We start from the raw sequence: 144179 nt of genomic DNA on the forward strand, positions 1-144179 counted from the left end.
AGAGAGAGAGAGAGAGAGAGAGAGAGGGAGAGGGAGAGGGAGAGAGAGAGAGAGAGAGAGAGAGAGAGAGAGAGAGAGAGAGAGAGAGAGAGAGAAAGATTCCTTCTCTTGAGGTCTTTTTACCCTAAACTACCCAGACAAGTTTTAACTCTTATCTTATTTAGGGTTTCTATCACTGTGACAAAACATGATGACCAACAGCAAGTCCAAGTCTACACTTTCAGGAAATCAGGGCAGTAACTCAAACAAGGCAGGAACCCGGAGGCAGGAACCAAAGCATGAAGGAACACTGCTCACTGGCTTGTTCCTCATGACTGTTCAGATTGCTTTCTTATAGACCCCAGGACTCAGGCATGACACTGCCCCAGTGAGTTGGGCCCTCCCACATCACCACATCAATCACTAATCAATGCACTGCAGACTTGCCTACAGGCCAATTTTACAGAAGGATTTTCCCAATTGATTCTAGATTGTGTCAAGTTGACATAAAACTAGCCAACACATCTCCGATTTTCATTGCCATCTAAGAATCCAGGATTTCACCATAATTAACAGTATTCAGTTATGAGTTCTATAACAAAGCAGCCTGAACAAGCCATGTGAAGTACACCAGTAAGCAGTTTCCCGCCATGGCCTCTGCACCAGCTCCTACCTCCAGGATTCGATTCAGAGTTCTTGTTTTTGAGAAAAAAAAAAAAAGAAAGGGATGGGGAGTGCTGTGGGACAACAGCCTTGTACCCTGTCACTTGTATTGTTTTAATAAAATGCTGATTGGCCAGTGGCCGGGCAGGAAGTATAGGTGGGGCAAGGAGAACAGGAGAATTCTGGGAAGAGAAAAGATGCAGTCTGCAGTCATAACCCAAACACAGAAGTAAGATGAGAATGTCTCACTGATAAAAGGTACCAAGCTACATGACTAACACAAACAAGAATTATGGGCTAAGATGTAAGATGTAAGAGTTAATAAGAAGCCTGAGCTAATAGGCCAACCAGTTTATAATTAATGTAGATCTCTGTGTGTTTCTTTGGGACTGAAATGCTGCAGGACAGAAACCTCTGTCAACAGCCCTGTTTGAGTTCCTGTCCTAATTTCGTCCAGTGATGAGCAGCAATGATGAAGTGGAAACCTAATAAATCCTTTCCTCCCAAACTTGCTCTTGGTCATAGTTTCATCATAGCAATAGAAACCCTAACTAAAGCACTGCTATACAACAGGATAGCCGTAAAATGGTACACATAGCTAAAGTGAAGCCATTACTGTGTCTTTCCCTGGAGAAGCCCATATCTACACTTAAGTGTGTCCTATTCCTTCCCCAAATATCTCTCTCTTAGCCTTCATGGTTAAAACATATTAAAAATACCACAGAATAAACTCTAACTCCCCCTTGGCTTGTGCACACGCATGCTCTCTGGTGTGTTTTGTTCTTTCCATGAGTACATTTCTATTTTTAGTGAACACCAACCCTGCTTCCCACTTGTTCATCTTGAAATCAAAGTCAGGAAACCTGGGTTTACCCGAGTTGAGGTCCCTGAAGACTACAGGAAATCCTCGGGCTGCTGAGGGTGGCCATGTAGTGCACACAAAGGCAGCAGCTACCTTAGCTACACACAGTTCCAGTTTCTACGGAGAGGCTGATTGCCCATCTTGGGAGGGAAAGTTCACTCCAGACTTAGTGAGCTGCAGCTGACAGAGGAGTATGGGCAAAGGCCATGACTGCTCCTGGCAAACAGTCTCTAGAACATGAAGGTAGGGTGGGGAAGTGCTATGAAGATGATAGGCGAATACCTGAAATATTTTGACCTTGAGAGAGCCTCATCATGTGATTCAAGTTGGTCTTGAACTCTTCATATTCCTGACTGAGTTTCATGACTTCTGGGATTCCAGGTCTGTCCTCCTCCACCCAGCTAGCTCCGTGGGCTATTTCTTGCATGTGCATGTGTGCATGGACATGCATGTACATATATGCACATGCGTGGCTTCTGTTGTAGCACACAGCATTTTCTAAATTATTTTTCAGGCAACAAATCTAGAGCACAGTCAGTATTTTCTGCATCACCATTTTATTAGCTTTTTATCCTTTCCATATACACCTTAGATGAATTTTATCTCCGCTGTATTGTTTTTGTCAACACTGTAGGCTATTTTTTCATGGGTGTGGCGGGGAAGGGTGACAATTTTTAACTTGATGACATCTGGAACCAGCTGGGAGATGGCCTCTGTGCAGTCTGTGGAGGATTGTCTTTCCTGCATCAGTTGAAGTGGTGGAGACTCCCCCACAGTGAGGGGCACCATTCCCTGGACTAGGCTCCTGGACTGTGTAAGAAGGAAGCAGAGAGCTCATGCGACTAGCTACCTGGAGCTCCCACTGCCCTTGCTTGCCTGCTGTCATGGGCTGTACCCTTGAACTGTGAACCAGGGTAGCCTTTTCCTTAAGCTTTAAATGGGGTACTTTATGAGAGCAACAGGGAAAGAAGCAAATGCGGGGGCTCACCATGTGCTCCAGGCTGGCCTGGAACTCACCACTGTACTGGGGTTATAGGCGTGCACCACCATAAATCCTCAACTAGTATAGGATATTTTTTGGACTAGATGGTTACAAATTTTCGCATTGACTCATAAGGATAGTAAGTTGTGACTGGTAAGTGAAGGGTGTGCCCTTGCTGTAAAGGGTTCGGATACACATTATTGAATGCCCCAGGCAACCTGAGCTATTCTCACAACACGCAAAATGTCATTTTCATCAGCACCGTCTTTGCCATTCAGAAATTGTTTGACACTTTGATGAACCAAAATTTCTTTGGCTGCTAGTAAAGCCAAATGTGATTTTTATATTAATTATTTATATCTTTTAAAGAAAATATTCTTTTTTAAAGATTTATTTATGTATATGAGTTCTCTATCTGCTTGTGCACTTTGCACGCCAAAACTGGGCATTAGATCCCATTATAGATGGTTGGGACCCACCATGTGGTTGTTGGGAATTGAACTCAGGACCTCTGGAAGAGCAGCCAGTGCTTTTAACAGATGAACCATCTCTCCAGTCCTAAAATTTATTTATTGTGTTTTTCACATAAAGCATCTTGATCCCCCTCATCTCCCCATCCCTTCGTATCCACCCTCTGCCCTTGTATCCTCCCCCAAAAATAAAATTTAAGAGAGAAGAAAAAAAAAGAGAGGGGAAAAAAGAAAGAAAAAAACCACAGTATACATTTTAGTCCATATATCTTTATTAGCAAGTGTTCATTGCAAAGAGTCGTTAGTCTGGTTCGAGCCTGTAGTTTCTGCTAAAAGATGAGACTAGGCACTTACTGGGACTCATCTTGGATATCCCGTTCTTGCCCTGTGTCATGGAGATCCTGCAGCTTTGGATAGGCAGAACCTGCCCCTTCACAAGCTCCAGCATCATAGATGTGGTGGATGCTGGGGTGGGCCAACTCAGCCTTGATTCTGGGCCTGGGTAGTTGGTGGATCGGTCAGCCCACCAGCTCTCCCCCATCCTCATCACCAGGGTGAGCTCTGCAGCTGCGGCCTTGCCCCTGCTACTTCACCCTGCGCAACAAGGAGCAAGGGGTAGGACTGGTGGTTCGCCTGCTTTTATGCCCCCAGGGCAGGCTGGCCCACACCTATATCATCAGAGACAGCCAGCTCTACTGTGTTGCCCAGGCAAGGTGCAGGGGCCACTCTCCTGGGTGCTGCACTGGTGAGGGGCAGGACCAGTTCTTCCCAGGGTTACAGCCAGTGAAGGGTGGGGCCAATTCTGTGTGGGCAGCGGCTGGGGTGGGGGGGCATCCTCTAAGCCTTCAGCGATAACAGTAGCCGTCAGGACATCAACCCAGACCAACCCGAAGACATTGGTCTTCGCAGCAGCCCAGGCCCAGACATTACCATGGCCTCCGAGTGCCACATCAGATATGCCTCTCTCTACGGGACACGGACCAGTCTGTCTCTCTCGCTCTCTTTCCCATACCACAACGTACATTTACCCACCATAATAGTGCCTGACTATCCTGTACCACAAATGCGCTGAGTGGGCCCATGTTTTCTCCTCGGTGCCTGGGGCAAACCGCTGGTTTTTATATTTATTATGACTCTCTATTGTACTTTTTTCTTTTGGTTTTGTTTATTGAGACAAGGTCTCGCTATGTAGCCTGGAATTCACTATGTAGACCAGGCTGGTCTCAAACTCATGAATCTACTTGTCTTGCCTGCCAGGTGCTGAGATTAAAAGTAGATTCTACCACATCTGGCTTTTGGAAATTTAGATGTTTATTTTGTGTGTGTTTTACAAGATGATCTTGCTACTCTCCTTTGCTGACAAAATACACAGAGTATGAGGCATACATGCAGCAGAATGCTATCCAGCCTTTAACATAAAGGGACTCCTGCAATATACACTACCTGAAAGAACTTGCAGAACCTTGGTACATAAAATAGTGGCGGTGGAGGCATACAAATCAGGCCCAGCCCAAACAACCACCATCTTGGGCAGTTCAGTGGCACCCCTTGCAAAAAGATCATTTGAGCAGGGCTTGTTGACTGTCTACTCCTTGTCACAGAGGAATGGAGAGGGTCACAGGACCCTTATCTGACTATCCAGACACTCCACCTTAATTTCATGTGGCCCTGGCGTGGGGAGTAGGCTCTGCAGGTAGACGACTGGAGGAAGAGGGCCCCATCTTTGTTGGAGGAAGCACCTATACCCCTCCCTCCCTCCCTCCCTCCCTCCCTCCCTCCCTCCCTCCCTCCCTCCCTCCCTCTCTCTCATATATATATATATATATATATATATATATATATATATATATATATATATCACCACTCCCAATGCTCTCTGAAGCCTAATAAATAGTTTACCTAGAGTGAACTTTGACAGGATCATGCCTGTTTGTGGCTGGGACCTTAGGAGAAGGGAAAGGTGTTTATGATCTTCAAAGAAGGAATTTTAATAATAGCAGGCTAGAGTGAGACAGGGTGGCTGGAGCTGGAATTCAGTTCTACGGTACCTGCCTACCCTGCATGAGACCCTGTGTTCAATCTCTAGCACCTGAAACACAAGCAACAAGCAAGGTAAACTCAGACACAGACCATAAAGCTGTGGTTACCAAGGACTTTGGGATCATGTTAGAGAACTCAGAATTTCACCTAAGAATAAGAAGTCCAAGAGAAATGTTGTAAAACATGGTGACTGCACTTAACAGTGTATTTAAAATTGCTACAAGGGGGGAATATATGTGTCCTTACCATAAGAAATAAGTAATACATGTTAATTAGCTTCCTTTAGCAGGTCTATGCTGTGCAACAGTCTTGGCATACTGTAAATATGCATTACTCACACTGGTTAGTAAAGAACTGACTGGTCTATATCTGGACAGGAAGAGACTGGGTGGGAGAGCCAGACTAGGAGGATGCTGGGAAGAAAGGTGGAGTCTGAGGAGTCCTGAGCAAGATGAAGAGGAAGCAGATGTACATGCTATACTGAGAAAAGGTACTGCCATGTGGTAGAACACAGATAAAATGTGGGTTAATTTAAGTTTTAAGAGCTAGTTAGTAATAAGTCTAAGCTATCGACTGAACATTTATAATTAATATTAAGTCTCTGTGTGGTTATTTGGGAGATGCTGGTGGGACAGAGAAACTCCATCTACAATTCTATTTATAGTTCAAGGCCTTATATTGGATACCATAAATAATCCATTTCATTTGTTAAGTATAAACTATCAGCATAGTTGTCAAGATGTTTGATCCTTGATTGACATGTAAAGGCACAAACTCTGCCACAGGCTAACTGGAGGCTTTAGTCATGTGTCTAGTAGAAAGAAAACAAACAACATGGTTTTCAGGTTTAAATTTTATTAAAGTACAGAGTTAACAAGTTTGAGTTTTTTTTTTACATAGGAAAAGGCCAGTCAATTTCAGGTAGTTCATAGAAAAAATAGCATTAAAAAAAAAAAAAAAACAGGTACAAATCCATAATTGGCGTTGTGGCGGAAAACAGCAATTTTAAAAGGTAGCAAAATCTAACCATGTCACAAACTTTATAAACCAACAGTAGACTTACCATACAAATCGCATTCAAACTCCAATATAGAAAAAAAGTAACCACAAAATTTGGCTACAGCTAATTGTTTCCAAAAAATCTTTTTAAAAAATTAACAGATATGACTATAAAAGTTTTTGTATTTTTTCTTTGCAAAGTAAAAAAATGTTTAAATCTTTAATAAATGAAGACAAAATGATCCTCTTAAAATTTTTATAAATAGCTCTCAAGACATATATTACTCATCTGCTGTAATCTTTCTTTACCTGAGAGAGTTTCCCAGGAGCCTTTCTCCCAAAGGATTACCTTAAAGAGTTCTTCCATCATTTTGCTAACGAGAATGTGGTTACACTTATGCCAAAGTCTTTTTGGGCAAATGCATTCCTGATTTACCTGCCCTTCCCCAACTAAAACAAAATCAAATACACCTCTTTGGTAAAAGTCAAGTATCTTGGCCTTTCAAAATAACTGTCTCTGAATGATTCACTGATGGACAACATAAGAAGAGCGAGCTAAAGACCTTATGATCAGCTCTCTTGTCTGCTGATGTTACCACGACACTAGATAGCCCATCTCTGTAAGAAATGAAAATGTTTACTAGTTAAGTTACAAAAAAAACCCCTTCAGATTCTAGGCCCAGGTGCCAACCTCATCTCTGATGAAGGAGGAGGGCCCAGCATCCTTTCTGGGCATTCAGTCTCATCTCTGAGTATAAATGGTAGGCATTGGTATTCACGCCGGTACACCAAAACAAGATCCTGCTCAGAAAGACAAGAGAAGAAGAAAAGCCCAGTAAATTTAAATATAGGCTCTGGAGCTCCCTTCCAGAAAAACGTGAAGCACCAATGATGGGCCATCTGGCAAAACTTAAATAAGTACATCACCTGAAAAAGGCAGAGGGTGACAGTTTGGGAAGGGGCAATTAAGACTACAGTGACGTCATCCGTGAAACTGGAAACATTGCCGTCATGTGGAAACTCCTGCTGGCCATTCCTTACGGGAATCAGAACCCCAAAGTCTCAATACCCCACACTCCCTCCAACTCCTTCCCCACCACAGTTACCCAGATATAAAACTTCCCCAAACCTCTGGAAAACAACTCATCTGCTGACTTCCCAAGAAGCCTGGAGCAGCTACCCTGCAGTACAAAAGCTTGACTCGGCAATGATTGGCAGGCTTTCTAAGGGTGAACATGGGACAGTCTCTAGTCTCCAACCAGGCGTCGTGTCTAAGCAAGACTGCCCTCCTGGCTCAAGTGTTTTACTCATAAGAACAAGAGGGAGGGAAACACATACAGGTTCTAGCGCTCTGCTGCCAGGTCTGCCACACTAGAGGGTCAGATCCGCAGCTTCCAGGCATGGAGTTTTATGGTCCTGTGAGCATGGCAAGAAGCAAAACTCTTAAACTACCTTTAAAAGTTACTGATGGATAAGGCAAGGTAACACTGCCATTGTTAATTCGAAGCAATTGGCACACTTTCCAGTTTCTCAAGTGTAAAAAGCTTTAACAGGGGCCTTAAACCCACACATGGACTACCACCTGAGTAGTTTCTGATCACGAGTGTCGACTTGCCATTTTGAGACAGGGTCTAGCTGGCCTAGGAACTCACTGCTGAGATTAAAGGTTTAATTCTTAATGTCTATCTTACTAGGAAGCCCACAAAACTCAAATGTAGCCATCTCACTTCTGACCATCAGCCGAACCCTAGCAGCTGAGAGTAAAGATGGGCGTGACCAACCCTTCTCGTGGGAGACCTAGCTTCTGAAGGGGAAGGCACGCACCCCACCACCACTTGGGCAGCTGGAAAATAAGTGGGTCCTGGTCAGTTGACGGAGAAGCCACAGGGAGCTGCCGCTGGCACTGTCCTGTGTCTCCCCGAGCTGTTCTCTGCAGAAGAAAGGAGCCTGACAAAGACCAGCCTAGGAGTGTGTGGCTTTGTCAGCTTGACCTTGATCCGCTATGAGGGCCAGTTCAAAACTCAGACCCAGTCGTCAGACTCAACAGAGAAGACAGACCTTAGCAGGAGGAAAACATCACTGCTCCATCCCTACCTCAGTTCCCCTCTGCTTCTTCTCACAGGATGGGTCCTTCAGGCTGCTGCCATGGAGCTGGCTCACACTGTCCACTTTCTGAACTGGTCCCCGATGATGGGGCTCCCATTCCCATGGGATTCACTAGACTTGTTTAGAGTTAGTGTGTAGCTATATCGTTTGTGATTTTCAAGTGTATTTTAACTGCTGAGCTTAAAGAGTCCTTGACGTATACAAGGAATTAGGATGACGTTTACAAACAAGGAAGGCATCCTTATTTGTGTGCCCTTTAAGACTAGATCTCAAACACTGTCAACCAGGCAAGTTCTTCAGCGAACCCTCCCCTATTATTTTCCCATGGCACTTTAGTAGGTGGACACAGGAGTGAGGAGAAACAAGAATCCACGTCTTGGCACATGGGAACCAGGCTTAGGTGGGTACCAATTTTGCCTGACTTGTTCAGATAGGCACAGAAAAGAACAGCTAGACTGAGCCCTTCTGAGAGGTCTAGAGAGTATCTCTACTCCACACGAAAGCAGAATATGCCTCCACCAGCGTCTTCGGCAGACTTGGCACTGGGGAATCTCCTAGACTACGAACATCCACACTGAAAACGCATACCTGTGAGCACTACTTTCCAAGAGTGTATCTGGGAAGTGTCTGTGGATGGAATCCTCGGACATGCCCTCAGCCACCTACCTCTGCATCTCAGTCCAGTTCCTCACTTCCACAGCCTGTCTAGCTCTGCCTGTTCAGCTCTGCTGAAGCTCCTCACCCCAGCCCTTCTACTTCAAGGAAGCCACGATGCTAACACTGGGGCATACTGCAAGTGAGGAAGGCCTGGTGGTAGAGGAGGATGGGTGGGGGTTGCCCATAACACTCTGAGAAGGGTGTGACGAGCTGCAGCCAAGAAGCAGTGTTTCTGTTAAGATCCTTAAAGCATTTCTGTTAATAACAAGTAAGAGCTGAAACCCTCTGCTGCTCAGACAAAGAAAATAACATTGACTACAATCACATGAACACCACCATAAATAAGAGCCACAGTTATTGCAGACTCAGACCGGGTAGGCATAAAATGGTGGACAATTCAGTGGAGGTGAGATCAACTTGTGCTTTTCACATTATTACAAAGATTACCCCAAAAAGAATGAAGAACCTCTGCCAAGGGCAGAGGGGAAAGGCCCTAACTCCCAGCATCAGGACCTCACAGGAAAATGCTGCGGCAGGGACACAGGGCCATAGTCTGAGGGTGGAGGACCTTCCTCTTGTCCTCTACAAACAGGGAGCCATGAGGGCTTCAGGAGGCAAACGTGAGTGACAGAGGTCAAGACCCACCTGAGGGCTAGGGCCTCAGGGGTTTTGTTTTTGCTTCTTTATACCAAGTATGAGAATGACAGGCTATACAAGGCCATTTTCATCCCTGTGATGGATGCTGTGTCCCGAGTTCTATTCTGGTTAAAACACAAGAAAAAACAGCAACAGAACTTTAGCTACCATGTAGGGGACAGCGTAAAAAACTAACTGCACCTATCGGCTTGGCTGAAGATTTCAATTCCGGCAGGTCAGACTGAGGAGCTGACTGGGAGACTTTGCTTGTTTTTGAGAGTATTGTCAGACCCGGGGAAGATAGCCAGAGAGCATCAGCTTTTCACAGGGCATCAGCTGCTGCTCACATCCCTGATGCACATGCTCAAAGGGCAGCCCTCCAGAGTGGGGCGCACGCCTGCTGAGCCAAGGGGCACTCGGGCATCCTCACACCGAGAACTGCCTGGAGGGACAGCAAAGAGGGGCCACCAGGGTCCACAGGTACAGTATCACACACATCCAGCAGGAGGCCATCTTGACCCAGAAGGTGGACCAGCTCCCAGTGAAGAAGGTCTCAATGGTGGCATTTTCATAACTGTTGAGGAAGGGACACAGGTGTGGTGAGAGCGGAAGAGAGCTCCTCTGCTAGGCACTTCCTGCCTTAAGCAGCCGCCAACTTTCTTAGCAATTAATGAGGTTGTAACTCATATACATTTTAAATGTATCATTTGATGACTTTTCAAAGACTCACAGGCTTGTAGAGTCATTGCTACAATCAGTTTGAGAACATCGCCATCTCCCCAGACATCCTGTATCCCTTAGCTGGCCCCCATTCCCACTGTCCCCCATTACCTGCGTTCGTTAACTATTTCCTGTCAGTAGGATTTGCCCTTTCTAAGCCAATTCATGTAAATGCAGTCATGTGGTCTCTTATAATTGGCTTTTTAAATGTAGCAGAATTGTTTCCAAAGTTCTTGGTGTTATACCATGTATCAGCACTGACTGAGTCTTTATCTGAGATGCCTAGGACCAGATTTTAGAGTTTTTCACCCTGGGATATTTACATGAATGTAAATCATGTTGAGCAAGTGCAAAATTGGAAATGGGACCCCTCCCATGTCATGTTAGATTTGAGAAGATACTGGATTTCTGGGTTGGGGATACTCAACTGTATGTCACTCTTTTTATTGATACACAGTATCACATTGTTTGAGAACAGCACACTGTTATCTCATCAGGTATAGACATTTGAGCTATCCCAGACCTCTGTGTTGTTATGAATTACTATGACACGAGCATTTGCCTATAATTTTTTGGTGTTTTTTCCTTTTTGTCTTAGATCTTAGGAGGGAAATTGCTGGATTATACTATGATCTTTGTTGAACCATGCAAAGAACCGCCAAACTATTTTTCAAACTATTGCCAAACTGTATTTTCAAATGTGGCTTCTGTTGTGGGATATTTGTACACTGTGTGAAGACATATTGCTGTGGTTGGCTTAGTGAAGAGTTGAATGGAAAACAGCTAGGCAGGAAGAGGGTACTCAGGACTTCTAGGGACAGAGAGGACTCTGGAAAGGAGAGAGGCGGGGACAAGCCAGTGAAACTCTGAAGAAGTCAGACATATGGTACTGAGCAGAGGTAACAAAGATGAATAAAAACAGATTAATCTGAGTTATAAAAACTAATTAGCGAGAAGACTAAGCTACAGGGCAAACTTTCATAATTAATAGTAAGTCTCTATGTCTTTATTTGGGGGCAGGCAATCTAAAGATAGCCCAACAAGAAAGCTTGCTACAGGCTTCATTTTACATTCCGAGCAAGATGGAAGGAGAGCTCTGGTTTCTCACTAGCTTCTCCTTTCTCAGATGTTCCAAGTCAAAAATTCCTCCAGGAGTTTTCAAATGATCACTCAGAAATATCAAAGTCCACCCCGCCCTCAGGAAGAATGTCCTCCAGGAAGTGTTTTCTTACCCTAGGTTCTAGACTGTGACTCCTGGTCCACGGAATCCCACTCCCCAGTCCCCACCACTATCTGACACACTGCATGAGTTTGGGTCACGGTCTGTCTCCTACTAGACTATAATCTCTGGTGCTCACATCAGTACGGCACATCAGAGCCACACAACACCTATTAACAAACACACGGATGCAAGCAGAAGCCTGGGTCTGTACAAAAAGTATAAATCTCCATGTAGGAATCAGATCCATTAGGCATGGGCAAATTACAAACTGGAAATAATAAAACATACGTATTTTGAAGTAGGGAAAACCCCACTATATTAATCTTTCTTAAGACAACCTTTCATCTGTTCACTACGGTTCTCCAGACTTGCCAAGTGGAATTAGCCCTTCCCATCTTGTGTGCTTTCTTTCCCGGTACAGAGATGGGACGCAAGGCCTCTCACACGGAGGTCATGCTCTGCCTCTGAGCACTCCCAGCACCTGCTACTTCCTAACTGCAGTGAGCAGTGGGTGCAGGAAAGATACTGTCCCACCAGGAAGAGTGGTTACAAAGGCTGTGAGCGCAGTGAGAGCTGGACAAGAGCTGGACTCCACACTTTGAGAACCACACTGAACTTGGGGTTCGTTTGTTTGGTTTGGTTTGGTTGCTTCTCAGACAACTATTTAACTCGACAGATATATTTACTCTGAGCTTGGCTTTAAGGCATTCAAATGGGACACTCACTGGAACCAGCTGGTCAAGGTCATCATCACGTAGAGGGAAGCCAGCAAGAAGACAAAGTGGAAATAGGAGTAGCTGTAGACTGTGCCTTTCTTCTCGTCATAGATGACCCGGGGGCCCTCCTTGACATTCTGCTGCTCTCCAGTGTCTGCAGATGACAAAGGGTGCCAAGGGCAACGGTGAGCCCTAGGGGGAGCGCTATAGCAGCTCCTGCTTGTACCTTTCCGTCCTAGGTGCTGCTAAGTGGAAACAGTACAAACTCCACCTGTACCTCCGTCACCCTAGGAAATCCCTTCACTAGACAAGTCAGCAAATACGTTAATTTAGTAAGGCAGAAGAAAGAGCTCTTAAAGACAGAGAGACTATTAGGAGTTTAGCACGAGGGTAACCCATGAGCTTTCAAGCCCCCAGGACTTTCCCTTCTATGAAGAAAAGCAAGTAGATGAAAAGAAATGGGACCCAAAGGAAGTGTAGGGACCTCTTGATATTTTCTTATCATTCCTTTAAAAGAAAAGTACACATATTGTACTTTTTTCTAACTCTTACTTAAATTAGACATGAACAACAATCCACAGCAATTTCCCTGCCAGCTGCCAACAAAACAAAGTGCAGCAGCCCTTGAGGAAGACGTAAGAAGTATATAAACAGTGAACCAGCTTTGGATGAAGTGTGGTTTAGGTACCAACATAGTGCCCGAATTGCAGATGCTTACAGAGAGAAATCCTGGTCTGCAATGCCACGGTCAGGCATAGATGAGAAATGCCGCACTTACCCTCTCCATCTGGGCCAAAGCAAAAACAGCACCGGGCTACCTGTGAGAACAAAGGCAATGGAGTCAGACGCCTGTATTCGTGTCCACTAGCACCGAAGGCTGCTCACATGACAAAGCTGCTATCAGAAACACATGCTGGCATCTCAAAAGGTTTGGCTAAGCATCTGTCTCATGATATACTGGGTACAGTAAGAGGGAATACCTTCCTGGGCATGGGGATGTCCTAGCTAGGTACCCCGGGAGCAAAGCCTGTGTACCAGCTCCTTTAGGCATAGCTTCTGCTGCAGAACTGCTTTGTCCTGTAGCAGCCCTTTCTGGGCATCCTCCATGGAAGAACTGATCATGGAAGGCATATAAAGGCCCAGCTAACAGGCCAGCTAGGACACTCTGAGGCACCACATGTTTGGGAACATGCCCTGGGGCTAATCCAGCTTATACTGTCCTTTAACTTAATTTATACTCTGTCTAATTCTGTCACCTTCCTCTCCCTTCCTCTCTTGTACATGTGCTGACCCCTAATAAATTACCCACTTGAGCCACTCTGCCTCAGTTTCTCCTTCTGGATGGCTGAAATATACAACAAACAAGCCGAGGACCTTACTTGTCTCATACTTCCTAGTGGCTCATTCTGCTGCTACCCATCAATTCCGCTCCTGCCTTGGGGCTGGGACTGGGATCCCAGCTGAAGATGCTGAAATGGGGCAGGTGAAACAGGAAGCCAGCAATCTAGTTTCATGACAGAGCTGGGATACATGCAGAATGGAGACCTTGGGATCTGTGATTCACAATAACAGCCGGCATGTGGTATTCAGGGGGCCGAAGCTAAAGAGTGTGGCATGGGAATGGGAGAAAGCTGAAGAGCAGGGCTGCTGCTCCTGACCCAGCACTGAGGAGGCAGAAGAATCCCAAGTTCAAGGCTGGATTGAGCAACGTAGTGAACTCTAGGCTAGTCTGGGTGGCACAGCAGATTCAAACCAGCTTGGGCTACACAGCAAGGTCCAGGCCAGCCTGTGTTATGTAGTGAGATCATTTTTTTTTTATAAAAATAGAAACAAAACAATAAAAATAAACAAATCAGACTGCTGAGCGGACTGCAGATACAAATAGCCGGGACACTAGCTTTTTCAGAACAATTTGAATTTTATATCCTTTTTCTTACTTGTTCAGAACAAGAAGCTCAAAGAAAAAGAAATGAAATTATCTAAGCTTTATTACATAATCACAGAAAGACTGATAAACAGAGTAAGAAGCACAGAGAACATGCCAAGACTGCCTGGGAAGCCAGGGCCCTTGCTGTCTCTAGTGGAAGACAGCTGAACTACAGAAACCAGAGCGTCAGCCTTTCATCCCCCTTGTTCCCACTCAAGGTCAAGCCTTGCCCTTGCTCCCTCTCAACTCCTCAAGACTTGGGCGTGTGAGGCGGTCTACAATTCTCCAGCAGCAGTGGCTCACTTTAGTCATGCTGAGGTCCTGTTTCTCTTGAAGCTTAAGTTACCACAGAAAATACCAGCTTGTTTTTTCGAAGGTATATTCCAGGCAACTCTTTGTGGGAGCATGAGCCCACCTGCTCAGAGAAAAATGGTGGGCAGCTTCCCTCCCAAAGGAAAAGAACAACATTCTCTCTTAAATCTAACCTGGGACTTGCTGCTGTTTGAGCTTGAACGGCACACAATGGGGACATTGACACCACGACACCCAGCCCTCAGCAGGTGGCCACCCAGTCAGTGTGAGAACAAAGGAGCAAAGGCTTCTGAAGGACGTTCTGCTCTGTAAGGGACAGCAGCGACCTATTCAACCCAGCACAGTGACAGAAGCTGGTGAAAGACACTGGCGGAGTAACAGGTCCTCATTATGGCTCCCTATCTCCAGGTCAGGCACTGGAAGGGGCATCATCCCAGACAGCCAGCTGCAGAGCAAAGTGCCCAGTAAGCGCTATTCAAATGGAGCCAGTGGCCAGATGCCAGGCAAGGCCAGCAGCAGAGACCAGGGACAGCAGCTGTGCTCCTATGCAATGTGCTGTCAAGAACATTTACCCTGGGCCACATCCTGGAAAATGGAAATCTCTTTTCTGTAAAATGCGAAGAACAGCCCCTCACTGGGCTTTTGTGAGGACTTAAATGACACACGGAAAGCTCAGAACAGCACCTGGCCAGTGCTAAACAGCTTAGCCAATCACTGGACTGCCAGGTCCTTACCAATCCTGGGGTCAAGGCTGTCTTGTCTTAACTACCCTGCAAGTTTGAGTCTTCTGACTATGGTTTATGGTTCAAGAGCTCCAGATAAAAACTTTCTGCACAGAAAAGAAAATAACAGGGCTTTGTTGACTGATGGTTGGCTGCTGGCTCCGTCCTCCCATCGACATGCTGTGAATGGCCTCATTGGTGTGTTTACAGTTCTGAGGTCTTTGCTGATGGACACACATGTGAAGGCACTGGTGCACAACTGAGTTGTCAGTGTTTGCAGGGCACGTGTAGTTCCCTCCCTGCCTCCTCTGTCTTCATACAGAACTGCACGGCTATGCTCTCCATGGAGAATACCGATGGGTGTCAGACAGGTAAGTGGTTTAAAACAAAAAGAACATCTGTATCCTGTTACAACCAAAGAGAGTAAACAAGGAGGAGCTGAACAAGCTTCTGCTCAGACCGGGGGTGGGTGCCAGGGTAACGGGCAAGAGGCCAACACTGGTAATGGAAAATTTAAGAATTCTTTCATTTTGATACACAGGACAATAGTGCTTTTTCTATACAAAAATCTTATTCTTTTTCAGACCGAAAATAGAACCATGAATGCAAAAAAAAAAAAAAAAAAAACCCAGCACAATGCAAAGTAAAACTGAGTTTTCTTACTGGCTCTAGAAAGTATATCAAGGGCAGGTCCCATGCCCTGCAGTAGATGGTCAACACGAAACAAACTCAGTCATATCTTTGGAGATGTGCTGGCTCATAATGCTTTGCTTGGGCATTTTCTACCTTGCTTGTCTTTTGCTTAACTGTTATGGTTTTTGATTTTATGTTTGTATGGGCTTTATGTGTATGTGTCTGTTTGAGCACACGTGTGTGTGCATGTGTGTCTCTGAGTATGTGTATATGTACATGTACGTGAGCCTGTGTGTGTGTCTCTCTCTTTGAGTATGTGTTTAAGTGTTTCTTGTGCTTTTTGTATTTCCCCTGTTTGCTTTGTTTTGTTTTGCTTTGCTTTTCAATTGGCCTGTTGTTTTCTAAGGAGGGAGAAAGAAGAACGGAGTTGGATGGATGGGGGTGGGCTCTGGGAAGAGACAGGGAGGAGAAACCATGGACAGAATATACTGTACAAAAATTTTGCTCTTTAGTTTGGTTGGTTTTTGTTTGTTTGTTTGTTTTGGTTTTTCGAGACAGGGTTTCTCTGTGTATCCATGGCTGTCCTGGACCTTGATCTGTAGACCAGCCTGGACTAAAACTCAAGAGTCCTCTGCCTCCTGGGTGCTAGTATTAAAGGTAAACACCACCACTGCCTGACAAAATTGATTAAAAAAAAAAAGACACTAGCGCACAAAGGTTGTCCTGCGAAGGGGACCTGAGCAGGAGCAGGGGAAGGGAGGGAGGAACTTACTTCCAGTTCAGGAGCTCCATATCGCCTCTGCAGAGCGTCCGAGCTCGACCTCGTGGTTGATGTCAAACTAGGAAGAAAAGTCAGAGAGCACAGTGAGAAGCTGTCATGTGGAATGGAGGGGGCGCTGCCTGGCTGAGGCTCACTGTGCCCACAGCTCTGGTGCCTTCGTGCAAGCACATCTACCTCCCTTGTCTCCATCTGGGGGTTTAACTTTCCATAAAGCTATCTGGGGGGCAAGGGCATGTCTGAAAAGGATGTGCTGAACATGAGTGCATCTTCCTCCCCCGCTCTTACTTCCTCAGTAATGATATCTTACATAATTTACACTGTACCAGACATGCCATCTAGAGACAACCTAATATATGAAGGATGTATGCAGATCTTTCGTAAAAATAATACTTACACCATTTTATATGCAAGCAACTTGATTTGGTATCTGGGGGAAGAGGGCACTCCTGGAACCAACCCCGCACCAGACACGGAGGGAGGAACACAAGCTACTGTGATATTCCATTTGTTATCCAAGCTTGTTGGCTTATTCTACAATGATCTTTTTATGTCCACAGTATTAGATCATTTCACCAGACACAAGTTTGCTGATATCTCTGGCCTTCTATCTTGGTATTCAGCGTGGGTCCTGCTGCTCCTTGCTCAAATGCTAGAATCACTTTGTAATTTCACCTCTCTCTCTCTCTGGTGAGTGTGAGTCTCACTTAGAGATCACAGTCTCGGGAGGACCCAGGGGAGGCGAGAGAAGAGCGAAGGGCAGCAGGGCGACACTTGCCCTCCGAAGTTTGTTAGAGGAATTACTGGCCTGTATTTTTATTTTTGCTTTTTTCCCCCTTTAAATCCAGGCGATGCAGCTCAGTTAGCAGAGTGCTTGCATAGCATGCTCGAATTTGTGGGTTCAGTTCCCAGCACCACATAAACTGGGTGAGATCATACAGACCTGTAACCCCAGACTTGAGGGAGTGGCTTGAAGATCTGGCCTTCAATTCAAGGTCCTCCTTGACCACACAGTGAATCTGAGACCAGACAGTAGACCCTGCCGCCAAACGTTCCCGGCCTTCCCTCCACATGAAGAGGTAAAATGATATGTAGAACTGCCTTCAAAGGTAAAACTGTCCACTTGTCCTCACATAAGAGCATGGAAGCACTTTATGCAAACTGAGACGCTCAGCATCTAGCCTGACTTTATGAACTTATTTTGATAATTCCTGAAGGCCCTGAGTGCTGTATGCGGCAAACCCTGTTCTGAGTGCTAGGGGCTCCTCCATGAGAATGGAGCTACCCTTTCTCACACAGAACCAAGCTTACAAGGACAGAGGGTGACTGCCACTGCTCAGGAAGCTAGGCGGCTCCTAGGAGACAGGCAGCAATCAAGATTCGTGTCACCAAACCAACCCCAGGAGGCGGCAGGGGCTTGTGTGTTTGCTCTCAGTCTCTTGCCCGAGGAGAACAGAGATCAATGAACTGCAGAGAAGCGATAGACCCCTAGCAAAGAGGTCCTCTGGGAGCCAGTCCCTCCATGCCTCCACTCTACTTCCTGACTCAAGACAAACCTTCCCAGTGCACTTCCGACTGCTGCATGCCAAGTATGCTTTAGTACAGCAGGACGTTTCGGCAGGGAAACCCAAATTTTAATTTTAGTGTGACATCAGTGTCTCACGTTGTCAACTGAAAACCAAAGAAGAGTCTTTGGAATATTGTAATAAACACTTCATTTTATAAATTCTTTGGAATAAAAGTTTCAGAAAGACAAAACTTTTGATTCAAGGACCTTTGCCACCTCATTCACAGCACTAAACCAGGAAAGGCTTGGCTTCTCTGTCTAAAACTCCTTACACCCAGATCAGCCCTAGGGACGGTGTCTTCCTATATGCAGAGAAGATACAGCTGCAGTATGAGCCTTTTCCATAAAACTCTTGAAAATTGCTAGGCCGTGGTGGCGCACGCCTTTAATGCTGGTTCTTGGGAGACAGAGGCAGGTAGATCTCTATGAGTTTGAGGTCAGCCTGATCTACAGAGTTCCAGCACAGCCAGGGTTGTTACACAGAGAAATCCTGACTCAACAAACAACAAAACCAAAACAAAACTTCTTGAAAATTAATGAAAACAATGGTTATGCAAGCTCTTAAAGCCTAGAATATTCTCTCTCCCTCCCCTTCCCATCTGTGTCTGTGTGTGATGTGTGTGTCGCTGTGTGCATGTCAAGGTCACAGGACATCTTGGGTGTAAGTCCTTACCCGTCACACTTTGAGACAAGGTCTCATGTTGTTCCAGGTCTCTTGTTGAGCTTCTCGAAATTCTCCCATCTTCCCCCACTCCCCATCTCATTGGAGAAGCACTAGGTTTACAGACACATGCTGCGTCTGGCTTTAGGAATTTGAACTCAGGTAGCTATTTCCCCAGCCAATTAATTTTATTTCTGTATTTTGAGGCACAGTCTTACTATGCAGTCCTTGCTGGTTTGAAACTCACTATGCAGTCCATACTACCCTGGGGCTTATAGAAATCCTCCTGCTGCAACCTCTTGAGTGATGGGACCACAGATGCCAACCACTCTACCCTGGAGTGGAACAAGGGTGGAAAGATGGACAGCAGTACCGAGTGATGTGATTTTTCACTATTGAGAAAATAGTTAACGCAGCATAGCTTGCTTAGGGTCTCTGGATCCCATCCACAAAAACCCAAGTTCCTTATAATCATTGACACATTCACCAAAATATTGCCTTCCTTCCCTCCTCACGAGAAGCCATCGCAATACTCCAAACTCTGCCATATTGTCAGAACAGCTCACAGTGCGCATGCCTCCTGAGTATCTGCTGCAGTTCATGCCGGAGAGTGCCGAGGTCCCGTGGGTCCCAGAAAATCCCAGGAAAATTCCAGACTTTATTATTAGAGACCCCAGAGCTCTACTCACTCTAGGAAACTGACAGACCGGCCGAGGACATGCCCAGGCCTCTGCCCAGACTCTAGCTGACAAGCCTATGACGTTTGCATGGTGCTGCAATCACTGATTCGTGGCTACCAAAGACCAGCATTCCATGGGAGCCTGGGAAGGCTACCCCGTGCTCCTGGTGCACAGCCATGAAGAGTTCTGGCTAGCTGCTGAGGCAGTGGCAAGATTTTGGAAATTAAAAAACAAACCACAACCATTCCTTCCTTCTTAAATCAGAGTGGTGGGCCCAGAACAAACAGAAATAACACTCCTCTGCAATTTGCCATTTTTCTCAGCTGAAGTCAGCCTTCTTTACCAGAACATCAATACCAACCTTCTTCCACATGGCGTGCTAGGCTGCTGTGAACAACCAGGAAGTTGCTTAGCTCTTAATATAGAGTCTTAGCTTCCCTACTTTTATATTTAGTGGGCATTTTCCTAGATGGCTTAAATACTAACGGGTTATTTTTTTTTCTCTTAAGCACAACTAACATGAGAATAACTAAGGACCACTTTACAACACTAATGCTTCCTAATAGTCTAACTGTGCAGGTCACCCAGCTCAGGACCCACCTTAGCAATACCATCCCAGGCCATCGCTGGGGTGGTTTCTGTCACATCCATAGAAAGCAACTATAACAGAAAGTATACCAAAAGAGTGGGCTATTGCTGTGACAGACCTGACCATGTTTTTCCTAGGGATAGGGGTGAAGCATTTGGAACTTTGGGCTGGAAAGGCCATTAGTTCTCAAAGCTTAGCTGATTAATATAAGAGGGCCCAGCCCATTGTGGGTGGTGCCATCCTGGGCAACTGGGTCTGGGTGGTACAAGAAAGTAGGCTGAAGATCAAGTCCGTAAGCAGCGTTAGTCCACGGCCTCTGTTTCGGTTTCTGCCCCCAGGATCCTTCCTTGAGATCCTGCCATTTACGGTGGATTATAAGGTGTAGGTAAAATAAACCCCTTTCTCCATGCATTTGGTCACTGTCTTATGTTTCCATTGCTGTGATAAAACACGAAACCAAAAGCAACTTCAGCAGGAAAGGGTTTACTTCGGCTTACAGTTCCTCATCACAGTACACTCAGACAGGGCAGGAGCCTGCAGGCAACAGCACATGCAGAGGCCATGGAGGGCGGCTGCTTGCCGCCTCTTTCTTGGCTTTCTCATTTGCCTGCGCAGGGGTGGTTCTGCCCACAGTAAGCTGGGCCCTCCCATATCATTACCAATCAAGAAAATGCACGACAGGCTCGCCCCAGACCAGTCTGGTGGGGACATTTTTTCAGTTGAGGTTCCCTCTCCCCAGATGACTCTCCATCTAGGCAGCACGGCCATATTATCTATTAACAGTAATAGAAAGCAAGCCAGAACATTCGGAAATCAGGAGCCAAACTAGATCTTTCCTCCCTCACGATTTTTTTGGTCAGGTGTTTTGTAGTGGTGATAAAAAAGTAGTAATACTATCTGTCTGTCTGTCTGTCTGTCTGTCTGTCTATCTATCTATCTATCTATCTATCTATCTATCTATCTATTATATAACTACCAATCTCTTCACATAATCTAGCAAAGGAGGCTCAAGCCAATGGCTCATAAAGCTGAGGCAGAGTTACAGATGATACTCCATTCTTTACACATACAAAGGACTCCAGGATCCTCCCCAGGCTGAGAACTTTAGCTGAACATAACAAAACAGCATTCTGAATCTGAAGACCAAGGACAACATTAAGGACTTTCCAGTTGTGTCCAGTGGAAGCTGGACTTCAGGAAGTGGGGACTAACCGAGTAAACTGAGGGAACCCTGGCAAAAGGGCCATGGTGACAGTCATCCTGGAGCCCTGGCTGGGGTGATTCTCCACACAGGTAACTCCTTGGCACCAGGCAGAGACTCTAGAGAGAACATGGCCCAGGAAGCAAGGTTTGGACAAGATAACATAGAGCAAATTCTTAGGAAGAGCCTGGCAATAGGACCTGGGCAGACACAGTACCTAAGGAAGTATTTGGCAGTGAAACAAGGATCCCCCAGAGACCACAGACGAGGTAAGCAGGCCATAATTTCTAAGACCAAAATGTAACCCCAGACAATCCTGGGTCTTACACTGAACACTTCTTTAATTTCTTCTTTCTTTTCTTTTAATCTGCACACTACCTAGTGTTCTAGCCTATATAATTTCCACCAAGAATTTAACTTTCCCTATAATCATGTTCAAATAACAGCTTCTATCCAGACAGTGTGGCCTCAATGAGAGCATCCTCCAAACCCCCATTCTTCATCAGTGTAAACTCTGGAAATAGTTGAAAACCCCCAGTGGCACTGGTGCCTTCCCTTAGCAGCATGGCCTTTCTTCAAGGCCCTGTGAAGTCTGAGTTCAGTCCCCTTGACCTAGAAGCTAACCCATTTGTTTATAACATCCTATAAGCTGACTCCTGGCGCTGCAGTGGTGACTACAGCAAGCATCTGATCTCCAGACCTACAGGAAACTGAGCCAAGTGCTGAGAGTGTTCGCACAGCGCCCAGTGAGATGGAAGCATCCCCTGCATGCTGCTGCGCTGTGTCTTCATTCCAGGCTCCTATAGTTCTGCGGTTTAATTACCAGCACTAATACCAACGTTTGTTGCTGGCATTTAAACACGATAAATAGCAGCTGTCAGCTTTGAAAATTGACATCTTTGGGGAACATCAAACTACCCTCTGCCACCTCCACTGTGACAGCTCAATTCTCAGAGACTCTCTAGCTCAAAAGTGATCTTTCTGGTTTTTCTTGTTGCTACAGTGCTAGGGAATAAATCTAGGATTTATACATATGGAACGGCAGGCAGATTCACTTCCACTTAAGCCCCAAATTAAAAGTAATGGGGGTGGTTTCAAACCCAGATCCTTGCAAAGACTGAGAGTTAAGAATTAATATGCTATGTCGTGGGATCATTACACCCCCATGGGAAATGGACTTGAATCCATCTTATTGGTGTGTGTTTGTGTTTGTGTGTGTGTGTCTATGTTTATACAAATGTTTCTGCCACTGAGCCATACTCCCAGTCCTAAAAGTGACTTAAAAAACAAAACAAAACTGGGTTTTGCTAAATTGCTGAGGTTAGCCTCAAACTTGTAATCCTCCTGTCTCAGCCTCCTATATTAGCTGGGATTACAGTCACACGCCAACATACCCAGTTGTAAAAGTGAGTCTTGACAACTGGAGAAGCAGGGGGGAAATGTGAGTGGGGAAAAATTTCATACTGTGAGTCGCCCCAACTGTCAATCTGTGCAGTGTACCCAGGAGGACTCTGCTCTTTCCACGGACGGTCAAAACAAAGCTACACCTCTGGGCTAGCCTAGGAACAATCACTTCCCCATCCCAGCTTTATTAGACACTGACTAACCTTCAAAAAAACACAGTATTTTATTCTGTTAAGTACCCTTACAATTCCTTCTGGTAATATCAAAACAGATAAAAAGAAATCTATTTCACTACAAATAAACACAAACTGAAACACAAAAAAAACTAAAATAAAGGAAAACACTTGTCTCTAATGCTACTACGACCACAGGTTTAATCTGTCTCTTCCTGTGAGTTTCTGTTTTTTTTTTAAATTTGTTTTGTTTTTAGATATTTATGAGTATGAGCGTTTTACCTACAATTATGTCTGTGCACCACATGTGTGCCTGGTGGCCAGAGTGGAAAGTGCATCTGAACTGGAACTAGTCCGAGGGGACTGGAAGCTGCCATGAGTGCTGGGAACTAGACCTGTATCCTCGGGAAGAGCATCAAGTGCGCTTAACCACCGAGACTCTCCAAGCCCTCTTCCTGGGAATGTTTATAAACACAACTGGACTTGATATTTTGTAAAAGAGAATCAGTTATAAGCAGTTTAGTAACCTAATTCTCTCTTGTCCTACCGATATTCTTGAGATTTTTGTTCATTTTTTATTAAATGTGTTTGAATGTTTTGTTCCCATGTCTCTCTGTACAGCATGTATGTGCAATGTCCTAGAGCCCAGAAGAGGACGTCAGGTCCCCTAGAGCTGGAGTTACTACAGCTCTTAGCTGCCAAGTTATTGAATGGAGGCACTCTGGGGGAACAGTCCATGTGAACCTGCTGGCCGCCACGCCAGCCCTGCTCACCAACACTCTCACACGCTGGCCACCACGCCAGCCCTGCTCACCAACACTCTCACATGCTGGACCACCACACCAGCCCTGCTCACCAACACTCTCACACGCTGGACCACCACGCCAGCCCTGCTCACCAACACTCTCACACGCTGGCCACCACGCCAGCCCTGCTCACCAACACTCTCACATGCTGGACCACCACACCAGCCCTGCTCACCAACACTCTCACACGCTGGCCACCACGCCAGCCCTGCTCACCAACACTCTCACATGCTGGACCACCACACCAGCCCTGCTCACCAACACTCTCACACGCTGGACCACCACGCCAGCCCTGCTCACCAACACTCTCACACGCTGGCCACCACACCAGCCCTGCTCACCAACACTCTCACACGCTGGACCACCACACCAGCCCTGCTCACCAACACTCTCACACGCTGGCTTTCTTTCTGCTGCTTGCTGTGATAAACACCATAACATAAAGCAACTTGGGGAGAAAAGGGTTTATTTCATCTTACACTCTGAGATCAGAGCCCATCACTGAGGGAAGTCAGGACCAGAATTCAAGGCAGGAGCTGCAGCAGAGACCATGGAGGACTGCTGCTGACTAGCTCCTCATGGCTTGCTTGGTCTGCTTTCTAAAACAACCACCTGCACAGAGGTGGGATCACCTCCAGAGGGCAGGACCCTCCCACATCAATCCTTAATCAAGAAAATGCACCCAGGCTTTCCCACAGGCCAACCCAATGGGGTCACATTTTTTCAGTTAAAGCTCTTTTCCCAAGATTACTTTGGCTTTGACAAACAACTAGCCAACACACAGCCAGTAGGAAAAGTGGTTGCATCAGGTATGGGCTCACCAGAAATGTAAAAAGACTTGAATTCCCTCGTTGTTTAATTTTGTATATGTCTGTGTGTACATGTAGAGACCAGCACATCCTGGGTACCTTATTCTTTGAGGCAGGGTTCCTCACTGAACCTGGAGCTCACTGACTGGACTGCCTGGCCAGCAAGTCAGGATCCATCTGCCCACATTCCCAGCACCAGGCTAGCAGTGTGGGTCATGAACTGGAGATGCGAATGTGAACTTAGATCCTCATGCTTGCGTGGCCTTCCCTTTACTGACTGGGCCATCTCCCCAGCCTCAGCCCTATCTGCTTCAGTGTAGCAGGCACTAGGTAGACAACGGACGGAAGTAAATGTCAGAAGGGCTCCCTCAGACATAAGGAAAAGACTGTCGCGTAGCACAGGCAGATTGTGGGTCAGTGCTGGTTAGAGAACCATCGCTTTAACTACATGGCATACATCCAAGCATTTTTGGCTGGTCACAGTTCTGAGCAAACACATTCTGCAGTGTGCAGATCCTTGCTGGCCGCTTTCTCTCAGAGGATCTGTAGAGAGTGTGTCAATGTGCTCAGACATTTTCTTCACCCAGGCTGTCACCACCAGGATTGTTCAGCTTCAGCAAGAGGAAAATTATAATGTGCCCATGACAAGCTGAGTTTCTTACACATGGAAACCAAACACAAAACATGCTGAAGTAAAACCTCACTCTGAAAAGGCTCCCACCGAAAGGAAGCTTCATTACCAGTGAAGTGCATACCCAGAATAGTATGTACCACTTACTTCTGTTCTTGACCTTTCTCTCCAGCAACCTCTCAAGTAATTTTACAGTAGAGGCTCCTTGACAAGGGATGGGAAACACCCTGCCTCCATTACATGTTTCTCACAGACCCTGGGAGATGCTGCCTGGCCAGCTTCATAGCACTGATGGTCTCAGCACAGGAGAGGAGGGACACTTCTGTCTTTACTCCATCACGCATAGAACAACCAGACTTTCTCTCCACCGATAATAAAACAAAATGCTATTTCCCTTGAATCAGAGTTTTGCCAGAATATTCTGGCATATACTATGTTTTCGTCTTCCTCACTATGTGTTTTACTCTTCAAGGATGCCACAGCAATTAATCTTCAATCATCTTTTAAACAAAGCATTGCTTCTATTTAATTTGCCCCATATAATGTAGTAAAGAGTACACAGATTTCACGTAGGAGGCCACACAGCAACAGTGCTCTGTCACTTGTGGCTATTTTTCTCTTATGGACAGGGGCTGAAACAACCTTTTCCCTGTAACATTAAAGCCTGTAAGCAGAACTTCAGTACCCCTAGAACTTACCATGAATACGCGATGCACACAATCAAGAGAAAGGTGCCCAGCCAGGTCACCATGTTTTCATCTCTACGCAGGTCTTGGCCGAAGTCAGGCACACATATGGTGATATTCTTCCCATGTTCATCTTGAACTTTGAAAATACAAAGCAAACACAGTCGTCACATTAGGAAGGTCTACTGTAGCCTACAATGCTCACCTGGGAAGATTCGGATTGCTCTGGCATGACTCCTCTCAATACTGAGACCTTCGCTCTGGAGCTTCCACTCTTCCCTCTGATTCTGCACGACTGCACTTTTGCTAGTTCAGAACACTGCTCTCCCACATCTGCACACATGTGCGCCCTGCACCCTCTGTGTTCCACTTAAGTGTTCAAGGATGTGATGACTCAGGAGTCAGACATTCTTGCTCTTTTCCTAATTTAAGCAGAAAACAGTAAAAGTGAAGCCAGATCCATTTAAAAAATATTATTATGATTTCTTTTCAACTGGATCCATAGGCTCTAAAGAAAGGGCTAGAGCACAGGCCTCCTGGCGTGAACAACCCACTTAGAGACAGGGTCATGGGTGCTTGAAACTGGGGCTCCTAAGCCAGAGAAGACAGGTTACTACAATTGGCAAGGGACACAGCCTCTTTCAGACTGTGACCTGGGAACCTCCTGAGGTAGTCTAAAAGTTTAAAGAAATAAATCTGGATATAAATGGCTGGATATAAATGCTCCTATAATATCCCTCACAGTTGCAATTGGCATTGTTTTAAAACACTGAGCCTCAATTATAAATATCCAGCTAGATCTGATTGTCAACTTGACCCCAAAACAGAAAAGTATTTAAATCATTCTGCAAACACATATTCTAAACGGGAATTATCACTGGAGCTCACCTCAAAAGAGTAAATATAATTGTGTCAGCTGTGGTTTTAAAACCCTTGCTTTTGGAGGCCAGTGGGGGAAATATTTTTGTGAGATTGAACAAAGTTTAACATTTATATTCAGGTACTACTATTTAGAAAGTGTTTTACTGTTTGGGGAAAATATTTGCTATTTAAAAAGCCACTGTGAACAAAACCTCCATTAAGTTAAAAACAGAGGCTAATACATAAGCAATCAGAAAAGGAAGTTTTAAGACCCCAGGTAGGATTGAGCTTTTTTGTGTACAATTAAACTCAGGATAAGCTATATTTACTATAAGACCTCCAATTACTACTTCCTATCATCACTATGAAGACAAGACCCGAGCTGAGCAGGGTGGCATGTGTCTATAATTCCAGCACTTGAGAGGCTGAGGCAGGAAAAGAGCAAGCTCAAGGCCGGCCTGAGCTATGTAGTGAGTTCCATGTCAACTTGATTTTATAGTAAGGCCTTCTCTCAAAACAAACAAGACAGATAAGTGCCTGCATCTAAATAATTACATTTGTTTTCTAAATTTAGCAACTATTTTCTATCCAATTAAGACTAAATTTACTTGATTTATAGAAAATCAAATATACCTAAACATTCACACATTCATGCATCTGTATGTATATGCATATGTATATATGTGTATATGTATACTTATATATGACAAGTGATAGATAAAAAAATATAATGAGCTAGAAAATTGATAGGAAACTTTTGTTCATAAGGTTGGGGGCTCATAATATTTTATTAGAATATAATACTACTTATGTAGGTTAAAATCTTACTTTTAGCACATGCAAGTTGGTCCCAACACTTGGGAGGCAAAACAGGTGGATTTCTGTGGATTTGAGGTCAGCCTGGTCTACAGAGGGAGTTCTAGGTCCACCAGGATTATGTAACCTGCCTTTAAAAGCTTTCAAAATAACCATTGTAACTACTTTTCGCTAGTAACAGGTAACACCCCACAGAACTTGCTGTGTGTCAGCCACTGTTCTGAGTAATGCACACATCTGAACATTTTCACTGAGCTCTTAAAGCCACACATAGAACAGTGCCCCAACAGTCATGCTCCTTGCTCTGTGTTCTGTTGTCTCTGTAAAGGAATGTCATCTAGAACAGGCTTTGAGCTTCCCTGCCAGCCAGAGACAGATCCAGGTCCAAACTGTGGTTTTTTGGCTCCCTCACCTTCACGCTTTGTCCACCCCCTCTCACTGTCAGAGAATAACCTCCTGACATGGGAAAAATTAATAACTAAGAAAAAAATTGAAACAAATGAAGCAAAACAAAAGACAACGGAATACAATGAAGTGGTTTTTGACAAAGCAGAACAACAGAATGCAGAGGAGGCCCAAGCACAGCTGGGAAGGTGAGCTGCTGTTCTCTGGTCATGTCTTTTCTGCACAGCAGGAAGACTCAAAAGATGCTGGGGGTTGGAGAGGGCTCAGTGGGTATCGGCCTGGTGGCTCCTGTTCCCATGCCAGGTGCCTCACAGTGGCCTGAAATTTAGCTTCAGGGGATCATATGTCCCCTTATGGGCTCCTGGAGCACCTGCACTCACAAATGCGTGTACATATGTACACACGTGTGTGTACACACACACACATACATGTGCACGCGCACATGCACAACTGAAAAGAACCAAAATTTTTAAGAGAAAAAATTTCGTTTTTGCAGTTAATGACTTTATGTCATTAAAAAGCCTAGATGATCTTGCTTCCTTGACTTATAGACTCCTCGACAGCTCAGGCTCTAGGGAAATGAAGACACATGTACTATCGGCACACACTCCTGAACAATGTTCCTTACCTTGCTCTTCAGGCTTGCTGGTTAGTGCTGAGAAAGTTAGGTATGTGACATAGCAGCTTATCAGCCCCGACTGCAACAGCCCGGAGTGTGGCTGCCCTGGAACAAGACAAAGACAAAGACAGGCTTGAAGGTCCAGCAGCAAGACACTGGACCTTAAACAGGTTCCCTTCCTAACCGATGAAGCTCCTTAAACTTGTACACCCACCTTTACCAGCGAAAAAAAGAATCTAATGATGTATTTGTCTCAGAAAAAAAATTAAAATTGGGTGAGGATATGCCTACTGATATACTATTATTTTAAAAACATCAACCTCTCCATAAACAATGCTTCAAAACCTGTAGCTATGCAACACAATGCCCAGACCCGTGGAGGTTTAATTGTATGTATGTATGCATGCATGCATGCCATGGAAGGATGGATGGATGGAAGGATGGATGGATGGATGGATGGATGGATGGATGGATGGATGGATGGAGGCACGCAGGCGCACAAGTGCCATAGCAGGTGTGGACGTGGGGAGGTCAGAGGACAACTTGCAGGAGTTGGTTCTCTTCTTCTACCTTGTGGGTTCTGGGATTAAATTCAGGTTCTCAGACTTAGAAGGAAATGTCACCCGCTGAACCATCTCTCAGGCCCCCTCCCCCTGAAGTTTATAACAGTTTATAAATCACAAGATCAAAAGAAAATCAGCATCACTGTTTGGCTTAGCATGATAGATGGACAAATTTCACAGAACATGCACAGGTGTACGAGGATTAGACAATCCATGAAGCACAATCACTTAGCTGTCGAGAAAACAAAACAAATCAAAACAACGACAGAATACTCTTGGCTACACTAAGTACAAGGCCTAGTCTAGGCTAAAAAATAAAATCTATGGGAAGTGGCATTCACTGGAAGAGGAACTTTTAAAGTTACAATATTAAGTTACAACTTAGTATTGGAATCATTTAGGGTAACTACAGAATCTGCTGACACATGACCTCTCATCGCTGAAAATTCCAACCATCTACTAACATGAAAGGATTCAGGCTTCCTTCTGGTTAAAATTCCTTCTTAAATTACTGTTATTCAATTATAATTATCAATAGAAGTACTGTAATAGGCTCTCACAATATTGCTTTTTGGAATATGACATCCTTAGAACTAATGCGTTAAGCAAAATATTTCAAAATGCTCTGCCTGTTTCAGAAGGTAGGACTGAGCCCAAAGGAGCTTTTAGCCAGATTTCTGATAGTTTGTTTCAGGAAACTCTTTACTGATCAGTTGCAGATATTGGGAGGACAATCACCCCAATTTCGGTAATGCAGTAGAAAACTTAGTACAGATAATATCTTAGTTTTATTATACTTATTTGCTACTCCTCAGCTGCTTCCTCTTTCCTTGAAGGGGATGAGTCTCCCTAGCCCAGGCTGGCCTCCAACACCCTATGCAGTAAAGGCTGGCTTTAAATTTCTGATCATCTCGCTTCCATCTCCTGAGTACTGTGATTACAGGCATGCGCAAACATGCCTGGCTTTTCAAACCCACAGCGTGGAAAGGATTTAAAGGGGCTATACAGTTATTGTCCATATTTCGTTTTCCTATCCATAAATCTGAATGGCGTGTGTAGACTAGTCACTTATAGAGTAAGAGTCCTTCAACAGACACCGGACTGGGTATACATTTGTAACTCTGAAGGCAGTATGGCCTCAGCACACAAGGTTAAGTTGTGAGAGGTACTTTATTGATTTCACACCTCCACTTTCTAATGTGCTGTCAACTGTCTCCTCTGTGGCTCTGAAACAGCCCAAGCAAAGCCAGGCTCACACAGTTCTGCTGACTTCACTTGAGTAGACTCTGGTCATGATACAAGAAACAACCGGGTAAGATTTTCTATTCCTGACTCATGAGCCAGCTTGCCCTCGGTTCGTAGCCACCTGCCTAAGACAATCCCAGGAACAACTCCTTCTGGGCCCTGTCATTCACATTTCACCAGGACACAACAAGCCAAATTTATAACTCTCTTGCTTCACACAGACTAAGCCCATTCCCATGGAAAGGCTCCCCATAGTGCACTGTCTATCTTCCTATGTACTGCTTTAAGTTCAGATCTTTCTGGACACAAAGTAAACCTGGTCATCACTTCCAAATAACCATGGAGGCTATGAAGACGAGACTTTAACATCGCAGGAAGTTAAAGAATGACTTGGACTTAAAAAAGGCACCACTGTGTGTGTTCAAAATCACAAAGGAAAAATACATAAAGAAAAAAAGAAAACCCACACTTACGATTCTGGACACAGGGCGAGATGGCTGCCAGAGAGATTAGCAGGCACAGGCCACCGTGCGCTCCCAGGAGGATCTTGTTGTCAGTGCAGCCATCCCTCTGTGTGTAAAACACGGCCATCAGAACCAAGCCCCCAACAGCGACAGAGTACATGATGAGCGTCGCCAGGGACAGCGAGGCGTACCACAGCTTATTCCTGTCGGTGCCTGCATTCCTGTTTCTCCGGGAAGGTGGTAGGGAGGTAGGAAAGAGAGAGAGATCAAGTCAGTGAAGGCTCCCATTCTCCAGAGATAAAAACACCCCTCAGATACTGACTGACAGGATCAGGCCACATCAGGGACATGGGAACCACGGATTAGAAGACACCTTCAGCAATGATGACACTCTACCCCAGCCAGAAAGTTCTCACAATTACGCAGACTTGCTGACTCAGGCTTAGAGCTATCTCTAAACATGAGTTTCAGAGAAGAAGGTGTATTCTTTCCTATTTGGGTGGAGTGTTCTATAGATGTCTGTTAAGTCCATTTGATTCATTACCTCCAACAATTCTCTTAATTCTCTATTAGTTTTCTGATTGACCTGTCCATTGCACGTAATGGCTTTGTGGGAGCCCAGGTAGTTTGGATGCTCACCTTAATAGACCTGGATGGAGGTGGGTGGTCCTTGGACCTCCCACAGGGCAGAGAAACCTGCTTGCTCTTTGGGCTGAGGAGGAAGGAAGACTTGATTGGGGGAGGGGGAGGGAATGGGAGGTGGTGGCGGGGAAGAGGCAGAAATCTTTAATAATTAAATAAATTAATTAATAAAAAAATAAAATAAAAAAATAAACATGAGTTTCTTCTCCTGACCGAAGGCTGTTCAACACCTGAAGTGAACATCCTCCTAGCGCTCTCCACGCTGAATGCTAGCAGTGCTGGGGAAGGCGGCAGCACTGGGGATGAAGTGGGATTGGCTTCAAGCTCCCTCTCTCTGAGTGTAGAGCCTGGAGCTGGCATGCTCTCTCATTCCATGTGCTGCCAGCAGCTCCTCTGAGGCCACCTTCTCCTAGAGGGGAAACAGCTCCACTCCCAGGAGACTAGCCAGCCCCAGTACTGGCCAACTTCCAGTAATCATTGGGCCATCTCTCCAGCCCTCTTTCCCTATGTACTGAGAAGGGCCTGTATCAGGACCATTCTCCGAAATACCATGAGGAAATATTACAGTAAATAAAATCAGGGAAAGAGGGCTGGAGAGATGGCCCAATGGTTAAAAGCACTTACTGCTCTTGCAGAATTTCTGAGCTCAATTCCCAGCATCCACATCAGGCTCACAATTTCCTATAGCTCCAGCTCCTGGGAGCCCAAAGCCTGCAGGGGTAGCTGCACTCGCATGCACACACTCCCATAGAGACAATGCTCACATGCACAATTTAATAAATCCCTAAAGTCAGGGAAAGAAATGCTGTAGGAGCTGGGGAGGTAGCTCATTCAGGAAAAGTGCCTGTCTTACAAGCATGAGACCCTGAGCTCCCTATCTAAAAACCGGGCATAGTGACATTTACTTGTAACACAGCACTGGGGAGGTGTAAACAGCTCCATTCCTGGTGTTCTCTGGACATCTACAAGTCCAGTCTACACGGAGTGTACCAGACCAAAGGGTGGACAGCATCTGAAGAATGATAGCTCATGTTGTCCTCTGGCTTCCACATACATGTACACATATGTTCACCCCAGAAACATGACTATGCACACACATATGCATACAAAAGAAGGAAAGGCAAGGGAAAGGAAAGGAAGGGGAGGGGAGGGGAGGGGAGGGGAGGGATGGTTTACTGGGATATACCATAAAGAAACTAAGAGAAGAACCTGCTTTGCAGTTTTTATAGATATTAATAAAGGCATGAGTAAGATTAGTGGTGACAGAACTCTGTAGAAACTGTTCAGAACGAAGAGAAGGGTGTTCATAAAAGCTAAGCAAGGAGGACAGAGCAAGGGAGACTGGATGACTGACTGTCATCCACCTCATGATTCAGCTGCTCTGGGTGTCAGCATCACACTCCCACAACCTTCAGAGAAAGCAGCTTGCCTAATGTTCCCACAGAGCTGGACAGGGTTCAAGAAGCACAGCTAAAATGCTTTCACTACGGAAAGATCACTCTTGCCAGAGACAGAGAAAATAGGAAGGAAGGGTGAGATAATGACCATCGCATTCCTGACACTAAGTCAGCCACTCTGATGACCTCAGAGTCACTCCATAAGAAAGACACACAAAGAAAACGAGAGAGAATAAGACATGGGGGGGGGGGGGGGGGGGCGACAAAATATACCGAGTGACAAGGAGACAAGGTGAAGCACACACCAAAAAGTGAGCACTGCACAGGAGGGAGGGGCAGGCCCTGCTTGCTCCTCCTCTGGTCTTTGGGCTGTTAGCATGTGAGGGATTTCCAGAGCCTCTCCCGAGTTCTTCCGCCTAGGAGGTTGGCCCCTGGTGAATCTTGGCAGATCACAATGACTCTGTGTTCACTTCCCTCCCCTCTAGCATCCAAAAATGGCAACCATACTCTTATTGCTGGGAGAAAGATAACACAAGAACCACAGGTGCTCTCCTCAGCTCCACATCTTCCCCTCATCGCGGCCTCCACCCGCACTTGAACCCTGGTCAGACCCAGCTCCCCTGGTCAGACCCAGCTCCCGCACTTGAACCCTGGTCAGACCCAGCTCCCCTGGTCAGACCCAGCTCCTGCACTTGAACCCTGGTCAGACCCAGCTCCCCTGGTCAGACCCTGCTCCCTGGTCAGACCCGGCTCCATCCCCAGTGTGGGAGCACCCCACACCAGTCTCCTTAGCATGCACTCGGCTCTCTCTAATCTTTGGCTTTTTAAGAATGATTGATTCAGTTACGCTCTTCCCTTCCAGACTCTTCTCCTCTCCCAGAATTTCATTTAAACCAAAGCTGTAAGACTGGAATTGCAACACAGTGGTGAAGTACTTGCCTAGCAGGTGCAATGCCCTGGGTAAAAAACAACTTTTAAAAAAGCCTTTATACTAGCCTCAATGGCACTATGATCTGGCCCAGGGCCATCTCTGATATCATCTTCCCCACTCTTCCCACGCCACTGGACCTCAGACACAGATGTCCCTCTGTTCCTTAAACAAGCCCAGCAAGCTTAAGTGTGAGCAGGGTCCTCCCAAAGGATGGCCTACTCTCCTGCACCCGTTATGGTGTAGAACTGCGCGATTCTGCGTTGGGGATCTACCTCTCCACTACAACACCATCAGCTTTGCAGAGCAGGCTGGGCTGTCCCCTGCCTCACTGCTACCATGTAGAATGGTGCCTGGGAAGTGAGCTGCACTCCCTGAGAATGCCCTAAGGAAATAGCACAGGACAGCACAGTTAGCAAGGAGGCTGTCACTCTTGCTGCTCCAGCTTCACCTGTGCTCCTGCTGGCATCCTGCCGGAGGCCATCCCAGTCAGTACTGTGGTTAATCACCTTTCCATTTCCGTGCCCATCAAAGTGTTGTCTGGACCACAACTGTCCAAAAGATATTGACCACATGCGGAGTAAGAAGCCCCGGGACTGAGACCAGAAGAGTACCACACCGGCTGACAGGCAGAGTCTACGCACACAACAGAAAGAGGGCCCAGGCTCAATGAGAGGCAGGAACAAACTAAACCTAACAAGGGGAATTTAAAACCTCCAATGCTTTTAACATCAGCTCTCATTAGCAACGCCTGACTATACTAGCTACCTTGTGTTATTTCATCAGTTACTTGTTTATGGAGGGGCATGCGGGCAGGTGGCACACATTACCATGGCAGATGTATGGAAATCAGAGGGTGATTTATGGAAGTTCTCTCCTTCTAACACATGGGCTCAGATGTTTAGTGCCACCAACCGAACCATCTGGCCAGCACCTGTATCTTCCATTAGTTCAACTGTAATATAGAGCTGAGCTTTCAAATTGGGAATATGACCTAGACAGTAAAACATAAAACCACAACTATTAAGCATCCAATCCAACCAACCACACCATTTTATAGTACAGAAATTGGTGTCAGAGATGCCAACGAACATTCCTCAAAGTGACATTCCAGAATGGGGGAGGGAGCAGAAGATCTGTGTTTAGCTGGTGTGCAGGTCCATGGCATGTCTACCTTGTGGCTTTTGGGGTCTTCTCTTTTGAAAGATTTATAAAGGAAGTAAGAGAGAAAGAAAAGAGTGGCATCTAGTCAGCCGTTCCCCTAAAACCAGCAATCACATTTTCTGGGTTAGCCCTGAATCAAGTCTATTCAAATCAAAGAAAAACAGAAATAAAGAGGGGAATAAAAGTTAAAAGAAAGAAAACAATTCTAGTGAGTGCCCCAGCTTACTATGAATTTTAGGCTGACAGTCAACTGCAGGTGTGCTGTCAAAGGTTTGGTTGCCATTCTAGCCTCAAAGCAACATTATTGTCTGCAAAGGCTTTTTTTGTTAAGATTTGTTTTTGTGTAAGTATTCAACTGTATAAATATATTCCATATGTATGTGGTGTCCAAGGAGTCTAAATGTGATGGAGGAGTCCCTGAAGCTGGAGGCAGGTGGTACCAGCAGCTGCAAGCTGCCCTGCATGGGAACTGAAATAGGCGTAGCGGGGAGGAAGGGGGGGTCTTTGTAAGTGCAGTGAGTGCTCTTATCTGCTGAACCACCATCTCTCTACTGAGTAATTTCTAGAAAGTTTTCAAAGTGACCAAACTCTTCCAAAGGGCCCATTAAACTTTGGCATTACTAATCAGTCCCAGAAGAACTGGCCCACGTATCAGTTAAAGCACTCAAGGAGAGGCAGAAGCACAAACGTGCCCAGGGGAACGTGCTCTGTGGCATACAAGTCAGGACTCGGTGTCCAAGACACTAATATCTCAGCATAAAGCACGCACGTGTGATAGATCTGCAGATTATGTCCAATATAAAGACGGTATATGCAGCACTGTCAGTTAAGATGCATTTCTAACTGGTTATGGGTACTTCTGTACAAAGAACAGAGGGCCAAATAAAACCCCTTAGCTGATCTTTAAGAAAACACTACTGCCTCAAAATGTGACCTAGAAGATGTGATAGTACAAATCACTAAATTTTAAAAGTGATTCAAAATGTGGACAGCATGCAATAACTAACTCTTACAAGGGCACAAGTCAACTGAAATATGTAATTGAAGAAGTAAGACTTTATAAAATATCAAAATGTACCAGAAGCACTTCTGTGTGACCAATCACTATGCTGTAAACATTTACTATGTATTTTTATTTGTGTGTGTGTGTGTGTGTGTGTGTGTGTGTATGCATGCGGGCGCATGCGTGTATGTCTGTGTGTGCCTCTGGAAGGAGTCTCTGATCCCCTGGAGCTGGGGTTACAGGCAGTTGTGAGCTGCCTGAAATGGGTGCTGAGAACCAAGCTTGGATCCTGCAGAGGAGCAGCCAGTGTTCTTAACAACTGAGCCATCTCTCCAGCCCCGACATCTGAAGTCTGGTCCTATTGGGCTGTGCTAACCTACTATGCACTAAGGAGCAAAACGGCTGGCTACACTGTCTTCACTGATGTGCCCCCACCTGCCACGCCATCTCATCATCAAGTTTAGGACACAAAAGCAGAACAATGTCCAAGCTGAAGACTATGCTCAAGACAGAAGAAAGTACTGAGAAAGTCTGGATAGTGTGCTTTGTCTTATTCAACGTAACAATAAAATGCACACTCATATGGCACTGTTATTTGTTGTTGTTTTGTCAAAATTCAGTATTAAAAAGTGATGCCTACAAAAATCTATAAGAGAGCAGTCATAGTTCATAGACACCTAGGATCCTGGTACTCAGGAGGCAGAGGCAGTAGGATCATGAATTCACAACCAACCTGAGTTGCAGAGGCAGACAGACATAAATAAAGCAATAGCTTTATTGAGTATAAAAGAGAATTATTTTAAAAGCAAAGAAGTTAGCTCAGTGGTGAACACCAGCCCAGAGTTGATCGCCAACAACACCAAGACAGACACCAAGTCAGAGCCATGGAGCACACTGCTCTGCACCTCAGTGTAAGAGCAGACCCCGTGTCTGGTTGCCACTTCCTCAGCGTAGCCCAACAAGAGAGAAAGCTACTAATAGGATTTCCCCCATGGCCTGGGATGCAAACTCTGTTTTCAAGGCCCTAAAGAGTCTATAATTTTGCAGACAAGACAGCTTCCTACAGCAGGACAGCAAGCTTTCCCGACAAAGGATGTTGTGTGTCTTAGAAAGTGGAGACAACAATTCTGTTTTTAAAAGAAGAGAATGAGTCCATCTCATTCTTCACAGAAGAATCTCATGCTCCAAAGGATTTGTGGCTTCTTCTGCTTCTTAACCTTGTAAGACTGGGGGCCTAGATGCAGCATATCCAAGTTACAGATGCACATGATCCACACAGCCAGACTATCATGATGCACACAGCCAGTCACACATGAACCACACAGACGGTCACACATGAACCACACAGACAGTCACACATGAACCACACACCCAGACTATCATGATCCACACAGACGGTCACACACGATCCACACAGCCAGTCACACACGAACCACACAGACGGTCACACATGAACCACACAGACGGTCACACATGAACCACACAGACGGTCACACATGAACCACACAGACGGTCACACATGAACCACACAGACGGTCACACATGAACCACACAGGCGGTAACACATGATCCACACAGATGGTCACACATGAACCACACAGACGGTCACACATGAACCACATAGACGGTCACACATGAACCACACAGATGGTCACAGAAGGCACAAGCAAGATGGGAAGGCAGAGAGGACAGGAAACAGCATCAGAGAAGAGAAAACGGAGAGATCCAAATGGCCTGGAACCCAGAGTAACCCTTTCTCAGCTGAGGCAGTTTCTTTGACTCCATGAGGGAGAGCTTCCCAGAAAAAGCACATACCAGTTCTTGTTCCATTTATGTGCAAACTCGACAATCAGGAGGAGCTGAATGCCAATGAAGATGAAGCTCCCCACAGTTCCCACATAGCGCCAGGCTGCAAAAGAGCATGGCCCAAAGGGCAGGGAGGTGAGCAGTGAATGCACTGAACTCTAAAGAAAATAAACTTTTGATTCAAGGTCATTATACCTTTGATACATTTCATTCCCACACAGCCATACAAGGTTGACACTAATCTCATACCCACTTGTTAAGCAGGAGATAAAAGATGTGAGTTGGTAAGATGGTGTCTCTGACAGAATCTAGAATCACTAGGGAAATGGGCCTCTAGATGCACCTGCAGGGGTTTATCTATGTTAACTGAGACTAGAGGGTCCATCTTATTGTCAGAACCATTCCTTGGGCAGAGGAGTCTGACTGTGTAAACTGGAGGACGCGACCTGAGTACCGGAGCAGGCATTTGCTACTTTTCTCCCCTGCTTGTGACCAGCTACTTCAGACACTGCCTTGACTCCCCACCCCGAACCACACTCTCAAATGAGTCCTTTCTCCTTTAAGTTGCTTTTGTTGGGAATTTCATCACAGCCACAGAAAGCGTAGTAACAAGGCATGAAGGGCATGGCTGAGACTTAGACATCAGTCTGGCCCTGGAGCACCCAAGCTGAACGTCATGTTGAACTGACAGCTGCCTCAACAGATGCAGGAGTTCACCAAGTCCACAGTGGTCCCTAATTCACAAGCAAAAGGAAATATTGCTAGAAAGATCAAGAGTTGAAACCTTAGTGGACAGTGAGTCCTGACTATTCAGTATGGAAATGAGGGGACAAGGGCTCGGGTCTTTTGGGCTCTGCTATAAAGTGACTATGATGTCAGATGAACCATGCCATGTGGGCTGCAGACTGTCTATAAAAAGACTGAGCTAGAGCTGGCCTGAGGACTTTAGGACACCTCTCACTCTAGATATCTATCTCCAATATGCTAACATATACACGAAAGTTTTCTCTGTGGAGAATAAAAACCGGCTAACAGCGTTATGGCTAGAAGGAAGACTTAGACATGCCATTCTAAAATCCTATGAACTCACATATCCCTAAAAATGGAGCTGAATCCTAATATCTAGGGCATCTAAGGAAGTATGGCTGGTGCCTATGAACTGCCATCTCCGTTAGAAAAGTGAATCGATTTGGGTTGAATGAAGTGTTTAATCCACTTTAACTTAGATGTCATAACATTCTTACCTGATCCTTTCCTAGGAAGAGGCTCTGCTTCAGTTATGATTACTGACTTCATATTAAATACAAGTAAGGAGTATAACTCAAGGTTACATAACTTGTGTTTAGAAAGAGACTGGGGAATGCCTTCCTTGTCCAGTTTTCACAGCTAACGACTGTTTCATGCTGCCAGGTCTATGGGGTACGTGGAGAGAACAAGGTCCCCTCATGGCAGAGGCATGATCTGATGTGCCAGATCTGTTTGCAAACAAACATTAAAGACCTGCTTTACTGCATTGCAATTCCTTAGCCAGCAGAGGAACAGGGGACGGGGTGTGGAGGCAGGTAGAGCTGCTGTTAAAATGCTCCCACAGGCTGCTGGAGCCAAAGCTGGGGAACTGCACTCGCTAGACAAGCATGCTACCACTGAACTAAATCCCTAACACCTCGACAGTCTTTAACTCAGGAAAGAATCAGTAGTTCACAATATAAGACACCGGACCATACTTTTGAAGAATTTTACAGGTGTAAAAACAAAATGACCAGGTGCCTGGAACACCCATGCGTACCGTTCAGGAAGGTGTCCTGATCCGGAATGAAGAATGCCCCTGAGCACATGGCCCCCAGCAGCAGAAGCTTAAAGAACCAGAAGCTGGGAAGAGAAAAACAGGAAATATATTTAAATGATATTCAAAGTAGCACGCCAGCCACGCTGCTGCCCTTGGTAGTGAAGGGACTGCAGAATGCCTTCTCCCATACTTAGGCACTTGGCACGGCTCTGATTGTACAAAACACCACTTCAGGACAGGGTGGAAATGACCTGAAATGGCCTCGGTAGAAACAACACCTCTCTGTGCACACTGGATTTCTTACCATGCACCAGGCACTACATCGCTCTTGGGCTATCAGAGTCACTCGGTTAGTGCTGGTGAGCAGAGGGGGCCTGGAATGCCCCTGGGAGGACAGAAGACTCACCCGTTGTGGATGTAGGCCCGGCAACCTTTGCTGTTGTTGACCTTTAAGGTCAGCACGCAAAACACAAAGAAGAAGCAAGCCATTCCAAAGCAGACTCGATACACCGCAGAATATCCCACCAGGTTTTCGCAGGTATCGCCAGCTTTAATGCCTTTACAGAAATCTTCAAAAAAAGGAATCTGAGGGAGAAGGAGATACAAAAGTTGTCTGTTAGAACTGGGCTAGAGAGGAACTGTCTGTGAGTGTCTGTCCAGCCTTAAGTCAAAAACCAAAAATAACTATGTGCACAACAAAACCGAAACTGAACACAAAACTAGATACCCTCTAAAGACTTTAAAGCTAGAGAGCGGGCTTGGCGGTGAGGAGCATTGGCTGCTCTTCCAGAGGACCACAGTTCAATTCCCAGCACCCCTATGGTAGCTCACAGGCTCTGTAACCCCCCTTTCAGGAGAACTGATGCTTTCTTCTGACCTCCAACAGCACCAGACACACACGTACAGGCAAAACACCCTTACACATAAAATCAAAGACATTTCTAAAGTATAAAGATTTGTTCTTAATTTTATTAAACCCCTTTTCAAAAACACAATCCCAATAACAGTACTGTTCAATCTTTAGGGACTCCAGTGATTTTCATTATCAGAATTTCCACTGCATTTATAGGGTATAGGTGGGTGCTTCTTGAAATACACACTATATAACATATATGAGGTGAGAAATTGCCTACAGTCATTCCAAGTGTCACTCCTTCCTACAGAGGAGTCAACGATTTAGTTGGTGGTGAACTTTTACTCACCTACAAATAGAAATGTGTGTATACACATCTATACAACACATATATACACATACATACACCTATACACACTCATGTAGTACTATACACATTATGTATACTTTTTTTTTTTTTAAGATTTAGAGTTGTGGACTTGGCGCAATTGGTAGAGTACTCATCTAGTGTAACATAAAAAACTAGGTAAGGTACAGCTATAATGCCAGCACTCAGGAGGTATATCCCTCCAGTCCCAGAGAGAGAGAGAGAGAGAGAGAGAGAGAGAGAGAGAGAGAGAGAGAGAAAGCAGCAGAGAGGAAGAATCTTTCTTGAATGTGCTGTTGTCTGAGTGGAAGGAAAGTATAGCCACAAAAGTTCAAGCAGAGAGACAAAGACAGCACAAATTTGATTTTCTTCACAAACATAACTCAAGGCCCTGGAGAGCACCCATGTGAGCTGCCCAGAGAGAACACCTTTTACCACTCTGGAGTAGTGATGAAAACTGAGCACAAAGACATGGGAGGCACCCAATGGAGGACATGAGAGAAGCCATGTGAGCATCTGCTGCAGGATCTTATCTATTTAATTTTAGCTGGACTGTAGTATGAGTGAGCGTCTAGGTTAGAATGATGCGACGGTGAATCTTGACCGTCGACTTGATCAGGCTGAGAAACTCCTAGGAGAGCAGAGAAGCACACTTCTGGGTGGGCGGGTGCACCTTCCAGTGACTGACTGCTCATGAGAACTGACAACTGACGTAATGGATTTGTGATACCATGTGTGATTGGGAGGAGCTGATGTAATGGAGTCGTGATACCATGTGTGATTGGGAGGAGCTGACGTAATGGATTCGTGATACCGTGTGTGATTGGGAGGAGCTGACGTAATGGATTCGTGATACCATGTGTGACTGGGAGGAGCTGACATAGGAGATGGAGCACAACTGGAGAAAGGTGGTCACTGGGCAATATCTCAGGCTGTATCTTTTTTGTTTATTTATCTTTGAGAATTTAATAGATTTTAATCATATTCTCTCCATTCCTCTAACTCCTCCCAGATCCTTACCTCCTTCTCTTACCCAGTCAATTACCTGTTATCTATCTCTTCCCCCCAAACAAACAAAACAAGACAAAAAACATCAAGTCCAATTTGTGTTGCCAGTTATTCCTGAGAACTGAACACTCCTGCCTTGGAGTGTGGCTGATACACTCAGTGTTACTCCATTGAAGAAAACTGATTTTTCTGTCTCCCAACAACTATCAGTTGCAAACAGCTTCTTGGCTAGACTTGGGACTTTGTCCCCACTTGCCCGTCTCCATGCTGAAGTTCTGCTTGTGTTAAGTTTCTGCGTCAGCCTGCGAGTTCATCCTGGGCACCAGTCCCCATGCATAGGGAAACCTGGTTTCCTTGGGGTTGTCCACCACCTCTGGCCCTTTACAGTCTGCCCAGCTCCTTTCCTGGGCTATACCGTGCCCTGGCTTCTTCCTGTGCGTTCCTTTTTCCTACTTTCTGCGCCATGCAGAGAAGAGCCTCTCCGCCACCTCCAATCCCACAACAGGCCCAGAAATACTGAGCTACGTGACCACAAATCCTCGGAAACCATGAGCCAGAATGATTCATTTCTCCTGTGAGTTGGATCTTTTAGTACACAGTTGAATAACAAGAAAAGCTCATCAATATAAATGAGGCCCAGAAACAAAATGACTTTCAGAGTTCCAACTTGCCCCAGAGAAAGTCACTCTATATGAATAGTATTGGTGACAATGAATGTTGCTTTAAACAGTAAAAATTATAATTACAAAGAAGAAACTTGACAACCTCACTTATTAGACTATTTCATATATTTCATTTATATATACCTTTTTAAAAACTATGTTTATGTGTGTTGGTGTTTTGCTTGTATGTGTATCTGTATGTCACATGAATGCAGTGCACGCAGAAGGGGCATCAGAAACCATGAAACTGGGTATCAGCTGCCACGAGTCCCAGGAACTGACCTCATCTCTGCACAAGCAGCCAAGCTCTTAACCTGAACCACTGCCCCGGCCTGTATGACTTACCTGCCCAGCACACCCACTGTGGTCTGCCTTTGTTTCCTCTTCCTCTCCCTTCCTTTTTTCATTTTTTTTTTAAGACAGGATCTCACCCCACAGCCCGGGGTAACCTTGGACTAACAGCAACCCACTTGCTTCCCAAGTTCTGGCTTACAAAACTTGTCTTTTCGTCTTTGAGCACACAACCTCCTGAACCCCTAAACACACCATTATACATGCACACTGGCATGTTCCAACTACACCAGTCCATCCTTCGCCTTTGCCCCCACCCTTTTCCTTCCTTTTGTTCTCCCCCCGAACACTGGCAGGTAAGACTTCTGCTACTATTCCCAATAAAGCCGTCCTCTGTTCACCCCAGTCCAGCTCTCCTGTGGCCACAGCCTGAGGCGCGTTCAAGGGTGAGTGTGTGGCGCTGCGAATGTGATCCAAACTAGAAGTGGGCAAACGGCCCCTGCTCCAAATCCTAACCAAGCCTCCTTTATGCTCCGTGGGTGACTTAGCACATTTAGCCCTCAGTAAGTGCTGAGTATTTTTAGGCAATAACCTCCAAGCTGAACAAACCAACATGATTTTAACAAGAGGAATTTGCTCTGATTAAATATTTGCTGTTCCAAACTCTATTCCAGTTTTGGGAAAAGAAAACATGCATCACACACAGAATTCATACTCGAGGGTGTTACCTCTTAAGTCTGCTCTGGGCATCCGAGGACATCACACACTGAGCCTGTGTTGTTCTGTGCCAGCCTCTGGGAACAAGGACTTTCTCCGGCCCCATAGAGAAATCAAACTCAAAGCCAAAACCGTCAAGTAAAAATAAATAGTTTGCAGGGAATTACAGTCCTGACTCTGCTGTTCACCTGGGCAAGTCTTGCCTCCTTCACTCCCAATTTCCCCAACTTTTAAATGAAATAACCTCATAGTGCTGCCCAGAACACTCCTCTGGTTAGTCCCCGAAGGCTAACTACAGTCCCTTGCCACAGCAGTCATTACACTCGGGCACTAACACATAAAGGAGCTTTCTGGAGAGGGAGTCAGACGGCTGCAAGGATTGCTGGTGGGTACGTCTGATCTGAACAAGGTAGGGTGAGCATCTTGGAATTCCATGACTGTGCCAAAGGGTTTACTGCAGAGCCACGCCAACGAGAATGGTGGCCAGGTTCTGTAAGAACTGAGTTCCAGAAAGGCACAATGGCACTCCACTCTAGTACTAGTACTTAAGAGGCTGATGCAGGAGTAACACAGGTTAGAAGCCAGGCTGGGACACACGTACGAAGCTTAGGGCTAGGCTGAGCTTCAAAGGAAGACCCTATCTCAGAACACAAGGGGCTGGAGATGGAGGCCATCGGTAGGAAGATGGAGGCCATCGGTAGGACGCTTACCAAGCACGTGGAAGACCCTGGAATTGATCTGCAGAACTTAGCAAAATGAAACAAAGTTCCAAAAACATAAACACAACTCTCAGACCTGGTTACCTCCTAAAGAAAGTCCATCTGGGAAATATGTCCAAGGCATGAGCAGAAGCACTAGCCTCGGGCGAAAGAGCTGGGAGCAGCAGCACCAATTATCCTGCCTGCAAAGGTGAGAGGCCAGCAATGTCCTTACTGTCTTCAAGTTTGGGTAAGTTCATATCAAAAATTAAGGCAAGAGGAGCTGAGGAAATGGCTCAATTACTAAAGTGCTCACTACGGTAACTTGAGTACCCAAGTTTGGACCCTCAGCACACATGTAAAAAGTCAGGTACTGAGGAACCTGCCTTTAATCCTATCATGAGGAGGCAGAGTGGGGGAATCCCTGAGCTTTGCTGGACAGGCAGTCTGGATGAATCACTGAGCTGATGGGTCAGTGAGAGATCCTATCAAAACAAGTGGAAACCAAATGAGGACACCCAACATCAACCCCTGGCCTCCATAAGTACACACAAGCATAGGCGCCTGCACAATGAACATGTACACACATGGTAAACACACACACACATACACACGCACACACACGGCTACAGAATGGTCTGTTGATCTTATCGACTAGGGTTCCAGAAGATGCAAACTTAGGAAAAAATAGATTCTTTGGGAGGGCTCTCACAGAAACAGAAGGGAAGATGGTAGTCATATGGCTCAGAATCAGTATGATGTCAGACAAGAAAATGTGATGTTGGCAAAGCAAATTATTCTTACATTTGATTCTACCAAATCTTTGGAGTTTCAAATGAAATCACACTGCTGAGACAGCTCTGGGCGTCTCGGCATGCGTGGTAAGTTAACTCACAGAAGCGGAAGGATAATATCTAAGAATTCCTCGTCAGCTCTCACTTGAGAAGAAAGTTCGTGTGTGTATGTGTGTGTGTGTGTGGGGTGTCTCTCCCTTAGTCTCCACTTCAGATTCCCTTAGATTTTCTGAAGAAATTCTGACAGCAGTATTAGGCTCACACCAACCAGGGTGCAACAGCTGTGAGACAGGAATACTGAACCAGTCTCTACCCTCTCCTGGACAGAGTGAACACCAGGGTTCTTTCCTTGGTATGGTAGCATCCTCAGCCCTTCAGGGAACCTAGCAGTATTTAAAAACAGCATCACCAACTAGGGCTTGCCTCTTTGGCTTAGACATCTAGCCATATTTGTGTGTGAGTGTGCGCGCTGCCCTTATTAAAAGCTAAAAGTGTGGGGGATTAAAAATCCATGGTCTGATTTTACCTGATGCTACCACCTCTCAAACCTGTTCAGAGACCAAAAGCACATAGGCAGACTGACAGTACAGTCCGCACACATCCTCTGTTTGTGGCTAGTGTGGCCATATAGCCAGACAACAGCTCTAGCTGAAGAGCTAAATAAAAACAAGCTCCCGTCTGAATCAGAAAACTCACAGAAGACTAAGCAGGGCTGGAGGAGGGGCTCTTCCAGACACGGAATGGAGTCCGTGAATTTCACCCTCCATTGGCAGAGAATTCAGTTAAAATAAAGGTAGACTACACGAGGCCAAACCATGTGCGTCACAATTCTGAAGGAGAAGCAGGAGTGATTCCCAGTGAAGAACAGTGAGGGCAGGGCCATGAAAGAGGCTGTCCTGATGGACATGACATCATCTGCGAATAAAGGCGCAGGGCCCTGGGGGAGACTTCCCAGGTTTGCAGCTGACAGGCAATCACAGAAGTGAATCACAGCAACAGTGAGGCAGCAAGTCACTACTGACGGCTTGTCCTGGAGGCGCCTGCATCAAGAGGAAGTGAGGGTGGACAGTCCCACAAGGGGGCTCCAGAAAGACAGCTGGACTAGAGACAAGGGGCATGTTGGTACAAGCCTGGAATTCTAGCAGCTGGGAAGTCGACAGGAGAAATAAGTTTAAGACCAGCTTGGTCTGTATAGCACGTTCCAGGCTAGACAAAAAAAGGGGTGAGGATTTCTGAGGTAGCCAGTATACACACGGTGAAGGAGGCAACCTATGTGTGGTAGTCAACTGCCTTGGGAGGGTGGGGGTAAAGGAGCAGAGGGAGGTCAGTCCTAAGCCCAGAGAAACACACACGGAGGGAGCGCTAGTGGCCTCGGAGACAGCTCTCTGAGCTAACCAAATCAGCTAAGATACTCTTAAATGTGCGAAACATCACAACAGATACAACTGTATGCATGGTTGTTTTCTGGGGAAATTTGAAACTCAGTCAAATTGGTTGGTACAGGTGCTCTTTACTCCGCTACTCACGACACAACACGTAACACAGACAGGATTGCTTATCCACTCTTCCTCACCTACTATGTGCAAGCATTTTTCAGGCCACCAGGATATAAGCATCAAATAAAACAGGTGTAAGATCCCCCACTCCAAGGCTAGGGTCTAGCCCAGCCAGTAGGCTACTTGCCCAGCATAAGGAGCCTTAGGTTTGATCCCATTGCCGTAGAAACAATTGAAATCCAGGGAAAGGCTGTGCAGACAGCCATGGCGAGATTGACCATGTGTATATTTTATGTATACTTCAAGGATTTTCATCTGTTAATTTGAACTATTTATGATGTGGGGGGGTGGTTCGAGACAGGGTTTCTCTGTGTAACAGCCCTAGCTGTCCTGGAACTAGTTCTTATAGACCAGGCTGGCCTTGAACTCACAGACTCACAGAGATCTGCCTGCCTCTGCCTCCCAAGTGCTGGAATTAAAGGCGTGTGACACCATCACCTGGCCATTTATGAATTTTTTAAACCTTGGTAGGACATGAGAATCAACTGTCTTCTGTAAGACAGGACGCCAACATATTAAGCAGCTCATGATTCTGAAAGCCGGGATCACTTGCTTCTAAAACTCCTTCCTGAGACCCATGCACAGCGGACATTCAGTGGTGGTTCCAGCATCTCTCTCTTACATCAGATTGGGATGCCTGCATCCTCATTGTTCCACAGCTCACTACTCCTTCACCCCTAACGTGTTTAAAATGGATGCATGCATACAAATAAATCATTTTCCCTGTAAATTATTTCCATTTATTCCACGATTCCATACAGAATAAAAGACATGAATATGCTTGCCTGACTAGGCATATGCTTCATGCAGCCCTTACCTGCAACTCAACCAAGCTGTGGTTGGCTGAGTATAAAGTTTAGGCCATTGAAATTTGTCCCTCAGAGAAAAAGGGACCAATTGTGAACTATATGAGGCCACCCAGGGTCTAAAACAGGAGTCAGAGAAACTACAGCCCATAGGCCAGAGCCAGCCAGTGTCCCACTTATGTAAATAAAGTTCTACTAGAAGGGCCATGCCTATCTGTTGGTACTGTTTGGGCCACTCTTGCACTACAGTGGAAGCCCAGAGAGTCACTAGCTGACTTTAGGGGGAGAGACTGCCCACTGATACTGAACACAAACTGCTGACGTTTGCATTTATATTTCAAAAGCCAAGTGGCAACTGTGACAACTCCCTCTCCTCGTCAGAAGCCAAAGGAGCAGGAGCTGAGAGGGGGCACAGCACAGCTTCCGGTCATGGTCTTTCCCCTTAGGCCCTCACCGGATCTGCTTCAAACAGAAGCTGGCTTTAGTCAATCAAATGGTAGAACCTTCTGCAAGTTGTTTTTTAGCCAACAAAGAGGATGTGTGCTTATTTTTTGATGGAGAGGTGAATTGGGTAGAGATGCCCAGTGCATAGAAGCCTTAAGCAGCATTAGCAGAAACCTCACCTCTGTTCCATGTGTTCCAGAACCACAGCCTCTACAACCAAAAATAAATCACACTGAGGGGCGCCTTCAGACTGGTGTGCTGACTGCAGACAGCTGTTTCACTGAACTGCACCCCTTGAGGTCCCGGTTTCCCCAGCCAGAGGGAGCAAGTAGCCTAAGGTCCCCTTCTGAGTCTCTCCCTCACCTCAGCTGTCTCTCCAGACGTGGCCAGGAGGAGTTCAGTGGAGTGTACATACTTCCACAACTGTGCACAACTTCATGCCTCAGCCTCTCAAGTGCTGACATTACAGACATGCACCACAAAAGCCAGCTACCAAACTACTGCTGTCCCCACTGTTCAGTGCTCTGCAGCAACCATATGTTGATTAGTCTTTATCCCCAGTACAATCTTTGATACCAACACTTACATGAATGGGCAAATCAACAAAAGCAGCAGCGGATTTGAGGAGTTTTTAAACAATGCAATCAGAAACTGGGCATCATGGTGCCTGTTCGTAATCCATACTCTCCAGAGGTTAAGGGACAGAAGAATCACTTGAGTTCAAAGGTAAACTGGGCTACAAGCAAGTTCCAGGCTAGCCTGGTCTACACTACAAAACAAAATAAACACACTCTCTCCTTTCTTTCTATGTGTGTGTGTGTATATGTATATGTATGTATATAAACACAAAATGTACTGGGTAGCTGGTGATGCATGCCTGGGGCCAGGGCAGAAAGGTCCATGTTCTTGTACACCTGAGCTATTACAAATCAAGTTCTCTTGTTCTGTGCACAGTTAGGCCCTGTTTCAAAGTTCCACATTCCAAAAAGAATGTACTGAGATTACAGTTTACCCAAAGTAATATCCCTTATCATACTTTGTGAAGAACATCAGAAGAGCATCAAAATTAGACTGCATTTGCTCACTTTATCTGCAGGTATAGCAGTGCACACCTGTAATGCCAGCAAATCCCAGCATGTAGTAGGGAGAGGCAAAAGGAAGGGAGTTCAAGGTTATCTTCCACTAGTAGGGAGTTTGAGGCCAGAATGAGCTACATGAAATCCTGTCCTGAAAAACAGAAACAAGAACAATGGATGCCTAAAACTATGGGCAAATCAGCTGAGTAATATAACACAATTCCTATGATACAATGAGATAATCATAGTAACACACTGTAATGAACAGCCAGCATCACTACTTGGAGCTGTATAAAATGAGAATCACTTGAGCTGGGGATAGTGGCACATTCCTAAAAGCCCACCACATTTGGGAAGCTAAGGCAAGTTTAAGGACAGCCTAGGACACTTAGAGAGACCCTACCTTAAAAGAGAAGAGGAGGAGAGAGAAGGGGAGGCTAGTTACAACTGATTGGTGGAGTGATTGTTCAGCATGTACAAGGCCCTGGGTTCAATCCCCAGAACCAATAAACAAGCAAGCAGATAAACAAACAAAATAAGGATTGCTTGAACAAAAGTACCGGCACCACAACAGCAGATCTGATAACCAAGAAGGCCTCTGAGTGACAGCTGGTGACATAAAGGGGTAATTCATATCCTAAGCAGCATAGAGTAAGGCAGTGCTGCATAGTTTAAAGATATGAATTATTTATTTCTGGAATTTTCCATGTAATATTTTCGGACGTTAGTTGTCCCCAAATAATCAACGCCACAGAAACAACACCAGGGTTGGGGTGTTACTGTGCTCACAGCATTTATGTGCTTATTCCTGTTCCACTGACCTGAAGCTGCTTCATTCTAGTTCATTCTGCACTGCGGTGTTTGCTCCTTTGGGCTCCAACTTTATAGCAAAAGATGGTGCTCATCCTAACTGTAAGCACTTCTCTGGTCTCTCTATCTGCAAGTGCTTTGATGGCCACAGGGAAAGGACTAAGAAAAAAGTCATTCTCATGTCATCATTCTCTCCCTCTTAGGGCCAGGGCGACCTTAAAAAGGGTCCAGCTAACATCCGCTGCCTCCAAGAGCTCTGTGTAAGGGATCTGACAGTCAAGGACAATGACAGTTACCTATTGCTTTATGGCTCCTGGCAAGCTCGTGGTTACTAGACAAGAGTCATCTCAGTCCTTGAGTCTGAATCTAACAAAAGCCTCTCAGCACAGTACAAAGGGCGGCCTCCTCAAGTACAGAACAATTTCCCAGCACCATTCACTGTGTGGAGGACAGACCCAGCAGAGAGGAGCCAAGGTCGAGACTTGCAGGGACTATTTGCTTCTGGTTTAGATGACCTCAGACCAAAGATGGCATTGTTTTCAAAACTGTGTCCCTCAGACCCTGACTGAAAAAGGATGGGACCCAGGAAAATGTAAGAGATGGAGCTTCATTGCCAGCTCCCTTAGCCCTCAGTCCAGTGAATCTATGACCTACATGAATTGTGTTCACCACAATTCTACCCAATTGACCCATAAGGCACACTAACATGGAATTCAATTGACGTTCAGGAAGAGGATTTTTGAAAGCCATTTCATCTCAGTTGGGTTAAAATAATAAACTTGAAAATTCTCCAGAATAAAAGAATTGCATTAGCAGGATTTCTCTTTATTTGATATTATTCTAACACACACACAAATAAATAAATAAATAAATAAATAAATAAATAATAAAGATTTTAAAAACTAACAGGCAGTTTCTGAGAATGGAGAGCTCTGCCTGGGGTTTTGACTCCAACAACACTAGAGCCTAGGTTCCAGCACTCTGAACACTCAACCAATAAAAACCAGGCTCACAATTAGAGCCAGACATTTGTGCTTTAGCATGAACCCTGCCATTCTGAGCCAAGCAAACCGCATGGTGTCTGGCAAAGTGAAGTATTCTTCACCAGTGCTGTTTGCTTGCTTTAGAAAGACAGACACACGAGCACGCCCTGAGGGCAGTCCGCTTTCCGAGCAGCACCAGATGAGCACTTCTTTTGTGGCTGCTCCACTTCAGACCCACAGCCCTTCTCTGAGCCCAGCTTTGGGCTGTAGGAAGGGAAGGAGGCAGCTGGGAAGGTGACCTTTCCAGAAGGTCACCAGCTACTTCTTCCTGCTACTGTGTCCAGAGAACACCCAGGAGTCAAGGAAAGCTCTGCTTACTAAATGGATGTCACCTCCTAGATAGGCTCCTTCCCCCTGTCCCTGTATCCAGAGTTTAGGAGACAAGGGAAGCGAGGCTTGCTTTAGGCTAGGACTGCTGTTTCTGCGAGTTTTGCAGGTTATCTGGTCAACAAGCAAACCTAGTTATAAGAGCAAGAAATCACTGGCCAAGCACCCAGGGACTCTGAATTTCAGTCTCTGTTGTAACTAGTGTTTTCAGCCTTGGACGAGACACTCCACTTCATGGGCCATGTCATCTGTCAGACAACTAGATGGGTAAAATAATCCCTTAGGCTTCTTCCATTTTCCAATCTCCTTTATTCTTCCACCAACTGATTCAAACTATACCCTTTAAAAAGCAACCCTGTTTCCTCTGTGTAACACTTAACAGGCCCCTGTTTACCATCCCCTATCATAGATGTGAGCTGTGTTCTATTTTTATTCATTTCTTTAATTAGATGCTTTAGCTGCAGATCCAGAGACTAGCCCAGGAAGGCAAGCCACACACAACATGACAATCATGTCATCATAGCCCTCTTAGTTCTTCATGCTGATGACAGGAAAGGAAGTAGCTTATCTGTCAGTCTGCAGTCTTAAGTATATTACACGGCATTGTCAACTCTAAGAACCACCAAAGTAGTGCAACATGTCATTCAAACTAACTAGACAATTAGATGCTGTACTTAGGAAACTTCTTCAAAACCCAAGCGACGGAGCCTCTGCAGCTGACAGTTAAGGCCATGGGTGACTCCAATGGGGAACTAAAGTAGCAAGGGTGTCCTCACCCGTGGGATCAATTATCTGGAGAAGGAAGGCTGAGAGCAAAAGTCCGGTGTGGCCAACTCATTTGTGACTGAGTAGAACGCACAGCACAAACAAATATTTCCATGGCCTGTCCATGATCAGTACTGTCTGTGGTTGGTACTGGACAAAGGGAAGAGAAGGAAGAAGCTAAGAATGTCCCAGTTCTGTTCTGAGCGAAGGTACCTCTACCCTCAATTCTTCATAGAAGATAGCCAAAGGCAGAGATGAATGAGCTGCCCCAGGGGAACCACAGTGGTCAGAGTAGCATTCAAGACACCACAGACACACCAGGATGGGAGACAGAAAGGATAACAATAAGGGTTGGCAAGGGCACAAGAAACATGAACCTTTACACATTATTACTATGACTGCTTCTCATGATGACGGGGGTGCTAATGGTGTAATTACTTTGGAAAACAGCATAGTAGCTCCTCAAAGATTAAGCAAGGTATTTTCATCTAGTACAGAAATTCTACTGTATATACCCAGAAAATAATTATTCACACAAAAATGGTGACATTATCATTAAGAGTCAAAAAGTACAAATAACGTAAGTGTTCATCAACTGAGGAATACACAAATAAAATATGGAGTATTCATGAAGTAGAATACTATTCGGCCAAAGTACTAACATAGCTACAATATACCTTTAAAAACATGCTAAGTAAAAGACACCAGACACAAAAAAAGTCCAAGTATGTATTAGTCCATTAGCTATTATTATAATAAAATACCTAATACAAGGTAATTATTTTAAAGAAAACAGAATTTGTTTAGCTCATGGTTTAGGAGGTGTCCATTTTGACACACGACTCCATCAGAAAGACAACACTATCCCAAGAGTTGCTAAACTTATCATGAACTCTGAGATACAAGCATAGCCCAGGCGTGGGGTCTCCCTACAGCATGACAGTTTCTCTCAAAGAGACAACAAGGGAACTTCCCAACCAAATAAAAGCTAATCTATACACCTGGCCAAAATTTCCAGGCATTTGTCTATGCTTCTGAACTGTCTGAATGTGGCCCTGGCCAGGAGTCAGAGCAGGGAGAGCCAACATCAGCCTAAGTGCTTTCACCGAGGCCAGGGGAAGAGGACAAGACACTGCTTTAGATGTCAATGGAGCCATGAGCAGAAGCCCCTCCCATCCAGAGGAAAAGAACTGCAGACTCGTGGCCTGCTGGGGTGTGTCACTGCCTCCCACCATGCACTCTTGCTCTTAGGAAGGCCCTGTCAGGGTCACATGGCCTGTGGTGTGTGGGCTGAGAACAGCAGGTTCTTTCTGGTTTCAGAATGCTGCCTGTGTATCTTCGTGAGAAGGAACTTGGAAGAGATGCTGAGGCAGCTTTGCCCTGCTTTTGCATGAGGGAAACCCCTCTTCCCATGAGACCACTGGCTCAGAGAAGGGTCTCCGGTACGTTGAGCCACAGCATGTGGTTTCTCCCTTCTTGGAGCATTTTTTTTCCTGTGTCAAAATATAGGAGCCATTCTAAGCAGGCTGTTATTCCCAGTCACTGTGGTGTTTAAGCAAGTACAGAACTTGAGCTGGTTGATGCTTGGGGGCTTTAGTGGACTTCAGAATGTGGATCACAAGAGGAGAAGCAGGCGAGAGAATAGGGCTCCAGATCTTCACTGATAAAATAAGATCTGCCTGCCTGGTTTGGAGATAAAGGTGGCAGCTGAGAGCCCCAGAAGCTAGTCATTTGGAAGGGACAACAAAGGAAGGTTCTTGTGTGCTCACTGGCCGATGTGGGAAGAGTCTTCAGGGCTCCAATCTTACGTCTTAGGTCCACATTCCCTGTATTCTTGGTTCTGCACTGCTCTGACTGGGGGAGATGTCTGACATAGTGAATTACAACAACTTAAAACCCAAATATATGATAAACAGTGTTGGGAACTCATTTGTTTGGTATATGGAGTGTGGAACATGACACTGTAATACATTTGTTTTAGATTTGAACTGTAAAGAAGTATTCATTTTGCCGTGAAGCATCTACTACGATCTTTATTGTCTTTTGTTCTTCATTCATTTGTAGATGGCGTTATGCTTGTCTGTGCCTTCAGATCTCTCTGCAAACATTTTATTTTGCACATTATTTCCCAGCAGGAAGTCTGAGCAGTTTTGAGTGGCAGTGACTTGGAAAATGGTCGACTTTGAGTAGTGTCCTGCCGAGGTGAGACGGGCTCTGTGCTTGTTTTCAGCATCAGTTGGTAACACCACAGCATATGGAGGGTCTCCAAGGAACACAACACAAGACACACCCCGTGCAGGCCACAAGTTTGCAGTTCTTTTTCCTCTGCCACTCTCACCTCTCGAACTCCCACAGGCCAACAAAGGGCAGGCAAGGACCGCAGGGGACCAGCCTGTGCACTACAAGGAGACCTTTCAGGACCCACCCTCAAGTGTCGCCTGGGCATGAGGTCAACCTGATTCTAGCACCACAAAACAAGCTGACTTTGTGGCCAGATAGCTGTCCCCTGAAGGGAAAAGGATTTATTCCACCCAGAGTGACCTCACTCCCTATGCGGGAAGCCTGGCCAAGCCAGTTTTAAATAGGTATATTCAGAGACAGGCTCCAGAGTTGCACCTCCCCCACTCCATCTGATCTCTGATCCCAAGTCACCCCAGTGTGCTCATGTCCCCCAGGCTCTCCCTGTTCCATGATGATCACCTCTGCTTGGGTATCTACAATGGCTCCTCCTTTACCCATGGACCTGTGACCCACGGTCTTTTTCCTGTCTCTCTTGTCCTTGCTCTCCTCTGCCTTCCCAGCTAGACAGTGCAGTAGCTAAGCACATATTCACACAGTTCAAACCCCAACTCTACCTCTCCGTGGCTGTTAAGACCAGACATAAACTGGTTAAATGACTCATTGCTTCCTCCCTGAAGAATGGGATGTTGACAGCACCTGCTGTACGGGCAAGGGCAGTGGTGAAGAAGGACAAAGACACAGGTAAAACGCTCAAACTAAAATGGCATTATGGTAGTAGCCTATAAAAAGCAGCTCTTAAAATACTTTTCCTTATATATGCTACTTCCTTCATGAAGCCTTCCTGGGCAACACCAGGCAACATCTTCCTGTTGAAGGTTCTGTCAGGAAGCAGAGATAGCAGATGGAGTTGTTAGTGGGTGCTGCACGGAGAAGGAGCAGGATACCCGAACAGGAATCAGGTGTGTTTTATAAAATGTATGCCTGAAACACACACCTGGGGCTTCTACACCACCCATACAATCGCAATTGCAGTGCTTCGCTCCAAGAGATGTCACCTACTGGCAGAGTCACAGGTTTTGTCTCGTGGACCTAAGGCTTTCATTCTACTTGCACCAAAAGCTTAAGAGCAGGGCTCACACGGCATCGGCTAAGATACGACTTCTTACCACAGGACCACGGCGGGTCATCAAGCAGGAAATTAAAAAGAGAGCATCGCACTACTAGAAAAATAAAAGTAGGAAATGGTGTGCTGGGGTGCAGCTCAACGGTAGAGGGTTCGCTGAGTCTTTTGGGGGTTCTTTTCAAATGAATGAATTTAAAGGGAAGATTAAGCAGACCCTCAGCAGAAGAGTTAAAATCTATCCTTCTAGCCTTGTAGCTCTTAAAACTTTTTTAATTTAAAAAGTTTTAATTTTAAAATATATACACTGTATATATGTGTGCATGCCAGAAAAGGGTGCCAGATTCCATGGAGCTGGAGCTACGGGCAGGCGCGAGCTGTATGAAGAGGGTTCTGGGAACCAAATTCAGTCCTCCTTAAGTGTAGTATGTGCTCCTAACTGCTGAGCCATATTTCCAGGCCCCGTAGGCCCAAACTTCTTTCCCCAAACACACCAAGTTAAAGCATGATGCTAGTAGGGCTGGGTGGTAAATATATCAATAGCACAAAGCAAATATGGCAGAGACTCCTCAAGGTAGCCAAACCCTTCATCTCTACCTCTAAACTTTTACACAGAACCTATTGGTTTTTACCTTGTTTTAAGCCTCAGAAAAGTTCACATCTTTTCTTCTGAGAGACAAACTGTACCCTCATCTAAGCATACCATGCCACCCACTGGGGCACCTTCACTGGAGGCTCTACAGTAGCTTATATTCTAATCAAAACCATACGGCTACAGTTAGAAATGCATTAGCCAACAGGAAGCTCCAACAGGCCTATCCTAACTAAAGGATAAACAGAATAAAAATAGACCAAGAGCTTTTAAGAAAATGTCATGGGGCTGGGGTGTAGGTCAGTAGAGAGATCGCCTAGTTCATGCCTGACCCTGGGTTGCATCCCCAGCATAAAGAGAAGGGAAATGATTGCTTTAAAGCAGAGTGCAATTAAATGGCCACAGTATAGCACAGGATTCGGGCTCAGTTTGCTTAGGAGCTGCCCCAGCTGAGGCTATCATCACCACAGAAGAGATGCAGCTCCATTATAGGCTCGGCTTCTCTCCCTCCCCACTGCCTGTGAGGATGAAGGGCTGAGTGGTGTACGAGAGGGAAATGGGCCTCGACAGCTCCGCTTTCATCCACCACTTCCCCTGGGATGAGAGCTGCCCTCAACATGCTGCTGCCCTCTCTCCCTGGCTAGTGAGCCCTAGAACCATGCCCACGAAGCACGGATGAGAGAGCTGCTGGCTTAGGAGCTCAGGAGAAAGACCACCTCCCTGCAAACACAAGCTGCATGAGTTCACCTGCCTTGTTGAGTAGTGAGCATCGTATCTGGCCCCTACTTGCAGACATTTTAGTCTCTCTTTTCTCCCCCAGAACCTAGGACAGGAAGAGTTGTGTTGTTTATTGGGGTTTCTTGTGACCACAGCACGCTGCACTCTGATACAGCTCGTCAAGAGTCCTGCTATGGGGAAACAGGAAAAGGCTCCACATCCGTCTCCATGAACGTCACACTCCAGGCAGCCCTGAGTAGACTGCCCAAGAAATGGCTGACCTCTTGCCGTAAGTCCCAGAGGCAACAACGTCCAAGTGTTCCGTCTAGAAAAGCTAAAAGCCTCAAAAACCACTTCCTGGTATCTATGAGACTGTCTACGCTACATCATCCTTTCCATCGGCCTAAATTACATCTTCATAACAAGCTGTGACTTGAAACACTGGCAGTCATCCCTATGACAGAGATGGGCAGAGTTCTACAAGCAAAGACTGTCTTTATCAAAGACGGCTAAACAAAACAGAGACCAAACACAGTCCTCTGACATCAACGTTCTCTACCAACAGCATCCAACTAAGCCTATCCTGCCACTAAGGACAAAGCTACCAGGGGCTGGAAAGATGGCCCAGTAGCTAAGTACTTGCTGCCCGAGCTGGATCCTAGCACCTATGTAAAAAGCTGAGTGCGTCCACCCATACTTATAACCCCAGCACTGCAGGGATGGGGAAGACTCACTGGGGATTGCTGGCCTCCAACCACCTACCCGGCTTTAGGTTCAGTGAGAGACCCGGCCTCAAAGAAACAAGGCAGAGAATGAGAGTGGAGCACCTGGTGTTCTCCTCTGATCTTCATGAGTGCTCAGACACACAGCATACCTCATCACATCCACAGATATACCTAGACATCATACCAAACATTAATTGGTTGATTAATTAAAGATCAAGCTATTGAATGGCTAGCCTGCTTGCCTGGACGCAGAAGACAAGTTCTGAGATAGTTCAGTGACCAAGTAAAGTGGTTTGCATGAGAAGTGTCCTCCACAGCCTCAGGCATTTGGATACTTGGTCTCCAGTTGGTTAGTAGTGTTGTTTGGCGGGAGATTTGGGTGGTGCAGCCTTACTGAAGAAGTATGTCATAAGGAAAGAGGGGGCCACAAGCTAATTAAAAAGCCTTGCCAACTTCCATTCTATCTCTGCTTTGTGTGTGCTATGCTTCAAAATGTGAGTTTTCAACTTCCTGCGGCCATGCCTACCATGTGCTGCCTCGCCAACCCACCAGAATGAACCCGTATCCCTCTGGAACCGTAAGCCCAAATAAGCACTTCTTTCTATAAGTTGCCTTGGTCGTGATGTTTTATCTCAACAACAGGCATGTAACAAACCCCAAATTACAGTGGTATGGAACCCAGTCCTCTAAATCGTGCTTCTCATACAACTCCATCAAGAACCACAAACTTACGTGCTCCTTCATCTGCTTAGTCACGGAGGATGACATCATCACACAGCAGAGGCCGATGACCAGGAGGAAGTAGAGTAGATACATGAAGCGGGTGGTCCGAGACTGCCGGATCTTAGGGCAGCAGCCGCAGCAGAGGGAGCATCCAGCAGAACCGCAACAGCAGGCCAGCTAGGGAAGACACAAACATCTTCTCAGAGTGTGTCATTGTAACTTAGCAAGAAACACAAGACTGTTCTTCAGGGTCATGGAATGTGAGGCTCTGAAATCACTGAAATTTCAAGGGTGAATGAGAAGTATCTTGTTATTCATAAGTCCCATTAAGCCACATCTGAGTCTATGTTCAACAGCACAACTCTTGGTTTGCCCCTCTTCCCAGTCATTTTAGGACCTGGCTGTCAGAAGTCAGCCACGTGACATTGAAGATTAGAAATTTCAGCTCCCCACTCTCTCCTCTCAGGGAGAGAAGGGGTGATTGAGTTAAATGATCCATGGTTGATGATTGAAACAGTTGTGATACACATTGACATCTCTACAAAAACCCTCACCAGTGGATTCAAAACGTCTGTGTCAATAAAAGTATCCATGTGTACTGGAGATGTATCCCATCACTGTGGAACAGATACTACTGGGGTTCTCACTTCTGGGGCTCCTCGCCCTGTACATCTGGCTGTGTATTTTTAACATTTATGGTAAGCAGGGAAAAACAAGTACAGAGTTTTTCCTAAACCCTGTGAGAGGTTCAGCAAATTATTGAACCCTAGAAGGAAAGGGTAGAAACTCAGGCTTATACCCAATCAGATAGGCTACGGGATGTTCAGATTATGAGTGGCCTGAGAAGTTGGGACAACTTTGTGAAACTATACACCAAACCTTGGTAGTGCCAGTCTGAACTAAATTACAGGAGACCCAGCTGGCATCCCATATAGGCCCACTGCTTTACAAACATTTGCCCTAGTTTTCGGCTGGTGGACCTTCCAGGCTAAAGGATGACTGCTCTCTCCGTCATCATGACCACAGGACACAAGAAGAGTGTGTGGCAGAGCTTTGGCTAGGAGCAGTCTGTCTGGAAAGATGAGCACTAATGGCTTGAGAGATCGCCAGGAATAAGCAGGAAAGGGACTTCCTCAGAAGCACACAGTCATTATTACACTTAAGAGAAAACAAAGGTTTCTAGGATCAGCTAAAAGCAAAAACAGCAGCTAAGAACTAGAAAAGGCGCTACATGAAACAGGACATGGGAAGGAAGACATGGGAAACAAGAAGCTGGACCCAACCATCAAAAGTCAAAATCCGGAATACAAACTGTGTCACCTAGGAACATGTTGGGAGGGCATGGATGTGCTTGTAGAGGGGAGCATGCAACTTGAAACCCCAAAGACAAGTTTGTAGGTACCTCTTACACATGTGCTGTTTCTCAGCCTCATACCTATCAGGGGCAATCTTTCTAAGCTAATGAGTGATGGATGGGCTCAGTGAGCTCAGATCTCCTGCTGTACTACTAACAGTATACAAGGCTTTCACTTCGGAAAACTAGATCATGGTGCCACATGACCCTGTGTATTGCACATATGTGTACATGTATGTGGAGGCTAGAGTCTATACAGGGTGTCACTCCTCAGCCATGTATCCACTTTATTTTTCAAGACAGAGTCTTACACTGAATATGGGTTTCATCAGTTCAGCTAGTCAGCTGGTCAGCAGACCCAGTGCCGGGATCATAGAGGTGGGCTGCCACACTCAGTTTGTTACATGGGACCTAGAAATCAAACCAGTTCCTTGTGCTTGTACAGTCAGTACTTTTCCAATTCAATGTCCTCTCTATTATTTGGAAAACTAGGTCTTTGATAAGACACAAGGCAGCAGGGTGGTGGACAGCAGTTCAAGCTAGAAGTCAGTCTCTGTGGAGGAGGTGAGGGTCTGCCACCTAGAGACAAAGCCACTTACTCCTCACTTATAGAGTAACAATGTAACAGGACACCCCTTATACACTGCTGTGGGAAGCTTCCCCAGGCGCACTTGACTTGAGGGAGGAGCTGTTACTCAACAGGTCTTCTCTGAAAGGAATTACAGAAACTGCAAATTACATCTGAATATGTGAGTATGAACACTGCTCTATACTGAACCTAAGCCCTAATAATTCACTTTCTTGATAATGATCTGGAAGGAAGTTTGGGACTTTGCAAAGCTTCAAAACAAACACCAGTCACAAGAGTAGATTGTAAACACCATGCACAATGAGACTAGTCAACAGGTATATAGTTAGGACAGCAAATTATGATGCTATGGTGGATCCCAGAAGTCGGGTCACATCTCAGGCTACCTCCCTTACTTCACGAAGGCTCCAGTGTTAGAACCTCTGTCTCTCTGCGCTGTAACATCACTTCAAATTCTTGCTAATGTCTTCTATGCACCTTACATCCTACTTTCCGCACATCTTACTCAAAAGGCTCATAAACCTATGTCATTACTATAAAAGAATCAATTCTCCTTAGGCTGAGCCAACAGGTAGCGCTGCGGTACTACTGCTGCTGCATGCGTTTGTGGTTTTTTGTTTTGTTTTTTTTTTTTCCAGCCACACTTCCACTTCCTTTACAATTCATTCATCTTTTCTGTTTGTATTTTTTTGGGCCTCAGGCTCCTCCCACATGCTGGGATTACAGGCATGCACAACTACACAGGGTTTATAATATGCTAGGACTGAACCCAATGTGTTCTTCCCCTCTGCTCCCAAACTAAACGGATTCTCTAGACTCTCCCTCTTCTTTCCTAGCTTTTGATTAAGTCACATTGTCTCAGATAACCAGATTTGCTGCACTCCAAGTTCAAAGGTGATAATAAATACTTAACCCATAAAACTCCTTTAGAAGCAGTTTTCTATAGTTGGAGCCTTAAGCATCACTTAATGACCACACAGTAAAAGGCTGGTGATGTGAGACATCCTTCTGTATATTGTTGCTTTTATTGGTTGATGAAGAAAGCTGTTTTGGCCAATGGCTTAGCAGAGTAAAGCTAGGCAGGAAGTCCAAACAAAGATACAGAGAGAGTCAGCAGAGTCGGGTAAACACTATATAGCCACCCAAGAAGTAAGATATGAGGTAATAAGCCATAGCCTTATGGTAAAATACAAACTAATAGAAATGGGTTAATTTTAGAGATAGCTAGCCAGAAATAGCCTAAGTCACTGGCCAGATGTTAAGCCTCTGAGTAATTATTTTGGAACAGAGAGAAACCAGTCCAGGGAGACCAGTGGAACAGAGAAGAGCCTTCTGTTTACATATGGTGCCCAAGGAATTTCCACATAAACCCGAGAGAGCTTTTAAAAAGGTTCTAAAATGGAGCCAAGAATGGCTTCCCAATTCATGTCTCTCATTGCAGGTCACAGTACAGAACCACGTCCCCTGGTAGCAGCGGGCCTCCGCTAAACATGGCAGACTCCCTCTCTCACAGGCCGCAGTACAAAGAGGTTTCTTCCAGCTGCTATGTGCAGGCTTGACAGCACAGCCTCAGACTTGAGAACACAGCCATGCGCTGCATGGCAGATTTAGGCTTTTACTCAGATGAAAAAGGTTTATGTGCTATATACTGCTCCCCAGAGTTGGGAGGTGAATGCGGCTCCCACCCAGTGGTCCCGACGCTGGTGGTGAGTGTGTTTCCACCATGAGAGGGCTGAGCACAAGGCCAACAGTCAAAGTCATGGCTGTAGTCTTAGCCATGCCCTCTTATATTTAAAACACTCTTGATCAGAAAACGATTATAGATACACAATAGGACAGATTTCAGATAAAAAGACCTATAAATGTGCCACAATGTGTTTGATAAATATGCATAGATCGGGAGAAGAAGAAGGAGAGGAGGAGAAAAACAGTCAGATTAAAATAATTTAAAAATCCTTAAAAATAGTATAAAATATGCATATTAAGCCATGTAAAGATAGAAAATACACAAAGAGTCTGAATTATGTGTATTATTGTGATTTCTTTAAATTTTTTGACTGCAGAGAGACATTGATTCTGGGGGCTGGTAAGCTAAACCAACACATAAATTTTAAAGGTATCTTAACTTCAAAATTTGAGTCTAAGGATACGTTACTTTGTAAAAAAAAAAAGTTCTGCTTTTGTTTCCACGGAAGATGAGAACCTATTGATTACAGTTCTCCTTAATTATAATAAAAGATAAATTAGATATAAACCTTAGACTCACAAAGAATAGATGATAATATCTTTAATTTTGCCTACTTCAAATAGACTAAATGTTATAACTGCAATTCTTGCTTAATAACTATTTCACTATATGTAATTTTACCTTGTTAAAGTTAAAACTTTCCTTTTTAATTAGATAGAGAAGGGGAGATGATTTGGGATGTTCTTCTGCATATATGTTGCTTTTTTGGTTGATTAATAAAGTTATTTCAGCCAATTAGCAGAGTACAGTTATGTGGAGAATCCAAACAAAGATAGAGAGAGAGTAGGTGAAGTCGGTGAGACACCATGTAGCCACCCAAGAAATAAGATATGAGGTAACAGGCCACAGCCTCATGGTAAAATATAAACTAATAGAAGTGGGTTAATTTACAGAGAGAGCTAGCCAGAAATCACCTAAGTCACTGGCCAGACAACTGTAACTGATATTAAGCCTCTGAGTGGTTATTTGGGAACAGGTTGGCATGGAGAAACTGGTCCAGGGGGACCAGTGGGATGGAGAAAAGCCTTCCATTTACAGCCTGGTCTGGAACAATATGCCCTAAATAAGAAAAGAAAAGCAGCTGAGAGGCCCTGGCTCCCTCTGTTTGCTGTATGCGCCCCTCATGATGCACAACTTGTCATAAGCCCACAGCAGCAGGGACATCCAGTCACATTCTAAAACGCTGAGCCCAGTAAGCCTCTTCCCGTTACAGGTTGGTCATCCTAGGTGTTTTAGAACTAGCTAGAAACCTTCAAACTAATAGTAGAACTATACCAGAGCAGAGTCAATAGCTAAGCTCACTCTCTCCACAGAAGGGAAAATAAATACATACAGACATTTAAATGTATCTAAATAGTGACAGAAAGGACACGACTATGGAAGACACTGCAGTGAAGCACGCAGTTCAGTCCTACACTTTCACTAAAGCCATGTACCAATGTATGCGCCGTATTTGTCACATGTTTCTCTGTACTTACAGAGCGAGGGTCCAGTGGTAGAGTTTGCCTAGCAGATGCAGCACAATTGGTCTAAACATAGTATTGCCAAAACCCAGACATATGTACATTCATATGTATGTACATATTGAACAAAACTTCTAAAAAAATATTGCAATTCAACAGTAGCCTTTCTCTGCTATACCAAGAGTCACTCTTCAGAGCAAACCATACAATAAACAAGGAAATACACGCCTGGCCTTAAGCTGAATTCTGACAAATGCACCAGGGGGAACTGCAAACCGTGTCTGTGAAAGGAAGAGTACAATTCCAGGAAACTGTACTCCACCTGTGCTGGCTGGCCCAGTTTTGGAGAACAGAGCTTACTTGTCCTGTTCTTTACCTCAGACAAACCTTGGCTGGTCCAACTCCAAACTGTCACAAGCTTGAGAGAAAAGCTAGTGTACTGTGTGTGTCTCTAGAGGGCACAAGCCTTTGCCACACAAGTCAGGCTCATAAAACAAGTATCTGTAGGTTTGCGGCACCAAGACTGAGTAGGGATTTGGGAGGCAAAGGAGATGTAGAGTCATCAGAGAAAACAAACGAGCCACTGTGCTGGGGATGCTGTGAGGGAGGGTGATCATGGGAAGAGTCTGATGTCACTAGGGAAGCTGATCCTGGAAGGATGCTTGTCAGCTCTGGGAAGATGAACTTCTGTGGCGACAGGGTGTGTGTAAAATGTTTCTGTGTTCTCTACTCAGTTTTGCTGTGAGCTTAAAATTACTCTTTTAAAGCCTTTTGTTTAAAAATAAAAAACGAACAAAGCAGTACTGTCCACTCTTGCCTCAGTAATGGATGCTGAAGGAGTAATGTCTGGTGATGAAGCCATGTGAGTGGCAAACTCCTCAAGCCAAAAGCACCAGTGATGTAGGAGGGTCATCTGTCTATGTGTTACTTTCATTGGTTAATAAAAAAAAAAAAGCTGCCTCGGCCTTTTGATTGGCCAGCCCTTAGGTGGGTGGAGTAGACAGAACAGAATTCTGGGAGGAAGAAAGCAGAGTCGGGCAGACGCCATGAAGCTCCGGCCCAAGATGGACGTAGGTTAGAATCTTCCTGGTAAGCCACCACCTCGTGGTGCTACACATATTAATAGAAATGGGTTAAAGCAAGATGTGAGAGTTAGCCAATAAAAGGCTGGAACTAATGGGCCAGACAGTGTTTAAATGAATACGATTTAGCCAGGCAGGAGCTGGGTGGTATAAAAAAGCAGGCCTGCTCGCCTCATTGCTACACACCAGCATTCCCAATCCCTGGGGCCGAACTCAAAAACCACATGCTAAACTCTTGAATTTCTTACTAGCATTATATCACAGAGCACTATAATTTTTATCTTACTTCTTTTATTTTTTTGAAGAATATAATTACATCATTTCATTCTTCCCTTGCCTCTCCCTCCCCACAACACTCCTTACTCTCTTTAAAAACCATGACCTCTGATTTCATTATTGTTGTTACATTTATATGTATGTGTGTGTTTGTATATATAGACGTATATTCATATATATATATATATATATATATATATATATATATATATATATATCCTGCTCATTCTGTATAGTGTCTCTTCCAAAGTTCAGGTGTTGAAGTACTGAGCTCCAGCACCTGAAAATGTGATTCTGTTTGGTCTTTAGAGGCTGATGTTTTTGAGCAGCATCCCTGGAATAGTCCCTATCCCAGTGGTGTGTGTCTTCATCGGGAGAGATGAGCACACAGTCACGGCGACTGCCCTGGGAGAAGATGCTAAGGGACCATTTATAAAACAGCCTGATAAAACCCTGCTCTGGAGTTGTTAGCCTCTGGAAATGACACTGAATTGCTGTTTGAATCACATGGTTGGAGAGCTTGAGTGTGGCCGCATGGCTGACATAAACTACCTGTGCCGAGAGGTACACAGAGCCATGTGGGGAGACACAAGGTTATAAACAGACTCCCAGGGGAATGACCTAGACATGGGGAGGGGAAAGAAACATCTACTTCTTAACACTCAAGCTTTTATTATGTGTATATTACTTTTGTTTTGCTTTGTTTGGGGACAGAGTCTTATGAAGTCCATGTTGGCCTCAAACTCTCTATGTGTCTGAGGCGGGTCTTGTACTCTGGATTCTCCTTCCAAGCACTAGGATTACAGGCATGTGGCACGGTACGTACTTCTTTTCTTTAAAGAGTAGCACATGCACACTGGGCTGTATGTGATCCTGTCAAAGGAAGGAAGGAGGGGAAGAAAGGAGGGAGGAAGGGAAACCTACGTATTTTAGAACAGCAATGAGGTTTGAAGATGTTTCTGCAAGTGAACGTGTGAACACAGTAAGTACTTAAGTGATTCTCTTCCCTTCTGAGGAGGCTTCTGTCCCTCAAACAAATCACAAAGAGGAATGAGTCACTCCTAGAGTCCTCCCACTGCCCAGCTCATTTCTGAGCATGCGCAACGCAGGCTTCAGAAGTAAAAGGTGCTTTGTCCCTGCCTGGGAAAGGGTCAAAATGAAGTCAGGCCAGCTGTTCTCACTGCTCCCTCTTATCAAAGGAGAAGCCAAAACACATCCCACAAAAAGTGAATACTATCTCCAATCTCCCTTCCCGGCCTTGCCCACCAGCCCTGGGAAGTCATCATCCCACGGACTGATGGGAGGCCTATGAGGAAATGTAACAGGAAACATGAGCTAGGATTGGGAATGGCTTCAGGTGCTTCTATTAAGTCAAAACACAATATCCTCATTACCTGGAAGTCCACACCAGCAGTACAAACTGAAAATAGCAACACAGCAGGAAGTCCACAAGGGTCTCTGTGTAGGTGCAAACGCAAACATACAGGGGTACCTAACTCACACAAGAGTGCTCTCTGCAGCTCAAATCTTCTTTCAGGTTCTGAAGCTCACAGCAGGTAGCTGTGAAATGGAGCAGGAGTGGGTGGGGGTGATCAGGGATGGAGGGGTCCTTGAGCGTGAAGCTTAACTCAAGGGTTTGGGTGCCAATGCTCATGATCACACAAAACTTCCATTCTGGGTCCTTTTCTCACAAACTCATGGAGTGAAAGTCATGGTCAAGGATGAGATTTAAAAGAAATTTCTATTGCAGAGAGAAAGAAAATAAAAGCAGAATGATCAAAGTTCTGTTTCAGAAAACAACTGAAACAGAAGCCCCCAGAGGGACCCAACAGGGGGCTGCCACAGAGGTTCATTTGCTCCTGTAGGGAGGGGGTATGCTGAAATGTTTGTCTATGGGCTCTTAACATGACGTAGGGCAGAAACTCAGAAGAGACTGAGGCAAATTTTATTAAGATTGATTAATTCTCTGAGCATAGTGAAATTGAGTCAATAGAGACCCACATGTTCTACACACCCTACCGGTTCAAGCAGGAAGATGATCGTGCATGTTCACACTCTTACATGCTTTAATGCCTTCTTCCACACATCTCTAACTTGCTGCTATGTAACGCCATGGCCAACATAGGTCTGCTAGCTGTTAAGACTATGCTGCCTTTGTTCGCGCATTAACATAACCAGCTAGAACTTTATCACGGGCCTTTTTCTTTTGCTGTCTGTGGATAGTTAAGTCTTATCATAGTTTACCAAAAGCTAACTGTAGTTTCTCTTGGCTACCTCATGTTTAACTCCTTGCCTACAGGTCGGTCTGTGGTGTTCATCTTTTTGAAACAGGCAAAATAAATAGACGGAAAGGAACAGAAACTTTCCCTACTTAAAATTTAGTCTATTATGACTGCCAGCAAAAGAATGCACGAACACAATAGCGTCTTGTGTGTATTTTCCTGGGGGAGCTTCAACTGACCAGCACTAGCTCAGAGCCTGTCTCTCCTCTTACCTGCTCACCTCAGTTACGCCACACCCAGCTGCAAGCCCTTTTACTTCTCCTGCATACTGTTCTGGATCTCACCATCTTAATCTCGCCTCACACTCCTTAATACTAACTTGTTTTTGTTACTGTTTCATAATAGAAAGGACTTGTGTAGCCCAGATCTGAAAACTAGAAAGTCAGAGTTTAGACTGGGCAGCCCTAGGACCTGAAATCCTGGACCGCACAGCCAGTACTTTGCAGCTTACCTTCCTCACCCTCTGTGTGTTTATGCAGGGCTCATCCTACAGCACAAGGGTTAGGGAGAGGAGTACGGGTGCCTCCATGGTGCCAGGCGGTGCATGCTGGGTAATATATGCCGGGCAGTGCATGCCGGATAGTCCATGCTGGGCTCTGCCCTTTACAAACACCTATGAAATACTGAAAAGGAGTTAAAGAAGGAGGCCTTCTGCTGAGATAGTGTGTACCATGTGCCAGGAGATGGAGAATGGAGCCACACTGTAGGGAGGACACTGCACTTACACACCATTAATGAGCTATTGGTTCTGGGTTAACTTTCCAGGCCAGGCAGCACTTGGAGAGATGCAGAGGTGATACCAGCAGGCACTGCCCAGACTCCGTAGTCCAAGACGTGCCTGAGACAGCCAAAAAGAGGAGGGGAAAGTATGAATGGTGGTCACCTGACCAGGGGAAGCATGGCTAAGCTCTGGGATGATAAATAGTCTTTGTTCCCCTCTTTGCAAAAGCTTGTGAACTAAAGATGAGATGGTAGGGTGTTTCTACAAGGGGGTTAACCTACCACCTCCTCAGATCACCAGACCCCTAGCTAAAGCACAACTTAAGATTTAGCATCCATTTCTGCTCACTGACATATAGGATAGAAACAACTCAAGCTCAGGCAGGACGGTCCCAACTGTAGCTAGTCCTCCAGTTACAGCCGCCGCTCATCCCAGACTCACAGACAGACTGTGACAACATGAACTCAACACACAGACATGCGTTAGGAATGTTATTTATCCCACACAGACAAAGCTGACTTATCTGTACTAGCTAACACCTGCCAATCACTCACTCTCTGCAAGGGACAACGATTACAGTTACTGCTGCCACGGCTGTCGTCTCTGTGAAAGAGCGGAGGCCAGGGCTCAGAGACATGACGCGACCTAAGGGAAGAGAGCTGGAGAGGAAAAGAGCCAGGGTTTCAGTTGGTGAACTGTGCCCCACTTCCTGTTTGCTTAAGTGCTAACGGGACAGATCACACTGGCCAAACCTTGGTTGTCTCTAAAAGGAAGACGGAGTTAGAAGGGGTAAGCATGGAAGAAGCAGTTTTTCTTTTCTGCTCTACAAAATAAAGGGCCAACAAGTCACCCCTTCTCTGTTCATCTTCTCTGGCAGCTGGGGACCCGGAAGTGTTCTCTGCACCTTCTGTCAAGCAGATCAGTTACCAAGGCACCAAATTCCTTACCTCCTCCCCCAATCCTGCCCTGTATTAAAATCCCAGCTCCTACCTCTACAGAGATAACCAGGCCATCCACTCACTCAGCCAGTATTTGTTTATGCATGGTTATTAAGAGCAGCATTTGCAGCACACGCCTTTAATTCCAGCACTCGAGAGGCAGAGGCAGGAGGATCTCTGTGACTTTGACGCCAGCCTGGTCTTCAAGAGCTAGTTCCAAGACAGTTAGGGCTGTTACACAGAGAAACCCTGTCCCCCCCACCCAACAACAACAAAAAAAAAGAAAGAAAGAAAGAAAGAAAGAAAGAAAGAAAGAAAGAAAGAAAGAAAGAAAGAAAGAAAGAAAATAAAACAGCATTTGCTCCTGGGAGTGTAGCAGTGAACATGGAATTTCATTCCTATCACTGAGAAGAAAAGAAAGATATTTGTAAAAATGACTAACTACATGTTTAAGAAAAAAAGATGTCAGGCACTTGGTGGCTCAAGTCTACAATCTCAGCACTTGGAAGGCTAAGGCAGGAGAATTGCAGGAAGTCTGAGGCCAATCTGACCTAGGCTACAGAACTATAACCTGTCTACAAAAACAAGATACAGAAAGAGAAGGAGTAACAAGAGAAGAAAACGGACTAAGGGGAAAGATGAAGAGGCAGGAAGTTTGAATGGCCAACGACGGGAGTATGGATCAAGTGATCACGTACATTCAGCAGATTCACATTTAGAACATGCGCACCGCAAGAATCTCCCGCCATACAGCAAGTCCTCCATGGTGGTAACCGAAGGCAGCTGATGACACAAGAACACTGACTAGAGCAGAACTGGAGACAGAACCTGACGAGAGAGAACAGTGAGAACACAGCCCACAAGATGGGCCAGTATGTCAACAGCACTGAAGAGCTAGGGACAGGAGAGAGCCTACTGAACTCTGAACAACTATCTAGCTGTAGTTAGAAAACCACTGCCCCAAGTTTCAGTTTGGAAGAAAACAAACAGCATGCCTGCTCCATCTTGTAGGTGGGGAGCACTTAAACATTTGCTAAATGAGTCAGCGAGTTAATAAAAGAACTCGATTCAGCCAAGAGGCTATTGCAAGACCCAGGTAACTGAGACACAAGAGATTAAAGATTTCTACTGTACTCTTAAAAATATTGAAGATGGTAAAATTCTGTTACATGTTTGTACCACAAACAAAAACACAACCATTAAGGCTGGGGATGTGGCCCTGTGGTTAAACACAGGTCTAGTGTGTAAGAGTTCCTGACTTGGATTCCTTAGCATAAACAAACAAACAAATAATAAACAAATCTCTGTTTAACTAGTGTAAATAAACCTCTACTTGGTGGGATCTAGAGCAATAATAAAAGAAGTGAAAATTCTAAACCACCACCTGAAAGGTCAAGCAGGTGAAGAGGAAGCTGTGAAGCAGAGCCTGGAAATGGGCGCTCCTATAGACCTGTCTCTCCTATAGACCTGTCTCTCCTATTGACCTGTCTCTGCCTCTAGACTTTTCCTCTTTGGTTCAAGAACATCCTCAGGCTGCCAGGCTTCTCTGTGGGTCCCGCTAGGCAGCAGAACACCAAGGGCTGTCAGACAGGAGTTCCTTTTCAGTATCACAAAACACACAAGTTTCCACAAAAAGCACAGTCAAGAACCAATTCAGTGTCCTTGGCCACCAGAACCAAACCTGCAAAATCTAAGGCCAGGCTATGAACACCCACATAGCCAGCACCTGTGATGGAGTTACAACGGGGCCCTGGACAGAGCTATTCTTTTGGGGAGCTTTTTCTCACACAGTTAGGGTTACTTTCCACATGAAAGAATGTTTCTAGAGTTCTCTACTCTCGGGCAGCAGATGGAGTCTTTTGAGCATGCCACCACACTCCCGCCTCTACTCAGGTGCTGCACAGAAAACATCACATAGAACAGGTTGTTCTTCACCCGTCATTTCTCCAAAGTCCAAAAGGACTAAACGGAAAATTCTAGGAACATGTAATTCATAAGTCTGAAGTAAGTTTTATTACAGTATATTGTTAGGATTGTTCAATTTTATTATAATTTGGTACTGTTAATCTTTTACTGTGCCTAACAAATTAAAATTTCTCATATTTACATATAGTGAAAAGCAGAGAGTATATGTTGATGTGGGATGCCCTTCTGTATGCTGTGAATATGCGTTGCTTCCATTGGTTGATGAATAAAACTGCTTTGACCTATAGCAGGGCAGAATATAGCTAGGCGAGAAAGCCAAACTGAATATAGGGAGAAGGAAGGCAGAATCAAGGGAGATGCCAGCAGCCATGATGGAAGCAAGATGTGAGATAACAAGCCACAAGCCTCAGGGTAAAGCATAGACTATTAGAAATGGGTTAATTTTTAGAGCTAATTAATAAGCCTGTGCTAATGGACAAACAGTTTGTAATTAACATTAAGCCTCAGAGCAGTTATCTGGGAACTGGATGGCGGAAAAGAAAACTCCAGTTACAAATGGTGCCCAGCATCTGGCGTAGATTCACATTAAGACCTGAACAAGCTTAAAAAGGTTCTGAACACACAGAAATGGAGCCACAATGGGCTTCCTAGTCTCACAGTCTCATGCCAGCAACAGCACAAAGACACATCTCCCAAAAGCTGTTTGCAAGATGGAGCCAGCTGCCGGCTGCCATGAGCTAAGCAGCAGGACAGGTTTCTGCAGTCTCACACAGGTCTCAGTACAGAGGGGTTAATCATCTATGTGCTATGTGGTGGATTTAGCTTTTGCTCATACAGACAAAAAAGGCTAAATGATACACAGTAAAAGAGGTCCAGATGGGAAAACCTCTAAACAGGTTCCGGTGTGTTTTACAATGTCTGTAGACTTAAGAAAGAAAATGGGTATAAGCAGTTATATAAATATAAATAGTTTAAAAAAAAATAAAGTCTCTAAGAGATAGTAAAAATAATATAAAAGAAAAAAGCCACATTAAGGTGGGAAATAAACAGGGAGTTTGGATCCTGTATATTGTTGTGATGATTTTGAATTTTTTGATAGCTGAAAGGCAAGAAGAGGCAGCTGCTGGGAGACATGGGACTGAAAGGGAGGCTGATAAAATACACCAACCTAAATGTTTTTAAATGCCTTAGCTTTAAAACAGAAGATATATATATGAACTTAAAAGATGCATTGCTTTGGAGAAGAGGTTCTGCTTGTGTTTCCATAGGAAACAAGAGGCTATGAATTCTGTCCAGGTTAAGATGGACCAACTTTGATCAAGGGAGACCTCCTAAGCCTTGACAGGTGTTATCTATCAACAAAGGTTATAACTGGTCTTTCCAAAACTTGGCTATTATCTCAGATTTTCTCAGGGACCCTAAATATACTTTGTCCACAAACTTCCTAGCAGTTTGGAGAAAACAACATCCACATTCCCAAGAATACTTTGGGAGGTATGGATGGTCTTTTGTTATTTGGTAGGTTATGGGTGTTTGTTATATTCAGGGGAATACAGGATATAAAAAACAACTATTAATCTCAAAATAATTTATATTACTATAGATTATTTTACTGATTCATATTTAAGGTCAATTGTTTTGTTCTGTGTATATGTGTATATGTTTCTTTTCTTGTTTAAAATGTTATGTTTATGCAGCACATTTTAAAAAGTAATGAATAGTTAAGAAATACAAATTAGTAGTCATCTATAATATCTATAATAGTCAAACTTATAGACATGTTATTTAGGTTTTCTAGATATACAAAGATATTTCAAGTGGATAGGTAATCTTCAAACACTTCAAAGTCCTATGGAATATGACATTTAAACTGTTTTAAGAACTTAGATTTTTTGGACATGAGAAATCTGCTTCTGAGAGCACCAATTACTTCAAGATAATGATAGACATCAAAGAAACTCCTTACGGAGTTTGCTTTCAGAGTGCCAAGGTTAGTTATTTGGGTAAGAAACTGCTCTTGCCTGGACTGCTCGATGTTATGCTGTACAAACTGGACATGCAGGACCCACAGAAAAATGGCTGCTGAACTTGCCAAAACAAGGCAGGACAGTCCTTCAGGGTTCCTGCTTCATGAAAGAGTCTGCCAGACATTCTGCAGGCCACAGAAGTGACTGACAAATTTTGCCAAAATATGAAGAACAGTCCTTCAAATTTTCTGCTTCACTGAAAAATCTGCCAGGTGTTCTAGACCTATATGCTGAAGATGGATGTCCCAATGTTACAAAATAACTCTGGGTGATGGTCCAAGTAGCCTGATGTCTCTGTTATTTCTAGAATTTTGGAAGTGCTTACAATATACTTCCTATTTACTCAGGTAGTATTAAAGCCTTCTGAGGTCTTTGACGGAGCTGAAGACTAGATAGCTATAGTTTTCCTCGGGTATGATAAAAGATAAGTTAGAAATAAAACTTTAGACTCACAAAGATAGGACAGATGATAGATTATTTTCTTTAATTTTGTCCAAAACAAATAGACTAAATACTATAATTCTTGCTTGATATCTGTTTAGTTATACGTAATTTTACAATGTTAAAGTTAAAACCTTCCTTTTTAATTAAAGAGAAAAGGGGAGATGATGTGGGATGTCCTTCTGTATGTTGCAATTATGTGTTGCTTTTATTCATTGATGAATAAAGCTGCTTTGGCCTATGGCAGGGCAGAATATAGCTAGGCAGAAAAGCCAAAGACTACTGGGAGGAAGAAGGTAGAGTTGGGCGAGACACCAGCTCCCATAGAAGATGTGAGGTAACAAGACATGAACCTCATGGTATAAACTATTAGAAATGGGCTAATTTAATTGTAAGTGCTAGTTAATAATAAGCTTGAGTTAGTAGGCCAAATAGTTTGTAATTAATATTAAGCCTCAGAGTGATTATTCGAGAATTGGCAGGTGGGAGAGAAGGCTCCAGTTATATGTAAAGTTGGTACTTGTCCATGGTTGCAGGTCTCTACTGTGGGGTTTGACCATATGCCCTACAGATATAAGCCCTATAATGACTATGCATTCCAGTTGGTTGGAAAAAGGGATTCTATAGGGCTTAAGGTTAAGGGTAGACAAACTTTACCTTTCTCTCAGTTCAATAGAAAACAGGTCTTCCTAAGAGGTAGAACACTGAGAGTAAGCTTCCTCGAGTTCAGCATTACTGATGCTGGGGTGAGGGTGGGGCTTTAATTGTTGTAGAAGATGACCTTGCTCTATGCCACATCCTGCCGTGTTCCTGACCTCCTTTGTGGCCTCATCAGCTAGATGCAGTAGCAGTGCTCCCTCTCCTTCACAACTCAGGCATCAATGCCTCCAGACAGCTGCTCCAGACTTAAGAGCCAAGAGCAAGAGTAATGGATTCAGATGGGGTTCATATGCTGTAGTCTGAACCCAGAAAAATATCCCAGCAACATGGGAAAGGTGATTCTGTGCACATAACCACACCTGCATGGGCTCCAACCAAAGCTATCTCCATCCATTCATTATTAGTGAAGAGAAAGTATGGATGCAGAAGCATCATTTGTACCCATCAAGGGGCAAGTATCTATGGTAAAATAGAAAAAGGGGTGGGGGGGTGGGGGGGTGGGGGGGTGGGGGGGGGCGAGAAGAAAACCTCAAGTTCTAGAAGAAAATGTCACCAGGAAATGAATCCATGGAATTCAAAATGGAAAAGTCTGGAGAATGGGAGAAAACACTCATTGAGTTTAAATCACTATTGCAAATTAGTTTTAAACACTCTCCTCAAAAGTGGAAAGAGAATCTTGCTTATTTTACTTTATAAATAACAGCTTATCAACTGGCAATTACCAAAACTCTAAACCCCGAATCTGCCTCCTGTGTCATGGGGATTATGCGGCAATGGAGAGATCTGGTGAGCCCTTTCCAAGAGCCACTGAGTGCCAGCTCAGTTCCCAAAGCCTGCCAAGCCACAAAGCACTCTCCAGGCTGGAGACTAGGTCAGAGAGCCAAGGAGATGGGGAAGTATGCTCTGGCATGGGAACAGCAGTGAGTTCATTTCACTGCTCAGAGAGCCGGGCCAGGAGTGCCAGTGTGAAGGGCTTCATGGGGTAAGACATTTGGATGCACCATAAAGCTACAAACAATTCAACATTCGCATGACAAATGTTCGCCAGTGCTGCCTAGCAAAGCAACACTGACCCAGGACCTGACATACGATCTCTACCCTCAGGAAGCTCACGTTCTAGTAAATACATTTACCCACTTGACATCCTGGAAAGCCAACCCAACCTCGGACATGTCTGCAATGTAGGTGGAAAAGCCTTGGATGTAATCCAGTCCTCTCATCTTCCTGAAGTGAGACCGGATGTCCAGAAAGGCTGTGGGTTCAAGAACAAACTTAGTGATGGACAGTGGACAAATAACTACTCGGCATTCTGTAAGCAGGTTCAGCCAGTAGCTTGGCCTCTGGGCTCCGCGCTTCAGGCTCTGCAGTGCAGCAGACTATGAGACACTTGAAACTGCTGCAGGAAGTCATGGCAGACAAACCGGAGCAACTCTCTGCTCATCCCAGCAAACGGGCAGTAAGAGTCTAGTGCACTCTGAAAGGTTTCCATCACAACCAGAGAAAACCAAAAGATGGAGAACAATGTCCTAACCCCAGGCTGGCCACAAAACCGAGTGGCTTCCCGCAGCTACAGCTGTGTCCTGGTCAATGCCTAGCCTTAATGAACCTCCTCCCCCCACCTTCTGAAAAGCAAAGAACAGGAAATTCCCTACCCACCCCTCCTCCATTCCATGCAGGGTCACATCCCCTGCCCGCACCATAGAAAAGCTGGTACACAAGTAAAACCGTGGAACCGCCCAGTGAGAAGGGTTTCTCTTTGTGCTCTGTGTTTGAAGCAGAGGCCTTGAGCTCATTGCGTAGTTGAGGATGACCTTGAACTTCTGATCCTCCTGCCCCCACCTCCACTATGCCTGGTTTTCCTGGTGATGGAGATTGATCCCGTGCTTCACGCATGCTGGGGAAGTACTCTAAGGAACTAACCTTCATCCCTAGCCCCAAGATGGTTCTAAATTTGTCTCACAATGAGAGCTCTGCCCACACTTTACCAACCTTAGATTGCTTAGGGTAGTCGGGATTCCATATAATACTATCCACAAAATGCTCAGTGAACAAGTAAAATGTTCATGTCAATAAACACGTAAATCAGAAGAGGTGTCAGGCAACTAGGCTCTGGTTTGAAAATCAACCACTAGCCGGGCCATGGTGGCGCACGCCTTTAATCCCAGCACTCGGGAGGCAGACGCAGGCGGATCTCTGGGAGTTCGAGGCCAGCCTGGTCTACAAGAGCTAGTTCCGGGACGGGCACCAAAGCTACAGAGAAACCCTGTCTCGAAAAACCAAAAAAAAAAAAAAAGAAAATCAACCACTGTGCCATGGTGCCAAGGGCAAGAGCAGAGTCAAGAGACAGCGAGGGGAGGGAAGGAAAGGCCCATACTAACCCCACAGGCCACCCTCACCCTTCCAAGGCACCCTGCTCTGGATGAAGGGTTGCAGGGATGTGAGAGGGCTTGACTGGACAGCTCTCCCTTGTAGCTGGGACAGCAACTGCACTCATTTTCTACAGCTGAGATTCGTCAATCCCCAAAACATTAGGAAGCCTCATCCTTGCTCTCTTCTCCTCTCATCATGGAAATTCAACTCCTTTTTCCCCTTCCAACGTGAAATGAAAAGAATCAGCGCTGGTTCAGCCCCATAAAAGGTATCGCAAGTTCATTACCTTTCCCAGGGGCAGCACTGTTCAGTCACCTAGAAGGCTGTCCCAGTCTTCTTTCCGAGGCTGGGACCCAACCCTAAACAGCTGGTGCTGGGATGCTTGCCATCAGGGTGCACTGCCTCACCGGCAACAGTTGGTGGAACTGTCACATACATGCAACTCCCCCTGTATAACCAATCTGAGCAGTGGCCTATTTAAAATGTACCTACAAAGGAACCACGGCCCAGATGAAAATGCAGTTCAATGGCACAGCACTTGCGTGCCTGGGGTTCCTGGATTCAGTCCCCAAAACACAGTGCGTCAGTAGGTGAAAGTAAGAGTCACTTCTACCAATATACCAGTAGAAATGCAAATAGTCGTAAGTAGGGCCTCCTGCTTCAACCTTTATTCTTTATTCATTATTTATTTCTTTATTCATTAGGCATTGGGGATCTAAAGAGAGGTTCCCCAGATCACTTTCATGAAACAGATCACTGCGCACACTGGAAGCAGTGTCCTCTCTACTTTTAAAGCAGAACTCTTTTATTCTCCCTAGATTATGAAGGCCAGCATTCCAGCATCCAAGTCAAATGTGAGGACCTCAAAGCCCGGCGGAAACATACAGTGTGAGCTGTTAATTGGGCTGGGAGGTAACCTGCCCAAGGGAGAGGCAGTTCAGGAAATGAATCTTAATTATTGTTATTTGCACAGTCAAACCCAGTATTTCTCCAATCAGCTGGTGGGACTAATGTAGACTGAGCAAGAGGGGTGCCTTTGAAGACTCTGCAGCTGACCTTCTTGAAGGAAACAACCCAGGGTTGTTGGTTTTCAGGGAGGCCAAGGAGGGAGCCAGCATGGGCTAAGATGGCTGAGTCACAATGCCTCTGAAAGGGAGCTACCACCATCCATGGAGAAGAGGATAGGGGCACCAGACCTGAGCTCCCAGACAGAAGGTGGCGGGGGAGGCAACAGAATAAGACGTCACTGACAAAACACTGAGTTTCTGATTTGGTGGTGATACGAGGGGGTTAGACTGGGAGATATTAGCTTGCTGGGTCAGCAGGGCAAAGCCTGGGTGGCAACGAGGGTATGTGCTGGGCACAGTTGGGAAGAGCTGGAGCTCTTCAGCAGCCCTGGTAAGAAATGGAACAGTGAGGTAGAAGGCGGTCACCATGCAGGTCAGCCCAGGGCAGAGGAAAGCAAGAACTGCTTCCCCACAGAGGGCAGGAGCGCCTCTGCTTGTGACAGTCCTAATGGCTCATGGGCCAGCAGCACGGGCATGCTGGGAGCTTCTAGCTTCCGTCCTAACCCACAGAATCACGCCGGGAGCCCGTACTGTAAGATCACTTCTCCACGTGACCATCAGGAACCAGTCCAACAGCTGTGTAGACTTCAGTTCAACCTGTGATTAAATCACACCACGCCACATGCCTGACAGCACTGTCCCCATATTTATTCAAAGGACCCCTCAGTGATGATGAGACGGCAGGAGGTCTCCAGGAAGACCAAACACAACTTTGGTGTAATAAGATGATACAGACAGACTAGGAGGTCATCTTGAAGAAGTCTTTAGTACAGAAATATGCTAACAGACATTCTTGGGAAAGAAAACACCACTCGGGGCTGAGGGATGTAGGAGCCAGCCATGATAAGCTAAATAGAAACAGACCACCCAAAGGAAGTTCTTAATTTCCAACCATTATCACCTGCCAGTGTAGGACTCAGCCACAGTCTGAGTTTAATGGAGGCCTGAGTCTCAGTAGTTTACCCTGAAGCAACACCTGGTTTCAGGAAGGACCACAACTGAGATTACCTAGCACCACCCAAGAACAGACCATGCAAAGGAAATGTCTTAAGTTCCAACCGCTGTAGATAGGATCACCTGCCAGCACACACTCACCAGGACACCCCTAGACAAATGTCAGCCAATCAGGGGTCCTGAACCTCAGAAACCCTCTAACCCCCAGTTTTACTACTATAAAAAACCAACTCTAACTGATCTCAGAGCTATCCAATTATTCCAATACGTTGGTCACATGAGAGACCAAGTTTGCAAATTTGTATAAAATAAAGGCTCTTTGCTTTTACATATGGGACTCAGTCTCCTTGTTGGTTTTGGGGGTACTTCATGGATCTGGGCATAACAGTGACCTCTGATTCTCTGTCACAGTCCGGCTTTCCAGGTTTTCAACACTAAGCTTGAGTTTCTAAGTTTTATTTCCTTGGGCTTCAGTGTTTGTTTGGGGTTTTGTTTTGTCTTGGTATTTATTTTTTGTAGAACTAGGAATAGAACCCAGAGTTTTGCCAAGCTAAGGAAGTACTACTCTACACTAAGCTACATTCCTAGTCTGCCTAAAGTTTTTAATTAGATGACTATGTAATTTTTAGTAAATAAAGAATCAAATAATAGAAATTTATAAACCAAAAAAATTAAGTCAACTTAATTTGTTACATTCTACATAAAATATGGCTTTTATTTATAAAATACATTCTATCAGTATAAATTAAAGATAAGAATGACCCTAACAAAATCAACAATTATCAGAAGAAAAATACCATAAAGTGAGATTCAGTAATAGCTTTGATAAAATAGTCCAAACCTCACTCTTGGCTGCTGTTGTAAGCAGACACTGCCCTGCCATGGGGAACATCCGACTGTGCTGTCCCGAAGACTCACACCCATGAGTGGACAGGCCACTGTCCCAAGTGACTTCCAACGGGAAGATGACAGGTGTGGTGTCTGCAAAGACACGTGAGAATCTGCAGCTTTCAATTCCACTGAGAGAAAAATGGAGCCGTGTGGACCCAGTTCTGAAACATGGCCTCTCCCTCTCATACCTTGACTTCACACCCAGCTCTTTAGACCACTTATGCTTCACATGTGATCCCACGAGGCTAAAACTCCATTGTGATTTCCTCCTACTTTACAAGAACAGAACATAATACAGTTCCTTTCAGGTTTTCTGTATTTCCAATGCCCAGGTCTCTGAGGTCTTGCTGACCCAGGAGGGGCTGCCCATGCAGGGTGAGTTAAAATGTCTAGAAATAGCAAGCTATTTCCCTGATAGCACAGCCTCAAACCAACCAAGCAAAAGCTCTCTCCCCCTCCACGCCCCCCCCCCCCGGCCCTGCATTCTAGAAAGGAACCCTCTACCAATTACCCCAGGTTCTGAGTCAGACTAACACCCAGAGCCCACGGAAATTACCCCACCACCCCACCTCAGCAGGTACACCCTTGCCTTATGAGCCTGTCTCAAGGAAGCCACATCAAAGGAACAAGTTCAGCCTGCCTCTGTGGCTTCCCAGGTAGCTGAATGGTGTGCCTTCCCTTTCCTCTTGACAGCTCTCACCATTATTTGTGCACTGTAGTTGTCCCCTGGCCTGTTGACCTCACCCACCTGAATAGTAACAGGCCTTACATTTCAACACACACACACACACACACACACACACACACACACACACACCAGTTTAATTTTTATTTCTTAATCCCATAAATTTTCCTTAAGCCTTCACCACCTGCTCCCAATTATATATAGGCAGATGGCAAGCAGAAAGAACACAGCACAAACACTAATGGGAAATTGGGGATTCTATGGTATTTAGCTTGCTGTTTTATATACAAATACACGGGGTTTGGGAGAACAAATAAGTCATACTGCTGAAGGCATATCTGATTCTTATCTCTAGCTTTCTCACTGGACACAGTACAAGAAACAAGCTTTGCAAAGAACGACACAGCCCGAGAATGGGATTTTCAGTGAGAGTCAATGCTCTGATGACATAAAAATAAACTGCACTGTTACACAGCAAATTCTGGAAAGCGTCAAGCATCCAGAATGGACTAAAAGGAAGCACAGCTGTCAACGTGGCCAGAAATAGTTGAAAATCAGAGCTACAGAGGCTTTCTGCCCAGCACCCACTATATAGAACAGGGGCCTCCATTCCTGATCATTCCTCCTGTTTCAAGCCCACCCTCACCTCACCCCCATCCTCCCCCACCCCACCCTCCCCCTCCCCCACCCCACCCCCTCCTACCTCATCCCCACCCCCATTAAAGGGCTTTCACTTAATCTTAACAAGACTATGCTGAATCACAATCCCTTTTCAGAAACCCGAGTCACTGAAAGGTCAACTACTACAGAAACCTCTGTAGGAATGACCGAAACCCTGATCTCTGGCCCCAAAGTCCACCTGACTTCAGAAGTCAGTTCTCCCTTACCAAATCTGAGATATCTAGAATATACTATTTTGGTCTCTCTTCCACCTGGCCCCATAAAAAAGTCTAAAGTCAAGGAGACCTTACAGGCAGTACCTGCAATGAGGCCAGTACAGCAGCATGCTGGAGGTTAGCCTTCCTCACCTGCCCTCACTGAGTGCCAACGGGGAACTCACTCTGCAGACACAGCCACCGCCACAGTGTTCAGAAAAGCATTCTTAAAATGTTCTTAAATAATGGAAAACGCATGTGTCAGATAGGGTCCACTTAATCCACCCAATAACCCTTCTCTACATTGGATCTTGAGTGTCCCCGCAAGGCCATGTGTCACACACCAGAATATGGGCTAAGGAGAGGAAATAGAACCTTTAAGCAGTGGAACCTAGTGGGAAGACTGTTTCGGGGTGGGATACCCTTGAAGGGGTTTCGGGGACCTCAACCTCTTCCATGTCTTCTTGGTATGATCACGAGATGAGACAAACTCTTATGTATTCCCCTATGACGTATCATGTCATTGTAGGCCACAGCAACTGAGCGAGAGAGACTGAGGACTGACCCTCTGAAGCCAAGAGAAAAAAGTCCTCCTCCCATCTCGGGCGTTTGTTAAAAAAAAAAACAAAAAAAAAAAACAAAAAAACTAGGAAACAGACTAACAGAGATGGCCCTCAGCTATTGGTGTGGATTCATTTAATCCTTCCACAGCTCACAACACAAATACTCTCAAATACTTCTTACAGACGAGAAAGTATCCTTTTAAAATACTTTGCATGAATATGTGCTACTTTTAAAATCATAAAGTAAAAATACATGATGATCTTGAAGAATTCAGGAAAATGTAAAATAAGCAGAAGACACAGGACAGGAGAGAGAAATTGGAACAATGCCCAAGTCCATTCACCCATACACGAGGAAAACCCAGATGGGCATCTACCTTGCACTCTCCCCTGCACACTCTACACGGCGCAGCCGCCGACCGCTGCCCACATGTGGCATCCGTTTACACGTAACTAACCTGACAAAAGCACCTTAAGAGAGGAAGAGTTTATTGTGGGGCTAGCTCGAGGGTCCAGCCCACCACGGCAGGGAAGTCACAGTCAGGAAGCAGGGCGCTCACACTCAGCTGCAGCAAATGGTGGCTGCACTCAGTGCAGGGTTTTCCGATTGCTGTGCATGGATCTGGTGCTGTTGACAAGGAAGCTACAGAGCATCCCCGTCTAGGCTTCCCAGGACTCGAGTCTCATCTCTTCAAACTCAACTTGTTGGTGACACTTGCTCCCAGTGGCTTATCTGGTGGCTTCTCTTTCCACTGCTTAAGGAAATCCCAGGGGACGGGAAAACAAAGATGCTCTTCCTCTGAGGGACAATCTGCTCTCTGGGAAACTGCAGCAGCTTCATGACTCAAACTTGGTATCTGGGCCCCACAAAAAGAAAAACAAACAAACTATTCCTCCTTGCATTTCTGCTTTCCAACTCCTCGACTATCCTTTTCCAGGGGGCCTGAGCAGTTTTTTAACCACGCAGAACAAAGAACAAACATCAACAAAGACAACTGCTCATTATGCGGTGTTTGCTGCCAAGGCTGGGACAGATGCTACGCCGTGTGGACAGTTCCTCCCAGCTGCCGGAGCAGTCACTGTCATTACCTTCACTGCGGCTGTGGGAAGCTTGGACTCTTAGCAATGAGATGGTCACAGCTATAGCTCTGCAGAGGTGACGACAGGACCAACTTAGGAGAAAACTTAAGAAACTGTCCTACCAAACTTACCAAAGTGGAAAAGAACGGGAAAATCACACTTTATATGAATACATGTCTACAGGCACACATATGCATCCATACAAGATCTCTCGGTGGCCTGGAACTGGCCAAGCAGTGTGGTCTGGCTGGCAAGGGAACCTGAGGATCTACGTGCCTGACCAGAACTGCCATTACAAGCATGAGCTTTTCTTATGTGGGTTCTCAGGTTGGAATTGGGCCTCATGCTTACAAAGCAAATACTTTATTAACTGGCCTCTCTCTTCCAGACTTAGAACCACACTTAAAACAAAGAAATCAATAATTATTTTTTACAACCCTATCAAAATGCATTTTTTGTTTAATAAATGACTGTATCAGACTAGAAGCTGAAGATGATCCCTATGGCAGGGAAGTGTGCTTCTGACGACTCCAGGGCTCAGGGCAGTCTTACTGACAGATCTCCGTGATTTTGAGGCCAGCCTGATCTAAATAGAAAGTTCCAGGTCAGTCAAGGCTACATAGTGAGAGCTACCTCAAAACAAACAAATAAACAAAAAACAGCAGTAACAACAATAATAATTGTTTAAGTAAGAAATCTGAGCATTCAGAACTAAACCTGATCATTTGCAGACAGTTAATCTTGTCAACATAATGGAATGAGAGGAAGAAAAATCATTTCAACCAATGTGACTAGACCTGAGTATCTAAATTCACAAGAATATAGTTGGACATCTTGAGTGTACAAAAGTTAATGCTAAGGTCTACATGTAAGGTCTAAAATGGTGTAAGTCTTAAGAGAAAATAAGATTTAACCCTTTATTTGGGCAAAAGGATTTTAGATAAAAGACCTATAGCACAACTCAAAACAGAGAGGTTTTTAAGCATACTTCACCAAAATTAGTAACTTTTCAAAAAGGACAATTCACAGAATGAAAGTATTTGCAAATTATCCGCCTCAGGAGGGACATACCTGGAATCCAAAATATATTAAGAACTAGGAAAGGATCCACATGGGCATGTCTCCAGAAGAGGTGCAAACAGTCACTAGGCTCCTGAAAACACACTTAGCATTCTGAGTCATGAGTGCTGTGCAGGGACTGAGTGACAGGCTAGTAACATAGATTGTGAATGAATTCACAGACCAGAGCGGAGCTGCAGTTGGAGGGTTCTCTGGGAGGGATGGCTTTGCTGGGAGGCAGGGAAGCCCCTTTCACAGTGGTTAAAAGAAAAGTGGGCAGGTCTTATAGGGTTGATATCTGTGTAGACTCTTGTCTGGATGGCTACACAGACATCTAACTACTCCGCTAAGATGGAAGCTCTCCAGTGTGGTTTCTCCCTTCTTATGAACAACTATCTGCACAACACAGCACAGTACTCCAACTCCTAGTGGTCTGAGTCTGCTCACAAAAGTCTGGAATCAGGCCGGGCAATGGTGGCGCATGCCTTTAATCCCAGCACTCGGGAGGCAGAGGCAGGCAGATCTCTGTGAGTTCGAGACCAGCCTGGTCTACAGAGCTAGTTCCAGGACAGGCTCCAAAGCCACAGAGAAACCCTGTCTCGAAAAAACAAAAAAAAAAACAAAAAAAACAAAAACAAAAAAAAAAACAAGTCTGGAATCCTCCACAGTGTTGTCTAGACAGACTGCAGCCAGGCTTGTGAGGCCAACTCCTCTGGTCATGAGAATGAGAGGAGTTAGCAGGGAACAAGCAATCAGGGAAGAGGCCACGAAAGCAGAGACCATGAAGAAATCTGCTTATTGGCTTAATCTCATAGCTTGCTCAGGACAACCAGGCGCACCTGCTCACACACCACCTACACCACAAAGAGAGCTAAACAGCCCCCTCTGCAGCTGGGAGGCGGGCTCTCCTGCCTTTGTCACCCCCCTGAGCCAAGGACCACCTGGACCAGCTAGGAGATGAAGTAATGGGAGGGAGAAGGGAGGAGAACATTAAGAAAGAGAAAGGGGAGGAGAGAGAGCTCAGGGGAACTATAAGAGACTAGATCAGGATGGCCTGTCAGCTCTCATGACCCCACCTGCCACAAAGGTCCTTTCAGCTTCTGCTTCAATAAACATCTGTCTTTGCCTCTCCAGAGTCCTTACTTTCTTTGTGCCTCGGTTTCAATTCTTTATTGTCCTCTGGGAAGACCCTAGATACCTGGGCAGTCAGCCCGCAGCACCAATATTCTAGGATCCATACTCCTGTTACAAGAACAGCCTGACTTAAAGCAAAAGCAACCTTGTTGTGAGGTTAGAATAGCCCAAGAGCAGAGCCAGCTCACACCACCAGGATGCCCTTTCTCTTTAAGGGCACGTGGGACAAAGGTATGTAGAAGTTAGAGGCCTGGGACACTGGTGGTGAGGCAGAGGCAGGCAGATCTCTGTGAGTTCGAGACCAGCCTGGTCTACAGAGCTAGTTCCAGGACAGGCTCCAAAGCCACAGAGAAACCCTGTGGAAAAGAAGGCAGCAGTTCTTTTCCAGCTTGATGGCACCCAAAGGGTTAAATCTGATGACTCAGCATTTCCACTCCTACATACAGACTTGAAAAAAATGAACGCACATTATTTTGGAGTTTTTTTGTTTGTTTGTTTTTTTTTGTTTTTTTTTTTTTTTTGGTTTTTTGGAGACAGTGTTTCTCTGTGGTTTTGGAGCCTGTCCTGGAACTAGCTCTTGTAGACCAGGCTGGTCTCGAACTCACATCCGCCTGCCTCTGCCTCCCGAGTGCTGGGATTAAAGGCGTGCGCCACCACCGCCCGGCTATTTTGGTTTTTTGAGTGGGCAATTCTCTGTGTAACAGCCCTGGCTGTCCTGGAACTCACTCTGTAGACCAGGCTGACCATGAACTCATATAGACCCACCTGACTCTGCCTCTTGAGTGCTGAGATTAAAGACATGATCCACCACAGCCCAGCAAATATTTATGTTTATTTTTATGTATGTTTTGTCCGTATCTCCTGTGTGAATGTATGTTCACACGTATGCCAATTCCCCAGGTAAGTTAAAGGAGGATCAGATGCCCAGAGCTGGAGTTACGGGTAGTTGTGAGGGGCCTGACCTGGATACGAGGAACCAGAGCTGAACTCTGGCCTGCTGGAAGATCAAGAAGTCTAAACCACTCAACCACCTCTCCGGCCACCTCCCTCACATCTCTAAAATTTAAACCTAATCTGTTATCATTCTTTTAGGATTAAAAAAAAAGTTTTACACTTTCAAATAATGTTGAAAAAAATTGGTTTGTGGTCAGCAAGATGGCCCTTTCGTCTCTGTAAGTCCTTTAATAATAATGTTTTAAATCGTGATCGTTTTTGTCGGTGATGAAAATTGCATGCTCTGCAACCCTGACAGTTTGCATCCAAGTCCCCAAAACCCACAGCAAGAAGGAAAACAACTCCAAAAAGCTGTTCTCTGACCTGCGCCTGCGCAGCACTGCGCACACGCACCTGCTCTCTCATGCATGGACTCACACCTGCACCACTCACTCTACCAACAACAACAATAAAACAAAAGATTCTTAAATTATTTGGTCGGGCATGTCTGCCCAAGAGTGAAGCAGAGGTTAGGCGTTTGTCCAGTTCCACTTTACGAATAAGGAGGGTCTCCAAACACCTGTTAGTTTAAGCGTGAACCAAGTGCCCCCAAGGGCAAATTCACAGCACTTTGGGGCTGAAAGTGCTTATGTTCCTGAAGTTGTAAGCCTGCTGTAAAACATTTTATAAAGTTTACATGAAGTGTTTTATGGATCTTTCAACGTTTAGTTTTCTTAAGAGCGCACATTCGAAATGGCTCAGTCTTAGCACTGGGACTCCCGTGTCTGTTTTCTTGTCCTGCAGCAACACAGCCCTCGGAATGATACTTGCTGACAACCCACAGCCCAGCTGGAACAGAGCCAAAGCAATGTGACGGCTTAGTTATTATCTTAGCACCCGCTACTCTAGGTGGTACACTCTTTTTCTGTAGCTCTATTTATGCCTCAGTGCTTTGGGGGAAAAAAGAGCTCCATTTACATATGTAAATTGTGGGCATGCAGATAAGATTAAGTGACACCACACAGTCACACCAGATGTGCAGACAGACTGGCATCTTGGTTTCTATCCTATGTAAAAGTGGGCTGACTGTTATGGTTCAGCCCGTTTTCTAAAGGCATCAAGCACCACACCCTCCAGCCCTTGACTCTCCCGGGCAGGAATACTAAAATCACTATCAAAATCAAAGCCATGCTGGGAAATGCAATTATGTAAGATGCCAGTTTTTACGCATTTGGCTTTGCTGAAATAAGGTTTAAAATTTTAAAAAGCAACCGACATGTGTCAAGATGAACCATGACAGCACAATCAACTGTCAGATGAAAACCTAATGTCTAGGCATGACCGCCTACCCTCCAAGCTCCTGAGAGGATCCTCTGTAGCGATCCTGCTGCCAGATAACCTCAGAAAGGCTCACACTTGCACAAGGGTCTACACACAGAAGCATGCATGTGCTGTTCTTTGAAAACCAGATACATGGATTCACCATGCTCTGTCCTCCAACCCCTCCCACAGGGAAAAATCTTAACATTGTCACAGTCACTGCTTCCTCTCCATGCACCCAAAGTCACCTCATTTAAAATAATAATAAAAAGTCGCCTGAGCCACATTTATGCTTGTAGTCTATAAGCGTTAAGTTCATCACTATGCTTAGTCAACACAGGTGTCCTCTTTTGCTTCCTGCTTTTGCTTCCTGCCCTCCAACCTTTAGGAAGCCCAATTCTGTTGTTTTGGTTTTTGCTTTGTTTTTCATTTGTTTCTGTATTTGTTTTTATTTGTGTTTATTTTATTTGTTTCTGTATTTGTTTTTGTTTGTTTGTTTCAGTTTTTTTTTGAGACAGGGTTTCTCTGTGTAGCCTTGGCTGTGTTGGAACTTGCTTTGTAGACAGGTTGGTCTTGAACTCACAGAGATCCACCTGCCTCTGCCTGGGATTAAAGGTGTGCACCACCGCTGCCAGGCTGTGGCGGTTTTTAACTACCTCAGATACTTCATTTGAGTGGAGTCATACGAGATTTGTCCTTTTGTAAGTGGCTTGTTTTGTTGAACATAATGTCTTTGAGGCTTAAAGTCAGCCACTACTAAAGCACAGCCACGTGTCCTCAGACACATAAGCATGCCCAAGTCTCAACCACCTTTCTTAGTTTCGTCCTCTAACTTTCTAGCTGTTCAGGACTAGGAGCAGGGCAGTCTGTTCTGCAGATGGAAGCTGCAAGAAGAGATCAGGACGCCCAACGCCCTGAGTACTTTAACTGAGCAGCTGAAGCAGTGTTCCACAAAGAACATGCCTGCATGGACCTCCTAGGAAGGACCTGCCCAGGCTAGAGAGATGGCTCAGTGGTTTACAACTCTTATTGCTCTTGTAGAGGACCTGAGTTCAATTCCCATGACCCACCTGGGAGCCCAGTTCCAGGGGATCAAACAGCCTCTTCTGACCTCCATGATACACATACACACACATAGGCAAAACATCTATAAACATAAGATAATTTTTAAAAAAAAAAAAAAGAATGAAAGAACTACTCTAGCCAAAAAGCCTGCGCCTCTCTCCAGCAAGACCCTCGCCAGCAATGCTCACCTCTAGTTTCTCAGCTTTTCTTTACTGTGTCTTAGCGATACCTAACAGGCTCTATATTAACATATTATGTAGGTACTACAGATATTACATGTTACATATGTCAGGGGGTGCTACACAGACGGTGAACTGTTCTTTAGACCTTTTACTGTATCACCGAGGCTGGTTAAGACTTCAACCTACCAGCCTCAATAGTAGTGGGGATGCTCTGCTTTGGTGGGTTTTGTTGTTGGTTTGTGTTGGGCTGGGGTTTACTGGGACGTCTTCTTGTTACACAGCTGGCTAGCTGGAATTTGCTAGGTACAACCAGACTGTGTGAACTTGCACTGATCCTGTTTCTGCCTCAGCCTTCCAAGTACTGGGATTCAGGGGCTGGACCTCTGCATCTTGCCTCTGCCTTTCGAGTACTGGGGTTATGGGCTACACCATTATATATATATCTGACTTAGAATAGATATGTTTTCCATCAGGAGCTCTAGACTTTGCAAGCAAGTTACTAATTTTCACACTCTTCAAGATGTTTTTAAAAGGACATTCATTGAGTGAAAGAGAAAGATCTTTTCCCACTGGGAACAGCTATAGTCACGGGGAAAGAGCTGAAGGAGCAGCAGCTTCTCCTTCAGCAAATCCTACCGGCGTGCGTGCGCCACCACAACGGGCACAGCAGCTCCTCTTTAAGCAGTCCACTTTCTGTCACTTCACCCCAGGGGGGATAAGAAGGGTTCCAGGTCCACTGGACCTCTTGTTTGCACAAAACTTCCACGTGCCGCAGCCCTTCACCCCACCCTCCCCGCCAGCCACCATAAGGAAATCATTTACTGCTTCGTGCTTTTCAAAGCCTCCAGCCAGAAGCCACTGCTGGGCAGAATGATTTGCATAAGGTTCCTCATTGGTTAGCCGGTGCTGTTGAAGTGGCCTAATTCCCCTTACTCAGCAACCTGCAACTTTCCCAGAGAAAAATCTCAGGGCAGGACAGCATTGGAAGGCTGTTTTCTGTTAAATCTTGTGATCCACACACAGGGTAGAATTTTCTGGAACAATAACAACAAAATAAGCAACTGCCTGGGAGTTTAAGAGACACAAAAAGAAAAAAGCTTAAACCAAATTTATCACAGAAAAAAAAAAGCAAATATGAGATTTAAACCACAAGATTATCTTTAAAATTTATAGCCATGAGCTTCGCTGGGTTGCTCTGAAAAAATCCAATACCCAGTCACTGCCTGGCAAGATGTATGTGTCTACTTTATGCTGCATGCTGGTGTGAGTGCAGGAAAGGGGCAGGGGAGCAGGGCAGCTGTCCAGGCAGTAAGCTGCTTAGCAGCAGCAATGTGTGGCCTTGACAGAGCCCCATGCTAGGAGTCTGTTTCCCCTAGTTACAAGAGAAGGGTACACATCTTTCTGGCTCCAGAAGACCTGTGGCCTCCCAGACTCTTGGCTCCTAGAGAGCACCTGGCAGCACGGGCAGTATGCCCACAGGAACCTGGGCGGTTACGGGCTTCCGTGTGAAGGCTCTCAACTCCCGATTTTGTTTAAGGATCAGGTGGACACTAAAACTGCTCATGCAGCAGGACTAACAGCCAGACTGGGAGTTTTTGTGACTTGGACGCTGAAGACTCTGAAAGAAATTCCTGGAAAGAAGCTGTGTTTACAGGGGCTGACTACAAGTGCAGTGACGTGGAGCCATTGCAGCAGTGCAGGTCTGATTACGCCATCGCCGTGGGGCTAGCTTCAGCTCCAGTAGCCACTGCTCACCCGCTCTGCCAGTGATTGATAGATAAAAACCTCTCAAATATAGTATTAATTTAGCAGACCACTAACTCCCACCAACCCCAAAGCTAAAATGCCATCAGATAGCATCTGAGGCCTGGGAAAGCTCCCTCAGCCTTGCTGTAACCAGCCCCTTAACTCAGGACTTCCTTGCCTCCGTGAACTATAAAAACTGTTTCCATGTCGCAACATGGAACTTGGAGTGTCTGAGTTACTGCTCTTTTGCTGTGAAAAAAATTATGACCAATGAAACTTTTGTTTTGGTTTGGTTTTTTGTTTGTTTTGTTTTGTTTTTCAGTACAGGGTTTCTCTGTAGTTTTGGCCCTGTCCTGGAGCTAGCTGGCCTTGAACTCAGAGATCCGCCTGCCTCTGCCTCCCCAGTGCTGGGATTAAAGGCGTGTGCCACCACTGCCCGGCGACCAATGCGACTTTTAAAGAAAACATTTAACTGGAGACTTGCTTACAGTTCCAGGTAAGTTCATGGTGATTGTGGTATGGAGTCTGGCAGCAGGCAGACTGACATGGACAAGCAGTAGTTGAGAGCTCACATGATCTTCAAGTTGCAGACAGGAAGGAAAGACTGGATTGGCATGGGCTCTTTGAAATCCCAAAGCTCACCACCAGTGACACACCTCCTCCAACAAGGCTACACATCCTAACCCTTCCCAAACAGTCCACTAACTAGGGACCAAGCATTCAAACCTATGGGGGAGTATTTTCATTACCACCACCACATGGGGTAACCTAACTTGTGGTTCCAGGCCATGGCCACTCAGAAGGATCCCAGAAAACAACAACAAAACAAACTAACAAAAAACTATCTCTTATTCTCTCTAAGATAAAATCTGTGTCGTCCACTGAAAGACCACGCTGCCCCTTCTGACTCTATGATACGGTAATGACTGTGTCCCTCTGCAGGCCATAGCCAAGTTCTTTCGGTCCTGGGCAGCTAGCAGGAAGAAGGATTGCGTCAGAGGTCACTGACAATGAAGAAAAACTGACTCCAGACAGGAAGATCCTGCCTCTGGAGCTGTTTGCTTAGTACAGTAAAAGAAAGCAACACAGAGACGGGTCAGAAGGGCAGATCCTTTCAGCACTAAATTTCTGGGAGCAGATCCAAAGGGAACCTGCTGGACCGACACCAGACCTCGCAGCTGAACAGAAATGTGACTTGAGGACATCCTTCATGAAGAAAGCGGAAAGTTCAGGGCTTCTTGGCTATTCCAAGCCTCACATCTCAACAGGAATGTGCCTGGGTCATCCTCCTTGAAGAAATCCTGCAAGTCCAGAGGTCTCGGCTATTCTTCCAATACTTACTTTGAAAGTACACACATTCCAACAGGATCTCTGTGTTAGGGATGATCTGAGCTCAACAGGAAGGCAGTTTTCTCTGAGATACCAGAGAACTGGACCCAGGTGAACTGAGCTGCATAATACTTAAGATACGCACAAGTCAAATGGTGTTGAGTCACTCCAGAGCACACCTGGGCACCAGCCTCCATTCGTGGCAGATGACCCCTCCCCCTCCTCCACAGCACCCTGAGGCTGGAACTGCCAACACCTATTTCGACAAGCACACCAAGTCTTTTTCAAAGTGACAAGTTTATCACAGTTTTAAGTATTTTTTAGCAACCTTGGATTTATAAAAATATCTTTAATACTATTTTCACCAGGTTCTTTTTTTGTAATTAATTTACTCTATGTGTATAGGTGTGTTTTGCCTGCATGTTCGTCTGTGCACCACTTGCATGCCTGGTGCACACAAAGGTCAGAAGAGTGTCAGACCCACAGGGACCGGAATGGCACTTGGTTGTGAGCCACCATGTGGGTGCTGGGAATCGAAACCAGGTCCTCTGGAAAAGCTGACAGTGCTCTTAACTGATGAGCCATCTCTTCAGCCTCGAATGTCCTTTTTCTTAAAAATGCGTTAGCGACAAAGTGCTAATGTTTAATGTTGTGCCCCAGGTTAGCTTTTCCCCATGAGGCCTGTGGTTTTGCTTGCACAGCTCTGCACGCAGAGTGAGCGCACAGTGCAGTCTGCGCATTGCTTGCTGAAGCACCACCCTTCCAGGGCGCTATGCCTGGGATAGGAGATATTACTTATGACCTTTATTAATGCGCTAAATGTCTAAAAGAAAGAATGCAATAGATGTTCATGCTATTTATTAAATATTAATCCTAACTAATTAAATATGCCATATACCTGTGTGAGGTTATGTGAGCATGTGTGTGAGCAGGTTGGTGGATTCTCACTTTAGTCACTTTAGTCACTTTAGTCACTCCATTGAATGCAGCGCTCTAATTGGACAGTCTAGTTAGCCAGCTTCCCCACTACCTCAGCCTCTATTTTCCCCATCTTCCCCACTGAGCCATCTCCCTTGCCTAAAGGTCTGCTTTTGAAGAATTCTTACAATACTGAAAATATTCTCTCCTGTATGAGATTAAATTATAACAACACAGAGTACGGTCCAGTTTGTCGTAGCCCTAGAATGAAATACAACCAAGCACTCACAGGGCTTGCTTTTTCTGAGAGTGAAAGTTGTAACTGGTGACTGCTCTTCCCGGCTGCCCAGTCCCGAATAATCATACAAAAACTATATCAATTACAACACTGTTTGGCCAGCAGCTTAGGCATATTCCTAGCAGCTCTTACATCTTAAATTAACCCATTTCTATTAATTTGTGTATCATTGGTCCTTGTGTAAGGCTGGTTCTTCTCCTTCAGCAGCTACACAGCATCTCCCTGACTCTGCCTCTCTCCCTATATATCTCTGTTTAGATTTCCTGCCTGGCTTTATTCTGCCCTGCCATAGGCCGAAGCAGTTTCTTTATTAACCAATGGTAATAAACCATATTCACAGCATACAGAGGGGAATCCCAGATCAAAGTTATATTTTTTCTTTATAATTGTATTGCCTAAATGTTTATACTAACCATATGTTTTTAAAGCATAAAGTGCTGAGGTTTTTGCCTGTGCTTGATTTGGGGAGGAGACTTCATTCACATTTGTGTGTGTGTGTGTGTGTGTGTGTGTGTGTGTGTGTGCATATGCCATGTATGTGTATGTGGGTATCCTTAGAGTCCAGAAGAGGGCATCAAATTCCCTGAATCTGGAGTTACAAGTTGCTGCCAGGAACCTGGCACTGGGTGCTGGAACTGAACTCAGGTTCTCTGGAAGAACAGCAAGTGCTCAAGCTCTGAACCACCTCTCCAGGCACTTGAGTACCGTTTTAAAGTTAATTTCCAAGTAATATTACTTTAACAATTTAAGAGTCAGGCAGCTGGGGCTAACATGCGCAGCTCGACAGCATTGGGCTTGCTTGGCGAGTCACAAAGCACGGTGCCTTGGAAAACAATGTCCCTCTGGTATATACTGTTACTTGGAGGCCAACTCCCCACTTAGGTTTGCAGATGCCCAATGGGTAACGGGAAACAGGATGCGTGCTTACTACGCCTGCCTTCATTTTATACCCGCCTCCTTTGCTAGCCCAAATTCTGGGCAGAATCTGGAGGCAAATACATGGATCGTTCAGAGTACTCCTCTGAAGATGGGACTCCTCCCCTCCAAGACTACATACATCAACACATGACTAAGGTGCTTTTGGGATTTGCAGGGCGTCATAAAGGAGAGCTTGCGAACTCCCCACTTTCCAATGTCCAGCTCCAGACCACAGTCTGCCCTACTGCAGCCACCTTGGACTCCAGGGTCCCAGGTCTGATACAGAAGCCTCCTGTTGCTGCTGCTCTGCTGGTCAGTGCTCAACTCCCAACCAAACAGACTACATTAAGGATATGATGGCTTGACCATGCCTGCTCCCCACTCCATCCCACCCCACCCCTGACTCTTTTGCCCCTCCCCTAAAGGACCCAAAGCTCTTTATTAGCTCTCTGCAGGCAGGCACGTGTCGGCTGACCCAGCAGCCATTTCAATAAACTGCTTTCCTACTCCACCGTTACTTTTGCTGCTTGTGCTCTGGAGTGGACGGCTGACCCTGTCTATTGTGATAGGACACATAGCCAGATACGAGCAGTGCAATAAGAAAGGAGTAAATCTTGGGAATGGGACATTTTCCTGCGGGTGTCCTAGCTGCTTGGGCCCTCCTTTCTTACTAAAACTACTTGTAGGAATAAAACCAAAACTTTAAAAAAGCAATTCTTAAAATCCATATTTAAGCCCAATTAAGGAGAACGAACTTCAGCTAGACCTGGACGCTGACCAACAATAACCTAAAGCTCTCTGTATCAACCGTATCACTTGCGTTGACACTTGGAGCTTCTCAACGACTTTTCAAATAAGTTCTAGGCCGCCACACACTCAGCGAGCAGCAGCTTATACAGGTCTTTGAGTTATCAATCAAACTTCAAAATTCCACTCTGGGGGTGGGAAGGGAGAAAATTTAGAATAAAAAGACTGTCCACCCTAGGGACTTCTGGGTCCATAAAAGGTCCACTGTCCAGACTTGACAGTGAATTCCATTTCCTGTCAATACATTTTTATTTCTGCTACTGTCCATGTGTGGCTTGAATTCTTTTCCGTGATAGCACAAGAACAGTGACCCAACTTGCCAGGTGCCAATGCCTGCCTGCTACCAAAGCGAGGCTCCCAGGCCTCTGGTAACATTCCTAGCATGCTGACTGCCCTACCTACTGCATACCACGCTTCTTAGAAAACATCGAAAAGAACAGAAGACGGTGGGAAACACCTAAGCAACTGCCTCCTTGACAACTCACATGTAAAGGGCTGGCGAGATGGCTCGTCATGGAAAGCAGCAGCTGGCAGTCCTGCTGTTTCCATCCTTAGACTCTGCACAGTGGAAGGGGACAATCTAGGTTGTTCTCTAAATCACACACACACACACACACACACACACACACGTGCGAGTGCATAAAGAATTCATAGCTCTAAACTCAAGAACAGGAATTTTTAGATCAACTTAGCCAATAGTGGTGGCATAGGCCTTTAATCCCACAGCACTCAGGAGGCAGAGGTAGGCAAGTCCTTGAATTCAAGGCCAGCCTGGTCTACAGAATGAGTTCCAGGACAGCCAGGACTACACAGAGAAACCCTGTCTTGAAAAAAAACAAAACAAACAACAAAAAAGGATCAATTTATTAAAGGACATATTTCTGAATGTGCACACACCTAATGAAGCCTCAAAATATCTTAAGGAAAAAAAAGACAAAGTTTAATGAAAGCAACAGATTCATATTTGTAATTTTAACACCATTCTCCCAATAATTAATAGAATTAGACAAAAAAGAAAGATGCAAAGCAAAGCAAATTTCCAGAAAGATGGAAACTGGAGCAACACTACCAACAACATAGGACTCTTAATAATTCTAGAGTGTTCTCTTCAAGACAAGAGAGCACTCACCAAACTATGCCACATTCTGGGCCATGGAACAACAATTTAAAAGGAATATAGACGGACTTAGGGTATGACTAGGTGGTGTTTGTCAAAATTGCATGAAGCCCTGGATTAGATTCACAGGCACACACAGCCACACACAGCCACAGTCACACACACACACACAGAGCCACACATACACAGCCACACACAGCCACGCACACACACACACAGAGCCACACATACACAGCCACACACACAGCCACACACACACACACACAAATGCATAAAAAAGAATATACACACATAGAGAATATCCTATAAGCATCAAGCAACTAAATTAAAAATCAGTAGCAAAAACACCCCTAGAAAATCCCCCCAAATACCCAGAAATTAAAACACGTTCTCTAAGTAACCACCAGATCAAAAGAGAAATTATGAGAGAATTAAGAAAAATACTTTGAGCTGAGTGATAAAATACATCAAATGTGTGGATTGAGATGCTATAGTTTTAAATGCTTATTTGAGAAAATAATGGTCGAAGCATCTGCCGAAAGTGAGAAAAATAACCAAGAAAGCAGAAGTCAGCAGAACAGAAAACGAACGATTGTAGCAGATGTGGCGGCACACACGTGCAATCCTGCTCTTGGTGGGTGGACACAAGAGGGCCTGCGCCCAAGAGCAGCCTGGGTCGCACAGCAAAGCCTTATCTCAGAATTCAAAGAAAAGGGGAAATGAAAGCTGCCACGGGGAAGTCAAGAGCCTTATCTTCCGGGAGTAATAAAGCCAGAGACAGATGCCAGCCAGTGCCACTGACACTGGAAGGAAGGCGGCAGCAAGGCCAGCCCCGGCTGTACAGAAAAGGAGCTTGCCACAGAGACGGACAGGCTGAGATGGGGGAGAGAACTGACTGCCGCCACCTGCCCTGGGCCCCGCACCTGCGCCTTCTCACAGGTGCCCACACATGATAAACAAATGTTAAAAGAATTAAACTCCTTAAGTTTGAAGGCTTTAATAAGCTTGGGTTATCTTATCTATAAATCTATTAATTTTATGTTTCTAGGCCAGCCTGAGATATATGTAGCAAAAAAGAGCCTGTCTCAAAAAAACAAGGGCAAGGAATGAAGTTTAATGTTAGATTTGTCTAGCGTATGCAGGGCCCTGGGTTTCCATTTCCAGCGCCACAATAATAATAATGGTAATAATAACAATAGTCATAGAAATCAACACACACCCTAGCCACATTAATTAACAGACATGACTTCATATATGTATCCAGCAACCTGACATTTAGAATCATAAACTAATAGGAGAGATTATTTTCTTGAAAGAAAAAAAAAGCTTATCTTTATTTGTGTGTGCCGTGTGTTCTCACACATACAGGTGACCCTGGAGATCAGAGGAGGGCATCAGACTTCCCGGGAGCTGGAGTGACAAGCAGCTGTAAAGGATCTAATGCAGTGCTGGGAGCCACGCTTGGGCCCTTTGGAAGAGTAAGTGCTCTTTACCACAGACCCATCTTCCCAGCCCCTCGAAGAGACATTTCCAAAGCACGTGCACTTAGGAAACCCATCACATTCACTTCCTGTCAGTTCGACAAGTCAGGCCGGATGGCATGATTAGAACCCACCTTGGGTTAGACGACATGATCAGGACAGCACCATCACCACCAGCAGCACAGTGCTGGGTGCCTGCATCCTAGACACGCTCATGGCATGCAACCTTTCACTTGCACCTCCACGTCCAATTCTGTTAACCAGTGCTGAAGAATCTGTCAATTCAAGCTGCATTTCCCAGACTCTGATCTAGAACCCTGACAATACTAGATGGCGACAAATATCTCCTCATCTTCCTCTGTGGCCTCTGTGGCACCAAGGTCCTGGGGCAGGTCCAATCCTGACTACTAGGTAAACTGCAGTCAAGGAAATGGGCAAACCTTGTGCATTTATTGTTAGTTAACTAATTCTAGCACAGTAAAAAGACACATAGTGTTTATTTCTGACATAATGGGCTCAGAACACTGAGGCAGTAGGATTGCAAGTTTGAGGCCATCCTGGGGTATAGAATGAGTTCCAGGCCAGACTGGGCTGTTTTTCAAGTTCTAAGTCTGTCACAGACTTTTTGGTTTGGGTGATAGATAAGTACATAAAAATAACTTCGAGCCAGGCGGTGGTGGCGCACGCCTTTAATCCCAGCACTCGGGAGGCAGAGGCAGGTGGATCGCTGGGAGTTCGAGGCCAGCGTGGTCTACAAGAGCTAGTTCTGGGACGGGCACCAAAGCTACAGAGAAACCCTGTCTCGAAAAACCAAAAAAAATAAATAAATAACTTCGATAATGAAAAGTGTAAAATCCAATGTGAAGTGCCACAGCTTCTATGGCTATTCTAACTGTACGGGAGCTCAGTGAGATGTATATAGACATTTTTGTGCATGGGAGTGGGGAAATAATATGCACGTGGGAGTTAGAGGACAAATGCAGGAGTCAGTTCTCTCCTGCAGCCACATAGGTCCCAGGGATTGAACATGGCTCACCGGGCTTGGCTGCCAGCACCTTTAACCAGCTGAGCCATCTCATGAGCTCTTGCAGACATAGCTGTGTGTACAACTGCAGGGATACATGGGTAACATGTTTAGGGTACACAGACATAGCTGTGCATACAACTGCAGGGCTACAGGGGATAGATACCTCTAGTCCTCCATGTGTGTCCACCCTACACAACCCCATCCACTCTCCTTCCCCAGAGAGTGAAGCTTCTGAGCTGAGAAGCACAGCCCTCATTGAGCTCTGAAGAAAGCCACCTGAGGAGAGATATTACCCTAAGAAACTAAGTACTGATTCACAAGTCTTTCGTTTATATTATCCTGCGTACCCGGTGAAGACGTGTAAGCGGCCATGCTACTTTAAGGGCTTTGTCAGCTCTTACAAAAAATCAGCAGCCAATGGAGTAAGTCAGTAATGATCCAGGGTCATCAGGCAGAACACTTGCAAAGCTGAAGAACACACAGATGTGGAATCCTATGTCAGAGAAGTTTCATTGCTATGGTTACAAAGCACTGCCATTGTTTCTGAGAACACCACTGCAGATCGAGGCATGAAGTCAAGAACAAAAGACCGAATTCCTCCTTGGTTCCTGTGAACCAAGATCAGAGCAAGTCAAGAGAGCCAGCCCTCCACTAAAGTACTAACAGAGTCCAAGAGCAAAAGGCGGGGGGGAAATTCCACACAGACTTCCCAAGCTTTGTTTCAAAATGCAATTAGCCAGTCTACAAAAATGTTGTGTAAACAGAAGTCTGATGGTCCTTCCACTCCTCATCTTCTCATAAACAAGATTGCGGGTGTATATGAGCTTGCCCCACTTTTCTAGAACACTATCTAATCACTTCGTGCTGTAACATGACTTCAAACCCGCAGGGCTTCCAAACTTGCTCTGTGATACAAACCCAATCCGACCAAGTTTTTCCATAGCAGCTGCTTTCCAAACACTTCAACCTCACAAGGCAAGCTACAGAAGAAAGGCCAAGAGCAAAAGCCTCCTTCCCTTCAAGTGCAGGCAGATGGTTTACAGAATCAAACCAAACCACCGTTTGAATTTCCTATACATACCACACTGACTCACAGGCCATACTGTAAAAATTGCTTTAAATTATCATTAATAAGAAAAATGACCATTAATATACAAGTTAGAAGATGCATGAAATATTATAAAATATTCTTTTACTAGGGCCACAGAGGGTCACTTTTGAATACTTAGAGAGCCTAGAATTTAAGGACAATCACAGTGGTTTAGTTTGGTAACTTGACCAATACTGCTCTCAACATTCAATCATAACACTAAACTCAAATGAAAACAGCAATCCAAAATGGAAACTCACTAGCAAAGCTGCCTGCCTCGGGGTGATGAGGGGATCCATGAGCTTCAGTCATCAGGTGAGTGGGACCTCACTTCTCAGCCTCTGAGTAAGGTCAAGGGGACTGGAGCAAGGGCATTTTAGGCAAGTTTTATCACCTTTTCAAAGTACTGGAAACAGCTTAGTCCAAGAAGGAAAAGCAATTGTGTATAATGCTAGTCCTACAGACCTACCAGCTCACATAAGAACCCCTCTTAGCTGAGCAGAGTGGTGCACACCTCTAATTCCAACATTTGAGAACCTGAAGAAAGACTGCAGTGAGTTCAAGACCAGCCTGGTCTATAAGTACACAGTTCTGGGCCAAACTAGGATACAGGTAAGACCCCTGTCTGGGAGGGAAATGAAAAAGAAAAAAAAAAAAGAATTCCTTTCATTCCAGCACTAAAAAGGTAGAGGTAGGAAGATTGCCACAAATTCATAGTCAGTTTGGCCTAACAGCAAGTAACAGGCTGTCTTAGTCACTGTTCTATTGCTGTGAAGAGCCTCCATGATCAAGGAAACTCTTATCAAAGAAAGCATTTAATTGGGGGCTTGTTACAGTTTAAGGGTTAGTCCATTGTCATCATGGCAAGGAACATGGTGGCACACATCCACTGGAGCAGTGCTGAGAGCTACATCCTGGTCCAAAGGCTGAGATGACACTGGGTCTGGCTTAGGCTTTTAAAACCCCAAAGCCCACCCCCAGTGACCACTTCCTCCAGCAAGGCCACACTTCTTAATCCTTCTAATCCTTTTAAATAGTGCCACTCCCTGGTGACTAGGCATTCAGATAAACCTATGAGGCCAATCTTATTCAAACCACTACACAGGTCAACCAGGGCTACATAGCAAGACTGTGTGTGTGCGCGCGGTATCAAAAGATCCAGACAACTGGACTTAGACAGCTCTAAAATACAAGCAGCCATGCCATGATAATCATTGCTTTATCCTCTTTTAGGTTTTTAGAATGATTACATTACTACCCTTGGGCAACTACTAACAAAGTTGATGAGACTCACTCTACTCACTGACAGATACCCAGTATCTGTGGGAAATCTACTGCCAGTATTTACATGGAAAATAGCAGTCAGGGAACTAGCAATAGGGCAGGAATGTGACTCTATCTCTTTAGCCCAGAGATGAGTCATTCCCACACACCATTTCCATTTCCCACACACCAGTGGCTCCCCAGCCTCCCGAGCCCCCATCCCTCTCTACTCTGCCACAAAGACCGGGCCCAGAGCTGTTTGTCAGCTAGCCCTGGGCAGCTATCATGAATCCTAAGAAAACAAACACAAGGGAGCCACCTGCATGCCAACTACCCAGCTCACCCAGCAACCTTCACTGGATTTACTGTGCCAGTGAAGACGGGGGCAGAGAATTAGCTCTCTAACACTGGAACGTGGCTGAACCCTGCCATGATACTGCTTGGCTGCCGCTCCAGCACCAGCTCACTGTGAGCTGTGCCAGCCCACAGCTCCATCAACAGGATAACGGCCTGACAGCAGGGCTGAGGCGGTATACGACATCCACCGTATTCTGCCATCATAATATACACTAAAAAAAAACAGTAAGTGACCAGAAAACTGAAAGTGACCCACACTAGTGATAAGTGTAGGACTCAAATTTATTGCAGCCAAAACAAAACTAGGCATAATAAAACAAAAAAAAAGTCAAAAACTGTGACTCAGTTCATTAGGACAATGGTATATATACTAAACGACATAGAAAAAGCTCAAAGTTAAAGACTTAAAATGACTGAAATGATCTAGTTTTACAAAATCAGATTATATATATTTAGCAGAAATGACTGGATATATTAAATATCAAAACATGGCTCTCTCTAGGTAATAGTGATTTTTTTCTTTTCCTCAATGTTTCATAATACTGCCACATAATTTCAAAAGAGTATCAGTCTTGGAAAGAATAAATCAGTGCCTAGATCGCTTCCAAAGGTGGGAGCATCTGCTATGAGGACCCAATAAAGAACAGGGGACAAGAGCTTTGCGACCAAAGCCTTCATCAAGGTATTCAGCTAGGTTATGGCACATGCTTTGCACACAAGATGCAACATACCGTACCACTCATGCCACACGTCTAGTGCACTAGAAGGATATATCTAGAGGGATATAGTCAGCAATACTCTAGTACATAGCCTATATTTTTTTATTTGTGTGTGTCTCTCTCTGTGCATGTGTATGGATGTCTGTATATGTGTGCATGTGTGCATGTATGTGTGTATGTGCAAATGCATGTGTGTGTATGTGTGAGTGTGTGTGTACATATGTGTGTGCGCGTGTATATGTGCAAATGCATTTGTGCACGTATGTATGTGTGTACATACGTGTATGTGTGTGTGTGTTTGCCATGCAAGCCTAGCAACCTGAATTTAATACCCCAATCCAACATAAAGGCAAAAGTAGAAAACCTGCTCCACAAGTTGTTTTCAGACTCCCACAGGCATGCACCGTGGCAGCCATACCCTCCACACACATCTTACACAAATGATAAAGATGCATTAAAATACTCTGCAAGAAGATAGAAGGTTGTAGTAAGCAAATTCCGGGAGAGGGAGAGGGAGACGTAGGAAGAGGGAGAGAGTGAGGGAGACAGTGAGAGCATTCTTTTATGATAAAAACCAACAAGACTGGGGCTCCAGCTCTGTGGGAGGACAGAACCTAACACTGCCAGAACCAGCTAGCAGGCAGAGCTGACAGACACATGTACAAGAGCCAGCCATATCTAACTTCTTTCTACCTAAATGGGACTTGGGCCACTACTCTCCCCTTTCCTATTTCCCCTAAGAGGTCGACTCTACAGGTAGCCCACACTTGTAGTTCCAACACTTGGGAGGCTGAGGCAGGAGGATCTTCTCAAACTCAGTATAACCTGAGCCAATCAGAGCTACACAGTAAGGCCCAGTCAGAACAAATAAGCAGCTCACGCAGCACAAAATGGAAGTTCAGTTCTTTAATCAATACTTGCCAAATGAAATATTATGCTTTAACAAATGTCTTGGGTATTTTTGCTTTTTAACCTTCGACAATGGATGATAGTCCCTGGTAGCATTAAAGGCTTTATGAATTAACATAATAGACATTAGAGTGGGTTTTCATTAAGAAAAACCTCAATGATCAAGAAATATGACCTTAGCTGGGTAATGGTGGCACACACCTTTAATCCCAGGACTCAAGAGGCAGAGGCAGGCAAATCTCTTGAGCACAAGGCCAGCCCGGTGTACAGAGCAAGTTCCAGGACATCAGGTCAGGGCTACCCAGAGAAACCCTGTCTCAAGTTGAAAACCAGTGTGGATTACATTAGACTGTCTCAAGAAAAAAGGGGGAAGGAGGGGAGGGAGAGATGGGAAGAGGATGTACAGACCTGTCTGTAAACATCTGGGTGCACCTGCCCTTGCATGAAACTGCTGATGAGATAGACAGTCTTTACTCTGTCAACGGCAATCAGAGGCTGGGCCTGTCCACAAAGCCCCGCTCCTGGGGCAGTCATGGCTGCCTTAGCCCATGCAGAAGCTAGTCAAGTCCTGCCCACTAGAAGGTGCTCACATCTATCTGCCCCAGTGAACTTTTTGTTCAATATGCAGACCACAGCATCAAGAAGGCAAAAAGCTGCAACTTCCCAGAGCTTAAGGAAACGCGCAAGATCAGCAAATGATTGCGTGTTTGTGACTTGGACCAGGTATGAGGAAGAAACTAAACCTCATTGGCCCTACTGTAGTCGTATCAACCAAACAAGCAGCAACTGTCAAGCTGAGAAGTCAGCCGACGGGAGCCTGGAAAACCAGTATCCAAAGGTCTGGATCAGGCTGCGAATCTGTTTGTTTTCCTTTTTCTTTTGTACTTGTACTTTAGTTGTCTCACCTGTGAAAGACAGGGCTGTTACCTAAGAGGATGATGTATTTGTGAAACCAGACAGCACAGTAAACACTGAAATAAAGTTCTGCTATCGCCTTCACCACCACGATTATCGTGAATGCTTACACTTGCCTGCAGGAAACCCTGACAACTCTCAAATTGTCTCGGAAAGGCTGTCTCATTGTTCTTAAAGTATGCATCTCATCTTAATCTAACAGTGTGCCACAGTTCCCTGACACCTTCATTCCCAGTCATCCCCTAAATCAGAAGAGCAGCCGGTTGTGGTGGCGCACACCGGTAGGATTTGCTGAAGGAGGCAGAGGCAGGAGGATCACGAGTTCGAGGCCAGCCTGGTTTACACCTTTAATCCCAGCACTTGGGAGGCAGAGGCAGGCGGATCTCTGTGAGTTCGAGACCAGCCTGGTCTACAAGAGCTAGTTCCAGGACAGGCTCCAAAACCACAGAGAAACCCTGTCTCGAAAAAACCAAAAAAAAAAAAAAAAAAAAAAAAAAAATCAGAAGAGCAAAGAAGCTTTCTGCTTGTCCCCAGAGGCCCGTGTCAGGGTGCTCTCACCCAGGAGGTACTGTGGGACTCTCCCCTGTGAACTCTGCCTCCATTAGCGTCCATTAGCCAGCAAGGAGGCAAAATCTGAGTATCAGAGTGGATAGAGCAACCAGAGAAAGATGACTGGCAGACTGTGCAGTGGCAGGCAGGTAATGACAACAAGTGAGGTCGTGGCGCTAGGTCTGGTGGCACATGGCTACAATCTCAGGAGGCTACAATCTCAGGGGAATCACCATGATTTCAAGAGCAGCTTAGGCTACAGGTTGAGTTCCAAGTCAGTCTGGATAGGCTGACAATCTCCACCTGGCCCAGCTGGTTCTCTCACTCTAAGCCAGTCCAGCCCCCCTGCTCCCTCCAGGGCATCTCATTTCTAGAGTTATCTTCTCAGGCAAGCTTCTCACCCAAGCCTCCCAAGGCAGTTTTACTACGCAGTCTTGTTACAGAACTACTGGCCTTGTTGTTTACATGCTGATGAAATGCCCCACGCTCGTGTACACACACAGGTCATTGCCAGCAGAGATGTTTGGTTTCCCACACCATATCCTCCTCCTAGCACTCAGCACCATTTTTAAGTCAATAAGGATACAACTGGCAGACTTAAATTTCTGGTCATGCTGTGAAGTTTGAGGAGTTCACTGTGTACAATGCTAGGGACTAAACTCAGCCAAAGGCATGCTAGACAAGCACTCGAACATTTTGCTTCTTCCCCACACCCTCATATAAACTCCTGCTAGGGGGTCGATAGGCCCGCCCAACTATATAAAATCATGGTGTGATTGGCTGCTCACTACATTGGAACCACAGTGAGGCCTCTGGCAGCACCGAGAAAGCAGAAGTTATTATCCTGTGGGCCAGCACTTGGTTCTTTCCAAAGTCCTAAGAGGGGAGTTTTAGAAACAAGTCATAAATCCTGGCAAAATATTACTCATACCAATTTAAAAAAAAAAATCATTTACTGACAATAATTTCAGAGCCTGAATTCCGGCACCTGTCCTGAAAGAGCTTCAAAGGGCTTCCAAAGAAGCAGGAGCAGACGTTTCCAAATACACGCAATTTCTATACAATGAAAAGTGTTGCACTAAATTGAAGAGTATCACTTACAAAAGAACAAGACTAATGAATCTGGATGCTGCTCAAGATAGAGCACTTGCCTAGCATGCACAGGCACAAGACTCTTCCATTTCAGCACCACGTTTAAAAAAAAGAGAGAGAATTTGCAATTTTTTTAAAAGCCATCTTTTCTGGGCTCTCTTGGTCTCAAAAGCTCCATAAAATGGAGGACACGGATGGGACACATTCTCTCCTTTTCGGATTGGGGTGAGGGAATATCATTTTACCTCAAATCAAAAAGCCTCAATTTCCTCATCTCTGAAAATGCCAGCATGACTACATGCCAAGCACAGTATTAGACCTCAGAAACCAAGATGACTCTCCACAAGGCCACCTCAAAGAGGACAGGCCACTAACTGGTGGGTCCAGAGACTCAGCTTAACCCCTACAGCACTTACAGATGGCCTCCATTGTCCTGACGCTCATAGTAAACAAGACCAGTCCCGCACCTCAATGCCCACCCACCGCGATCGGATGGGGGTTGTTTTTAGTAACCCATTAAAACCGAACATAAAGACATAATCAACGTGGGGGAAGAACATCCAGATGGCTTTACCTAGGTCGCTGTTGTTTTTCTAACCCTGTCGAAAGAAGGGAAATTAGCATTAAAGGGCTAAAACCTAATAATTCTCTCCTGTTAAAAGACGCCTATAGCTTCGATAACGAGAATTTAACTAGCAAGATTACAAAACAGGTTCCAGCAAGATGAATTGCCAAGGAGGGTGTGAAGGCTCGTGCCCAGTCAGGGTTGGGTCGGGTCCGGTCGGTAAACTCAGGAAGCAGGGTTGACCCTTCCCAGCGCCCAGACTTGTGCCTGGGAGTTTGCAAATCAGGTTTCCAGACGTTCTCACGACTACAGAGCCCACGTTCTAGACTTGGGGATGCCAACGCTCCGCTCTCTGCCTGGACTGACTCGAGTTGTATTCGGAGCGTGGAAGCAGATCTTGTCCGACCCCACGTTTTTCCTCCGGTTCATCCCGCAGGCAGTGCAGTGTGGCAGCAGAGCTGCGGCGCTCACTCGAAGCTCCGGAGGTGACACGTCCCGGGAACCGATGGAATTTTCGGCTCCAGCCAGGCTCGCCCCGCCAGCCGGGAATCCCGGAGGCCTGACGCCGAGGTCGCGGGGGGGTTGCCTCTCGGGCTTCCCCCGCGTCCCTTCCCGCCCACACGGGTTTTCCTGAACCCGAGCACGGCGCGCGGCTCGTTCACGGTTCTGACAACCCGCGCGGCAGCCCGTCTCGCTCACCTGGCCAGCACAGCACCGCGCAGACATCGCCGCGGCCGACGACCTCGGGGACGCTGCCCTCTGAGCCGCCACTCAGGCCCTCTCGACTCCGTCCACGAGCGCACGTCTCGAAAGCGAGAATCCCTGCTAGCCGCGAGCCGAGCAGCCCCAGCTGAGAGCAGCCTACCGCGGCCTGAAAACAACCGCCGCCAAGCCCCGCCCCGCGCCACAGGCCCCGCCCCGGGACCGCCCTAGCCTGCGGATTCCGCCCATAGCGTAGGCTCCGCCCCCTTTCCAGACCCCGCCCCTCTCCGGGCGGCGCACCGGGCTTCTTCCTCCCTGGCACTTCCGTCCCTCCGGGTTAGGCGGTGAGAATGCGTCTTCAGAGCCTCCGGGTTTTACCGACCCGCCCGGTCGTCGCGGCGCCCCTCCGCCCTGGCTCCGACGAGCGAGAACCGCTTGCCTTCGCTAGTAAAGCAGGGAGCTCTAGTGAGAGACCCCCTCCCGACTCTTCTGCCCGGGTCCCACTACCGGGACACCGCTGGTCCTGGGCTACGATCGCCTCTCGCTCTTCAGAGGCGTCCACCAGTTCGTCTTGCCCCCCAACCCCATCGTCTGCGGGTCCGCCCAGCCTCAGATCCCCAGGCGCCTGACTGTTCACCTGCTGTTCGGCGGAACTCTGGGGGCTCTGATAAGAGGTCTGCCCCGAGTGTCGGTCTCGAAATCCAGGGACTCGGTTGGCGTCCTCGCTTCCTCTCACCTGACCCAAGCTCAAAGGAGGATCTAGCAATTCTCCTTTTTGTTGGATGCCAAGGGAGCGCCGGGTTTTTCCCTCTATCTGAATCTCTCCTCACAGTCACTTCAAATGTAAAGCTATTTCTGTTAGTAGGAATTTTACACCAGCCCCCTTTTTACTGAAAGAGTGTCTCAGGTAAACTTTACGGAGGAAAGTGAGAGGGAAGCCCGAGCACCTCAAATAGTTTGCCCTAGAGTCTCAGGAAGTGAAAAGGAAAAGTTGGGAACCTTGGTTTCTGGTCCTCAGGCACACAACCCAGGGCTTGACTGGTCTTGGGAAGTTTAGGAGGGAGAGACTAAAAGAAAGTTTTTTGACAGCGCCTAATCTTCCAGGATCCAGGAGCTTAGAGTAACATCCACGCGAAGCAGGCCCTGCTTGGAGGCCAGAAAAGTTAGGAAGACAGTGGCTGTAACTAAAACTAAAGGGGTGTGGGCGGTGGCACACCAAATCAAGGCAGCCCTTGCTGGGTGGTGGCCTGTGACTCAGAGGCAGGACCTCTGCGGGGCTTTACAGTGAACCTCATTGTTTGCTGCAGGAAGGTTGCTTGACTTAGAAACTCAGCCCCTGGGGAAACCGGTTGAACACCAAGAGTTTCTGTCTTGGTGGAAACCGCCCCAACAGGTGTAGGTGAGGTAAAAACCCACAGCCCTTTGAGCTGGGACTTCCTACCAGAGTCCTTGTTTTGTTTCGGTTTTGTTTGTTTCTTTGTTTACCAAACATACACTAGGATCCAGAGTGTGGGCATCAACGTCTCCTAGAGAAAGCACACGTCTTAATGACCTCGAGGTAGGGCTGGGATTGGAGCTGGCTGGTAGAGTGTTTGCGCAGCCTGCAGGAGTTCCTTCCCAGCACTCCTGCGCGCATGTCAGATGTATACCGTGGTACCAAAAAGCGTTAAGAAAAACCTGCATTTCCCACGGGAAGTTAAAAATTCTAGCTTCACTAAGAACAGGCTGGAAAGCATGACCTCTTTGAAGCTCTGACTTACCACCACTTGTATTAATGAATATGTTTGAGTGAAATGAAGAGATAATTTGTGATTTTCTCTTCTGGCCCCAGCCCCTTCAAGATCTATGTGGATTGTGGTACAAACACCGTGTCCTGCACAGCCATTTTTACAAATGGCATCAAGAAAACTAATTGCAGGCTGGGATGTCGCTCAGTGGTAGAAGCCTTGCCATGCCTGATGTGAACTGAAGCTTTCTGTAGATGCTATTGCTTCCTGTTTCTTAACACACTGGTGTTGAAGTCTGGCAGACTAGCCTGGACCTGCATGATTGTGGAAAGAGGGAATGTTGTAGGTGGAAAATCAAAGTTATCTCAGGTTGTCTCACTGGACACTGACTGCCCACCTCCAGAATCTGACCTAACATGTTCATGACTATCAGGTAAAACCTTCGGAATGTGCTGCTTAGCAGAATGCTGGCTTCCAACCATGAAGCTGAGTGTTATAAACATGTCTAAAACCTGTAGCTATTTCCCCATTCTGCTATGTCCTTCCTATCTAATAGCCCCACCAAAGTGTTCTGGTAAATACATTCCTTTATGAGGGTTTTTCTTTTTCCCTGAGACTATAAAAGTTCATGTACCCTCTTCTGCAATAGAATGTCATTCAAGTCAACCTGAAATTATGTTCCCAGGTCGTGGGTATCCATATTTGGCCCAGCATCAACAATCTCTTATTCCCGTGAGAGTAAGAGCTCTTTCACATCAGCACTGACAGGCCCTGCGCCCCAGGTTCCATTCCCAGAAATACGAAAAGAAACATAGAAACCCCAGCAACAGAGAGGAGGATTTGGAGTCCAAGTTTTAGAAGGAAACTCTGTCGAGCTTAGAGTCTGAGAGTGAAGCTCAGCAATACAACGCTTGCCAGCACACAGGAGGCTCTGGGTCCAGGATGCCAAAGCCATCCCTGTGGCGCTGAAGTTATTAAGGCCTTCATGAAGCCCAAGGAGGCCAAACCTTTTGTTTTCAGAAGTAAGTCCTCTGCACGTTCAGCAGACTTCTAACATCCAGCTCAGCCCAGGAAGAGTGTGTGTGCTGTTCTATGGCCGGGACTAGCTCAGAATGCCGAAGTTCTAGGCTAACCCTCTAGCCAAGGCAGCTGCAACTCTAAGCTCAAACTCCCAAGGGTGCCCAGCCCCTCCAGTCTCCTTAATATAGACTTCTGTGCCAAAGGCCTGGCCTGACCCGTGGGCTGCTGTAGGCATGTTTGCTACTTGTACAAAGAAACTACACAGGACTTGTCAGCAGGAAAAAAAGAGAAAATCTGTGTACACTCTTCTTTTGATCAAAGATCTCAAATTACTATGGGCAGGCACGGAGGTTTCCCACTTCCCAGCGCTGAGGACCCGTCTGGTTGGAGGCACCCTTGGTATGTATGGTTCCCTAACAAGAGTAGAGGAACTGCTAGGAGACCAACAGAAACAGTGACACCTTAATTTACTATTATTATTACTATTTTTAAATAGTCTGCATACTTTTTGAAGCGAGACACAGTGTTCCTAACTTAAAGGTAGTTGTACAGACAGGCCCTTTTGATGTGGCTTTTTCAGGAACAAGCAGTTACAGATCTATTTTAGTAAGATTGTAGTTCTTGGCAGACCAGGTAAAATATTCTCCCCACAAAAATTTTCTTAAATTAACTAAACTAGCTTCAGTTTGTATAATATAATTATATATGTGTGTTACATATAAAATTAGAAATAAGTAGCTTATAATTTGCTCTTTTCCCCTCCTTGAATTAGGTTCTTTTTTGGATAGAGGTAATATTTAAAAATACCACATACTGAACTAAAAATAGTGAGATAAATATGTGTGTGTTATTAAAATCAAAATGTAAAATAGACAACACCCTTTCCCCTTTTTAGAGACAACATCTTACTAGGTAGCCCTGGACGGTCCAAAACTCAACATGTAGACCAGGCTGGCCAAAAAACTCGCAGAAACCCACAGCGATCACAGTCCTGGCATCGAGACCACCGCAGCGATCACAGTCCTAGCATCGACCACCGCAGCAATCACAGTCCTGGCATCAAGACCACCGCAGCGATCACAGTCCTGGCATCGAGACCACCGCAGCGATCACAGTCCTAGCATCGACCACCGCAGCGATCACAGTCCTGGCTTCGAGACCACCGCAGCGATCACCGCAGCGATCACAGTCCTGGCATCGAGACCACCACAGCTATCACAGTCCTGGCTTCGAGACCACCGCAGCGATCACAGTCCTGGCATCGAGACCACTGTAGCGATCACAGTCCTGGCATCGAGACCACCGCAGCGATCACAGTCCTGGCATCGAGACCACCGCAGCGATCACAGTCCTGGCATCGAGACCACCGTACCCAGCAACAACCTCTCTTTAGAAATTTTTTTTAGAAAAAATTTTTTTTACAAATTTCATTTCCAATTCAAGAATTGACTAAAGGCAAATAAAAAAATTAGCCCCTAAAACTTTAACAACTTTGAGGAAGAAATTTAATGATACATTCTGTTTGGTTTTGATGTTGCTGTCAGTGTGAGGGACTGACCCCTAGGCCTGGTGCATTTTAAGTAAGTGCTTTACCACTGAGCTATACCCCATCCCCTCTGCTGAATTTTTCTTTTTGGTTTTTGGAGACAGAGTTTCTCTGTATAGTCCTGACTGTCCTGGAATTAATTTTGGAGATCAGGCTGGCCTCAAACTCAGAGATCCACCTGCCTCTGCCTCTGCCTCTGCCTCTGCCTCTGCCTCTGCCTCTGCCTCTGCCTCTGCCTCTGCCTCCCGAGTGCTAGCATTAAAGGTATGCACTACCACCTCCGGGCTCCAACCAGTGAATTTTAAATATTACCTTTTTTTTCTATGGTCTTCCTGTATGAAGTCTCTTGGGCCTGTGGTCATTCAGTTTTTGTCAACTTGACACAAACCTAGCATATCTGGGATGAGGGAATCTTATTTAAGAAAATGCCTCTTCAAATTGGCCTGTAGGCAAATCTGTGGAGATGCTTTCCTCTTTTGTGATTCATGAAGGAGAACTTAGGCCATTGTGGGCAGTGCTCCCTCTCTGCAGATGGTCCTGAATTATATGAGAAAGCAGGCTGAGCACGCTATAGGGAGCAAGCAGTAAGTGGTCCTCCGTGATGTCTGCCTCAGTTCCTGCCTGCAGTTCCTACCCTGTCTTCCCTTAGTGATGGAGTGTGGTATGAAAATTATAAGATGAAATAAATTCCTACCTCCACAGGCTGCCTTTGGTCATGATGTTTTATCACAGCAATAGAAGAACAATGGCAAAAATTGGTACTAAACCATGGACTATTACAGTGACAGGCCTGACCATGTTGTCTGGGGGATTATGAAGAACTTTGGAACTTTGCTCTGAAAAAGCCATTGAATAATCAGCACAGAATGAGCTGCTGTGGGAGTTTGGAAGAGAAGATAGTACCGAGAGCAGTGCTGCTGATGGAGGCCTGCCTTGTGAGGGTTCACAGGGAAGTTTGAGAGCCCTTGGAAGACTCTATCAGGGACGGTCAGTACTCTAAGAGTCTATGGCTCTGGTCAACTGAGGCTAAAGAATTGTCTGTGATTAAGAAGAGTCCAGAACCACCAAAGCAAATTCTTTGATTTGCTTGAACAATTGTCACCCGGGGTCAAAGAATCAGCTACTTTTAAGAAGAAATCTGCATCATAAAGGCAGACTCCAGATGAACACACAGAAGCTGTGGTCTAGAGAAGGCCAAGGCTATACCTGGTGCTGGTAACTGAGCTTAGTAATGTATAAGAGTCTCTCAGGTGGTACTGGTTGGGAAGGTATAAAGGGGTTATGGGGAACAGCTGATCTTGGTGCTGGGGCGGGGGTTCAGAAAAGTGAACCTGCCTCAGTGAAGAGGCAGGCTCAGTTACAATAGAAGCCCGGTATTGAAGGGTTCATGGAGAGAAGCTGAGGCTTGGTGACATGTAGCAGGGTCAGAGTCCCCAAGGAAAGCAGCAACTGAGGCTGCTGGTGAGGGTACATCCCAGTTAGTGTGGAGACCCCAGCTTCTTAGAGATGCCAGTACCATAGGATGACCACCAAGGACAGCAGCAAGTATGGAGTGGAGCTGGCCAAGCCTACAAGCCTGTGTGCACTGTGGATGGCAGAGCCAGAGGGGTGGTACTGTTCCAAGCTTTTTGGAGCTTGTGAGTCCCAGAACTGATCTTTGCACTGTTGGGCGTTGATGTTTGCTTTGATCTGATTGTAACTATGCCCTGTCTTTCCCCTTTCAAAATAAAAAAAGAGCTAACTTTTACAGTAGCCCCCAGTTAAGAGAGTCTGGGATTTGAGAGAAATTTTTAATGTTTCAGCGAGACTGGCATTTTAAAGAGACTGGATTCTTAAGGCGCTTGAATCTTCAAAGCCTGTGGGACTTCTAAGAGTTGGAATGTTTTATACTGTGATATTAACATGACAAATGAGGAAGGAAACGTTGTAGTTGAATAGTGATGTTGTCTGTGCCTCGAGCTGACAAGGAGTCAGTTGTGCTGGCTAGTTTTTTGTCAGTTTGACAAGCCAGTCAGTCATTTAGGAAGAGAGAACCTCAGCTGAGGAAATACCTCATCAGATTGGCCTGTAAGCCAACCTGTGGAGCATTCTCTTGATAGATGATTGGTGTGGAAAGCCCAGATCACTGTGAGCAGTGCGGCCCTTGGGCAGGTGGTCCCGAGTTGCACTCTGAACGAGACATAGGGAGGAAGCCAGTAAGCAGCACCCCTTCATGGCCTCTGCTTTGGGTCCTGCCTCCAGGTTCCTGCCTTGAGTTCCACCCTGACTCCCCACAGTGATGGAGTGTGACCAGACAGTTGTCAGATAAAAGAAGCCCTTTCTTCCCTAAGCTGTTTTTGGCCCTGCTGTTTTATCACAGCAATGGAAATCCTAAGTAAGGACTGAATTAGTGGTTGGAGTTTAATATTGGTTCAAAACAAACCACCACCAGATATAGTGGCACACACCTTTAATTCCAGCACTCAGAAAACTGAGGCAGGTGAATCTCAAAGTGGTTGAGGTCAGCCTGGTCTTCATATCAAGTTCCAGGTCAGCCAGGGCTACCTAGTGAGACCTTGTCTCAAAAAAAAAAAATCATTTAGAAATATATCCAGCATAATGGTACATTCCTGTAATTCCAGTATTTAGGAAGTAGAGGCAGGATATCATGAATTGGGATTAGAATGGGCTACATAGTGAGTTTCAGAACGTCTTTGGCTACATAGACTCTTTTGCTAATTAACATTCTAACTAACAGTGAATTAAATAGATAACCTGTAAGTTTGGAGATTTCAGACAAAAAGAGAACCTCATGATGTCTCTACCCCACCCTTCTAGTAACTTTATTTCTATTAAACAATAATGAAGAAGTTTTAAAATGAGATAATATTCTAAAACAATTAAATGAATAGTAGTATCTGTCCTGTCATCCAGCCTTCCAGTTCTCTTCCCAGAAGAACTTCTCCACTGTGTACCACCGTACGTCTAGACAATATCCTTACGCTGTTCCATGTGGGGTGAACTCTCAACAGAGAGTGCCTCCACCTACCTGCCTTCTTGCCAATGTAAGTAGATCATAGTCTTCAGAAAGTCAGCAACCAACAGCTATATAGTTATGGCAAGTAAGAAGTGCCCACTGTATAACCACATAATAAATAGATACAGATATGATTTCTTTCTTGTTGGTTCTTTACTCATCAGCTGATTTTTCAATCCTCACCCCTTCAGCCTTTCTTGGAGTCATTCTACCCTTTCAGTAGATTCTAACCCCACAGCAAGACCCAGGGCAAGCTTGGCTTGGTGTCTCAACTGGTCTCTGGTTTTGAGGAAGATGTCATGCTAGGACCCGAGGACAACCCAGAGATATGGGGTAAGACCATGTCCCAGAACAGAGACAGAATTCCCATGCCAGAAAAGAGTCAGTTAAAGGATAGACAGAAACACAGCAGGCGATTTCTCAGATAGAGACTCATCCCTAGAAAAAACAGAAGTTCTTTTGGAGCAGAGGAAGGAAAGTTACTTGATCCTATCTCTTGTCTGTGGTTTATATTGAAGAGATACACAATCACCTCACTCTTGTGTTAAATAGTAAATTTTACAACATCCATTATCTTTTCTGAGGTTGTCCATTTGGGTAAGGCCCTGCCCTAATTAGCCTTCACTATCAGCTGGACACGGCCTAGAGACATCTGAAGATCTCAGCTGAGGGACTACTCAGACCCACTGTCTGGAGGCCTGTGGCCGTGTCTGTGAGAGTGTCTTATCTGATGACTGACGGCCCTAGCACCGGGAAAGGAAACCAGAAGCAGCACTGGGCCACTGGGAGTTAGCTGTAGGCGTAGGAGTTGGGCATCACAAGCCACTGGGGCAGGGCTCTGGCAGTCAGGGGCTCATTGTGAAAGTGCCGTATGTTTACTATTCTTGGCCTTTTTGTTTCTGTGCGCCTCAGTTTCCTTCTGGATAAAATTGGAGGCCTGGGAAGTTTATACACATAAGTCCTTAGACCAGTATCTATGCTGTAAAAAATGTTTGGCCGTGCTTTAAACTGCATGGCTTTCCTTGCACCCATCCTTCATCTTCCTCAACTTGTACATCTACTCTGTCATTATTAGCTTTTAAACTTTATTATTTTGTTTGTGTGTATGTGTGCTTTGCACTTGCATGTGTGCGGGCTTGCACATGCCTTTGGCACACATGTGGAGGTCAGAGGACAACCTTCTGGAATCTGTTCTCACCGTCTACCATTTTGAAGCAGAGTCTCTCTCATAGATGCTGCTGCTGCCGTGCCTAGTCCAGATTACCTGGCCTGCAGGCTTCAGAACCATTTCTGCCTCTGCCTTCTGTCTCCCTGGAGGAGTCCCAGGATGCCGGGTGAATGCTAAACCATCTCCCATTTCCTGATCTCCCAGTCTTATTTCCCAGATGATCAACCATGTCAATTCCATCTTCTCCAACAGCCCTCTCTTTCCCTCAGAGCCCTGTACACCATTCTAATGTGGGTCCCTTCAGCTCCTGATCTGAGTCATAAGGGATACAGAGGTCATTTTGCTGGTTCTTAGTCTGGTTGATAAAAGAAGGGAACCTGAGGACAATTTTATTGGCATTTTAAAGGAAACCAAATAAACAGGGTAGGTAACTGCTCAGAGGAGGAGGCGCAACCTGAAGAAAGCTAACTGATGGAGGTGGGTCATCTTTCTATCTGTTGCTTTCATTGGTTAATTAATAAAGAAACTGCCTTGGCCCATTTGATTGGCCAACCCTTAGGTGGGTGGAGTAGACAGAAGAGAATGCTGGGAGAAAGAAGCCGAGTAAGTAGTCGCCGTGATTCTCCCACTCCAGACAGACACAGGTTAAGATCTTCCCTGGTAAGCCAGCTCATGGTGCTACACAGAATATTAGAAATGGGTTAGATCAATATGTAAGAGCTAGCCAATAAGAGGCTGGAACTAATGGGCCAGGCAGTGATTAAAAGAATACAGTTTCCGTGTAATTATTTCGGGGCATAAGCTAAGCCATGCGGGCGGCCGGGTGCCAGGAACGTAGTCCGCCGCTCTTATTACAACAGAGTGGCACCCAACGTGCTAATGAACTCCATGTAAAACCTGAGAGGGCTTAAAAAGGAGAGAGAGAGAATTTAAGACAGCTTTTTGCTGTTTGTGGGTTGCGTGCCACAAAGAAATTGACCTGACTCAGCAACAGGAAAAAACTGGCTGTTTTAAAATGCCGGCTTTCTGGGCTGTGCCGCCATCGCGATCTCTGTCTGGCTCCTGCTGGAGACGAGCTTTTGAATGGAACATTTGGAGTAAAGTGCTACGGCTTGCTTGATGGCAACTAGATTCACTGTGTGCCTAAAAGGAAGTCATTGCGTGCTGCGGCTCAGAGGCACAAGCAGCTCCACCACGCTACTGGTGCAAGGTGCAAGGATCAGAGACACGAGCGGCTCTGCCATGTTGGACTGGGCGGGGCAAGCAGGCAGTACTGTTTTTGACCTAGGAATGTCACAGCTTAGATTCTTAAGAGCTTAACGATTTAAAAGCTCAAAACAAAGTGCTCCCGGATAGTAAAAATTACAGATTCACAGTAAAACAGATTCAGACATAAAAGACCTCTATGGGTCACAGTGTTGGATGAATGTACGTAGGCTTGAGAGAGAGAAAAAATATATATAGAGAGAGAATAAAGTTAATGCCCTTAAAAAGGGGGGATAAAGTCTTTAAAGAGACAGAGTACAGATAGTTATAGATTAAAAGAAATAAAGAAAAATAAGCCACGTAAAAATGGAAAATTCACAGAGAGTCTGGATTTTTTGTATTATTGTGCTTTCTTTAAAATTTTTGACTGTAAAGGAGCTAACTGCAGAGAGACATTTCATTATATGGGCTGCCAAGCTAAACCAGAATGGATATAAGGGTATTATGATTTAAGAATATGGGTCTAAGGATATGATGCTTTGGAGAGGGTCTTCTTTTGTTTTCACAGAGGACAAGACCCTGTTAATTGCTTCTATCCCAATATGGTATGATAGACCACGCCCTCCTGAAAGGTTGCTGTGAACACCTTCAGAAAATTACTTCATTCAACTGCCCACTGAGATGAACCTGGCACACAGGTTATACCATGAAAGATCTAAATACAGCGCCCCCATTCAGCAGGAAGCAGTTTGGAGAAAAAAACTGCGCCCATGTTCCCAAATATGGTTTATAAATGTTCTTTTACATTTAAAGGGGGAAATGATATAGGTATGAATAATTTGCATTGGTATGGATTTTAAGGTCAATTTTGTTATGTGTATATGTATTTCTGATCTTGATTAAGGTATTGTGATTGTGTAGTTCATTTAAAAATGTAATGTATAATTAGGAAATATAGGTTGCTAATGGATAATCATCAATAATAGTCAAATTTGTAGTCATGTTAGTTAGATTTTCTAGATATATAGAGATATATTTCAGTTAGATAGGCATTCTTCATATCTTTCAAAGACTGCAGAATATGGCATTTAAATGTTTTAATAACTTAGGACTTTTCATGACAATGAGACATGTCTGCTCCTGGCAGCACCAATCTACTTCAAGAGGAAGATGGGCATTGAAGAGGCTCCTTATGGAGTTGGTTAGCCATTTGGGCACAAAACTGCTTTTGCCTGGACTGATGCATGAACTGGAAACAAAGAACCCGCAGAAAGAGGACTGCTGAACTTGCCTAAAGGTGAGATGATCTTTCGGGGTTCCTGACTCATGAAAGAGTCTGCAAGACATTCTGCAGGACACAGCAGAAAGTGACTGAACTGCCTTTGGAATTTTCCTGCTTCATGGAAATGTCTGCTGGATTCTATGGGCCTGTAGGCCGAAGATGGTTGTCCCAATGGTACAGAGGAACTTTGAGTGACTGTCCAGGCAGCAAGATGTCTCTGTCATTTCTAGCATTTTCTTATTTCTTGTTTACTTAGGTAATATTATATCCTTCTGGAGTCTTTGATGGAGTTGAAGAATAAATATAGTTTTCCTTAGTTATGATAAAAGATAAAGTAGATATAAATATTGTAACTGTAATTCTTGCTTGATAACTGTTTTGTTATATGTAATTTTACTATGTTAAAGTGAATGCCTTTCTTTTTTGTTTAAACAGAAAAAGGGGAAATGATGGAGGTGGGTCATCTTTCTATCTGTTGCTTTCATTGGTTAATTAATAAAGAAACTGCCTTGGCCCATTTGATTGGCCAACCCTTAGGTGGGTGGTGTAGACAGAAGAGAATGCTGGGAGAAAGAAGCCGAGTAAGTGAGTCGCCATGATTCTCCCACTCCAGACAGACGCAGGTTAAGATCTTCCCTGGTAAGCCAGCTCATGGTGCTACACAGAATATTAGAAATGGGTTAGATCAATATGTAAGAGCTAGCCAATAAGAGGCTGGAACTAATGGGCCCGGCAGTGATTAAAAGAATACAGTTTCCGTGTAATTATTTCGGGGCATAAGCTAGCCATGCGGGTGGATGGGTGCCGGGGACACAGCCCTGCTGCTCCATACAACAGCTAACACTTTGGAGTTAGAAGCCAAGAAAGCAGCGGCCTTAGCGGCTGATCTGTGAGGTGTTGTGCTGGGTGTGAATGCTGGGAGAAAGGACTGGGAAGGTTAGGGCAAACAGGAGACAGGGTTAGGATTTGAGCTGGAATCCAGAAAAGGGAGATGTAAAAGAGGAAAGAGAAAAAGTTAGACCTTCCGAGCTTCAGCTCAGACAGTGGGCAGGCTCAGTGGTGACTCTTTAAGCAGCTGCCCAGAGGGAGGAGCTTAGAGGAACGTTTGAGTACACCACCATGTAAAGGATAGCAACTTCTCCTGTTTGTGTGTGTGTGTGGGGGGGGGTGCTCTCAGAATGGACCCCGTGTTAGGCAGGTGCACTCTCCCGGAACTACATTTCCAGCTCTACCAGGGAGCTACACCCCAGCTGTCCTCCCATTTGCTTATCCCGACTCTTCAAATGGCTCTTGTTTTGAAGAGTCCAAGAATAAAAAAATAAAAATGTAGATTTTAAAAATAAAAATATAGAAATAAAAAATATAAAATTATAAGTCTAAAAGAATAAAAACAGACTATCAGCAGCTTTTTCAGCAGATTAAGAATCATTCATTCACAGTGAGCTATTTTCTCAAATGCTTGGGAAGCTTAGGTCATTTCACAACTAACTGTTTTATTTACAAGGCCAGAGCTTCTCCCTGCAAATTGAGAGTAGTGTCCTGGCCATCCTTGCTAAACGACCGATGTGAACTGAGTTAACCTTTAGGAGACAGAGATATGTGACCTCTGGGTTAGACACTGTCTCCGTTATGAAAAACTGGCACCACCAGAGGAGAGGCATATGACTCCAGTTTACACCTAAAGGTACCAGAAGACAGTGAACAAATACAATGGTTTAATTGATGAGCTCTGATAATGGAGGTTGTAAAGTATGGCAGTCAGTATCTGAGTTTTACCTTGAGATAATGTGAAAAGCTTTCTGCTGTCTTCTAAGTATCTGGCCTAAAAACCAGTTAATCCTAATTTATTAACCTTCTAGTATTACTAGCAGTCCCTTTCTGACTAATTGCTAAAGACATCTGTTTTCTCAAAATTAATGACTTTCGGTGTAATCTCCTCTGAAATATATTTCATGATGGCTGCCTAGTTACCCATTGACATTGGCACTCACTCCCCTCTTTAGGGTCAGGGCAAGGTTGTAAAAATTTCTTTGTTCAGAGCTAATGCTTGGTGCCCCTAATATAAAAAATGGGTTCAAAAACCGGCCTTTTGCCACAGCCTAATAAACACCATTTCTGGCTGTGGTCTCAGCTAGCTGATAAGCTTCTGTGCCCCGGGGTGTTTTATTTTTATTTTTTATTTTTAAGTTTGTTTCTGGTTTTCCTAGGATCTGGTTTCTGGAATAAAGTTTGCTTGTGGTTTATTAGACTTGGTGGTGTTCTCATCTTTGCGCGACCCCCCTGGACCCAACAGTTTCTCTCTACCTTCCTGCTCCAGGCTTGTTTTCTTTAGGCTGTGAAGGAAAACTGTCTGCTTAACACCCAAGGGCTCCTCTGTAGACACCCCACCTTTCTCATCAAGCCCTGAGGAATCCAGTCCACCGGAAACAGTGGTTACTCCCCATCGCTATCTGTGTTACAGGACATCACATGTTATTCTGTGGCCCACAGGAATTTCCAGCATGGGAAGCACCTACTGTCCGTGTCAGGACAGAGGAAATCTGGACTTGGGTCAGGCCACTTACACCACAGGAAGTTGGCATAGATAACGTGGTCCAAATGGGGTCTGGAGAAAAGCTGCCTGCAAATCCCTTCTCCTTTTCTTCTTGCCTAGCCTCCTAGTCATGGGGATCTGTTTCTCAGTCCCTTCTGTTGCACACTAGCTTTCTGGAGGTCACGTCACCTTTCTTAGATGATTCTCTGCATTTGATGAGAGGCATCAGCAGCTCCATCCAGAAGCCCTTCTCAAGCTCCTGCCTTCCTTGGGCTGCCGGAGTTAAGAATGTGTTCCTTTTACCAGATCTCTCCTGTGCCCTGAGTCTCCTCCCAGTGACTCCTTTTCTCCTGTGCCCTGAGTCTCCTCCCACCGGCCCCTTTCCTTTCCCGTTTCTCAGATGGCTCAGTGGTTAAGAGTTCTTGCTGTTTTTGCAGAGAACCTGGGTTCAGTTCTCAGCACCCACATGGAGTATCTCACAGCCACCCCTAACTGCAGCTCCAGGAAATCCCACACCATCTTCTGCCTCACGTACACACACACACACACACAATTAAAAATAAAATAAATCTTTAAAAATCTCAAGTTATAAACATGATCAAATGTTTCCTTAATTATACAATAACTGTAAATCTCACTTTGGTACAGCTTCCAGCTTTTTCTTTTTTTGCTCGTAAAATGTCTAGAAAGCAAAGCGTAGCTCCTTGGCCTGTCTTCTGTATCTCAGGAGCCACCCTGAGTCCAGTGGTGCTCGCTGCAGCCTCATGCTCATGTTTGACAGGAGGACTGACCCCTCCTTCGCACGGTGTGCTCTTTATATACAAAGAGAAAGAAAATCGAATGTAATCCCACTAGTTCCTGTGGAGAGGAATGTCGAAGAACTTTGATTTTCAAGTTCAGTTAATGACTACACATAGGTCACCGCGGTGCTGCCTGGTTGTAGCTTAGAGAGCAGGCGATGTAGGGAAGAAATGGTTTCTCTGTGTGACCACCAGTTATGTATGTGCAGAGTGCTGATGTTCTAGGGCTCTAAAAAGCGCTTTAAAATTCCGCCTTCATGTTGTAAACATTATTAATTTGCGTGGTGAGCCACCTGAGTATAGACAATGCAAAGGAAAGGACTCTTGGGCAACCCTCCAGGGGACCCAGATTCCACACTAATGAAGGGGGAGGGAGTTGCTCAACAGGCTTGTAAGCCCTGTGCAGTCTTCCGGGAGCAAATTAATTTCAATTTTTTAGTCCTCTCTGATTATAGGTAGACCTTGTCCTGGTGCCAATGATAAGAAGACATGTTCCCCATCTCTAAGATGTATTGGATACACTCAGGTTCATAGGGTGCACTGAAGCTTTTACTGAATCCTTTTGAAGGAATCCAATGATTAACCAGACTCCATTTGCCTTCTGTGTGCTGCCCCTTTCTGGGTTGTTCTTGCGCTCAATTTATCTGGAATCACAGACCTGTGATAAACTGACACCCTGTGAGGCAAAGGGAGGTTTCCCAAGCAGCAGCAATTTGCTTGACATTTGCAAGACTGTGAGAACAGTCCTGAGATAAAGAGTGTGACCTGGCCAAGACCTTTCACTATAAATTGCCCCAACTCTGCCTTGGTTAAGTGCCTACGTAGAGAACAAAGAGCCTTGTGCACACAGCTAAGCACTGGAGAAGCCAGGCAAGTTAAACACACAGCTTACATCTTCAAGGGAATGAGGTGCGAAGCTGCTCTTCCTGGAATGCCAGCAATGATGTCGCTTTAGAGCCTGGTGATCCTTTGCTGTCTGATAAGATGGGCTCTGCCTTATCTCCCAGAATTTATGTTTTCACTTATCCAAACCTTTCCCCCTAAATATTGAGCATTGATTTTAAGTCATAAACCACTCTGAAAAGTGAGGTCACTGTGTTTTCCAACAGCCCAAGTGACTTTTATGTTATCTTAGGGACAGGCCAGTCCTGACCCCACAGATGTTATGTTTATCTTTGTCAACCTCCATAGATCCTAAACCTTGGGCACTATCTCAGCTTGATTGCCAGCATGGTTAAAATAAGATATTTTCCTGTGACTCTGGTAAATAATCATCACAGTGCAGACACTATACACATTTACTATGAAATGTTAAAAGCATTCCTAAAGATGGTTCATTTCTGTTCTTCTACAGAGCGGGGAAAATTATTCTATCTTCTTTGATTTTACAATTCAATTGTCCAAATGTTTGCTATCCTGATTTCAAGGTAACACAACTTACAGCTGAGACTGACAGATAAGCAAGGGAGACAAAGGCAGTTTACACCAGCCCCCCAAATCCCCTGTGCCCCGTGGTGAGCACAGCCTGTGGGCTGTGGGGAGCTCAGCAATTCGGATGTCCACCCAAGATCTGTCTTTCAAATATGTTCTGTTTGTTCACACAAACATTCCTTACAGTATCGCGCAAACATAAAAGTTAAGCAACCATCTCCCCAAGCAGGGAACAGTGGTTTGGGCAGAAATGCTGCTGCAGGGTTCCACCAGGGAATCTTCTCTGGTGAGGACGCTTCGGGCACTTACAGGCCTAACCCGAGCCTGCTGTGAAGTCCTTCGGCTGTGGCAGCCTGGAGGATGACAATGATGGAGATCCAGGAGGTCCTAGAGAGCATAAGCCAATGGCTAGGGCTGACAACCAGGCCTGTGGGCCAGGGACAGTTCAAGGGTCCCTGAAGCCAGGGCCATGCACAAAGTCTCAAGCAAGTCCTCTTACTGATGGGTGTCAACACAAGCTAGAGATGAGGCATCTGGGGAGCATGGCAGTGAGATCCCAGAGAATGTTCCCAAAATTCCAATTTTTATGTCACTTCATTGGGTAGTAACTTTACACTCCCAGGGCTCACAGCTGGGGACTGATTTACATAACACCACGGTTGGAGTTAGCTTATTATATAACAAGGCCTGTCCTGGACTAGGCATATGTGAGCTGCCCTGTGGCCTACCAGGGGCTTGCTCCTAAGGCCTAGCTCTTACCAGAGCTGTCTAGCGGCAAACTTCTCTCTCCATATTCCAAGCCACACAAAATGGTTTTAAAATTACGTTCCTTATACCCCCTCAACTCCCCTCAGCTCTTCTCATTTCCTAAAAGCACTAGAGGTGAGATCATTTGTTTAAATAGTATTATGCTAGCCTATCTTTTCAGTTTGTATTTAAACCCGGGTGTCTCTTTGAGTCATTCTACTCGGGCACCTTTGAAGTATAAGCTCTTTGAAGGTGATTGCTGGATCAGAACCACAGCCAGTTAACTGCCTTGGGAACCCTGTAGCTTCATGAAATCAGTAACAGGCTTTCTCTGGAAAGCTGTCTACTCTGTGCAGGACAAAAGGCAGAATTTCCTCCCTGGGATAGCACAGGAAGAGAACCCCACGAATCCTGTCCGCTTATTCACAGTGGGATTCCAGTTGCACAAGAGCGGTCCTTTTTTTTAGAAATGCTTTTCAAGTAGGTTCAACTGGAGAATCTGTTTGTTTAGAGACAGGGCCTCATGTAGCTTGAAGTTTATGTAGCCAAGGACAACTTTGAACTCCTAGTCTGTTCATCCAGTACCCCGCCTAGCCCAGAGTATTATTTTAAATTGTTAAAGAAACAGAAAGCGTTTAACTAGAGATGTAGTTCATTTCATAGCATGCTCGCCTCTGTGCATGGTGTCTTGGGTTCAGTTCCCAGCACTGAATGAAACTTGGTATGGTGGTCCCTGGGTCTGTAATCCTATCAGTAGGGAAGTGGAGGCAATGAGGATCATGAGTTCAAAGTCATCTTCAGCTACATAGCAAGTTCAAGTCAAGTTTGAGTCAAAACTGGGCTGCATGAGACCTTGTCTAGAAAAGAAAAAATGGTAAAAACAAAAGCCAAAAGCTGTTCTTTTTTTAGCCTTGTTTTTCTTTCGAACCATTTCATTGCTATTTCTCTGTAATCTTGATCATCCTTAGCAGGCTAGACAAACAGCTTAGTTTCAGTCTGGCTGTGGAAACCATGTGTGTGACTCCACGGCCATCGAAGGAATTGACTTGGTCAAGCTGTGGCCTGTGTGAGCCACACTGACTGAGGCGGACAATTTAGTATACTTTATCCCGTTTATTTTATAAGCTTTAAAACCTTTTTAAATGCACTTTTAAAAGCTCTTTGAATAGTGTAACATTTCTGGGTGGTTAAAAAAAAGAAAAAGGTTGACACAGCTTAATTGGAAATGTGTTTTTCTTCTTTATGAGCCTATAAAATAATGAGCCCCTACAATTACAGTGTTTTAGACTCAGCGACGACAACAGTGCTTCTTAAATCTTATATAAGAATTCCCTGGGCCATTCTGCTGTTCCTCATGATTCAGTGCCCTGCTGAGTTTTCAAAGATGCCAGAAATTTTTCCTTTCATGATTAATCCATGCATATAAACCTACCCAAGCCTTTCTTCATTCCCAGAGACATGAGTTTCTTTTTTAAAAAGACTTATTTATGTGTATAAAATATTTACGTGCATACATGTATCTACACCACATGTATACCTGCCGGATCCTCCAGAACTGGGGTTATGTTGGTTGGAAGCCATTATGTGCGTGATGAGAATTGAACCCAGGTCCTCTGCAAGATCAACATGTGCCCTCAGCCACTGAGCCATCTCTCCAACCTCAACACGTTTCTATTCATAGTGAAAGGCTGGGCTGGGGAGATAGATGGCTTGGCGTTAAAGAGTGAGGATGAGAGCTTAGATCCCCAGCACTCACAGAAAAGTCATTCAGGCACAGGGGCAGAGACTGGAAGGGGATTTCCAGGATGTGATGGCGCCGGACTAGGTGACAAGGGAGCGCTGTTCAACCAAGACGCCCTGCCTCAGTAAATAAAGTAGGGCGCAATCAAGAATAATATCAGTGCTAACTTTGGGCCTCTGCACACACATGCACTGGTACACACATATGCATGCACACAAGTGAACATGAGAACATACACTCTCACACACACAAGAATGAAATGTTATAGTAACGGTGGAAATTTAGAGGGGCTAGAGAGGTGGCTAAGAGGTTAAGAGCACAATCTACATTTCTAGGGGACCTTGGTTCCTAGCACCCATGTCATATGGCACACAACCTCCTATAACTCTACTATAACTCTGGTTTCAGGGATCAGCCACCTAGGGCCAGAAAGATGGCTCAGCAGGTCAATGCGCCTGTCGTCAAGTTTGATAACCCAAGTTTGAGCCCAGAACCCACCTGTTGGAAAAAAACAGCCCACGGGTGAATCTTGTCCTCTGACCTCACTATGTGCCATGGTACCTTCACAACATGCACAAAGAAGATGGAGAAAGAGCTTTGATATGAAGCATTATCAGGTGAAAGTGAAATGGTTTGGTTTATTTTTGCTGCTGCAAACTTTATTTTTGTTATATATAAAAAAAAGTTCTTTGGTGGTTTGTTAAAGCCCCTTGACCTTGATTTGCTGTCTTCAGGTAGAACAATCATGTTTTTCATACCATAGCTAACTTGTGTGATAAAACTCTGCCTAGAATTTTTCAAAAGTGACTTCATTTTGAATGGAAGGCATTATTTAATAAGATACTCGAAACATTTAATCAAGCCTTATCTTTAAGTGTTTGTTCCAATTATACTCAAGGCTCATCTCATATAACAATGTTTAATATTTTCTGTCTCATCTTAAAAGCTGAAATCATATGCTAGCTGGAAACTCATTAGTTGTTTAATGCATACATATTATTGTCACTTTTCTCTTAAATACATAAAGCATTTTTGATGCTAGCAGTTAATGCAATTAATGGTATTATATCTAAACATTTCACATTTTAACTTAATTACTTCTAAAAAGTAGCACCAGAATCTAATGCACACATTCACAGTATCTGATCATTGATAATTTTCTCTGTAAATAATATACTATAAATTAATGAAAAATTGCATATAGGCTTGCTCTTATTCTAATGACTTCTACAAAAATAGATTAAATATTAACATATTATGATGTTAACAAGACTGAATTTCATATCCTACTTTTTCAAATAAATTTTGTAATTTATTTCTCTGCATTTTACATTATTCTGTGAAATGTATAACACAATTATTCGCGTAGCACATTATTTTTTCTGGCAGATGCTAAGCCTGGTTGGATGACTGCTCAGGGAAGACCAGTTTTGCTAATCATGTTCTAAGGTAGGTATTTTACATAAATGAGTAAAATACAGTTCCATCATTTTAACAAATAGCAAGAAACAGCTTGAGTATTTTAATAGGCTATTTGTATTAATTCTTTGAGAATTTTATGCAAGCATACAATGTAGTTTGATTATATTAGCCCCTCATACCTTCCCTCATAAGAGTATTTTATTAAGATATGTTAGTGTTGTGCTGGCAACAGTGAGATCAAAGTGTAGGGTAAAAGTATCTGCCATGCCAGAACTGATAGAAACTTTAATGAAGAATAGATACTGCAGACAGAAGCAGTGGGCTAATTCTCAGAATGGCTGCCTACCCCACCCCAACTCTAACAGTCCCCAAGGAAAGGAGGCCCTTTTAGCTGTCAAGAGAAGTCTCCTGATCTTATCTCCGGGGCCATTAGTGTGAGGCCTTTTAAAACAGAGGTCACCAGCTGGAGGCAGCCCAGCCGGACACCAGTTGTCCTCCTGAGATGAGCCATTTGGGAGTGGGATGCCAGTAACCATCAGGAGTTAGGTTCTAACTGTGTGCCAGCACAATCCACTGGGTTGACTCCAAACAAGTGGGGCTCTTGGTCCTTTTATTTTGAGCCTTTTATTCCTACAGTTGGCAAAACTTCACTTTTTACATTCAGTTTAATAATTTCATTTTATTCCCAACCCTGTCTGAGTATGAGTATATTATAAGCAAAACACATCTAAATAATGTGCACACTCCATATACATACACGCATGTATGCACACACTCAGACACACACATACATACTAAAATATACACATACTCACACACATATAAACACACATATGCATTCACACATATACACACTCACTTATACATGTACCCTTATGCACACACATATTTAAACATACGTGCATGGTCATACACTCGCACACATATACACATGTACACTCACACATTCACGCACATATACACACTCACTTATAGACATGTACACTTATACACACATTTAGACATATGTTCATGGTCATACACTCGCACACATGCACACATGTACACTCACACTCAAGTGCACATACATACATACATTTGTACACACTCACACATCTCTCATACACATACTATCTCATACATTCCTTTCTGAGTAACTCCTCAACTTCCCCCTCGTGCATAGAAAGCTCTAGATTCCTTTGGAATAAAGACAAACATGATTCACACTTTTCCTCTCCATCCCACCATTGACTATGTTTGTTTTTACTGCACACATCTTGGGTCAAAGGGGTTGGGACTTTCTTTAGAGAACTCTTCATGGGACAGTGTTTCTGTGACTCTGCAGTACAGACTTCGACTGCCTGCTCTAATTCCTTTCTCTCTCTGATCACTCAAGCCAGAAGTGAACATTAAAAACCATTATTTACTGACAGAATCTCATTCATGAGATAGGAACAGAAGGATCAGATTTCATTCTTGACTAGGTAGTGAGTTTGAAGCCAGCCTGAGTGACATGAAACCCTGTCTCAAGAGGAGGAGGAGGAGAAACAGGAGGAAGGAGAAGAATCCATTTCGCACATGGAAAAGTCCAAAATACTTTGTAGGAAATACAACTACTTACATCCCATTGGTCAGAAATATGTAGTCACTGAGACCACACCTATTTACAAAGATGAGAGCATTTATTCTGGGCCACTTGTGCCCAAATACAAATGGGTTTTAAACTTTCCAGGGAGACATTTCCCGTCGTGCTCAATGTGAAGGTCAGCATAAGCCAGTTTCCTTACTGTTGTCTGCATGTGTTTCGAGTTTTCGCCAAGGACTGGGCTCGTCTTCCTAGAGCAGCTTTTCAGGGACTGAAGTGGGCTCTGCACTGGATTCCTCCCGTCCCCACCCGTAACAGACTTAGCCAGCAAAGACAAGATTCCAGTTCATCAGGATTGAGCTTGAATTTGGAAATACCCCAGGAAGAATCTGGTTTCTTGCTTCTTCAGAATTTCTAATTTCTCTTGCCTTTTTATTTACATTTTTTTTAGCCAGCTCAGCAAAATATTTGCATAATTTAAACAAGATTCACTTGAACATATGTAGTTTTGCTAAATTTGTCAGGGTGTCTAGACACCATCCGGTCCGTCCAGAAGTTCACACTGGAAGTTTTAGCAATTTGTTTAGTAAACTTCAAGGGACAGTGAATCTTTGTGTGACAAAGCTTTTTCAGAGTCTAGAAATAAGGGAAGTTACACAAAGCATTGTACAAGACCTATTGGAGCCTGATGAGAAACCCAGACAGGGTTAGCACACATAGACACACTTCTTTTTATTTCTTTTTTAGTTGTTTGTTTCTTTTGTTCTTATTTAATTTACTCATGTTTTCAAGACAAAAGACTTATGTATCCCAGGTTAGCCTCAGATACAATATGTAGCAGCTGATAACCTTGAATTCCCAATCCTCTTTTTGTTTACTAGATACTGGGATTGCAGGTGTGCACCACTATGCCTGGATTATGCAGGGCTGGCTTTGAACCCAGGCCTTCATGTAAACTAGGTGAGTGTTCCTTCAGCTGAGCTACATCCCCAGTCCCTTGTTCTCTTTTTAACTAATTCTGTTATGTGTATTCAAAATGTACAACATGATGCTTTAGAACATAGAGACAGTAAAATAGTTTCTGCAGTGAAACAAATTAATAAAGTTATAAGCTTGTATTGTTAATTTTGAGGGACAAGAACAATTATTGTTGTTACATATGTGTGTGCACAAATATATAAATACAACCTGATGAGTCCGTTCTTGTTGTTTGTGTGTATATGACTTCAGGGCTGACACTTTGTATTGGATAACCAATTACAGGACTCATCCCCGAGAGACACTTAACTTCCCCTCCCTCAACAATCGTAAGTTGCCTGTGATTTTTTTGTCTATGGGTGAAATCCTATGAGCTTCCTCCCCCTCTCTTAGCCTGTCTAATATTATTGTCTTTGTTCAGATCTTATTCAAACAGCTATTTCTAGGAGACCTCCTGGTCCTCTGGCTCTTATAATCTTTCCACCTCCTCTTCTTCCATCTTCCCTGGGCCCTCCGTGCAGGAGCTGTGTTGTAGATGTAGCCTTGAGGATGAGCTTGCCTGTGGTTCTCCATTCACTGTTGGTGGGAAGGCTGAAAGTCAGTATGAAGAATCTTCAAAGAGCTAAAGCTAAACCTGTCATACAGCCAACTATACCACCTTTAGCACATCCTCGAAGGACTCATACTCTGCCAACGCTTGTTCACCCATGTTCACTGCACCTCCGTGTCCTCAAAGGACTCAGCATCTTATTCTGCCAACGCTTGTTCACCCATGTTCACTGCATCTCCGTATCCTCAAAGGACTCAGCATCTTATTCCGCCGATGCTTGTTCAGTCATGTTCACTGCACCTCCACTCACAATAGCCAGCAAATGGAAACAACCTAAATGCCCTCCAACAAATGGATGGATAATGACAATGTGGTACATAGATACAATGGGATACTATTCATCTGTAAAGGAAAATGAAGTTGAAAAAAAATCTCAGAGGTTGAAGATAAGTTCCTATTGTTGAAGACACTGCCCACTTAAGACACGACTTGGAAGATTTGAGCTATATCTAACCTGAAGCCTTCTTTTCTGCAAACTAACTTCCATAGTACCATAAAGTACTAAGTTGCTGCCAAGGGAGACTCAGCTAATAGTCCTATCCAGCTGTGATGCCTATGAACCACAGCAACGGCCAGCATGGCAGTACAGCCCCAAAGATACACTCCAATGCTGGCAGTAACGAACAGCTGGCTAACGGGAGTTAAAGTCCACTCCACAGGAAAAAAATCTTGCCTTGCCTGTTTTCTTTCTCTCAAACGCCAACAAAATTGTCCTCAAGTTCTTTCTGGATCCATTTTCAAATTATTTTGTCAATAAGACTAAGAATCTGCCAGAAGGATCCTGTGTCCCCTCTGACAATTGTTGATTAATGCATTTTGCATCCCCTATGACAACTGTTGATGAATACATTTTGCGGTCCAGTGCTTGGGGTAGGTAACAGCAAAGTGTTCTGGAAAGAGCAAAACCTTTTGAAGAAATGAGTTTATGATGTAATCAAGGGGCTGGAAGGAAGAACTCAAACATCAGTGGCAGATCCAAGTATTGGAAAGCAGAGACAGGGTAGGACTGGGGACGTAGCTCAGTTACTGAGTGCTTGCCTCGTATGCACAAAGCTTTGGGTTCAAGCCCCAGCACGTCATAAAACCGGGCATGGAGATGCATAGCCAGAATCCCAGCACTTCAGAGGTGGAGGCAGGTGGATCAGAAGTTCTGGGTCACACTTGGTTGGCTACATGTCATGTGTGAACTTTAGGCAAGTTCCAGCTAGAACACTTTGTCTCAAAACAACAAAAACTATAGTAGGATATGCTGGATTTTACAAAGATTTCTGAGAAAGTTCAGAGGGAAAACTCCCTAAGTGGAGTTCATCCAGGAGACAAAAAAAATCTCAACTCCATGGGAGGCAGTGGCAGGCGGATCTCTGTGAGATCGAGGTCAGCCTGGCCTGTGAAGCGAGTTCCAGAATAGCCAGAACTGTTACACAAAGAAACCCTGTTTCAAAAAACAAACAAAAATCTCAACTCCAAAGGGTTAAGAATAATGTACCAAAGTGAAGCTAATTGAGTGTTCTACCCTAACTTTCATTGCTTCCCTGGCGATGACTTTGAGCTCAGTTTGTACACTCGTGTTCTAGTTTCCTGATATATGGAGTACATAGTTAGGCTGTTTGTTTGACAGAAATTTTATTTTTATTTTTAGCATGTGTGTGCGTTTGGGGTGAGTGTAGCTATGTGAGCTGTGGCAGGTCAGAAGCTAACTTGTTAGTCAGCGTTCTCCTTCCTGTGGGTTCCGGGGCTCAAACTCAGCTCATCGAGCTCACACAAGAGCATCTTCAGCCTCCTGGCCATCTCGACCAGGTTGTTTGAGATTCTCTCTTTCCTTCGTAAAAACAGGGTTTCATTTATTTATTTATTTACTTACTTACTTATTACTGATTTTATTGAGCTCTACATTTTTCTCTGCTCCCCTCCTTGCATCCCCCTCCCCTTCAACCCTCTCCCTGATCCCAATTTACTCAGGAGATCTTGTCTTTTTCTACTTCCCATGTAAATTAGATCTATGTAAGTCTCTCTTACGGTCCTCATTGTTGTCTAAGTTCTCTGGGATTGTGATTTGTAGGCTGGTTTTCTTTGCTTTATGTTTAAAAACCACTTATGAGTGAATACATGTGATAATTGTCTTTCTGGGTCTGGGTTACCTCACTCAATATGATGTTTTCTAGCTTCATTCATTTGCCTGCAAATTTCAAAATGTCATTATTTTTTTCTGCTGTGGAGTACTCCATTGTGTAAATGTACCACATTTTCCTTATCCATTTTTTAGTTGATGGGCATTTAGGTTGTTTCCAGGTTCTGGCTATGACAAACAATGCTGCTATGAACATAGTTGCGTACATGTCCTTGTGGCATGATTGAGCATCCTTTGAATATATACCCAAAGGTGGTATTGCTGGGTCTTGAGGAAGGTTGTTTCCTAGTTTTCTGAGGAATGGCCATATTGATATCCAAAAGGGCTGTACCAGCTTGCACTCCCACCAGCAATGCAGGAGTGTTCCCTTTACCCCACAATCTCTACAGCATAAGTTGTCATCAGTGAAAAACAGAGTCTCCTTATGTAGCTCAGCCTGACCTCCTGAACACTCTTAAGTAGCCTGTGGCCCTTCTGTCTTAGCCCCTGCGTGCTCGTCTCCATGGTATACTGCTGGAAACTGCTGTGAGCAACGCTTCTGCTGCATCTCATCACACTGACATAGTATGCACTCTTTCTTGGCTCAAGATTACTCCCCACGCCCAATGTTAGGATCCGACCCAGGGCCTGACGATTGCTAAGTTTATTATCATTGAACTGCATCAGCCTGGGTTTTTAGAGAAAGCCTTTGCCTGTCACTGGGGAAGCTGGGCTTCTGTCTTGGGGTTTTAGTCTTATTAACGAATGAATTTCGAGACAGACTTGGAAGGAAGTTTGAGGGCAGCTTTATTAGTATCTGGGAGAAACAGGACAGACACACAGGTCATGAATCTCAGCAACTGCCAGGAAGAGGGCATGGGGAGAAGGAAGGAAGCCATGCCTTTTGACTTAGGGTCCACGACAGCCAGTGCATTCAGAAACTGGAGGTGGGCGAGCAGCTTTGTGGTAGAGACGGCAGAGACACTTCCGAGAACAAATGAGAAAGCCCAGAGTGTCACGGAAAGCATGCTAAGCATTTGGTCAGTATCTGTAAGAAAGAGACAAGGAAACGGTAAGGGGAAAATGGTACTCTTTTGACTTAGATTCAGAGAAGCAGACAGGTTTAGGGGTGCTGCATGATGGGAACGCTGAAAACAGCTGCCTTGAGAGAAATACATTCTCTTATTAAAGAAATAGTTTTCTATCACCTGAGCATGTCTTAGGGTGAGTCAGCTTTCCTGTGAGCCAGTCTCCCGTCCACGTGATCAGTAGACACAGCTGGGATAATTCACTTTTTCTTTTTTGAAAAGGGGTTTCTTCATGTAGATCTGGTTGTACTAGAACTCACTCTGTAGATCAAGCTGGCCTTGAACTTCCACCTGCCTCTGTCTCCTGAGTGCTGGGATTAAAGCCATGCACGACCACCGCCCAACTCGGAGTGATTCTTTTTTGTTGTTTGCTTGTTTGATTTTTAATAATTCTCAAGTGAGAAGACACTGGTATATAATGTTTTCATCTTTGAAGCAGAGTGGAATTCCATGTCTCTATCCAAGCCCAGAGGCAGTTTTGATTCTTTTGACCAGGAAGAAGTAGTTTTCCATTAAGGAGTCCCAACAAGGCCCTAATCCTCAAATGGTCAAAGCTGAAGTTTACCTTTCTAGTGTTACCAAGGAAATGGAGGTGGGGTCCAAAGCCAACCATGAGGGAGGGGTGAAACCTTGACGGCCTGTTAATCTCTGTCACATTTTCATTTGAAACCCTGAAGCCATTTGGGGCACAGAAAGTATCTTAGTCACTGTTCTAATGCTGTGAAGAGACACCAAGACAACTTCTATAAGAAAAGGCATCTGATTGGGATTTCAGTGGTTCAGTCCATTATCATCATGAAGGGAGTGTGGCAACATGCAGGCAGGCACCATGCTGGAGAAGTAGTTGAGGACTAGATCCTAATCCTTAGGCAGAGAGATGGAAAGACTGGGTTTCAAATCTTGAAACTCTTGCCCAGTGACAAACTTTCTCCAGCATGGCCACATCATGTAATCCTTCTAATCCTTTAAAATAGTGTCATTCCCTGGTAGCTAATCATTCAAAATATGAGTCTATGGAGAACATTCTATTTAAATGACAACATTCTAGTCCCTGGTCCCCATAAGCATGTAGCCATATAATAATGCAAAATGCATCCAGTTTAACTTCCAAAGTCCCCATGGTCTATTATAGTCACAACACTGTTAAAAAAAAAAGAGAGAGAGAGAAAAGAAAAGAAAAGCCCGAAGTTCAAAGTCTCATCTGGGGCTCATGGCAATCGCGTAACTATCGCATTCTTCCAACATACAAGGGCACAGAATATACATTACCATTCTAAAGCGGAAGAAAAGGATCATAGTGAGGAAATACTATGCTAAAACAAGACCAAAACCCAGCAGGGCAAACTTCCAAATTCTGCATTTCCATGTCTTACCTTCAGATCAACAACTTCTTTCAACTTTGTCGACTGCAACATACTTCTCTCCTTTGGGCTTGTTCCACACCTAGTACAGAGCTCTCCTTGGAGGTATCCCATGACTCTGGCCTCTCCAGCATCTTGGGATCTCCAACACAATGCAGGCTTAACCTTCCCAACTTCATGCAATGGCTTCTCTGGGCCTCCATGCAGGAACACCCTTGCCGCATGTCATGCAGGAATACCACCCCTGCCGCATGTCTGGATTCAGCATCCTTCCTTACCTGTGGAGGGAAACCCCACAACCCCTTTCTTGTGTCCTTGATCCTAAGGCCAGAACCAAGTGACCAAGGCTGCCAAGTGCTGCTGCATGATGGGACTGAGCCTGGCCCCTCTGTTCCATTATAGTTGCATGATTTTTCTGCTGTTGATAGTTTCCTTACCGTTTAAGCATTTTTAGAATTCATTTTCACAGGTTAGAAGCTTAGCTGGATGTAGTCTTGCCCTGAAGTTATCACTTTCTTTATTCCATTTAGCGTCAGGCTTTTCTTTAAACCTTTTGTCTCCTTGAGCACTGGGCTTAGCTCCATTATGCTTCCTGGTGCTCCCTTTCTCCTGAAATTGTACATTTTGTATTTCCTTTTGTCCAACTTGCTCATTTTCATTATAGACCTGCATAAGAGTTATTACTAATAACCACACTGCAAACAAAGTCAGTACTAGGCTGTCTTGAAATCTCCTTTGCCAATACCTTTCATCTAAAACTCTTTAATTTAGCCACAGGAAGAGCTTTAGGACAGGGGTCAAAGGCAGCCATATTCTTTGCCAAAACACCACAATAAAGGTCACTAAACTATTTACTATTATCCTTTCCCTCTGAAACCTCTTAAGCTGGGTCACAATAACTTACAATGCTTTCAGCACTGCTAGTGCCCATGCTCCTACTAACGTGTTCCCATTAAACCCTGCTTAAAGTGTTCAGGCACTCCTCCAATCCAAAATTCCAAAGTCTTCCATATTCCTACAACAAACAGTATGGTCAAAACGGTCACAACAATACCTGAATTCCTGACACCAACTTCTTAGTCACTGTTCTAATGCTGTGAAGACACACCATGATGAAGGCAACTCTTACAAGAGAAAGAACTTAATTGGGGGCTTGCTAACAATTTCAGAGGTTTAGTCCATTATCATCATGGCAGGGAGCATGGTGGCATTAAGGCAGGTACTGGAACAGTTTCATCCTGATCCACAGGCAGAAAGAGAAACATAGAGGGTGGATTTGGCATGGTCATGGTGTCTCTTCATGGCAATAGAACAGTGACTAAGACAGAAGGGTTTGGAGTCTTCATTCTTGCTAACTTTCAGCTCTGGAAGGGTGATCAAGGACAGACAGACTTAGATGTCAGTAGGATCATATAAGTGCAGCTTGACTGTGAATAAGAGGAGATAAAATTAAAGCACCAGCTGAGAAACAAGGTCCAGAGGTTGCAGCATCATTATTAAGATTGTCACATCCTCTGAATGTACTGCCCCTTTTAGTATTTAATAAAAAGTTGTAATTAGTATTTTCTGTGTAGCGGTGTTTGTATTGAATGTATGTCTGTACATTGTATGCATGCCTGGTATCTTTGGAGGCCAGAAGATGTCAGATCTTCTGGGCCTGGACTTACAGACAATTGTGAGTCACCAGATGAATCCTGGGAATTGAACCCAGGTCCACTGACAGAGCAGTCAGTGCTCCTCTTAAGTACTAAGCCATTTCTGCAGCCCCTTCTCATATCACTTTCTACCAGCCTTTTGTCTCACGGGGTAAGTGTAGCACTCCTGCTCCTCTCTGAGTGCCACTTACAAGAACTCCTTTCTCATCCATTAGACTCTCGGCTGTCCTCGAGGCTGAAGTGGGCCTCTTGAAGGCAACATTTTGTTGGAACTTGCTTTTTAAAAATAGGTATTTAGGCACTGAGTGTCTGACTAGACATTTAGCTCATTTGTGTTTAAAGTAATACTGTTTAGTCATTTTTGAGGTGGTAGAGGTCATTGGTGTAACTATTGATAGGTAAGGCTGACTGTTGTCATTCGTTAATAATTTACAGTTTTTTAGTCTTTCGTTCCAGCCTCACTGTCTTCCCTTGTGGTTTGTTTAATTTTTGTAGTAACTGCTTTGGCTCTTTTCTCTGCTTTTTGTATGCCTATCCAGATTCCTTGTGTGTTACCATGAGGCTTTCATGAAGCAGCTAACATCCTAATTTAGGCTTATAATAACTTCAATTCATATGAAAACTCTATGGTTTTATTTCCCACATAAGCATACTGTAACATTCACAATGAACTATCTGAAAAAAGAAATTAAGAAAACTATATCATTTTAAGAATATCAAAAATAATAATATAAATAGAAATATATTTAATGAATAGGTAAACTGTCTGTGCAAACTAAAAGATGTTGTTAAAACAAACTAAAGAAGGTAAGAATCAATGGAAATTTAAAATGGATTAGAAGAATCAATCTTGTTTATATGCTACCATATTATCTATAAGATTCAAGGCAATCTCTTTCAAAATTACAACAACAGTTTTTTTTCAGAAATCAAAAACAATCCTAAAATTTATGTGAAACTACAAAAGAATCTAAACATCCAAGGCAATTTTTAAAAAATGCGCTTTGGTGTTTTTCCTGCATGTATGTCTATGTGATGGTGCCCAGTCTTGGAATAACAGAGTTGTAAATTGTCATATGGGTGCTGAGAATCAAACCCAGATCCTCTGGAAGAGCAGTTGGTGCTCTTGACTGCTGAACCATCTCTCTAGCCCCCAAAACAATCTTGGGAAAGAGGAAAAATGAAGTTGGAATCATTATACGATATTACCAGGCTATTGTAGTCAGAACAGAATGGTACTAAAGCAAACAGAGACCAATGGAAGAAAATAGACAATCCAGAAATAAAGTCACACTTGTGATCAACTAATCTTAATAAGGCCACAAGAATGAACTAAGAATGGATATGGGGAACGTCTTGAAACAACAATAACAAAACAACAAACCCAAGCACAAAAATACGAGGGTCGCATGTTCTCATATGTGAATGCTAGCTTCAAATCTTTTGTGTGTTTTACCTGGAGTATGTGTGAAGCCAGGAAACTGGAAGCATGCCCACAGAGAAGAGGGACTTTTAGGGAGGAAGGATAGAGAACACAGTTGACAGAAGATAAGAATATTGAGGGCAAGGCAGAAGATGAAGATCTGGCCTGAGAAGTTTCAGAGGGAAGTTTGAAGACTCTATCTGGACCACTGCATATTTTGAGTTGAGACTCTGTGGTTTTGGTCAGCTGGGGTGATTTACAGGCGACCAGAACCTTTGCTTTGCTGGACAGTGGGTGCTGGTCAGCAGGAGCTGAGAATCAGCTGTGATGAAGAGACCAGCATCACTGAGGTGAAGTCTTCTGAGAAGTGTTTCGTCAGAGTCAGCACACAGATGCTGTGTTCCAGAGGTGGACAAGGCTGTAGCTCATGCTGGCAGCAGAATTTGGCCACATGTAAGAGTCTCCCAGGTGGTACTGGTTTTGAAGGTATAAAGGAGTCATGGAGAATAGCTGACCTTGGCACTGGGGAGGACATTGGTGAAGGCGCGGCCTCAGTAGCAGTTGGACTGAAGGGGTCATGCAGAGAAGATGGGGCTTGACCCAATGAAGAGTCTATGAGATGCTATTGCAGCCCTGTTGGAGCAGAGACCCCAGTACTTTGGAGATGCAAGTACCGTGGATGACCACAAGCAGCAGCAGCAGTGGAGTGGAGCCTAGAAGACAACCTGTGTGTGCTGCAGAGGGTGGAACCAGAGCAGTGTCCCAGGGCCTTTGGAGGAACCCAGAAGATCATGCGTGAGTCACAGATACTGGACATTGATTTACTTACACTGTTGAGTTTGGTTTTTCTTTGTTCAAATTGTGAATGTGCCCTGGTTCTTCCTTCTTGAAGTAGAAAGTATTTATTTTTGATTTTACATGAGCCCACAATTGAGAGACTAATTTTTTTCTAAGATGGGGTCCTACTATGTTGTCCTGGCAGCCTTCACAGGCCTACCTCTGCCTCCTGCGTGCTGGCATTAAAGGTGTGTGTCCCCACGCCTGGTTGAGGTATTTTGGAGTTTTATAGAGATTTTGGATTCTAAAAGAGACTGTGTATTTTTAGAGACAACTTTTTAAAGTATTTGAATTTGTAAGACTATGGAACTTTTTTTTTTTCGAGACAGGGTTTCTCTGTAGGTTTTTTTGGTTCCTGTCCTGGAACTAGCTCTTGTAGACCAGGCTGGCCTCGAACTCACAGAGATCTGCCTGCCTCTGCCTCCCGAGTGCTGGGATTAAAGGCGTGCGCCACCACTGCCTGGCGACTATGGAATTTTTTGAGTTTGCAAAATGTTTTATATTGTTGTGTTTATATAAATGTGTGATCTTGGGATGAACAAGAAAGGAAAGGTTGTGGTCTACAGTGATGTGTGTAGAGTTGCCAAGGGTTCAACTGTGCGGGACAGTTTTATGTCAACCTGACATAAGCTAAAGTTATCTGAGAGGAGGGAGCCTCATATAAAAAAATGCCTCTATGAAAAATGCCTCCATGAGATCAGGCTATAGGTAAGCTTATAGGCCATTTTCTTACATAGTGATTGATAAGAGGGCCCAACCTGTTGTGGGTATTGCTAGTTCTAGGTTTGCAGATGGAAGTTTCTGTCCCATCCAGTCTGCAGTTGTTCTGTCCCAAATAAACACACAGAGGCTTATATTAATTATAAACTGTTTGGCCTATTGCTCAAACTTATTACTAGCTAGTTCTTACAACTTAAATTAACCCTTAATTCCTAATCTATGTTTAGTCATGTGGCTTGGTACCTTTTTTTTTTCAGTAAGGCATTCTCATCTTGCTTCCTCTGCATCTGGCTGGTGATTGCATCTGCCTTTCCTCTTCCCAGAATTCTCCGAGCCTGGTCACCCCACCTATACTTCTTGCTTGGCTACTGGCCAACCAATGTTTTATTAAACCAATATGAATGACAAATCTTTATAGTGTACAAGAGAATTATTCCACAGCATCTAGGTTGGTGGTCCTGGGTTCTAAAGAAAAGCAGGCTAAGTAAACCACAAGGAGCAGTCAGTAAGCAGCACCCCTCCATGGTCTCTGCGTCGCTCTTGCCTCCAGGTTCCTGTCCTGTGTCCTGACTTTCTTCAGTGATGAACAATGATGTGGAAGCATGAGCCAAACAAAACTTTCCTTCCAAATTTGCTTTAGTCATGGTGTTTCATCACAGCAATAGAAACCCTAACTAAGACAATGACCAAGATACATGAATACGTATATGAAATTTAAAAGAAATTTTTTAAAAAAGACTCTAGATATTCATGTAAAAAAGAATGAAAGTGAGCCTTTGTTTTATGCCATATACAAAGATTAACTCAAAGCATATTAAATACTGAAATGAGAAACGGGAAATGCTAAATTCCTAGAAGAGAACCGAGAATGCAGCTCAGTGGTAGAATACATTTCTGTCATGCATAATGCAATAGCCATCAAAACAAAACCTCTTAGAAGGAAAGATCCAGCTGCCTAGTGTGAGGGACTTGCAGTGCTCAGAGGAGGACAGGTCATCTGTATCACCCACCCCCATCTGAGGCTTGAGGACAGGTTCATCTGTATCACACCCCATCCAAGGCTTGAGGACAGGTCATCTGTATCACCCACCCCCATCCAAGGCTTGAGGACAGGTCATCTGTATCACCCACCCCCATCTGAGGCTTGAAGACAGGTTCATCTGTATCACACCCCATCCAAGGCTTGAGGACAGGTCATCTGTATCACACCCCATTCAAGGCTCAGGGAGCATCACTGATTAGGCTGAGGGGAAAATGTAAGAGACTACACGAAGCCAGCTGTGAAATAACACAGCCCCTGGACATAACACAGCTATTGGAGACATGTTCCCACAGTGGCTATGGTTATCTACAAAAGATTATGCCAGTCAGAATTCCAGCATAGGCAGAGGATGGGCCCTCGAGGCCTCACCCTTAGAAGAGGGGCCCTTGGCATTTGGAGGCCCTTGGTATTTTAAGTTTTAAATGTGTGTATGTATGTGTATATGTACACATATATGTCATTGCACATATGGAGGTCAGAGGACAACTCGAGAGTCAATTCTTTTCTTCCACCACGTGGGTCCCCAGAACAGAACTTTGGTCACCGCACTTGGTGGCAAACTCCTTTACCTATTGATATATCTCACTACATAATCTTCATAGGAAATTAAATATACATTGAATATTTGTACTGCACTGGGGATATATCTCAGTTTGTACAGTTGGTAGAGTGCCTGCCTCTCATGTAGGAAGCCCCAGCAGCACACACAATAGGTATGGGACACACTTACAATCCCAGCACTGAGGAGGTGGGGGCAAGAGGACCAGAAGTTCAAGATCATCTTCAGCTATGTATGGGGTTTGAGGCTACAGGAGACCCTGTCTCAAAAACAAAACAAAACAAAGCAAAATGATTGTTTGCTGCTGTTGCTGCTGCTGCTGCCTGAACTCAGGCCTTACATGTGCTAGGCAATGTTCTATCACCAAGCTACAGTTGTGTGTGTGTGTGTGTGTGTGTGTGTGTGTGTTGGTATGCTTGTGCACATGCAGCGTGTGCACGTGCATCTGTGTGTGTGTTTAGAGAGAGACTTGAATATTTATAACAAGCAGAAGACTGAAGTGATTGCAATGAGCCAAATTAGCGTTGTCAGAAATTTCCAAAACATAGCAAGCACTCTCACAGAAAATGGAATTCAGATCCTGAGCCGCCGTGCTGTGCAGCTGAAGTCACTGGCAGATGACCAAGCTCGGAAGGTAAAGGCGGATGATGGATGTCTCACAAAAGAGGGTTTTGTTAACCATGGCTGAAGACAGATGAAAGGCCATTTCCAACCCAGACTGAATGGAAGTTGAGTTGATAGCTCAGCACAGGGAAGAGGTGCAACACAATCTTGCTCACTGTGGTAAGCCAAGACTTTGCTGGAAAATGAACACAAAACATCAGAAGGCTGATATCCTTTATAAACTCCTCAGCAGAAAATCTGCGCTCTTCCAATAAAGTTCTTTCAGGAAGAATAAAAGAGAAGAAGAATCAAAAATTCCAGCTGGAGAAAAAAAAATCCTACGCACAGAGACTTCAGAGTGGAAGGTGAGGAATGGAAACCAGACCTTAGCTAGATTTCTCTTCCTGGTAAGCAAGGTCAGTCATGACAGCAGGCTGGACTGAGCGCCGAGCTCCAGCCAGTGGGAAGGCACATGCTGTTGACCTGAGCCAGACACACACGCTTCAAAAGCCAGTACCTGTTACAAAACACAGGAAAGGTCAACAAATTCCAGAAAGATCAGGACAAGCCTTTCTGAGAAGCTTGCTATGAGACTTACTATATGATAAAGTTGCTTGTTGGCCTGTCCTTTGAAACTAGTGGAAGCCCCTGCAGTTACCAATATGGTCTTTATCTGGACTGTCTTACTGTCTTTGTGAAAAGATGCTGAAGTGAGCCAGTATCTTTGGATGGCCTGTGCCCCGTCCTAGGTGACCATTTAAAGTATTCTAAGAACACTATTCTATTTTCTTTTTCTCCTCCTCTTCTCTTTCTCCTCCTTTTTCTCCTTTCCTGTTCTTCCTCCCTCCTCCTCTTCCTCCCCCACTTTCTCCAGTCTGAGACAGAGTCTCATACTATGGCCTACATTGACCCTGAGCTCATGACAATCTATTTCTTATCTGAGGATGAGTCATCAGTAGACTTTGCTTGGGCAACTCACCAACATTTATTTATACACACCACAAGAGGTATATATAATAGTAAATATCTTTTGTGTGAGTCATGAATTTAATACGTTTAGAAAAACAACAGGAAACAAGACAAAGGTATTGGCTTCGTGGAGTTTACACTCTAATAGATCAGGGTTCTCAATCTTCCTAACGCTGTGACCCTTTAATACAGTTCCTCATGTTGTGGTGACCACAACCCTGAAATTATTTTCTTTGCTGCTTCATAACTGTAGTTTTGATACTGTTATGAGTTATAATGTAAGTACTGATATGCAGGATGTCTGATATGTGCCTTCTGTGAAAGGGTCAGTAGACCCCTCAAGGGGTTGCAGTTGCACATTGAGAATTGCTATGATAGAGGAAACAGTAAGAAACTGTCCAAAGCAGGATGTGGCTGTAATCCCATACACAGGAGGCCGAGGCAGGAGGATCATGAAGTCATGGCCAGCCTGGGCTCTATAGTGAGACCCTGTAATAATACCGTAATAATACCCTGTAAACACCGTAATAATAACAAAAAGAGATTGACAATAATTATAATCTTGGTAGGATAAGGGTTGGAGAAAGCAAGTGATAAAAATGAGCTATGTTCTCATGTGTGATAGTATGATGTGTCTAATGTCTCTGAGACAGTGGGCAAGAGGGCAGGTTACTCTAATTGCACACGAATGTACCTTATGCCTGTCCTGTCAAAGACTTGGAACTTCAGTACAACGATATATTACACTGTCATCTGTGGAGCCCTTACTCCACATCTATCAGGATAGGAAATTGTTATTTGCTGCAGTCAGAGTGCTGAATGTCCTCCAGAGACCCATGTGGCAAAGGCCTGGGTTTAAGGAAGCAGCTGCTCAGTGGTGATGTAAAAGCCTTAGAAGGCTAGTAGGTGGCCCTTGGATCACTAGGGGTATGTTTATACACACACACACACACACACATATATATATGTATATGTTTGTATGTGTTATGTGTTCATGTGCACATGTGCATGTGTGTGCATGCATGTGCATGTAGGTGTACTCATCCTCAGAAGCTAGAAGTACCTGATCTTCCTGGAGCTGCAGTATCAGACAATAGTGAGTCCATGACATGTGTGCTGAGAACCAAATTATTTGAATCCTCTGGAAGAACAGTATGCTAACAAATGAGCCATCTCTCCAGACCCCAAAGCAGGTATGTTCTTTAAATGGATTATGGACCCCAGCCCCTTCCTTTCTTTGCTTCTTAGCCATGCTGGTTGGTATGCTGTGTGTCCCCCACCATTGCCTTTCGGCACTCCCATGAATCTCCAGTGCTAGAATCTCCAATACCGCAAACCACAGTCCTTCTCTCTTTTCTCCTTCCTTCTTCCCTTCCTTTTCCTTCCCTTCCCTTCCCTTCCCTTCCCTTCCCTTCCCTTCCCTTCTCCTCCTTCTCTCTCTTTCTTTTCATTTTTTTTGAGACAGAACTTTTCTGTATAGTTTAGTCATCCTGAAACTCACTCTTGAGACTAGGCTGGCTTCTAACTCAGAGATCTGCCTGCCTCTGCTTCCCAAGTGCTGGAATTAGGAATTTGGCACCACCATCCAGCCCAAAAGTATTTCAGTTTTACCAATGAGAAATCGAGTCACAGGAGAGATGAGTCACTGTCCCTAAGAATCCGGTGTAGTAGGCATCATTTCAGGCACGAGATCCCGTTAAATTCTAAGACTGAATTGTTACCTATTTTAAACTGATGGTAATGTGAAAATGCCAAATACCTCATTGTTTGCTTCCTGTGGCCTGTTTTAATATTATACTTGATGCTTTCAGGGAGACATTACAAATTTTAAATTGATATAGGTTCATTAATCCTACAAATTAAGGAGGAATTTGTAGGAAGTAGTTTGGAAGTTTGGGAACTGAAAAATCTTTCTTTTTCTTTCTATTGCTCATTTATTTTATTTTATCTATCTATCTATCTATCTATCTATCTATCTATCTATCATCTATCATCTATCTATCATCTATCTATCATCTATCTATCTATCTATCTATCTATCTATCTATCTATCTATCTATCTATCTATCTATCTATCATCTATCTATCTATCTATCATCTATCTATCTATCTATCTATCATCTATCTATCTATCTATCATCTATCTATCTATCTATCTATCTATCTATCTATCTATCTATCTATTTACAGTAGGAGCCCTCCATTTAACCTATAAACACACACACCCCACGCTGCAGAGTGGGGGGGCACAGTGGTGGGGGAGTCCTATAAACACACCCCACACTGCAGGGGAGGGGAGGACAGTGGTGGGGGAGCCCTATAAAGGCAGTGGGACTAAAGGGGAAGATGATGGGGGACTAGACTGATGATGGAGGAGGATGATAGTGAAGGCAGGGCTGCAGAGAGGTGTAGGATATGGATTAGGATTTGGCTGGATCCAGGGAATGATGGACATGGGGAGGAAGGGATTGAAAGATGTTCCCAGATTTCCTGTATATGGAACTCTGTGGGGAACAGAAACCAAGCAAGATGTGTGGAGAAGTGGGGCAGTTTGTGACTTAGGAGCACATGGTGATGTCCCCCTCCTATTTTTGTTTGTTTTATTAATAGCGCTGCACGTGGAACCCAGGGCCTTGGCGTGCTAAGTGCACCACATTGATATCATTGAGCTGTATCTTTAGCCATTGGGTCTTTTTCTCTCTATAAGGTCTCACTCATCAAAAAGCCTTGGCTAACTTTGAACTTGAGATCCTCCTCCCTCACCGTCTCCAGTGCTAGGATTACATGTGCCCAGCCACCCTCAGCTGGAGTAGTCTTGAACTCCCTCATTCGTGATACTGAGTGGTGAGCTGAGAACCTGTTTCAGGAGACCAGAAGCAGGCTCTACATCCGAATTAGAAACAGCAGCAGAAGCCTTCTGGAACTGAAAAAGGATCTTTGAAAATCTACTCCACCAAATTCTGGGGGAGCAAGGATCAGCTTTTCTGAATTCTAGACACTGGCCTGGAGCCTTAAGAATTTAAGCCGAGTTCATTCCAGAACAGCAAAAGCAGCGCTCATGTGTTCTGCCTGTCTTGTTTGCACTGTTCTTTGGATCATCTCTTCAAGAGCCTCAGAGCTTCTGAGGCTATGAAAAACCAACGCTTACTGACAGCCACACAGAACGGTCTTGGAACTCCCCAAAATGCTACCCTTGCCAATATTGTCCTCTCTCAAACTCTCTAGAAAAACTCTGTCCCTGAGACTCGAAGTTAACCTAGGAACTGACCTCCAGGGGGTCACTGCAAATGGCCATTGGCAGGTGTTAAAATAGGAGGGCTCCTGGAGGGGAGGGGGTCAAGGAAATGGGGAGGTGATGAAAGTCTCAGTGAAGAGGCAGCATATCAGGAAAGCTCAGGCTTGTTTCTGAGAGTTTAGAAAGCCACACCTACAAGGCTATGAACCCCTAAAAAACAACAAAACAAAACAAAAAACAAAAAACCCTAGAAGGCCCCAGTCTCCTGCCTCTGAGCGTGAAGTGCTGAGAGCATCTTCAGCACAATGCACAGACTTCCTGGACAAAGGTGGAGGGACATGATGGTCCATGGCATCGTAGGAAGTCTCTGTGTGGTTACCAGCGGATGACTGAGCTGGCCTAGCAAGGCTCTAATGGCTGCCCTGGACAAAAGCCGTGAAGGGCAACCATCAAAGAGCGACGGCAGCAAAGCAACAGCAGCAGTCACCTAGCAGGAGAGGAACTGATAAATACGAATGAAAACGTCCAGCTTTCTGAGTCAGGAATGGTGCTCCAGCCCTGTGTGTGATCCAACACTTGGGAGGCAGACGCATGTGGAACTTCAGTTCAAGGTGAACCTGGGCCACATGGGAAGGGAG

General features: G+C 44.9%; 1 protein-coding gene across 1 annotated transcript; it reads right to left on the reverse strand.

Moving 5' to 3' along the window:
* Positions 1-5840: 5840 nt before the first annotated feature.
* On the reverse strand, positions 5841-105315 carry Serinc5 (serine incorporator 5). Its single transcript, XM_057789716.1, has 12 exons — positions 105149-105315; positions 57675-57842; positions 39737-39915; positions 39331-39413; positions 37554-37647; positions 30614-30825; positions 28342-28437; positions 25644-25770; positions 16419-16485; positions 12831-12870; positions 12062-12206; positions 5841-9968 (listed from the first exon to the last, which is right to left on the reverse strand). The coding sequence occupies exons 1-12, from the start codon at positions 105173-105175 to the stop codon at positions 9821-9823; spliced, it is 1386 nt and encodes a 461-aa protein (XP_057645699.1). The 5' UTR covers positions 105176-105315; the 3' UTR covers positions 5841-9820.
* Positions 105316-144179: the final 38864 nt, after the last annotated feature.

This window comes from Chionomys nivalis, chromosome 15 (assembly GCF_950005125.1).
Source record: "Chionomys nivalis chromosome 15, mChiNiv1.1, whole genome shotgun sequence".
NCBI classification, from domain to species: domain Eukaryota; kingdom Metazoa; phylum Chordata; class Mammalia; order Rodentia; family Cricetidae; genus Chionomys; species Chionomys nivalis.

Excerpts from the sequence above, each read along its gene's own strand:
- Serinc5 (XM_057789716.1), bottom strand. The coding sequence starts at position 105,175 with ATGTCTGCGCGGTGCTGTGCTGGCCAG. Across the intron at positions 57,843-105,148 it reads CGCGGTGCTGTGCTGGCCAG|CTGGCCTGCTGTTGCGGTTC; the intron begins GTGAGCGAGACG and ends TGTCTTCCCTAG. Across the intron at positions 16,486-25,643 it reads GTGTGCATCGCGTATTCATG|TTTGACATCAACCACGAGGT; the intron begins GTAAGTTCTAGG and ends TTTTCTTCCTAG.